Consider the following 144,179-nt stretch of genomic DNA (forward strand, 5'->3'; position numbering starts at 1 on the left):
GTCCATCTCTATCTGTTTTGATATGAGTTACCGACCCAGGATTTTTCAGCTTTAAATTGTGACAATAACCCGGCTGTTGGGAAAACGATGCTTCTGGCGACCCCCTCAAGAATTCCAAGGCATAACATTTGGCTCTCCAAGCTTGAGAATATGAGATTCTAATATTGAACCAAGCATTCATGTCAGTCATAATTTCATGTCCCCGATATACCCTACCATTCAAAAACATTAACTCAGCCAGAAAACCATCCAACACCTTTTTGTTTGCCTGTCTATGGTGAGGAAAAACTTGGGTTCTTGAACATGTATGTTTATCAATAAAAGTCCTAACTTGAAACATTTCGCAATCTTTTATCCTCTTTGAAATCATACGCCACATACAGTTTTTGTCAATCATACATCTTGTTTTGAAACGATCTTTGCTTGATTTGTTAACTTTTAGTTGATAGCCATCTTCCACACATTTCGTATACAAAGCTATCTTCAAGTCTTCATTTGTATCAAAACAATCATCTTTCTGATACGAATAATTTTTGTGTAACAATCAACTGTTATCTTTACCAACTCTTCTTCCGGTATCTGAAGTAATTCTGGCATATTCCAGTTATACTCCCGTGGCATTTTCTTCGGGGACTTTTCTTTGGGGATTTCTTCTTCTTCGTTTTCTTCTTCAGTGTTATATGAATTACAGAATGGATGTTCAACTGTTCATTTACAGTCGTAACTTTCTCCTCATTATCATCAACAACATCTTCCTCGGCAACGGATGTTTCATCATCAAAATTCGGGTATTGACCAATATCAAAATCATTACACGCAGGGTCTGTTTCTTCTTCTGAAAAATCATCAAAATCCGAGTATTGACCAAGATCAAAGTCCAGGTATTGACCAAGATCAAATTTGAATACTGACTAGTACTCACAATTTTTTTTTGGCTCATCATCGTCTAACTGGTCAATACGAAAACCAGAATTTGGTGCTGAAAGTTGATTGGGATTTGGATTAGGTAAAGGTTGTGGGTTTTGAGATTGTGTTTGGTATTGGAAATGTGGTGAAACAATATTTGCTTGGTGATGAAATTGTGGTGGAACCATTAAATTTTGAGCACCATAAAATGGGGTTGAAAAACTTAGTTGATTACTACCCGCTACTGACCCAACTTCACTACTTCTAGGTTCAACAACATACAATGTAACATCATCACTTGAAACACTAATGTAAGCAATGAATCGTTCAACATCTTCATTGTCGGTTAATAAATAAACTTTACCATTTCTCTGATAAGATAGCCTAAATCCACTTAGGGGCTCTAAATTCAATTTATTTGCAACACGTAACATTAGAGTTTCATAAGTTAACTTTTTTAATGACAGTTTTAGTTGAAGATTCATGGGTAAAGGCATATATTGTAAAACACCATGAACATTCTCCCATGACCCTCCAAAACACAAATCTATCCAAACATGATCAACATTAGATGATTTCATTATTGTAAATTAATTTACTAAACAAACGAGCTGTGAAACTAAAACCTATTGCCGGATGGGGAAGGATGTCGTTGGATATAGGAACGGATGTCGCCGGAGAGAGTGATAGATGGAGATGGAATGAGTTGCGATTTAGGGATTTAGGTTATGAGTTGCTGCTGCTGCGTAGTTGTATTCCCAAAACATTTGTGTTGTGAAATTAAAACCTGTTGCGAATTCAGAAATCGAGTTACGAATTTGAAACTCAGTATTGCGATAGTCAGAATCTCGTTGCGATTTACAGATTCGCATTGTGATTTACGTATTCGCATTGCGATTTACGTATTCGCTTTGCGATTTACGGATACGCATTGCGATTTACGTATTCTCGTTGTGATTTCCGCGTTGCGATTTACATATTCTCGTTGCGATTTACGGATACGCGTTGCGATTTTACGTATTCTCGTTGCGATTTACGGATACGCGTTGCGATTTTACGGATACTCGTTACGATAGTCAGAATTGCGTTGCGATTTATATGTTCGCGTTGCGATTTTCATATTCGCATTGCGATTATGGAAAATCGCAATGCGAATTTGTACTATCGCATTGCGATTATTCATAATCGCGTTGCGATTCTGGGAACTGATTTGCAATTCTGGAGATCGCGTTGCGATTTTTATTTCGCATTGCGATTTTGTTGGTCATTTTGGCAAATCCAAAAAAAATTGGTTAAAATCGTATATTATAAGGCATTTTTGGTCACTGAGGTTATTTTCTCTTTTATAAAACTTCATTTTAATCTCTATATTTTCAATTTTTTAATTCAATCTTAAAAAGAAAAGAAAAATAAATCAAAATCACCAACTACTCTAGAGATAATTTTATTAAAATCAATCTCAATTATTAATGACTTCAGTTATGCAATAAAGACATCATTATTTTTTAATGATAAAAATAACCTCAGTGACCGAAAATGCCTTATAATATACGAATTTGACCAACTTTTTTTTTATTTGCCAAAATGACCAACAAAATCGCAATGCGATCTCTAAATCGCAATGCGATCTCCAATATCGCAAATCAGTTTCCAGATTCGCAACGCGATTTTGACTATCGCAATGCGAATATGTAAATCGCAACGCGATTCTGACTATCGCAACGCGATAATACAAAATCGCAATACGATTTTCAAAGCACTATTAGTATCGCAACGCGTATTTTATTTTTAAATTCCAAACACGAATATTAATATATCCCGTAATCGCAACTCATAACCTAAAACCCTAAATCACAACTCAATCCCATCTTCATCTCTAACTCTGTACAGCGACATCCGTCCCCATCTCCGACGAAATCCATCCCCATCTCCGGCAAAATCCGTCTATCTGCATCTCTCAGAGCCACCCTCACAATCATTCATGGTCAGAAATAGAAAATCAACCAAATCAACCACCGAGGGTTAGTTTTTTAATTATTTTTATTTTGAAATTTTTGCATTATTATTAGGTTTTTCATATTGAAATTGATGATACGTTTACTGGTAATTTCAATAATAGATTAACCATTTCACTTAGATTTCTTATTAAATTCATTCGATTGTTGTCAATACTGCTAAACTGTTTAGTCTTTAACCCTGTGAAGTTAGTATTTGTCTTTGTTTTGTCTTTTGGTTGAAGTAATGCAATTCATTCAAGTTTCAATTTTAGACAATGACTATTTGAAACCGAGAATCGCAACACGAAATGAAAATCGCAACGACAAAATCGCAACGCGATTTTAGTTTCGCGTTGCGATTTTCATTTCGCGTTGCGATTATCGATTGTCAAATTCGCGTTGCGATAGTCATTTTCGTGTTGCGATTTTAAGTTTCAAAAACTATTCTTCTTCTGCAAATTGAAACTTGAATGAATTGCATTACTTCAACCAAAAAACTAAGACAAATACGAAATTCACAGTTTGAAGAATAAACTACTACTACTCTTTATGTTTATTATTGTTTTTTGTATATCTTCACAGTGTAGTTTTTGGTATATCTAACTTGGTATGTTTATTGTTTTTGTAGAACTTTTTTTCGGCTCAATTTACCTTAAGGAATAAAATAAGCCTAGTCAATACAATTGCGTCGAAGCTTTCACCTGTACAAAGAAAATTATTTGACGATACTTTCTTTGGGCCATTGCTGAAAGTACAACATCCGGGTGGAGATGCTATGTTGACCCATTTGTGGCTTCAGACCATGACTAGCGATCTACCCGAGAGTATAAAACGTGGTAATGAAGAGATATGGTTTCATTTTCCACTGGAATATATGTGTTTTGGGCGGGAGGAGTTTTGCTTAATCACTGGTCTACGCTTCGGACACGATGATGTAGGTTGATACACTAGTCATATTACCCGTCCATCATGGTTATCCCGGGTTTTTCCTGAGCTGTCAATGGAGATGTCGAATTTACACGTCGACGACTTGACGAGATTATTTAATAAGAAAGATGGTTTTACTCGGATGGATGACGTCGATGTTGTCCGAGTATGCCTTTTAGTACTTTTGCATGTCGGCTTTTTAGGCAGAGAGGCCAGACAACCTATTCCTAAGGACCTAATATTATTGGTAGAGGACCTAAATGCATGGAACCTATTTTCGTAGGGTTCGTATCTATGGAAAGCTACGTGGAATAAGTTGTCGTCTGCCTTTGATGACCGAAAAAGTTTGCGTGGCGATAGTTCCAAATACACTTTGTCAGCTTTATTTGGGCCTTTAAGGTAAGAATTTCTATATAATGTTTCCAAAATTATAATTAATTATTTAACAATTACTAATGTTTGTGTATTATATTGTTTGTAGATTTGGATATTTGAGGCTTTTCCGGCATGCAGACATATGCATTAAAAACTTCAAATGATATTCCTAGGGCTATTTCCTGGAAGAGGAAACGGCAGCTGTTGGATTGGGAAGAGTTACTATGGTATATGAAAATAAATTATGTAAGTTAACACAAATACTACCATATATAAACAAGTTATTACTAGTACACGTTTAACTTTGTTTGAGCTTTTATATTATTAGGAGGCCAACACTCTATTACAGAGGCTGACACCCACGGAGGCTGAGCTTGCCACTGATTGGTGGCAAACTAGTAAGCATTTTTTTGATGGCACGGATGATGAGCAGCCTCCACTTCAAGAGCCATCACCTCACCCAGAGCCATCACCTGATCGACCACACTATACACCTCTACAACGAGAGCCATCACCTATTCCGTCACATCATCGAGCCTCTTCTCCACCATCACCTCATGATAGGCGACCGGAAAAGATGCCACGACATTTATCTCCCTGTTTCCACCTCCACCTCCATGGGATGAGTTAGGGGAGTTACGTGATGAGGTCAATGCCTTGCGTGAGGAGGCCGGTACTTTACGCGATGACAATGGTGCATGGCATGATGAGGTATCTACTTTATGTGGTGAGGTAGCCACTCTACGTGAGATGGTAGCATCGTTTCAGAATGAGGTTCATACTCTACGCAACGAGGTAAGTTTAAGAATTTTCATATTTAACTTGATTTACTCGTAATTTCACTTAGATTAACCATTTCACTTAGATTGCTTAGTAAATTCATTCGGTTGCTGTCAATACTGCTAAACAGTTCTAAAATAACCCTGTGAAGTTAGTATTTGTCTTTTTTTGTCTTTTGGTTGAAGTAATGCAATCCATTCAAGTTTCAATTTGCAGAAGAATAATAGTCGCAACACGAAACTTAAAATTGCTACGCGAAAATGACTAATGCAGTGCGGAAATGACTATCGCAACGCGAATTTGACTATCGTAACGGGATAATCGCAATGCGAAATAAAAATCACAACGTGAAAATCGCAATGCGAAAATGAAAATCGCAACACGAATTTAGTTTCGCGTTGCGATTTTGCTTTCGCATTGCGATTATCTTGTTGCGGTAGTCAAATTCGCGTTGCGATAGTCATTTTCGCGTTGCGATTTTAAGTTTCGTGTTGCGATTTTAAGTTTCAGAAACTATTATTCTTCTGCAAATTGAAACTTGAATGGATTGCATTACTTCAACCAAAAGACAAAGACAAATACTAACTTCACTGTGTTGCAAATTTAAGTTTCAAGAATAAACTACTACTCTTTATGTTGTCCTTGAACATGCACTAAACCTATATGTTGTCCTTTTAAATGTTTATATAAGTGCTTACTTCTGGAATATTATCTGATACATTTTGTGAACTATGATAGAATAATGACTTGGGTGAATACCGTGCAAGTTTGAAACATATTTGTCTTTGTTTTCACTGTTTAATATCATGTCTGTACTGATTTATGTATTAATTTATTTTTAGCGGCCCGATAAGGTGGATTCTTTACGTTGGGTTTTTCTTGCACGACAGGGTTCACGCATCAGACGGCGTGCACGTGTCATTACGTCTCCATTCACCCCAATAGTGCGAAGACTCCGTAAGAAGAAGCCCGACTCACATGTCATCATTCAAGAGGCCTCTCCTATCGTTCAAGAGGCCCCTATCACCCCTCAAGAGTCCCCTCCCACCGTTCAAGAGGCCCTTGTCATCGTTGAAGAGTATCTCCCACGATTCAAGAGCCAGATTCACACGACGTAATATGTGAATTATTGAGAAACCCTCTCACATGCTGGACATGATGGATGAGTGTTAGCTTTCGTATGAGTTACCGGCCAGTACCATTCCGGCAGATGAAATGGAGAGGAGAAAACTACCGAAAACAATTCTGGATAATACCCTTTGGGCTAAGACCACAGTTGATTTTTATCTACATGAGCGGAGCCAGGGGTGTTACGCTGACATATACAAACTCAACGATGATATGCATTTGTTGCTTGATCGATCTTGGTGGGGTGTGTTATTAGGGGTTGAAGACAATGGCTATTTCGATGGGGGGTAAGTCTTATATTTTTCTTATATTTCATTTTGATTATTTTTTTTAATTTATGTAATTCACTAATATATGTCTTTTTTTGTAAAACAGCATATTGATGCATGGGTGTCACGTCTTCTAATAATAAGGAAAATGAGGAAAAATAAAAAATACGCATATACAATTATGCCGACGTCTTTTCACGTAGTTCACTTGAAGAATCAACGAGATGAATCATATGTGTTGGGTAATGGACAAGCTAAACTTTATCTTGCATGGTGGGAGGTCGATAAGGGTAGTATTTATTTTTTAAATATTTTAAAGGTATTCATAAATAAGTGCGCAATTGAATTATTACTTATGATTGCAGGTGTTTATCCCTGTTTTAGAACATAATCATTGGTTTCTCGTCGAGCTTCAGCTCTCTCCCTGAAGATAATAGTATATGACAGCATGATAAATTACATATCATTGTGTGATTTGAGAGATATTATTAAGGGATGGAGCTCTCATTTGGCTAAATCTTGGATGCGATTAATTATTGGACTTATTCTGGAAACAAGAAGCCAAAGAAGTTCAATGTTACAGTTATCATAGACGAGACCGCGCCACAACAAACGCAGGGAGCCAGAGGGGATTATGGTCCTCTCGTATGCATGTGCTTGAAGCGTTTGACAACAGGAAGTATACAGTTTCTACATCCCACCGATAGAGATAGAGGTACAGTAGGCTTGTGGTTTCGGCATTTTATGGCTAGAGCGATATATGCGAGACGCTTCCTACCTGCATCCGCGTTATGAAAGTGTCCATAAACAATTGGTAAGTCAAATGCAAGTGTTGTTAAGTACCTAGAATTCAATAATTTGTTGTTTGTTGGTTTTAGATGTGTAGAAAGTGTTGTTTGAGCAAATGTTTGGTTTCTGCAGGTTAATCCTGAAGTAAGTTGCGTGAAATTGATGTATGGGTGCATAAACAACTATCTGGGGTACACTTTTTTTATTGTTTAATTGATTCTTAAAAGTTGATTTGTTTAATTGATGAGGAAAATAAGAATTATTATTATTTTTTGCTTGATTAATTGATTTGTAAAAGTTGATTTGTTTAATTGATGTGTAAATAATTCTTATTTGTGCTTGTTTAATTGATTGAAATGTAAAAGTTGATTTGTTGATTTCAATATGCATCATATTGAAGGCAAAAGACCTGTTGAAGGTACACTTTCGCAACGCTAAACTCAAAATCTCAATACGAAAGTCAAAATCGCAATGCGAAAGCCAAAATCGCAACGAGAAAGTCAATTCGCGTTGCGATAGTCTAATACGCTTTGCGATTTTCTCGTTGCGATAGTCAAATTCCCGTTATGATAATCAAATTCACGTTGTGATAGTCAAATTCGCGTTGCGATAGTCAAATTCGCGTTGCGATAGTCAAATTTGCGTTGCGATAGTCAAATTCGCGTTGCGATATTCAAATGAATGTGTAATAAGTGATAACAACTGAACATATCATAGCAATGTTCAAACTCAAGTTACTAATACATGCCTAACTGAAAATGTTAAAAGTTTACACATAAAATACATATAATACAACGTTTGCATTTAAAAATCACCTAAGTTAATAGTCCCAAAAGGTGAAGCCCGTTGTGATTGGATTTTGATTTTGATTGTGATTTTGATTGCCTTTTGCTTGACACCATATGAGCTTTGGATTTTGATGAGGATCCATATTTTGGTAGAGGAAAAGATGATTGTGATGGCACTGGTGATCCACATGTCAACCTTGTATGACCACTTTCCTTGCACCGACTACATGTCGATCTATTCTTCTCTTCACCCTTAGATGGTATACGATCGTGACTTTTTGGTCGGCCAGGTAGCCTTCTGTCCATGGCTGGTGGCAAAACTGTTTGTAAGTCATCTGGTATGTCCCACTTAGAAGGATGTGGAATAGGGTAGATAATCTCGGCATAAGTCTGTCGATATACTTTTGTAGTGTAGCAATCCATAGCGTATGCGCTTGAATCATCTTGGTTTAGATGAAGAGCAACTTTTATAACATGGCCACACGGATAACCAGATGTTTGCCATTTCATACAACTACACGTCTTTGCATTTAGATCGACAAGCCCAATTAAGTTATTATCCAGTACTTCAAACAAAGTGTTTGAACATGGTTCAGCTCTCCATGACGTTGACTTCACAACACGTTTCGTTATCTTTTTTTCAGTCCATGGTGTAACACGATGTTATAATGTTCCTGTAAATTTAAATAAATAATACTTAGTAAAATATATGATAAGTTACGAATTTAAAGAAATAATACTTGCATGGTTTCTTTTCTTGTAGTACCACTGTTGAATAGAGGCTCGAAAAAACTCCATTAACATAGTAATGGGTAATTTTCGGGAATGACGACTTAGAGTGTTGATTGATTCTGCACTATTAGACGTCATGAAACCATATCTTGCTCCAAGTTGATGTATTCTTGACCATCTTTCAAACCTGACATCTTCTAGTGTTTGAGCACACTGAGGCAAAAAACGTCTTAAACAATTTATATGTTTATTAAAATCCACTTCCTGATAAGCTTTTACAGCCTTCCAGTATGTCCATTTGTGATTTTTTATACCAGCAGACCTTGATTTTAGATTTCTATATAAATGAACACCACAAAATCCATGAAAAGCATCTAGGAAACACCTTCTAACATCGTTGTCAATTGAGTTTGCCCTATCGGATATGATTGTCAGATTGCTAATAGGACCTATGCAATCCCTAAGATGCCCCATAATCCATGTCTATGAATCAGAGGTTTCAGATTTGCCAACCCTGTAAGCTATTGGCAATATCTCATTGTTAGCATCCATGACTACTGCTAATAAGTTTACTCCAAGGTATCGACCTTTCAAATGTTCTCCGTCAACTATAATAACTGGGCGCATGCAAGTAATAAACTAACGAATAATATACACAAGAAATATAATCATTTAAATGTGAAATGCATGTAACTAACAAAAATGAGTCAACAAAATTATATTGATTTACTAACCGCACCACCAATGGCAATAAACAGCAACTCAAAGCGTCCATCTCTATCTATTTTGATATGAGTTACCGACCCAGGATTTTTCAGCTTTAAATTGTGACAATAAGCTGGCAGTTGGGCAATCGATGCTTCTGGCGACCCCCTCAACAATTCCAAGGCATAACATTTGGCTCTCCAAGCTTGAGAATATGAGATACTAATCTTGAACCGAGCATTCATGTCAGTCATAATTTCATGTCCCCGATATACCCTGCCATTAAAAAACATTAACTCAGCCAGAAAACCACCCAACACCTTTTTGTTTGCCTGTCTATGGTGAGGAAAAACTTGGGTTCTTGAACATGTATGTTTATCAATAAAAGTCCTAACTTGAAACATTTCGCAATCTTTTATCTTCTTTGCAATTATACGCCACGTACAGTTTTTGTCAATCATACACCTTGTTTCGAAACGATCTTGCTTGATTTGTTAACTTTTAGTTGATAGCCATCTTCCACACATTTCGTATACAAAGCTATCTTCAAGTCTTCCTTTGTATCAAAACAATAATCTTTCTTGATACGAATAATTTTTGTGTAACAATCAACTGCTATCTTTACCAACTCTTCTTCCAGTATCTGAAGTAATTTTGGCATATTCCAGTTATACTCCCGTGGTATTTTCTTCGGGGATTTTTCTTCTTCTTTTTCTTCTTCAGGGTTATATGAATTACAGAATGGATGTTCAACATGTTCATTCACAGTCGTAACTTCCTCCTCATTATCATTAACAATATCTTCCTCGGCAGCGCTGTTTCATCATCAAAATTCGGGTATTGACCAATATCAAAATCATTACACGCATGTTCTGTTTCTTCTTCTGAAACATCATCAAAATCCGAGTATTGACCAAGATCAAATTTCGAATACTGACTAGTACTCACAATTTTTTCTGTTGGCTCATCATCGTCTAACTGGTCAATACGAAAATCGGAATTTGGTGCTGAAAGTTGATTAGGATTTGGATTAGGGAAAGGTTGTGGGTTTTGAGATTGTGTTTGGTATTGGAAATGTGGTGAAACAAAATTTGCTTGGTGATGAAATTGTGGTGAACCATTAAATTTTGAGCACCATAAACTGGGGTTGAAAAACTTAGTTGATTACTACCCGCTACTGACCCAACTTCACTACTTCTAGGTTCAACAACATACAATATATCATCATCTTGCGAAACACTAATGTAAGCAATGAATCGTTCAACATCTTCATTTTCGGTTAACAAATAAACTTTACCTTTTCTCTGATATGATAGCCTAAATCCACTTAAGGGCTCTAAATTCAATTTATTTGCAACACGTAACATTAGAGTTTCATAAGTTAACTTTTTTAATGACAGTTTTAGTTGAAGATTCATGGGTAAAGACATATATTGTAAAACACCATGAACATTCTCCCATGACCCTCCAAAACACAAATTTATCCAAACATGATCAACATTAGATGATTTCATTATTGTAAATTAATTTACTAAACAAACGAGCTGCGAAACTAAAACATGTTGTCGGATGGGGATGATTGTTGGATATAGGATGTTGTTGGATATAGGAACGGATGTCGCCAGAGAGAGTGATAGATGGAGATGGAATGAGTTGTGCTTTAGGGATTTAGGTTATGAGTTGCTGCTGCTGCGTAGTTATATACCCAAAATATTTGTGTTGCGAAACTAAAACCTGTTGCGATTTTGAAATTCAGTGTTGCGATAGTCAGAATCACGTTGCGATTTTGTATTATCGCGTTGCGATAGTCAAAATCGCGTTGCGAATCTGGAAACTGATTTGCGATACTGGAGATCGCGTTGCGATTTAGAGATCGCATTGCGATTTTGTTGGTCATTTTGGCAAATCGAAAAAAAATTGGTCAAAATCGTATATTATAAGGTATTTTCGGTCACTAAAGTTATTTTCTCTTTTTTAATTAATTAGTTATTATCCTCAAACTCTTATCTTTTTCGACATCTATTTTGACTTTAAATCTGCCTTAATATTTTACCCTTATAATTGTTGTATGAAAGAAGGAAAAAAGTTTGTCATTTTTCCAAATACTTTTAATGTACGACAATTAGTTTAAATATAACGTGTGATGGTTTTTAACATAAAATATTATATTATTTAACCTAAAAATTATATAAATTTATAATATTTTTTGTTATTATCAAAAAATATATATTGTAAGAGATTTAGAGCGTACAATTGAAAATGTTACACAAATTTATAATATTTTTAATTTCAACTTAAAATGTTATTCTATCTAACCTAAAAATTTACACTTTCCATAAAAAAATTCAGTTATAACTAGTTTCTAGCATCTTTTAGCCTAATATTAATAAAATTATATTTTAAAATTTTCACCTTTTTCATTTTTTCCAAGTATGAACGCAGAGTTTTTTTTTTTTTTTTTTTGAATATCTGACCGCAGAGTTGAATTGTACAATTTAATTTTGGAAAGTTACATCTTCTCAAACGCGTTCATACAAAAAAAGACAAACACAAATTAGATTAGGATTTAATGTTTGTGTAAAATACAGAAATGGTCCTCTGACTATAGGATAATGCTTTTTAAGCCCTCAACTTTTAAAAGTTACAGAATGGTCCTTTGATTATAGAGTGATACTTTGTTGAGTTCCTCAACTATTAATACTTATAAAATGATCACCCGACTATTTGTTATGTTCATAACACATCATTTTCCGTTAAAAAAAAGATGGTATTATGAGTTGAATGTTAACCTGTTAATTGTAATATGATAAAATTTGATTTTAGAATCTCAAACAACTATCATATCTCAATCATCATGTTAACATTCAACTTAGAAAACTGTCAATTTTTAATGGAAAGGGTCGAGTTTGAAATATAATGAATAGTTGAATGATCATTTTGTAACTTTTAATAGTCGAGAGACTTAACAAAACAACATTCTATAATCAGAGTGACCATTACATTGACAATAGTGTCGGTGGTTTGTATAATCTATATAAAAACAATCCATTATCAATTAAAAAGATTTATGAAATAAGTATCGATATCTGTTAAACTTACTATTAGCATTTCTGTTAATATGACAACTTGTTAGATTTGATAGTTACTTTGTTAGAGGTAGCTTTATACAAAAGAGACATATTGTAAATTAATATACAAGGTGTGAATATACATGATTAATTTTTTACTTTTGCATCCATTTTAACAATATCGAATGTTTGATATTAATACATTATATAGGTATCAATATGATTTTGAACTTTAAATTTTTGAAAAAATCAAAGAAAAAGTTGGGCATTGATATTGTTACCTCAATCATTGATACTATTATAGAACGATATCAATAACCTAGCAAGTGTTGATATCATTTTTACTATTGGAATTTTTAGAATTGTTCATTTGTTTATGTATGGATACTATTTCTTAGGGTATGGTATCTTATAATTGATATGGCTTGTTTAATTAATTTGGTATTTGAATACGAAACATAGATCACAGGTCTGATTTGAGGATCTTAATCCAAGTAGTGTGTCTGTCTCGTCTTATTGTGGTTGACTGTGTAGTATACAATTCTGTGCGTCTCTGGTTACATGATGGTGTTGGAAAAATTTATAATTGTGAAGCTTTGAATGAGAAATTGATCCAAACGTTGTTGAAGAAAATGTGGAATCAATTGTTGGTTCGTAAATGTACAGACGTGCACGATGCGGATAACGTGAATGTCTGAATCGGTCTAGCTTTTTGTGGGCTTGCGAATATTTTAACCTAAAGGTGAAATAATTTTTCCTTAAATAGAACATATTTTTTCAAAATTTATTTTTGAATTAAAAGGATAAATATTAAAAATGTTCATTTAATCAAAACAATAATTTTGGAAATAGCTTAATTGCTTGATTCTTATTAATGCTTCATTAGTTCAAAAATTTCCAATTGTTCACAAATGCGAACTCCCTATAAATACCTTGTTAACCTACTAGGTTAAATACTATTATAAAACAACTCAAAATTCAATTCAAAAGAATTCTTTTCTCTAGTTTTCTGTGATGGGCAAAGACAATGAATAGTTAGTTATCTCCGCAGTTGTGATAATGTGCGTTAGTCATCCCGTTGTTGTATCCTGGGAGACAGACGACCAAAGATCTCAAGCACCAAGGAGTGACCGTAAATATGTCTTAAGGAAACTGCGTAGTTGCAAGACTCAATTCGGTTCCAATCGTTGATTCTATACTCCTTTTTATTATTAAATAGAATAATTTTTCTATGTTATTATTCGTTTTATTTTATTCTTGTTTAATGTACACGAATTTTGCGACGAGATCTTACCGAAGTGTTAATCGTCCTTTGCAGCAATTTGTTGAATCACCATGGAAAGAATTTAAGAATATGTTTCATGGTTGTATTTGGTTTTGTCGCTACATACCAATTATTTGGTATTGCACGTGTTGAAGGTAGCATGACACCATGGTACAAATTAATGTACTTTATTAATTTTGTTTTAATTATTATTTCGTTGTATCGTCTCGGATTTTTATACCTATAACAATCTTAAGATAGATTCTATCTTCTACCTTTCTGAAGAAAAAAATCTGAGATGATTCAGAAATCTTGGGAAAAGTGTGAAAAACAAATAAATTCATTTTCGAGATTTATCCTGCCATTTTAACAGGTGTGCTAAATTTTAAAGTGGACAAATCTATTTAAAAGAATAAATGTAATTTTTTGGTTATGGAAAATAAAAATTCCATATGTGGTTGTTGCCCATAAATGTAGAGCAATTAAAGAATTAATGTGATTCTTTCTATATTATGATATTACTGGGGAATATCATTATGGTAAGATTTCGCCCATAAAAGTGCACATGTGCATTAATCATGATATTATTGTTATGGTATTATTACCATATAACATTTGGACTATTAATATGAAATATTAAATATGACATGAATAAAGAATACATTTGGTATTTATAATTATTATTAAATGTTATAATAATTATTGTTTATGTTTTTCGAAACACTATAAATTTTATTATTGTACTAAAAATTTAGAAATTTTGTAGATACAGACGAATTTAAAGTTTAATCCAAGACTTTTGATTATTAGGTTGTCAAAAGTAAAATCAAAGGATTAGTTCCTTTTGATTATTGTGTTGTCAAAAGTAAAATCAAATGATTAGTTCATTTTTATTATTTGGTTGGTAAAATTAAAGGATTAATTCCTTTTGATTTCTGTTTGTTAAACAGAATCGAATTGTTGTGATATATCTGTTTCATTTTAGTGTTGCTAATCCCGTTGATTAACATAATATAAAGAAAATAAATCATTGGATTTATTTCATCGTTAGAATCTTGAATTGATTTTAACTTTGTAAGAAAAATAGATTGTTGAATTTATTTCCTTGAGAGTCTTAAATGATTCTATCTTTGTAAGGAAAATAAATTGTTGAATTTATTTCCTTGAAAATCTTGAATGATTTTAACTTTGTAAGAAAAATAAATTGTCAAATTTATTTTCTTGAGAATCGTGGATGATTTTACTCTTTAAAAAGAAATAAATTGTTAAATTTATTTTCTTGAGAATCTTAAATTATTCTTTTTTGTAAAAATTAATAAATTGTTAAATTTATTTTATTAAGAATCTTAAATGATTTTATTTTGTTAAAGGAAATAAATTGTTAAATTTATTTTATTGAGAATCTTAAATGATTCTATTTTGTTAATGGAAATAAATTGTTAAATTTATTTTCTTGAGAATCTTGAATAAATAAATAAATTATAATTTATTTTCTTATATGATTCAATTTTAAAAGGGAATAAATTGTTGGATTTTTTTTTTTGTAAATTGAAATAAATTGTTGAATTTATTTTCCTATTTTAAAAAGGAAATAAATCGGTAAATTTATTTTCCTAAGAATTTTGTATGATTCTGATATGTAAAAGAAAATAAATCATTGAATTTATTTTCCTATTTTAAAAAAGGAAATAAACCATAGAATTTAGTTTCCTGGTTTGTAAAAGGAAATAAATCATTGGATTTATTTTCTTATTTTGTAAAAAGGAAATAAACCGTTGGATTTAGTTTACTGTTTTTTAAAAGGAAATAAATCGAAAAAAATCATTTGATTTATTTTCTTGTTTTGTAAAAGGAAATAAATCGTTTGATTTATTTTTCTGTTTTGTGAAAGAAAATAAATCGTTGGATTTATTTTCATGTTTTGTAAAAGGAAATAAATCATTGGATTTATTTTTTTGGGAATCTTGTATGATTATTGTTTGTAAAAGAAAGTAAATCGTTGGATTTATTTTCATGATTTAAAAAAAATCGGTGGATTGAATTTATTTTCTTGGAAAGAAATAAATCGTTAAATTTATTTCTTTAAATCTCGATACGTTTGTAAAATGAGATCTTGAAAATAAATTTATTCTGGAATTTGAATTCCTGTCGTAAGAATGGGTTTACCTGATCTATTTTTACAAACAATGAGGAATAAATATTTTATTACCTTCATTGATGATAGCAAAAAATATTGCTATATATTTGTTAAAAAGCAAAGGTGAAGCTATAGAGAAATCTATTCTTTATAAATTCAAAGTTGAAACCAACTTAATAAAATCATTAAGATGGTAATAACTTACGATGGTGGTGAATAAATTGAACCATTAATTGGTCAATAATGTGTACAACATGATATTATTCATAAAGTGACACCATCATGAGGGTAGAAAAGCGGAAGAATTAATTCTTAAAAAGGAAGTGATGAATGCAATGCTAAGAAGTTTGGGTTATCACAGAACATGTGGGGGAAGCTTGTTTTCAACTAATTACCTTTTAAATAAGGCTTTCAGGAAAAAAAATTGACAAGACACCATATGAATATAGAAAATCTTTCTACAATTACTTAAAAATGTGGGGTATCTTGTAAAGATAATGATCTCATTATCAAAGGAAACAAAATCCCAAATCGGTGGATTATATGCCTATGTAGATTATAGCAAGACATATCGACATCTTGTGTATGAATCAAAGAATCCCGAGATTCACAAGAACACAATAATGAAATCAAAGAATATCTCATTCTTTGAAAATACGTTCCCTTATATAACTAAGGAAGATGATTGAAGACTATCAATAAAGATAACTCTAGATGTTCAATGAAAGATTGAAACGAAGATATTTTCATTATGACAAACCTCTGAAAAACAATTATGAGAAAACTGAGATATCTCATATATGCTCAAGAGTATGGATTGTATTATCCCAAGATCATGCTTCCTTAAAGGATACTCTGATTCTAGTTGAATATATGATATTTAATATGTCAAAGGCACAAATGAATATGTTTCACATTGGGAACAGGAGTCATGTCATAGAAATCCTCAAGAAAACGATTATAACCAAATCCAAAATGGAATAAGTGTTTGTAGCTCTAGACAAGTCTAGAGAATAAGTTGAATGACTTTAGAATTTCTTGGAGGATATTCTTGAATGGCCAAAGTTTGTTGCCCACAATATTCATATATTGGTAGAGCACAAAACTTTATGTATAATGGTAAGTTGTTATATATACATCATAAACACAATACCATTAGACAACTGATCTTTTATTGAGTTATCAATGTTGACTCTGTAAGATCAAAGGATAACATCGCGGATTCACTAACTTAAGGGTTATTATTGAGATCAAGTTGAGAAAACATCGAAAGGAATGAGACTAAAACCCATAAAATGAAAGGATTTATGTGAAGGAAAACCCTACCTTATTAACTAGAGATCCCAAGATCTTGGTTTAAATGGATAACCTATTTGCATAAACCGTATGTAAACATTATGGGAGTTTATTATCCAATTTTTGTTCCTATGATGTAAACAGTGATCAAATTAGTATAGGATAAGCAAAGCTTTTAATGACCATTGTGTGTCTTCGGTGAGCAAAGCAACATGAGTCACCTATGTGAGAGTAAAGTAGGGCCGCTTTAAGGAGACTATTAGGCATAGTTCTTTCCAACTCTTGCAGAACCAGGCGATGTCCATGGCTTTAAGGACATATCCAATGAGAGCTAAAATTCTTGTTAGAGGGGTAGTTGTGTGAAATATATCATCGTTTACACAAATGGAAGAACAGTTCAAGGACATCACGTCTACTGGTCAGCTAGTAAAGTAAATATACTATCACAAGGGAAGGTTCAAAGGAGGACACCTACCTATTCTATGTAATTATCGATCATAGAGTTTATCACCACATCAAGTCAAAATGGTTTTGATAAAATGATCAATTTCATTCATGTGGGGGATTGTTGGAAAATTGATAATTTTGGAGCTTTGAATGAGAAATTGATCCAAACGTTGTTGAGGAAAATGTGGAACCAATTATTGGTTTGTAAATGTGCAGACGTGCATGATATGGGTAAAGTGAATCTCTGAGCTGATCTAGCTCTTTGTGGGCTTGCGGATATTTTAACCTAAAGGTAAAATATTTTTTCCTCAAATAGAACATATATTTTCAAAATATGTTTTAGAATTAAAAGGATAAATATTAAAAAATTTCCTTTAATCAAAATAGTAATTTTAGAAATAGCTTAATTGCTTGATTATCATTAATGCTTCATTAGGTCAAAATTTTCCAATTGTTCACAATGTGAGTTTCCTATAAATACCTTGTTAACCTACTAGGTTAAATATAATTAAAAAACAACAACTTAAAATCCAATTCAAATTCTTTTATAGTTTTTGGTGATAGGAAAAGACAATGAATAGTTTGTGATCTCCGCAGTTGTGCTACTGTGCGCTAATCATCTCATTATTGTATCCTGGGAGACAAACGACCAAAGATCTCAAGCATCAAGGAGTGGCCGGAAATCTGTCTTAAGGAAACTGTGTAGTTGCAGGCCTCAACTCGATTCCAATCATTGATTCTATACTCCTGTTGATTATTAAATAGAATATTTTTCTATGTTATTAATCGTTTTGTTTTATTCTTGTTTCATGTACACGAATTTTATGACGAGATCATACCGAGGTGTTAATCGTATTTTATCGAAATTTGTTGAATCACCATGGAAATAATTTATGAATATGTTTCTTGGTTGTATTTGGTTTTGTCACTACATACCAATTATTTGGTATTGCATATGTTGAAGGTTGCATGACACCATGGTACAAATTAATGTAATTTATTCATTTTGTTTTAATTATTATTTTATTGTATCATCTTGGATTGTTATATCTATAACAGATAGAGCAAGAGGGTTTCACATATCCGTATGACGGTATCGACTGACAATAAAATTATGGCATCGTTACATAATACAGAGGTGGCTCCGACTTTAGCTTTTCTATCTTCTCTTCCTTTTAATTACCATCTCGGAATGCCCCACGCTCTTCCTTAGAAGACTTGTTAGCTTAACTACATCGACTCTGTCCGTGGTCATCTTTATTTGGCTCTTATCATCTCCCTTCAACGAAGCCGACTCCACCCCTTCCAATTTTTTAATTACTTGAATTTGAAATCTTAAATGTCCTTCAATATGCCATGGTAAGTTTCATTATCAGCCTTATTCGCAAATATGGTGTGGCTATCAACAATATCTTGCAAGTTAAAGTAATAATTAATAGCTGAAGGGGTAAAGCGAATAGAAATATCATGAACCACCAATACATGTTGATGTAGGTCAGATAAGTTGGCATAAAACTCCTTCACAAGGGAGGCATTCACGTTCTTTTGATGCCTAGCAAAATTTTGCGACTTGTGTTAGTGAACAATATCCATGACATCACCTCCAAGGTCAGCATCTTCAGTGTCGGAGAATATGAAGCATAACTCAAAGAAAACACGATGGTTTTTTAGCCCTTCAAACTGTTCTTGCGCCGCTTCATCGATGAAACACAATGGAGATGATGGAGCCATGCTTGGAGGACGTGAGCGCACCATTGTTCAGGTAACAAAAGAAAGAAAATGTGAAAAAGCTTGAAGCTTTTCGGCTATGGCATGCGGTTTGAAGGAGGGAAGAAGATGAAGAAGTGAAGATGAAGTGAGATAGTAAAAAGGTAAAAAGGGTATGATTCTCGCATGCCTTCTGTGTGAGACCCTAAAAATTCAAAATAATTTAATTAACAAAAAATAACTGAATATAAAGTAAAATAAAATAAACATTTATTTATGAACAGGAGTAAATATGAAATGTCATGGAATCTTTAAAATGCTCTACAAATTCCTACATCTGTAAGAAGAGTGTCGATTTGTCATGCAAGAGCGAAGCTCCTTGATAAGCCTTCAGACGCTGACCGTTAACTTTGAAAATGGTATCATCATCTACATTCTTGATATCAATAACGCCATAAGGGTAGACATGGTGTACTTCAAAGGGTCCAGACCATCGTGACTTTAGTTTGTCGGGAAAGAGCTTCAGCCTCGAGTTGAAAAAGAGCACCTGCTGGCTAATATAAAAATGCCTTGGCAAAAGCATTCGATCATGCCACTTCTTGGTTTTTTCTTTTTAAAGCCTGAAATTTTCATATGCTTATGCTTGAAATTCTTCTATTTCATTCAGATCTGTTGAATTATGTTTTGATATAACAAATTTAAGGAAAAAAATTTTGGACTTGAATTGAATTTATTCAAAGTTTTAAAAAGGTTTCAAAAATAATTCAAAGTCCATTAAATTCAGATTTGAGCAAAAATGCTAAAGGGTGTCAAAGTGCATCCATGCACCCCTGCAATGCATCCATGCACCTGCCACTAGTGCATCGATGCACCATGTAGTGCATCCATGCACTCCATTTCGAATGCAATTAGTGCATCGATGCACCCTGCTGTGCATCCATGCACCAAGGCTGCAACGACTAGTTTATTTGAATTTAATAAAGGGGTATCGATGTACCTTGATAGTTCACTAATGCACCATGTTATGGGCAGCCTTTTTTAGTAGAAAAATCATCCCCAAACGGCTCCAAAACATCCCTAACAGTTATATACGACATCAAACACATTCCAAGCTATAAATACAAGCTAAGGACACTTGAAGAAGTAAGAGAACAACTATCCAAGCAATCAAACACAAGAGAATAGTTTTTCATTCTTATTTCATCTTTCTCTTGTAAATATTTTGTTCTTGTGAGCTTAATTCTTGTAAACACCTACCTTAGAGAGGTTTTCTTCTTTGCATTTCTTGTCATTTTGTAAAGAGGAAAGGTTCTAGTTTAGCCCAGAAAAACTAGGGAGTTGTAAGGTTATCTCTTTGTCATCAAAAGAAAGAACAAATTAGTGAATTTGTTGGAAAATCCTTGGTGAGGAGCTAAGGTAGTGGACGTAGACTTTGGTTGAGAAAGTCGAACAACTATAAATCGATGTACAATTCTCTATCTTTCAATCTTCTTACTCCCTAAACACAAAACTGTTCTGACCCCTCTTTGCAAACCGTTCCGGTTGTCGATTCGAGCTTCCTAAAATCCCAACAATTGGTATCAGAGCCTAACTCGTTAAGAATGTTTAACCACCTTGAGACGATCCTCGAATAAGCTCTACCAATTTCCAACGCAACCGACAAAGAAATGACTTTTTTCCTCCGGTGCTTATTATCTTGAAGAGTATCTTATTATGGATTCACAACCGGTCAACAAGTCACCCTTCTTCAATGGAGTAAATTATGCACATTGGAAAAATAAGATGGTGTACTTTATTCAATCCTACATTCTAGGAGCTTGGAACTCAATCATTGACGGTTACTCTTCTCCACCCAATAAGTACAACGATTGGAGTAGAGAAGAGAAGAAAAATTTTCAGCTTAATTCTAAGGCTATACATATTCTATTATGTGTTTTAGGGCCAAATGAATATGGAAGAATCTCATCTTGTTCCAGTGCCAAAGATATTTGTGATAAGCTCCAAGTCACTCATGAAGGAACCGACGAAGTGAGGGAATCAAAGAAAAGTTTTCTCAACCATAGCTACGAGAACTTCAAGATGAAGCCCGATGAAGACATCAAAGCTATGACGGATAGATTTTCCGTGATTTTCAACAGTCTCAAGGGATATGGAGAAGTAATCTCAAATGAGAAGCTTGTGAGGAAGATGATCTACTCTCTTCCAAAGAAGTGGCAATCAAAGAAGACGATCATTATCTAAGTAAGAAACCTAAAGTCTCTCACTCTCGATGAGCTAATTGGTTCCCTTCTCACTCATGAGATGATGGTGAAGGAAGATGAAGAAAGTGAAGAGAAAAAAAGAAGAAGAAGAAGAAGAAGAATGAGGAGGTAGGCATTGCCTTCAAATCCACCAATGAAAGCTATCAAGATTCAAGTGATGAGGTGGATGAAGAAGATGATGAACAAGAAGAAGATGATGAACAAGAAGAAGAGATGGTCAAGCTCTTGAAGGAACTCAAGAGATTCATGATTTCCAAGGAAGTGAAACATGAATCAACCAAGAAGAAGAGTCCCCCGATATGTTTCAATTGTCAAAGAAAGGGGCATGTCAAGTATGAATGTCCTCTTCTAAAGAAAAAGGGGAAGAAGGCATTTGTTGTATCTTGGAGTGATGAAGATGATTCCAATGATGAAGATGAAGTAGTCAACCTATGCCTCATGACCACTCAAGAAGAATTCGAGGTATCTTCTAACTCAAATTAATTTAATTCATTTACTTTTGATGAGTTACAAGATGCTTATAATAGGTTGTATTTGGGATTTGAGACCATGAATTCCAAATATACGAAATTAATTCCAAAACTCAAAATTAAAGATAATTTGATTTTGAAAGAAAAATTTGATTTTGAAAATCAAAATGAAATTTTGAAAAATAATTTAGAGCTTTCAAAAATCAAAATAAATGATTTAGAAAAAGAAAATTTTGAGTTAGGAGTTAAGCTTGAAAGCTTAATAAAAGAAAATGAATTAATTTCTAAAAACAACCTATTATGTTTAAATATGGCCAAATGCTCACATTGCCATTATCATGGTCATATGGAACATACTTGTCCTTTGAAGAAAGGAAAACGTTTTAAAATTAGACAAGTATGGGTTCCGAAAGGAACAAGGGGCATTGAAACTAACGTTCAAGGATCCAAAGCAATTTGGATACCAAAATCTACTTAAATGTCTCTTGTAGGTGTGTGGGAGCAATGGTGATGAAAATGATAATATTCAAGATGCTCTAGCCATACATGAAAAGGAATGGGTAACCTCTAAGCTTAATGTTTTTAATTTTAGTTATTTGGTTGTTCATAGGATTTATGCATGCTTGAGTTTTGATTTTAAATGATTATGCATTGTTTTTAATCTCATGTATGTTAAAAAAATGGTTATGATGAAATTTTAAATTTTTAATGATTTTTTTATTTTTAATTTATCATAATAAAATTTTGGTCAAAATTGGTTTTAATGCAAATGATATCTCTCTAACAATTGATATCAAATTTCAAAAACTTTGATTTTACAAATTTTAAATTTTTGACCTAAATTTAAATGTTTATGCATGTGATTTAAATAAAAATGATATCTCTCTAACAATTGATATTAAAATTTTCAAATGCATAACATTTTTAGAAAACTTTATGCATATGCACTTAATTTCAATAATTAATATTGCATAAAGTATTTTAGAGTTGGATATATTGAATTTCATGTACTACTAACATGTTTGTTATTCTTTACTGAAATTCAATTTTGTTTAAGTGTCAAGTTCTTAAAGCTAAATTTTGTTTGGAATGCATTTATTGAGGGGGAGCTTTGATTTTTCAAATAAGTTTTAAAATGTCAAATTTACTATTTACTCTCTAAAGTTATTTTGAACTTCAAAGATTGAATTATTTTTTATATAACAAAAAGGGGGAGAAGTTTGGTTTGAAAAATTCAATTTCTTAATGAAAAAGGGGGAGCTTAACATTTTCATATATTTTCAAACAATTAGTAACAATTGATATTATTTTGTTAACAATTGGTATATTTTTCATTAAACATTTTATTAAGGGGGAGTTTTGCCAAAAACAATTTTTCAAATGTTTTGTTATATCAAAAAGGAGAGATTGTTGAATTATGTTTCGATATAAAAAATTTAGGAAAAATGTTTTTGGACTTGAATTGAATTTATTCAAAGTTTTAAAAAGGTTTCAAAAATAATTCAAAGTCCATTAAATTCGGATTTGAGGAAAAATGCTAAAGGGTGTCAAAGTGCATCCATGCACCCCTGCAGTGCATCCATGCACCTGCCACTAGTGCATCGATGCACCATGTTATGGGCAGCCTTTTTTAGTAGAAAAATATCCCCAAACGGATCCAAAACATCCCCAACGGTTATATAAGATAGCAAACACATTCCAAGCTATAATTACAAGCTAAGGACATTAAAGAAGTAAGAGAACAACTATCCAAGCAATCAAACACAAGAGAAGAGTTTTTCATTCTTATTTCATCTTTCTCTTGTAAATATTTTGTTCTTGTGAGCTTAATTCTTGTAAACACCTACCTTAGAGAGGTTTTCTTCTTTATATTTCTTATCCTTTTGTAAAGGGGAAAGGTTCTAGTTTAGCCCGGAAAAACTAGGGAGTTGTAAGGTTATCTCTTTGTCCTCAAAAGAAAGAACAAATTAGTGAATTTATTGGAAAATCCTTAGTGAGGAGCTAAGGTAGTGGACGTAGACTTTGGTTGAGAAAGTCTAACCACTATAAATCGCTGTGCAATTCTCTATATTTCAATCTCATTACTCCCTAAACACAAAACTGTTCCGACCCCTCTTTGCAAACCGTTACGGTTGTTGATTCGAGCTTCCAAAAATCCCAACAAGATCGAGTAATTGTTGCTCCCCAACTAGTTGTGCATCAAAGTTAAGCTTCTTGATAGCCCAATATGCCTTATGATCTACTCCACATGTAGGTGGTATGCTTTCCCATATACCATCTTGAATGGTGACATTCCCAGAGTTGTTTTATATGTCGTTCGATAAGCCCAGGGTGCTTTGTCAAGCTTCGGGGACTAGTCATTCCTTCTAGGATTCACCACCTTTTACAGGATTTGCTTAATCTCCCGGTTGGACACTTCATCTTACCCATTGGTTTGTGGGTGATATGTCATGAAAATTTTGTGTCGTACTCCATATCTTTATAATGCCTTAGCAATTAACTTGTTATCAAAATGAGTTCCGTCGTCACTGATGATGGCTCTAGGGGCTCCAAATTGGGTGAAGATGTTCTTGTAAAGGAACTTGAGCAAGGTTTTAGAGTCATTATTTGGTGTTGCAATCGCTTCAACCTACTTAGATACATAGTCTACAACAAACAAGATGTACAAGTCTCCAAAAGAAGATGGGAATAGTCCGATGAAGTCAATGCCCCATACGTCAAAGAGCTCGATCTCCAGAATATTTTACAATAGCATTTTATATTGGCTGGAAATGTTCCCAGTGCGCTGGCATATATCACATGCTTTGCAAAAGGCATGTGCATCTTTGAATATTGAAGGCCAATAAAAGCCTGATTGGAGGACCTTAGCAACTGTCATCGCACCTCCGAAATGGCCTCTACATGGTGTTGTGTGGTAATGATGTAGAATGTATATTTGCTTCTCCTCAGGGACACAACGTCAAATTATTTGATTGGCGCATTACTTGAATAAGTATGGCTCGTCCCAAAAGTAGAACTTGGCATTATGATTGAACTTCTTCCTACCCTGGCTATTCAATTCACTAGGCAAAATACCACTAACAAGAAAATTGACTAGGTCAGTGTACCACGGAATTACCATGGCATATAAAGTTTTCTCATCAGGGAATTCTTCTTGTATTTCTAAAATGTCATGGCATTCAAAATTGTTCTCTAGCCTAGATAAATGATTTGCAACATGGTTCTCAGTACCTTTTATATATATCACCTCTAAGTCGAATTCTTACAATAGTAATATCCACCTAATGAGTCTAGGTTTGGCATCTTTCTTGTTCACTAAGTATTTTATAGCTGAGTGATAGTGTGAAACATAACTTTGGTGCCTATCAAGTATAACCTAAACTTGTCAAATGCAAATACCACGACAAGTAATTCCTTCTCAGTGGTTGTGTAATTCATTTGTGCTTCATTCAAGGCACGACTAGCATAATATATAACATGGAAAATTTTACCTTGGCGTTACCCAAGAACAACTCCCACGACAAAATCACTCGCATCACACATTAGTTTAAATGATGGTGTCCAATCGAGGGAAACCATGATGGGTATAGATATAAGTCTTTGTTTTAGCTCGGTGAATGAGCCCTAGCAATTTTTATCAAACAAGAAGGGTTGCTTTTGTTGAGTATGGCATAAGGGCTTGGATATCGTGGAGAAGTCCTTGAAAAATCTTCTATAGAACCAGTATGTCCAAGTAAACTCCTAATGCCCTTGACAGATGTTGGTGGGGGTAGCTTCTCGATCACTTCAATTTTGGTTTTTTCTACTTCAATGCCCTTATGAGAGATCTTATGGCATAGCACAATACCTTCGGTCACCATGAAGTGACAATTTTCCCAATTTAACACGAGGTCGGCATCCTCACATCGCTTGAGTACCTTTTCCAAATTATAGAGGCATTTCTCAAAGTCATATCTAGAAACGGAGAAATCATTCATAATGATAGCGCATGCAGCGTTGAAAGGTTTTTGGGGCATTATAGAGTCCAAAAGGCATCATTCGGAAAGCATAAGTTCCATAGGGACACGTGAGTATAGTCTTCTCCTGGTCCTCTGGTGCAATGGCAATTAGATTGTACCCCGAATATCCGTCCAATAAGCAGTAAAACGCCTTGCCTGCCAATAGATCCTCAGAATTTGATCGATGAAGGGAAGTGGTCCTTCTTGGTATCCTTGTTTAACTTACAATAGTCCATGCATATCCTCCACCATACTTGAAAACTTCCTTTACACGCCGTTTGAGCTTAATTTGAAAAGAGAAAAGGTATCTCCTTTTTCTCGTCAATCATTTTTGTTATGGCATTCCTCTATTAACAAGCCAGATGGAGTGGCGAGTTAGGCGTCTGAGAAGAGCTAGCGAGCTAGGGCAGTTCATAGTGGCCAAAGGGAGCTCTGACAGTGCATGTCGAAGGCTTTTCCTCTATCCCTTTGTTGTTTGTATCACTTATCATATTCGGGTTGTATGGATTGAATAAACTCCATGCCTTGTTGCTTGGAATATTCGAACCCCACCATGAACTAGCCTTATTTGGTGGGAGTTCATTATGGATACTTAAGCTTTATTTTAATGGATGGTTGTTTTTGTATGTTGTTATCTGTTTTGATTATGATGTTTAATGCCTTAAGGTTGTAGGAGCTATGAGAGTAGACATTCCTTAGGAGAATACTTAATGTTCGAGAGAATGACAAAGTAACATATCTTTAGTGTTCGAGAGAAACTAAGGAGGATCCACATAAGCAATGGGTTCTAGATAGTAACTAGACCTAATCCACCCTTAGACATAAGGCTAGGATTTCAATCGACTAAAAGGATAGTGCTCGGTCGATAGGTTAGATGCAAGTACTGACGTTGAGTGGTATTGTTGTGACATATTCTGTTGATCTGAACCAATAAGATTTGTACCTGTTAATGCTGAGAGGTATTGCCATGGATTCTCAACTTGTCGAGTCCCTTGACTAGAGATAGCATGGGGCACCTTTTGTAAACTTTGTCGAGCAAGTAAGGCATAGAAGTAAGATAATCCTGAGAAGTTATATTTGAGTTTCCTAAGTGATCCCTATCATTCATTCCCATAGTATCTTGTTGTGTGAGGATTCTAAAGTCATTTTATTCAAATCCATTATTTATATTTTGTTTTGCCTTTACATTTTCAATTGATTCCACTACACTCAATTTATTTTTGCCAAGACATTTCCATCCATTTTGCCTCGACATCCATATTTTCTCCCATATCACACCATCATTTCATTCCCACCAACATTCATTTCATTTTGCCACAGTATTCTCAATAGTACATACCATCACTAACTATACTTAGGTGAAGTAGTTCTTTGCTGTGATTAAACTTATAAATTTCCTCCAATCCCTATGGAGATTATACTCACTTATCACTGTATTACTTGTTCGATTGTGTATACTTGCACATATTTCGTGACCATATTTAGTAGTCACAAATCGCGGACAAGTTTTTGGTGTTGTTTCCGGGGATTGGCAACTGGAAGTTAATTAGTTTTGTCATAGCAGTTTTATTTTACTTCTTCATTTATTTATAGTTCTACTTGTTATTTTCCTTGTCTTTTTCAGTTTTTCTTGGTGTATGACCAAAAGACACTCTGATGAGCCATTAGAACCAATTGAACCTGATATTGATAGGATTTTTAGGCAAAGAAGACGTGCTCAACGTGTAAACATGTATAAAATTGGAAATCAAGGTATTGGTCAGTAGGAATATCAGAATGTCGAGGCAATTCCGAATATTGGGAATATAGCCAAGCCTCGTGCCATTCGAGATCACTTAAATCCTATCTTGGACGATTTAAATCCAGGAATTATGGTACATGAGATTCATGCAACCCATTTTGAGCTCAAACATGTCATGTTCAATATGTTAAATGTTATAGGGTAATTTGGGGGCATGCCAAATGAAGATGCCAGGCAACATATTCGTAACTTTTTAGAGGTGTGTGATTCTTTCCGACAACAAGAAGTACACGAAGATGTATTAAAATTAAAACTATTTCTATATTATCTATGTGACCGAGAAAGGGTTTGGTTAGGTGGTGTTCCAGCGGGTTCGATAGAGTCTTGGACTGATCTGTGCAAAAAAATTTTGCTATGGTATAATCCACTGAACATGAAAACCCAAATGAGGAACGACATCGCTTTTTTTCGTCAAGTTGATGACGAATCAATGTATGAATGCTGGGATCGGTATAAAGAATTACTTCGTAAATGGTCAAATCATGGTTTTAAAGATTGGACTCAAGTGGTAATGTTCTATAATGGAGTAAATGCTCCCACGAGGATGATGCTAGATGCCTCGACAAATGGGACATTGCTCGATAAATCACTTGCAGAGGTATTCGACATTATGGACATGATTGCCAACAATGATTGTCAATTCCCATATACGAGGCTTGAAATTAGGCAAAAAGTGCATGGGGCATTAAAGTTAGATACTAAGGATATTGTGTCCGCCCAACTTATTGTTATCACAAATATGTTGAAGAATTTGCAAAGACCAAGTAAGGTGAAAGAAGTGAAAGCAGCCATTTCAACATGTTTGTTATATCATGGCAATCACCACGAGAGCGAGTGCCCGACCAATAAGGAATCCATCAACTATGTAGGAAACTACAATCGAGGTAACAACAACCCCTATTCTAACACTTATAATCATGGATGGCGTTAACATCCAAACTTCTCGTGGGCAAATCAAGGAACCAACAATGCTAGTCAGCCCGCTAGGTAGCATAATTTCAATGACTCCCACGGTTTTCAAACGAATATGTCATGGTTAATTCTAACAAGGGGTATTATCTTCATCCAACACAAGTTAATTAGAGGCCATAATCTGAGATTTTATAGCAACCATGAAGACCATGCTGTAAGAACATGTGACCTCCATAAAAACCAATGAGCTTTACTTCAAAACCATAACTCATCTCTAAGGGATTTGGAGGGTCAGGTTAGTCAAATTACCGCGACATTACAAGAACATCAACCAGGTCGTCTGTCGAGTGACACTGAAGTCACTAAACCTCATGGCAAGGAGCAATGTAGTGCACTCACTCTATGGAGTGGTACCCAAATCAATGTACAAGACAAGTTTGGGGGAAGGAAAAAGTATGATTCAACCCTTGTAACCGTGCAAACTGAGCATGAAATACTATAAAGACACATGTGGAGGAGGATAAGGATGAGGGTTCATCAAGTGAAGCAACTAAGGGAGCTAACAAAAATGCCACGACAAATGTTGTTCACATCTCTTCATTAGAAGAAGTCAGACCCACCACCTTTCCCACAAAGACTAAAGAAGCATAATGATGACATTCAAATCAAGAAGTTTGTCGACATTCTGGACCAACTCCACATCAATGTTCCTTTTCTTGAAGCTATAAAGAAAATGCTGACATATGCTAAATTCTGCAAAGAGATTGGTACCAAGAAAAGAAAAACTAAGAAGTATGAGACTGTTGCCATGGCAGAAGCATATTGAAAAGCCTTAAGCAAGCTGCTGCCAAAGCGCAAAAAATCCAGGCAGCTTTATCATTCCATATTATATAGGAGAAAATTATGTTGGGAAGGCACTATGTGACCTTGGCTCAAGCGTGAACTTAATGCCTAAGTCAATCTTTGTGAAGCTTGGAATAGGAAATATAAGTTCCATCTCTGTTATCTTGCAATTAGCCGCCGCTCCCATGTTCGTCCCGAGGGACGAGTCGAGGATGTCATTGTAAAGGTGGACAAATTTGTGTTTCTAGTACTTGAATTCGAAATCTCAAAGGATAATAATAATTTTTTAATTACTAAGATTACTTAGTTTGTGCCTTTTATATTAACCAATTACATGATTTTTAGTTTATATTGGTTGAGACTTCAAGTTTCTGCTGTAAGATAAGAGAATAATTGTTTAAAATTCAAATTTAGATTTAAATATTTGATAATAATATAAATATATTATTACTATATCAATGACCTCGTTGATGTAAAGTTATTAATTTATAATTGCCACAGAAGTCCACGCCTTCGTTAACTAAGCAAACCCTATAGAAAAAACCCTATAAAATATCTGTCTTAAGGAGTGGCCAAAAATTTGTCTTAAGGAAACTGTCACCGGGTGGAGGATTTAAAGGAAATAAATGGCCAAAAATCTGTCTTAAGGGAACTGCGTAGTTGTAAGACTCAACTCGGTTCCAACCGTTGATTCTGACCTTTAGGCGTAAAATAGAAATAAATAAATGGGGGTTTTGTAGTTGAATAATAAAAACAAGGAAAAAAGAAGATTTAAAGGAAATAAAAGAAAGGTAGATAAAGGAAGGTGAAAACTTAATTGATTAAATCAACCTTAGGCATTCACTCTGACTCAAATTCTTCAGATCATTGAAATAGATTAACCCTTCGGGATTCACGTCGATTACTTTGTCTACAATGACAGATCCTTGCGACTAACTTGTATACAAAATACCCAAGTGCAACTCTTGGATTTGGAGATTGATCTAGTCAATATTAATTGTTATAGATCAATAACTGTTTAGGCGCATAAAATCGACTCGGATAGTTGTTTCCATACAAATCGTTTTCGATCTCAATTCCCACTTAACAACAATTTGTTTGTTGTGTTCTCAGGAAGTTCATTTGCTATCAATTCACCAATCCTTCGTCCCACATGTTTTAATCGCAACAACATTCCGACCATCGACTATATTTGGTTTTGAAAAATTGTTTTGATTTGAAATAAGTGAAAAAGAAATTGAGATATGTATCGAAGTTACTTAAGTGTTTTTCAATTCTTACATTAGTTGAGTCATCGCCTAGCCCTCTACTTGGAAGAAAATTAGCTAAGCATGACCAAAGTCATACTCAGCGTTTTAAAAACAAGCTTAAAAGAAAATAAACAAAGGAAAGAAAAAGAGAAATTTTATAAAGCGAAAATAAAGAACAAGAAAGAAATATGATTATTGAATGAATAATGAAAAATACTTCCCCTTAGAGGGTATTTATAACCTTCTAAAACCGTAGATTAAGCATAAGATAATTTTAAAATTAGTTTGAATAAATTCCTAAAGATAATACAAAAATCTTGAATTTTGAATTGCTTGAAATGCTCAACCGTCCGTCCACCTTCTGGAAGCTGATGACTGGACGCAGCTGACTTGAGTCTTCTAGAAGCAGCTGATTCACTGCCACATCATCATTTCATGCCCACTATTCCAGCCTTGATTCCAAAATAAAAATGTAATTTGCTGCACTTTTAAGCACATTTTCTGGAAATCATTGCCCTGCACATAAAACACATAAAAACGTCCAATTTAATAGTTATAATTTATATTTAATTTCTTGTTATCATTTTTATTTATTTCTTATATAAATTTCAATCTATTAATAATTTATATGTCATTTATATGAATTTACTTATAATTTTCAAAAAAAATTGATTAATTTTATTAAAAAAATTAACTTAGATTCAAAACTTAAAAATAAAATTATTGAAAAAAAAGAATTTACGAACTCTGAACATAAAAACACAGACAAATTTTACATATTTCTGATTAGGATCAAATCATTGAAAATCATAATATTTCCCAACCTCAAAAATATTTATTTGATTTAATTTAATTAATTTTATTATAATTGTAATTATATAATATTTTTGAACTGCGATCTTATCACAAAAAAATAAAAATAATTGTAAACCAAGAAACTCACCAATAAATCCTTATATATATAATTAAAATATTTTACACACTTTATTAAAAAATAGAAAATTCAAAATTAATTCCCCATATCTTTTTTATGGGATTTTCTCAATTAACAAAGACTTTGACTTAGAAACTATAATAAATTAATAATTTCTTTCCCCACGACAATGACTCCAACAAAGATTTAACAAATTTAAACTAAAAAAATGCAATTATTTATTGCATAATAATTGACATATATAACAAGCGACGTTGCTAAACGTGAACCTCACATATTACTATATTTTAGAGCAAAACAGGAGTCAATATTAAATATAAAATAAAAAATAGTAATCAATATAAAGGTTAATTAAATTATTGAAGGTAAAATTAACGAGATTGGTTTAAATTATAAATAATTTGAAATTATTTAAGTAGGTTTTGAATAAAGTGTTGTTTATAAAAAAAGTTTATTTAAGAGATTCGTCTATCGAAATCAAGTGTACAATTCAAATTGATTGAAATGAAATTACGACAAATCAATAATTTAAACGAAATTCTTTAATGGCCCAGGTAATTTGGTTGCTGGTAACGGAGAATCATTGGAGGTTAATATGGTTGGCAAATCGATAGTTGCTTCTTCTTCTCAAGCGTTGTTTTTGAATAATCTTTTGCATGTGCCTAAAATAACAAAGAATTTGTTATTAGTATCTAAGCTTGCTAGGGATAATCAGGTTGTTGTTGAGTTTCATGGTGAGGAATGCTTCGTTCGTGATAAGCCACAAATGAAGTGCTGGTTCGTGGCAAGCAAAGAGATGGACTATATATGTTTGATGTGCAACGTAAATACAGCAAAGCAGAAGTTGCTGGCTTTATAAATGTCATCGCCTAATAATTTATATGACATTTATAATAATTGACTTATAATTTTCAAAACTAAAAAATCGATTAATTTTATTAAAATTTTAACTTAAATTCGAATCTTAAAAATAAAATTATTGAGAAAAAAAAGAAGAATTTACGAACTCTGAACATAGAAACACAGACAAATTTTACATATTTCTGATTAGGATCAGATCATTGAAAATCATAATATTTCCCAACCTCAAAAATATTTATTTGATTTAATTTAATTAATTTTATTATAATTGTAATCATATAATATTTTTGAACTGCGATCTTATCACAAAAAATAAAAATAATTGTAAACGAAGAAACCCACCAATAAATCCTTAAATATATAATTAAAATATTTTAACCAACAATTAGTTGGTTTAGTGGGATGAGACACTAGGTCCCTTAAGCAAGGCTATGAGTTCGAATCTTGACATTTGCGAATGAAGCAAACTGAGTTGAGAGGGTCGCCCTCGCTTATGCAATACCCAATCTGAATTACTAGGTCAATAGATCTGATATCATTGATTAATTCAAATATATATATATTTTACACACTTTATTAAAAAAATAGAAAATTCAAAATTAATTCCCCTATCTTTTTATGGGATTTTCTCAATTAACAAAGACTTTGACTTAGAAACTATAATAAATTAATAATTTCTTTCCCCACGACAATGACCGACAAAGATTTAACAAATTTAAACTAAAAAAATGCAATTATTTATTGCATAATAATTGACATATATAACAGGCGGCGTTGCCAAACGTGAACCTCACATATTACTATATTTTAGAGCAAAACAGGAGTCAATATAAAATAAACAAATAGTAATCAATATAAAGATTAATTAAATTGTTGAAGGTAAAATTAACGAGATTTTTTAAAATTATATAAAATTTGAAATTATTTAAGTAGATTTTGAGTTTAAAGGGTTGTTTATAAAAAATTTCGTTAAGATATTCACCTATTGAAATTAGGTGTGCAATTCAAATTGATTGAAACGAAATTATGAGAAATCAATAAGACAATAAAAAAATAACTGAGAGAACCCCTTTTTATAATAATATTAAGATTTAAACTAAAATAATACTTAAACTATGCTATTTTTTGTTTTAGATACTTATATTATTTTTTGTCAAACTAAATATTTAAACTATTATATGTAACCACTTTAAGTACCTCAATTATTTTTTTGCTCAAAATAAGTCCTTAAATTATACCTTTACTTTAAGTACCACTTTAAGTACTTCATATATAATTAGTTATTAAATTAATTTTTAAAATTTATATTTTCTACATAAAATATTATCGTTTATCCGTATCGTAATTATAAAAAAATAACATATAAATATATAATGATCAAACTTTCAAATATTTTAATTTTATCCTCAAACTATTACTCTAATTTTAAATTAGTTCTCAAACTTTTTAATCATCTCAATTCCATCCTCAAACTATAATCCTCATTATAAATTCTCTGAACTTTTGAATCTTCTAATTTTACCCCAAAATCGTCTTAATATGTAATTAATTTCAACCATAGTTTAAAATTATTTAATCTTTTTCATCTAAGTTTTAAAAGGTTACACATGACATTAATTAAAGAATTCATTAGAAACTTAAAAAAATATTTTAAATACTTATTTTGACAAAAAATACTTTAAGTACTTAAATGAAGAAAAAAAAACAATAAAATTTAGTTGCTTATTTATGATATAAGCCTAAATAAATATACGGACTAATCATTAGAGCACAAGGTTCTTAACCTTGAGGTCGTGAATCGAGTCCCACGGAGGACATTTCATAATTCGGAGGTCTCTTACAGAAGCTGCTCTCAACCTGATGTGGAGGTAGCCTACTATCTTACCTCCCTCTTACCCCATACATATGGAAAAAGAGACAGCCATATGCCATCATCCTTATCCATAGTTTAACTTTAATTTACGTTTATGAGATTGGATATAACTTAATCATACCAACTAACACGACAACATACGTAAAACAAACAAATCTAATCTTTATGTGTAAAATAAGCATTAATAACATTTACACATGCAAATAAACTAATATGATTTAGAAGCTTCAATTTATATATTTTCCAATGGACAACCTAACTGAACTTGGAAAGAAAAGATCCCTATCCTGTACATAAATGTCAATAAGAAGGGGGGAAAAGGAAAGATCAAAATTAGAGCTGCATGCTTCTTTCCATAAGACATCGAGCTGTTGTTAAGCTTGTTAGCGGACACGGCACCAGCGGTGGTGGCGGCAGCAGCTTTTATACGAACACTGAGCATAAATGTGGATGTCTTGAGGAACCCCTGAGCATCATCTTTTCCATGCAAAAAACAGAGTTTTGAGCAGGTGAATTTGCTCAGGCATAACATGGTAGGTTGAAGCCAGTGGCTTGGCTGGCAGCAAAGGTGATATATGCAGATCTCGATGAATGATGTCCCGATACATGAATCCTTTTACAGTTATGCAGAACCAGGCCTCAGCGGTTTTTTCATGGTGGTTTCGTATCGAACATCTCCGGATAAAACTCAGGGCCCCGAGAACCATATATAGCCTGTCATTTAATCAGTTAAGAAAAAAGAAAGGAAGTTGAGCATCAATTTCTTCTCTTTTATGCAAGAATAATCAATTCTTAAAAACTAAGATCGTGTGTTTCTTTCCCTTTTCTAGCATGGCTAAAAAACTGTACTCTCAGCAGCCTCTGGTTTAATTCAATGGATCATAATCATAGGCATCACCAGCTTTGATAAAGCGTCCCTTCACTCGCTTCCTCACATCAGCCCTTGCTTTGCGAGAAGCGTATCTCATTTGCTTCGCAAACCTATCATGCAACAAGGGTTAACATATTAATTCCTCCAGCATGTCGCATAATTTCTTTTGAAGGAAGAACACAAAAATTACAGAATTTTGTAAACACTTACTTCAGTGTCTTCTTCTTTTCCTTGTAACGCATGACAGCGTTGCTTCGAGTTGATGATGGGAAGGTTTTCTCATTACATGGCGGATGCCAAGGAGGCTCTCCCATCAGAAGCACTGAAGCCCCACAATCTTGATGATCTCCGGCACTGCTCTCTCCAGTAAGGCCAGAGAATGAGAGTCTTGAATTAGCATGCCTTGCCGTAAAACACAGAATTGAATCGGTTTTATTGCTCATTGTAGAATCAGCAGATGCTGCATGCTGGCTGGATTGCATTGATCAGTCCAACAGAGGAGCCCTGGACAAGGATGTTCCAATCATAATAACATTTTTCCAAGCACAACTTGAAATTCTAAGGGCATTATGAATGATTCTGTACAGTAAGATTCCTAATGAAGATTAAACAAACATGTAATAAACAAGCAGATTAAAGTGCCAATGTTCATAAGTAAACTGTTGACACAAACATGTTTTATAAGAAATTCAAATTATCAATAATGAAGAAAAATAAATAAAGATCAAGTACTAGTATATTTGCTAATTTGAGGATCCTAAAAAGAACTAATAGCTGAAATATAATATACATCATAAATACCAACATCAACACCATTAAAAAATGTATAAAATATGGAAAGACGACAATACTATCCTCAGAAAAAGGATGATATCGATACCACAAAGGAATAACAAAGGTTATGAGCGAACCTCAGCAGCAGATGTGTCTTTCGTCCCAGTTAAGTTATCAATTCCAACATTCTCTAAAAGTTCTTCTGAATGATTGAGAGTTACCCCAAAGAGTTCTTCATAGTTTTGGAGGTTCAAATCAACTTGATCCATTTTGAAGTCATCATACAGATCACATCTTCACAGAGTCCTGGACAATTTGTTTGAGGGCAGAATAACTGCAAATTAATGAAGTACAAATTAACAAAGGCTCCAAAAAGGAACATATTATCTCTACTAGTAATTAAAGGAAACCTGCAGATATTTTCACAAATATGTTAGAAATGAACTTGAACCATCTAATGCTAAATCCTACAGAATTATGAATAACGAGAGCTTATTCTAATCTCTTCTAATGTTAAAACAAAATTGTGATAAATTCCAAAAATGTCAACCATTTTCCCCTGTTTCTTGTGCCCATCACTTTCACACTGGCCTTTTCCTTCTCAATTAAAAAAGAAAATTGTAAAACTTCAGCATTGTAATGGAATGAGACTAGAAGCAAAAACAAATTCAAATGGAAGATCAGAGAGATCTGGACTCCTATTATGAACCCATGGCAAAAAAGGAATAAGATAACAAATATAGCCGAGGATAAGGTTACTGATTTAGTAATTTTATCTTGAAGGCCTCGCTGAACAGTTATCTTGACACAAAAACTTGAGTTACTTTTTGGCCAAGAAATAAAATATCAAAAGAGACCACTAAAAACGAAGACAATATACACTGTTTTCACTGGAAGATTGAAATATTTTACATTTAAATGAAAATCCAATCAAGTTCAAATAAAAATATATGCTGGATGGACCTTCGATTCCAGCATAAAAAGTAACCATGAAAAGCAAGGAATAGAAATTGACATATAGTTCTTCCACAGAAGAAACTAAACAGAAAAGGAAGTTGTCATTTTAACCCAAAGCTGGTTTTATTGTCAGATGGTGCAGTTATCACCAAACACTCGCTAGTAATATGTTTCCAGTATTAAGCGCAGATTGCATGAAGCATTTGCAAATTTAAACCCACTCTCGAAATGCTTATCATAGTTCTTTAATATTGTCCCTTGAAAGTACCCCAAGAATAGTGCATCTAAGTTTGCCAAAGATAAATATTCGAAGTTCATCATTTACCTCCGGCAGTGATGTTTCTGTTGATCCAACTGGCTGATCCAGAAGTTGTGCCGCAGATCTGATTTCAAGAATCGAAGTCCCATCCCAACCAGTTCCTTTATCCACATTGTGATCAAGATTAACTTCGGCAACACCAGCACTATTCTGGTAAATGGTGTTTTCTGTAAGGCCCCAGGATGTACTCTATGTTCTCAGAGATGCTCATCAGACCTAGTTCATGCTCACAAGAAGTTTCACCTGCCGAAGCTGGTTGTGAAAAAAATGACCATATGGAAGAAAGTTCTCCAGATGATGGGCAACCAGAGTAACAATTTATTGTTTGCCTCTTATGTGTAGAATCCGAAATAGAGGTGTCATGACCATTCCAATCACAGTTCTGACAGAGGAAAACCTTTTCATAAGCACATCTAACAAAAGCAGGCTTTGAATTGCATCTTTCACATAACAATGTTCTTGAACGGCGTTTTGACAGTGCATTAGCAGAATGGGCTGTTCAATCGCATGGCAAACATAAACAGGCATCATCAGACTGACAATATACCATCGATGGTTGATCCCCGCAGAAATCACAAATGTAACCCGTTTTTCCAATCACACTACAACTAACCGAAGCCTAAAATTTATCTCCAAGATTTACAGACTTCTAAGCAAACTATGTATCAAGCAGGGCAAGTAACTTCTCATGTGATCCCAGTCCCAGGTTGATATTTCTTCATGCCTTTCAATATCTGTCATATAGAGAGGGGAAACAAGATTGTTTTTAGAAGAGATTCCAGTTCATATTTGATGTGAAAGCAAGCTAATCCATATCTACTGACTATATGGGGTACCTTAAATATTTAAATTTTGCTCATACAATAATGATATAGCAAAGGGTTCAAATTCTACAAGTCACTCTAATCATCCAGGAGTTCACATGATCAACACTGTTTAAGAGTGAAAATCACTATTTTTCTTCTCTATAATTACAGCCAAAAAAGTTCTAAGCACCCAGAAACAAACAGAAAACAATAAATTATCACTATGTTTCATTCCAGAACATGTAAAATTAAAATATCTAAGGAAAACTTAGAACTTTAAACGAAAGGCTGGAATCAGTAATCAAAGGAAAACTACACAAGCAAACTACTAAATAAACGAAAAAAACAGAATATCAATTGACCAACGAGCAAACCCATAAACAATAACAAAAAAAGAAATCTAAAACCCAGAAATAAAATCAAAACTACGAGAAGGGACAGAAAGTAAAATCAAAGTAAAAGCTTAACCAAGAAAGAATGAGAGATTTACCGTGACCAAAAAAACAATAAGGTGACAAGATCCGTTACTAGCTGTAATACTGAAATAGGAATTTTATTTTAAAAAATAAAAATTACAAGGAGAAACCCTCGAACAAAGAGCTTCCCAGAATTTATATCTCTTTCCTTGTTCCTTTGCTCTGTTTTGAGTTTTATCGGTATGCCGATTCCTCTGTTTTGAGTTTATTCCAGGAAGAGATAGAAATTGGTGGGTGTAGAGAGGGAAAATGATGACTAAGCTAAAATTGCAAATAGAGAGAAGATCAAGTATTAAAAAAATAATTGTCCCTTGTTTTTATCGTAATAGGTGTTTTTATTCGTAATAGGGTAATGAGAGGTAAGATAGTAGGTTGTTCCAATATTAAAGTTGAGAGCAATTTTCGTAAGAGACATTCAAATTATGAAATACCCTCCATAAAATTCGATGCTACGACCATGATCTCAAGATTAAAAGTCTTCTGCATCAAGTATTAAAAAACATATTTTTATATAGCAAGTAAATAAGTGTGAACAAGAGAGGCAAAATGGGAAACTGGGACTCTTACCTTTTCAATCTAAAAGCTTCCACCATCCTATATTAAAAAAAAATGCAATCTTGCTTATGCGTGGATTATGTGTCCAAATCTGAGAAGGAAATCAAGGAACTGAATGAGATTTTGACCTACAAATTAGGGTTTAGTTGAAAGGAAAAAAAAATCATTTTATGTGGGTTTGTAGTGTGGAGATGGAGAATGGTTCATGCCAAGAGCTGATGCATAAAGCCACTTCAAAGTATTTATAAGCGAGGAATGGAAAATAAGTACTTTTCCGTTAACTCAAGTAAATCAAATCCATTGAATAAAATATTTCCAGATTTATTCAGTTAGCTTCTTTAATTTTGGTTGTTAAATAAATTTATTTTTTATTAAATTAAATAATTTTTTAAATAATAAAATGCGTTGATATTTTAATTAGTTTAATCCATATATGAAACTAAATATTCAAATAATTAATTAAATTTATATATAATTTATTGTTTAAAAAATTATTTAATTTAAAATTTAAAATCGAAAACCAAATTAAATTAACTAATAAAATCAAATAAACTAACTGAATAAATAAAAAGCAGTTAAGTCAGTTAGATTTATTTGGTTAATTTAATTTAACTCGCTATCTGATCACCCAACTAAATACGGCCTAAAACATGCTTAAAATAGGTAAAATAATAACTTTAGGGTATATTGATATTCAACTTATGAGTAGTAAAACTCAAAAATGAACTTTAAATTCCAGTAAGTCAAATGACTACAGATACTTTTTACAGTGATAGATTCATAGTATTTCGGGGGTGAATAAATTTAATATTTTTATTAGTTATCTATTTTATTGATGATATTTGTGTCTACATTGAAATTTTATTTATATTAATCTTATTAAAAAATTATGTTATTAATATATGTGTATGTCCTAAACAATGTTTCTGAATCTATTAATTAATATGTATATTTTTTTAATGGTTTACGTGATTACAAGATGGTATCTATTTAAAAGTATTTTAACATATCGATAACACACATGCAATCTGCAGACGTAACTGTTCGAACTCAAGATCTTTAGAGAGAATAACATTCTCTTTTATTACTGGGGCCACTTGATGGATTCGATAGACATCACTCAATCATATTCGTTAAACTATACTTGCAATCAAATGAACACAAATATAACATCAATGCCAAACATAAGTCATTAGGTAGGGACATGGACTAATAACAACATCATTTCTTTGTCGATTGTTTTAATCTGTAATTGTTCTCACCATTCAAAGTTATAGTTCTCTAGTAATTTGAATATCTTAAGATTCATTCTAAATATATCCAATCATCTTAGAAAAATAGAACCAAAATTTTCTAAATTAAATCTCAAATCTAATATTTACTAAAAAAACTCAAAAAATTAATGAAAAATTATTTAATCTTTGCGGCCTCCTAAAATCTTTACAAATTTTAAAACTTTATGTTATTAACGAGTGTTGGCTCTGTTACCAAGAAGAATAAAGTAAATGAAAACAAAAAGCATATTTTCTTTATTAAGAAAATAAACCTTTAAATAGGTATAACGCTTGAAAGCTAAACTTAACAATTAAAAATAGAAACAAAAGTGCTAGCTAAAAACTAGGAACAAATTACATGGATAACAGATTTCTAAAGATTAAGACATATACTATGGACTAGAACAACCAACATTATTAACATTCCCTCCCTAAATTTCTGAAACATAAATACCTTGAATAGTTTGGTCATTATATCATCAATTTGATCTTCACTTTTAGAGTAGAAAGGATCAATTATTCTATCCTTTGTGAGATCTTAAGAAATAAAACTTCACATCTCTGTGTTTTCTTCTTCCGTGTAGAGCATGATTTTTGAAAGTTTAATAGTCGAGCTATTGTCACGATCAGGGTTTTAAATAGCGTTCGCGGTCGCGTCACGTTTAACACGGTTGCGAACATAACAGATGTCATTGCGGGTATTGCGGACGTAAATTTTTTAAAATGCCGCACAACTTACCCTAAAATGACTAAATTAAATATAATTAAAATAAAATTGCAAAATTTAAATTGCAGAAATTTAGATTACTGAAATTAAGATTAAATTAAATAAAAAATTAAAGTTTACATTTTAAACTAGGGATTAAATTATAAATTCTAAAAGTGGGAGGGATGTCAAATTAATATGTCATTTAAAATTATATTTTAAAAATTATTAAAAAAAGAAATAAAACAACCCCCTCCCCCTTCTTGGCCTTTCTGCCTCTCCTTTCCCCGACCTTTCCGCCTCCCCCTTCCTCCTCCTCCCTCCGATTTCATTGTCTGAAACAAAAAAAAAATTTGCTTTCACTCTCAACTCCCCCTTCCTCCTCCCCTTGACCTTTCATTTTTTGAAACAAAAAAAATTGTAGTTGAAAATTGGAATAACAGTTGTTACTTCCCGTTATCGGCGCAATCAACCGTTTCCCTATAAATTGCGGGCGCGAAATTCCGAGATTGGTGTGAATTTGTGACCCACCGCAAAAATCATGAAAACCGGTTTCGAACGGCAACGCTACCGCAATATCACGACCGTTATCACATTTTCGGACAGCAATTTGATACCCTGGTCACGATAAATTGCAATAGCTCTTTTCTTGAACTTCAATTCTTCAAGAATATTTTTAACCAAATAGTTTGACATGTACATGAAGTTGTTGCAACGAATTCAGCTTTGTTGATTGACAAAGTAACAATTGATTGCTTTCTAGATGACCATAAAACAGTTCCTAAATCGAGCATAAAGACGCGACATGAAGTTCTTTTTCTATCATCCGTATTGCCTGCATAATCTCTGTAGTAAACCCAATAAAATCTAAGTTATTGTATTCTTATAAAACACTCCATATTCTTTTGTTCCTTGTAAATGCCAAAATATTCTTTTGATAGTAAGGAGATGCATCTCTGTTGGATTCTCCATATACCTATTGACAGTAAGGAGATGCTTGTCTGATCATGTTGTAGTTAAATACATCAAACTACCAACAATTTGCTTATATAGAGTGTTGTCCACCTTTTTTCCTTCCATGTTTTTGTTTAACTTCAAACCAAATTCAGCCCGTGTACTTATTGAATTGCATTTAGGGATGGTAGACGGTACAATTTTATGAATTTCGCGTCGTACCCACTCCAATTGGGGTGGGGATGTGTATAAGCTTAGTTGGTAGTGGGCGGGTGTGGATGTAAAAAGTAATACCCGCCGTGGGTAGTGGGTAGGTGATGGGTTTGAGACCTTACCCGTCTCGCATCCACTCGTACTGCATCCGCATGTCCCACATCCGACTACGCACTAACTACCCACCATATAAATTTTAGGCCATTATCAAGTCACTAACCTAAAGCTAGAGCACCTCAGGAAGAAACAGAGAAATACAACAAGTACACAATTTCAAGGAATAAACAGTTAAGGTAAAGACAACTAGAACACCATATCAAGTCACTAACCTAAAGCTACAGCAATATGGCATAAATGATCATCCTTTCATGATAAAAATCAACTAAAAAGAGAGCAGCATAACTCTTCACATGCCAAAACAGCAACTTAAAGTTGAAAGGAAAACAACATTTAAATAAGGAACAAAAAAATGATAACATAACAGCAGTAGTGCAATACCACAGTTTTGAGGGCAATGGCAACTAAAGTATATTTTATTCTAAGGAAATAAACCAAATGAGAGGGAAAGAATAAAAGAGGCAATGGAAGAGAAACTGATTATTGAATTTAGGTGATTACAATAGTTTAAATAAACCCACATGATGACTTTTAATAGGACTTTTCTGCTAAAGATAAAATTCTATCTAGAAATAGAGATTACAAAGACTCCTAAGACTTATTTTTCCTCATCATAAAAGACTCCTAAACAAAGAAGACTTCTACAATGTTGATTCTAACAAAATTCACAAATGAAACACACACTGATATATAAAGAAGGGAGTTTCTCAAATATGCCATGAGGAATGAAGATAGGAACATAACAGAAGAAAACCTGCAGGTCGCCAAAGAAAAGTGCAATCTGAAATGCATTTGCAAATTCCGCAAACTGAATATAATGTTGTGTTAAGGATTCTGCTAGATTTCATCAGCAATATGAGAAGGAAAAAAGTCACATAGGTAATCATTGGGTTAAGGATTCTAGAAATTAAAGTTGGATTAGCAAGACATGTATGCGTAAACCGTGATCATTGGGTTTACCTGGATATAGACATTATCAACAAACAGATCAATATTCATATATATTGTTGTCGCTTAACAAAGCAATATTGGACCACAAACTATTGGTAAGAACTAGGAATACAAGGCTTGTACTTACAAGACTTGCAACAGTTTCAGATTTCAATAAATGAAATATATACGGCTGTTAAATCTTGGACCACAAATATACTGTTACCGCTTAACAAAGCAATATTGGACCACAACCTCTTAAATCTCGATTCAACTTTCAGTCCAGAATATCCATGTTCTAAATGTACAAGTAAAACGAGATACAACAATCATGCAATCATGAAATGTACGGCTGTTCTACCAGAACTAAAACACATCAACGGCCCACTAAAAGAGAACCTTGTTGAGCGTTCATGATGTAATATTCTATCCATAAAAATAGTGGAGAATGGAAATTGAAGCGTCACCAAATACTGTTTAGCTTAATCCACATAGTTGATAGACTTATGTAAGGAAAAAAAAAAGAAATTAATTTGCCTAGAAGGATCTACAATTTCCTAACTAGAGCACTACAATGTTTTCCAAAATTTCAAGACCTATGATGTGAACATAGATAAAACAGAACAAGGCAAAAGGAAAATTAGAAAACCTATTTGGTTTAAAACTTACCAAGAAGTGCATAATTGCTTTAGGCACAGAGTCCTCTATATTCTTCCTAACAATGTCGTAGTATGATCCTAAGAGTAATTTGGTGATAGCAATTTCAATAGCTTCGGTTTCTGAACGGTCTTCTGAAGGCCTCAAGATAGATGGGGTCTGAAAGAAGAAAAAAAACGCTTGTAAAAAACGAATACTCATATTTTTTTTAATTTAGTACTGGAACCTTGCGGGATTATCTGATGTGTATGCACCTCTCTCAAATGGATCATGAACAAGGCCTGCTCCATGTCATGGACAGGTTCACTATGTTGCTTGTTTGTTGAGCTCTCTTTCACTGATGAACGGTTATCACTGCCACCAAATATTGATGAAATACCCCAAGTTGAACCACTTGTACCTGATAAACCCCACATATAATAAACATTTTACTGTTATGCTGCTTGATAATTACATCAAAACACTTTGAGTGCTATCAAAAACCCAAAAATTCGGATCAGAAATCCCCTAGACAAAAGAAAAGGGGGCAAGGGAAAAACCATCAATATTGGCCTTCTTGTTAGACAACAATCACAAATAGAACATCAGAATATCATATAAGAATTCAAAATGACAGCCTAAAATGCGGTACCAGTGGAAGGATGAAGGAGTAAAATGTTGCAGGTTAGTTATCGTCAACAACTGACGGATGAAGGAGAGCATAAAAACTCAAGTCTTCACAAGGATCAACATCCTGTAAAACAAATCAGTTAACAAAAACTCAAAATTAGCACCAAGAATAACTATGTACATAAAAAGCAACTGTATAGAGCATTTCTATCTATCAACAATTTCTAGAATTGTAATGTATGACTCTTGTTGATGTTTGTTTGTGCTCTAAATGAAGCATCATCGATACGTAAAAGATATGAAGGTTTTATTTTACTACTAGAATAGAGGGAAGGTGAGAATCCAACGAATAATTTTAATTTTCCCCTTAAAATGCAAGAAAAATTATGAAGCTGCAACACCAATGGCCTCCGTGTAACAATCCCTTAAAATGCAAGAAAAATTATGAGAATCCAACGAATAATTTTAATTTCCCCCTTTTTTGAAATCAATTTTACAATCCCCTTTTTTAATTTTAGAAACCCAACTTCTTATTTTCAGCATGGAGAAAAATCTTGAGAAAAAAAAAAGAAAGACAAAGGGGAAAGGGAACTTACATAAGAACATAAGGAACAATGTCTTCGGAGCTACCATTTGATTCCAGCAACCCAACTTGAAAATGAGAGAAGGTAAATTGCAATGCGACGGAGGTCTATCTCAGGGAGATATAGAAAAGGTAAGTCAGAGAGAGAAGACCGTGAATGGAGAGAAGGCAGAGCTATTTCGGACGTTGTCCCGAAGGGAAAAAAAGATTTGTGAAGGGAAGAAGAAGGTGGAACAAAACTCATTTGAGGACGTAATGGGATTTTTATTAGGGTTTCAACATGTAAATTGGGATAATGCGGGTACGTGGTATTGGCATTTTTCAAAAATCGGCATTATATATCAGAATATAGCGGCGTTTAATATACAAACACCACTAAAGTAAAAGAATTTAGCGGCGTTTGTGCTTAAACGCCACTAAAGTTTAGTATTTTGTTGCGTTTTTATAACAAACGCCACTATTGATGAACCTTATTGTGGCATTTATCTAAAAACACCGCTAAAGTACTCTTTATCGCGACGTTTGTTGGATAAATGCCACTATAAATGAACCCTATTACGGCATTTACGCTAAAAACGCCGCTAAATGACTATTTTATCACGGCATTTGTTAAAGAAACGCCGCTAAAGTTTCATTTTGCGACGTTTGAATTGTAAACGCCACTATATGTTTAAATTTTATGACGTTTACTCTCCAAACGCCGCTAAAAATACCGCTACATAACAGTTTTGCTATAGTGACAACACCTTTATTAGAGTACATGTTTCCTTTTTAACTGGAGCTTTGAAACATTATAAAAGCTTCATATATTTCATGTAAAAAATACACCCATTTTTTCTTCTAAAATCATCAATGAACGATATAAAATATCATTTACCTCCATTTGATATCAAATTGATAGGTCTACACAAGTTTAAATACACAAGCTCCAACGACTTTTTCGCTCTCCGTGATTTTACTTTTTGAAATGGTTCACGATGTTGTTTATTAATGACATATTCTTCACATACTTGAGAATGAATTTGAATTTAATGGAGTTCTGTCACCATATTTGTAATACCTAACATTTAGCTAGTGGCCAAAATGAATAAATTAAAAGTTTAGTGGCCAAAGTATAAACTTAGAAAAGTTTAGGGACTAAATTATAATTTATAAAATTTATGTATATTAGTCCCATAAATGAATATTTTAATCCAATAATGGCATTTTTGTGTTACCTGGATTTTCGTATGTATTATAAGCTATAAAGCGATAAAGTTCGAAAACTTCGGATAATCAGATCGAATCAAATAATTGAGATATTTTGAAGGATAATAAGACAAGGTTAATAATTTGATTTGCATGCCTTAAAATGGTAGGATTTAATATGGGCCACGGGATTTAAATTGATTTTCCATGTTAAATATGAGACGTTGGATGAAAAATGACAATATTGCAATTTTGGAAATTTCCAAGCGTAAAGTGGGCAACTACTAACTTATTGGTTTATGTTTGACCTTTGAATAAACAAGTTGACATGTGGCAAGTTATGGAGCATTTGATTATAAGGGCAAAATGGTCATTTGACATTAAAATAAATTTTTATTCATTTTAATTAAAAAAATTAAAAAAATTAAAGTATATTTTTTCAAGACTTTTCATCTTTCTCCATTGTCGTGAGCTTCTCCTAATGTGAGAAAAATATTTTCTTTTTTATTTTCAACCAATTTATTAGGAATTTGGATGAAAGCATGAAATACAAAATTAATCTACATGAAATTCTCTATCATTTTTGTTCACGTTTGACACGCTTGAAACCCTAATTTCTTAAATTGGATTGATGAAGGGGAGGTTAGGTTTTGATGTTCTAAGGCTTGATTATGATGTAGTTGGTGTTGTAGAATCATTTTCATGTTTGAAAGATGATTGCAAACTATTATAAATGGTTAAAAGAATGTTTAGCCATGCTACAATTTTTATAAAAAACTGAAGTTGATTTTGATATGGAATTTATTGTAAATGCTTAGAAATGATGTTTTAAAGTTGAATTCATGCTTGAATCAAGTTGAAGACCATGTCAAAAATGCCCTTTGATATTCGACCATAAGGGAAATAATTAGCAAAACTTATGGAAAAATTATATCAAGGTTAGATATGATGAATGGATGATTTTACTAGCTTTAGAATGTTGTTTGGACTACTTTTGGAAGTATGTAAAGGTTAGGGGATCAAATCGCAAGATGTAAGAATATTGGGTTTAAAGTGAAAATTGGTTAGAAATTGGTTATCATACTTGAAAGAGTTTTTGGAAACTTGAATTTGAAGTTAAATGGAAATGGACCATTTTGAATATTTTGGAAATATTAGGGTTAATTCTAAAAGGATTCAATTTGATGATTAAATTGTGAAATTGGAAATAGTTATGTGAATTATTCATTAAATTGAATATTGAGGGATTTGAAGTTATAATTTGAAATATTATGATTGATATTGATCATACGAAATGAATTTAGTATTGAATAAGAATTGAAAGAATTTTTAACAATTTCTTTCGTATAATGCGTCTATGTTAGTAAGATACTAACATGTACTTTGAAATGTATTTGTTTTGTAAATGATGACGTGTAGATTGTGATCCAAATCGAGATCAAAGCAAGGTTAAAGCTAAGGAAAAAGTTCAGGAGTAAGGATTGAATCGATAATAAGGGTTTATAGTAAAGTATATCAGGTGAGTGCATTACTATATTTATACTATTATATATGATACAAGGAAGGTGTTGGGATTTTACGGACGCTCTAATCAACAACCGAAATGGTTCGCCCAGAGGGGTTGGATCGGTTTTTGTGTTTAGGGAGTAAGGAGATTGAAAGATAGAAAATTGCATAGCGATTTATAGTGGTTCGACTTCTCAACCAAGTCTACATCCACTACCTTAGCTCCTCACCAAGGATTTTTCAACAAATTCACTAATTTGTTCTTTCTTTTTATAGGATAAAGAGATGACCTTTACAACTCCCTAATTTTTACGGGATAAACTAGAACCTTTCCCTTAGCTTTTACACGGGATAAGCTAGAACTAAAACCCCTTTACAATGAAAGGAAAATGTAAACAAGAAAACCTCTCTAAGGTGGGTGTTTACAAGATTGAGCTCACAAGAACAAAAATATTTACAAGAAAAAGATGAAATAAGAATGAAAAGCTCTTCTCTTGTGTTTGATTGCTTGGATAGTTGTTCTCTTTCTTCTTTAAGTATCCTCAGTGTTAGGATTTTTGGAAGCTCGATTCGACAATCGGAACGATTTGCAAAGAGGGGTCGGAAGGGTTTTGTGTTTAGGGAGTAAGGAGATTGAAAGATAGAGAATTGCACAGCGATTTATAGTGGTTCGACTTTCTAAACCAAAGTCTGCATCCACTACCTTAGCTCCTCATCAAGGATTTTCCACAAATTCACTAATTTGTCTTTCTTTTGAGGACAAAGAGATAACCTTACAACTCCCTAGTTTTTCCGGGCTAAACTAGAACCTTTCCCTAGCTTTTACAAGGGATAAGCTAGAACCTTTCCCCTTTACAAAAGGATAAGAAATGTAAACAAGAAAACCTCTCTAAGGTAGGTGTTTACAAGATTGAGCTCACAAGAACAAAATATATACAAGAGAAAGATGAAATAAGAATGAAAAACTCTTCTCTTGTGTTTGATTGCTTGGATAGTTGTTCTATTGCTTCTTCAAGTGTCCTTAGCTTGTATTTATAGCTTGGAATGTGTTTGAATTCGTATATAGCCGTTGGGGATGTTTTGGAGTCGTTTGGAGATGAGAATCCATTAATAAAACAGCTTGGAGCGTGGGGGGAATCGGTACCCCCAGGGGGGGGAATCTGTTCCCCCTGGGGGGAATCGGTACCCATTTGGGGGGGGATCTGTACCCCCTGGACATTCTGTTTTCTCGGAGCTAAAAACCTGCAGGGGGAATCTGTACCCCCTGGGAGGAATCTGTACCCCCTAGACAATTTGATTTTTCTTGGCTTTGAAACGGTTTGAAATACTTTGTAAAATTATTTTAAAAATAGTTTAAGTGTAAAACACAATTTTACACTTTAGTAAGGATTAAAATGAACTTTGAAAGACTTGGAGTAATATTTTGATATTCAAATAATTATATCGAATATACTTAGAAAATCTTTTAGAAAATCTTAAAATTCATTTAAATTAATTTGTTATATCGAAACATCAAAATATTTTCAACACTCAGCTTGTATTTATAGCTTGGATGTGTTTGATGTTGTATCTAGCCGTTGGGGATGTTTTGGAGCCGTTTGGGATGATTTTTCTGCAATAATAGGTTGCCCATAACAGGGTGCATCAGTACACTATCAAGGTGCATCGGTACCCCTTCATTAAATTCAAATAAACTAGCCGTTGCAGCCAGGGTGCATGGATGCACTGCAGGGTGCATGGATGCACTACAAGGTGCATGGATGCACTGTGCATCGGTACACTTGTGGTGTATCGGTACACAAATTATATTCGGTGTTTGAGCAGTCTTAGGTGCATGGATACACCTGCAGGGTGCATCGATGCACAATGTATGGATACACTGCAGAGTGCATGGATATACTGCAGGGTGTATGGATACACTTTGACACCCTTTAGCATTTTGCTCAAATCTGAATTTAATGGACTTTGAATTATTTTTGAAACCTTTTTAAAACTTTGAATAAATTCAATTCAAATCCAAAAACATTTTGCCTTTAAATTTGTTATATCGAAACATAATTCAACAAAAGGCTTGCGATTAGTCAACCTTAGATTTTTAAAAATGAAAATGATTTGAATTGTATTATATGTTTTCATAATATTTTTCTAAATAAAACTTGAACGATTTTGGGTATGAATTGCCCAATACACTATCATATGATATTTTGATCTAACTATCGATATTGATATCTTTGATATACTGATGATATATGATTTTGATGAAATGCCCATTTTATGTATATTGAGAGTCTTTGGTATAATTGGCATGCCATAAGAAGTATTGGTACGTAACACGTATGTGTTGATGGTGCTTTCGTGCTCCCATGATACATTATATGACATGTATGTGTTGATAGTGCTATAGTATTCCTATTCTAGTACACTGATACTTATGTGTTGATGTTATCTTTGAACATTCTATGTGGCACTAAAAGTGCAAATTGTGTATACTTGTATGTGACTCGCATACCTTACATTCTCATTCATTATACATTGGGTTATGATTTGAATGAACTTGAAAAGTGTATGTTTGATCGGTACGATTGAAAGTAAATCGTTCATCGAATATTTTGATTTGATATTAAAAGTTGCATATATATATATATATACAAACTAATGATTTTCAGGATACATGATGAGAAAATGGCTTTGATGAGTCTGTTTTATATGTTCATATATTACTATATGATATTTTTTGTACTACATTTTATATGATATTCTATTCGGAGGTCTTCTACGGAAGTTGCATTCAACCTGGTGTTAGGGGCAGCCTACTATCTTACCTCCCCTTACCCCATTACATATGGGAACAAGGGACATCCATTTATTTTATATGATATTCTATATATCAATATACTTTACTTTAAAAATGTCTTACTAAATGAATACTTAGCGTGTGATGATTTTCACGCGTAGATAAAGAAAATCAAGTGGAGTAAGGAGCTTAGTTTGCCATCGACAACCGAAGATCATTTTCCCTATATATGTATGGCATCTTTTTTATAAATATGAACATGAATATGAATCTTAAATGGGTTGTAGTATATTATATGTATGAATTTTAATATACAGTAGGTAATTATACTGATTATAATATGGTTTGTCGATGAATATTTTGGTAAGGTTAATTTAACTGGATGTTTAAATGAATTTTATTTTAAGTAGTTTTTAGGTAGTTTTATTTTATTATATGATATAGTTATAAACTATTTGGTTGCTTCCTTAAAATGGATTTGATTTGAATGTTAAAAATATTATATTTTGATTTTACGCGATTAAATATCTTTTGGTCATTGATGTTAAATTGAATGATTTTTAAAGAAACAAAAATTTACTGATTTTCGAATAATGAATGTTTTAGATATTTCATGTGACATCTCTGGCTCGTATTCGATGATAGGTATTGGAAAGGGTTATTACAATATTCTTTTGTTGTGAAATTTTTAAAACTCCAAAATTTAAATGGCTATATCGAAAATTTTAAAACCATCTTTCATCTTTCAACCTTGTAGGAAAACATAAGTTAGTGAAAATGGGGAGGTATAACGGAAACAACCTATTAGATGTCATGTCAATTTGGGCAATCAATCCCAATTTCTCATCTTGAATTTTGTAAACCCCATCTTTAATGCAAAGTTCATATCCTTTCTCTTGACGTTATCCAATATTCAATAAATTTGTCTTCAAGTGTGGAACAAAAAGAACATTAGATATAGTCTGAATATTATTGCTTTTTGTTTGAATTGTTACCTCTCATTTTTCAATTACAGACACTCTTAAATCATCACTAAACTTCAAATTGTCATGGAAAGACCCATCTAACGAAGAAAATGTAGACTTGTCACCGTCCATATAGTTGCTACAACCTGTTTCCAAGTATCATAAATACTTCTATATTTCTTCTTTCACATGACAAACCATCAGCAAAGACATTTCTTATTCATTTTCTGCAAAATTAGTTCTTTACTTTTTTTATTATTCAAATTGACTCGATATTCTAATTGATAATGATCATGCATATGGCATCAGAAACATTGAGTACCGTACTTATCTACTGACTTTGTTTTACAAGATGTAGAGTGATAGTCTCAGCGTCATCTTCCTCTCTTTTGAAAATGATTATCATGTTTTTGATGTAGTTTTGAGTAACAACGATCATTGTTTCCTTTCCCTCTTATTATGCCTTTATTTCTTCTATGACCACGATTGCTTCTAATTGTGGAATGATTATATGTAGAAGCTTTCAAAGCATGCTCATCTTTCTCCTGTTGGTAAAGTTTTCATTCATGAATCAATAAGGAATTTTGCAGCTCATCAATTGAAAGTTTCTCAATCATGTGAGTTTCCTCAATAGAGCAAACTATATAATTGAATTTTGGAGTCATGGAGCGAAGTACCTTCTCAACCACGGCAACATCATCTATTTTGTCACCACAGATACACATCTTGTTTATAATGGTCATTATACGTGAAAAATAATTGGTTACGGCTCACCCAATTTCATTCGTAGTGTTTCAAACTTTGAATAAAGTGCTCGAAGTTGTTGCCTTTTTTCCTAGTAGAACCTTGATATTTTTTCTTCATGGAATCCTAAATATGCTTGGGTGCGTCTTTGCATAGGATGATTTCCAAGATTGAACAATCAATCGCTTGGAAAAGATAATTTTTTTCCTTTAAATCTTTCAAGCACAACCTTTCTATTTCCTTTTTCTAAGCCTCTGTCATTGCTATGTCATTTGATGGTTCTTCAATTCCCATATAAACAATATGCCAACCTCGTTGGACCTCAAAAAATTCTCCATCAACGTACTCCAGTGATAATAGTGACCATCAAAATAGGGAATTTTTGGTTGAACAAAATTGTCAATGGCCATCACTTTGTTTGTTATTAATGCAATGAAACAAAAAAAGAACCAGCTCTAATACCATTGTTAACTAGAAGAATAAAATAAATGGAAGCAAAAAACATATATTATTTATTCAAAAAATAAGCCCTTAAATAGATAGTACATATAATGGTTGAAAGTTAAACATGACAATTAAAAACAGAAACAAAATTGCTAGCTAAAAACTAGAAACAAATTGCATGAATAACAAATTTTAAAGACTATGACATATACTATGGACTAGAACAACCAACATTATTATCAGGCTCAATTTTTTCCTAATGTTTCGATTCTTCATCTTGATCGATTGAGTACCAACCTATTTTGATGTAAGCTCGTACTTGTACCCGTTGTAAATCTAATTATTCTTTCTATTTTGTCTTTGTTTGGCAAAAAAGATTTGGATTTCCAAAATCTCCTCACTCGTCTTGGTCTTCTTCGGAGATAATAGGGTAAATTTGGATTTGTATTATTCCAAGCTAGATGATTGAAACTTTAATGTGTTCAGCAAAAATAAGTAAACACAAAAGGATTTTGCTTGTGCTTATTCAAGGCATCAATAGAGCTTTTTCTTTTTTTGCAAGACTCGGGTTTCTTAGTGGATTTTAAGTATAAGCTTGAAAAAGAATTAGAACTGACTCTTGAATAAGGGGAGAGTCTTTGGTTACAAAAATTGAGATGTCATTGGATCATCTATGGCAACTAAAATTCAAAGTTCTTTTGCTCTTATACGTAAGCAATGAGGCAATCCAATTCTATTTCATTCTTACGACAGTAGATGGTTCTTGGTGTTCAGATTCTAATACTCTTAAGGAGAAATTTGTTTCTTTCTACAAGTCTTTATTTACAAGTGTTGGTGAAGTTGGCTACTTGTAACACCCTAAACCCAAATGGGCCTAAAGTGTCACATTGGATTGCTGAGGCAACTCCTGATTTTCAAAAACTTGTTCATTTTCTTTTTGAAACATACAATATGATATCAAAATAGACATGCATGAATGTTATAAAAATATTTTGTAAACTGGAACTTTGTGAAACATATTTTAAAAAAAGTAATACAACTCAAGTTTGATAAACTAAATACACAAGGATCCTATGAATACAAATGCCCACCTAAGCTACAGTACAATACTCTGGAAGAGGATACCAAATGTCCTACTATGATGGTGCTCCTCGAACGGCCTACGAACGAAAAACATCCAAACGTTGAGCTTACAAAGCCCGATAATAAAATCGCTAATCTAGAGCAGTATTATAAGTTTCATAAACACAAACATGCTAAAGACGTGGAACTAAGTAATAGCTACATGCATGATCATAATCAAGGGTTATCCACTTAAGGCTTAATTATTCTATCACTTAAGTAGAAGTCACATGTTTCCCTTAATCCTCTGCTAAGTCCTTTCCATGAGTACACCTCTGTTGGGTCTCTACCCACACTAACTGTAACTGTTGTGCATACTCTAAATGCAACACATAACTCCCCTATACATTATTTAAGTGTGATACTGACACTTCTATACATTATCTAAATACAACAATGTGCTAGTATCTTGTCTCACATAGCATCAGATACTAGACTGCTAGGATGGGATACCAATATCATATAGTATCGGTAAAATCCCCTTTAAGCTGCTAAATGATCTCCTATATCACATAGCTTCTAGTAGACCATAGAGGGGGAATCCCGGTATCACATAGCATTAGTAATTCCTACCTAATCCTGCCCAATTGAAGCATTGGCTTGGTATCATATATCATCAAGCTAAGCTTTATGGATAATTGAACTGCACAGATGTAACTATACATCATAACTGAGGGACCAAAGGTCGCATAACACTAACAATGCTCCACTAGGGACTCTAAGGTAAATTGACTACACACTAGCATAGCTTGGCATACTAAAGTAAGTTCATTCTCTCATTAGTTGTTATCTCACTCATTCTCTCATCTAGAACATCGTACAAAGGTTTTTTTATCTATTGCATCTGTTAGTTAATTAAGTTGCTCTAATCTAGTCATTAGTTAATTAAGGGCATATTAGTCATTTATTTCTTTAAGGATTTCTCCATGTGTTTCATATTTTACGATAGTTACTATCCATACTATTCACTGGTTGTATTACTTATTAGCCTGATACCTGACTCGAGTTAATTACTGAGTAGCGACACTCTAATCGTTCTTATCATACTTTTACTCAATTCCTCCTGAATTGGAGGGATGACTTATTCATTCTCAATTCACTGACATTCTTGTAGTACACAATTCCTCTATTATAAAATCTGACTTACTTATCGTACCGCTTGTCTATAGATCCTTTGTAACAATCCTCGTTCTTAATTACTCGATACGTGCTTGACTGATGATACTTGGATGCATCACGCCTAATATGGTTACTTTGGCTCCTCGCATACTAAGTCCCAGCATTACGGGTCATCCTTGACTCTTACGGGCCTTAACGAGGTTGAAATAACCATCTAAAATTAGTAGTATTGATACTCTACTTCAAGTATTGATATCCTATCGTTAAGTATCGATATACCATGAGTATTGATAGTAAAAATGGCTTTTGTTTGCTAAAAAAGTGGTGTAGTATCGATACTAGATACCCTAAGTATAAATACTATAGACACAATATCGATACTCCTATTTTCAGTATCAGTACCCTTTATCAGCGTCAGATTTGGTACCCTTTCCCAGCGTTAGATTTGGTATCCTTTTGCAGCGTTGGAAAATGAGTATCGATACTCCTCCCCAGAAACCTCTCTCTTAGGCTCGAGAAACACCCAAAAACCATCCTAAAGGTCTTAGTTTGATCCTAAAACATGTGCTAAAGCTTAAGGAAGTTACTTAGAGTCATAAAGTACCATAAAACACATGTTTTACATCAAAAACATCATCTAATCATGAAATCAAGCATAGACCCTAAAATGTTCAAATACTCAAATCTTAACAAATCTTCATGCTTATTAAAACCTTAACACCACAAAGGATTAAAAAAACACTATATTGACATTAAAACCCGAAATAAAGTTCCTTTAGCTAACCAACTCACTCCTCTAGGACTTGGATGATAAAACCATCAATTTCTCTAGTAAAATAAGAAACCCAAAGCTTGAATATACAAAAAAAAGGTTGTTTGAGGAATTATAGATGAAATTGAAGCTTAAAATAAGTATGAAATGGCTCAAATAACTCACATTGAGCTATGGCACTTGGAGAAGATGAAGGAAAAGGAAATGGGAATGATGAAATGATGAGAATAAGATGAAATGAGATATAAAAGATCTTATCTTTTTAAAAAGGTGAAATTACACATTTGGTCTTTCCTAAACTTTTTAATATTCAAAAACCCTCTTTTTATGGCTAAATGGGCCTAATTCCAATCCAATTAAACTTAAATTGGTCCAATGTCTTTGATTATGAACTCTATGAGGTCCACATACCTCTTGGGTAGACCCGAAACTACTAGCTCATAATTTGGAGTGTTACACTACTCTTTCCACATACATGGCTAGTTCCCAAGACTTGATGGTACCTTAGTACATTCCTTGACTTTGTTGATCACTGATGAGGAGATCAAGCATGCGATATTTAAGATGCAATGAAATAAAGCTCTAGGTATTGATGTTTTTCATGCATTTTTCTATCAACACAATTAGGAAATAGTTGGTCCTAAGGTTTGGCACCTGATTCATGAGATTTTTACAAATGATCATGTTCCGAAGGAAATCAATCACACTGTACTTGTTCTCATTCCAAAGATTGCTTAACCGAAAACTATTATCCAATTTTGGTCCATCAGTTTATGCACAGTTCTCTATAAAACTATAAAAAAGATTGTCGTCAACCGTTTGAAACCGCTTTTACTTTTTTGGGTTTCTTAATGTCAAACTAACATTGCTCTTGGCCCTTTAATTTATGATAATATAGTTATTACACATGAGGTTATTCATTCAATGAAAAAAATATATAGCAAAGGTAGATAGATGACTATTAAAATCGACCTTGAGAAGACTTATGATAGACTTGAATAGTCATTTATTAACGAAACCTTATCTAATATGGGTTTTTCAAAAGGGATTTGTACTTTAATTATGAACTGTGTATTAACTTAACCAGTTCAAGTATTGTGAAATGGATCAACTATTGACTCTTTTCGACCCACCCACGGTATAAGACAGCGTGACCCACTCTCATCATATCTTTTTGTTCTTTGCATAGATCGTTTAGCACAATATATTATGAAAGCAGTGGAGGATAAATCTTAGAAGCCAATTAAGCTTTCAAAAGAGAGTCTTGCTATCTCTTATATGTTTTTTGTACATGATCTTATCGTGTTTGTCGAAGCAAGTTTTATCCCAGATGGATGTTATTTAAAGGGTTTTAAATATTTTTTGAGATAGCTCGAGGCACAAAGTTAGTTTGCATAAGATGAATATTTATTTCTCCCGGAGTTTTCATAACAACATTTGTGAGGATATTAATAGTGATTCTTGTTTCTCTTGGGTAGTTGATCTTGGAAACTATTCTTGTGTTTCATTGCTTCATAGTCGTGTGACAAATGCACGTACCATTATATTGTATAAAAAGTTCGTGATAGACTATCTGGTTGGATGGTAAAACACCTTTCATTGACTAGTCACATTACTTTTGTTAAATCAATCTTGGTTACGCTCACTTCGTATATAATGCAAACTAGTTATTTTTCTAAAGGAGTGTGCGATGTTATAGAACATATTATACGCAAATCTATTTGGGAAGGTGCTAATGATAAACTTGGAGTTCATCTTGTGGCTTGAGAAGAGGTTTGTAAGCCTCTTAATGAAAAATAGATTTAGTCTTATCTCTCAAAAAGATCAACTTTGGGCAAAGGTTTTACATGGGAAATACAAGAAGTTTGAGTTGATTACGAAATCTGTTGATCATAATGTTTTATCACGACTGTAGAAAGGATTTCGTACGATTTGGAAGAAGGTTCGTGGTGTTATTTTATTGACATTAGGCGATGGCTCTAGCTTTAACTTTTAGACGAATGAATGGCTAGGTGATCTCGACCCTCTCTAAAAACTCTCTCACACTCAAGATGTGAGAAAGGGGTCATCGATGGAAAAAATGAAGAACTATTATGTGTGAAGAAGAGATGAGCAATAGTGATTGTGTTTTACTAAAATGTGAAAATGAATTACAAATAATGATTGATTTAATCCACTACATTGCTAGGCTTATATAGCCCTCTAACAACCTACTAACCAACTAACTGAAGTGCTAACAAAATAACAAATACTAACTAATCTTATTAACATTCTAATATTATAATATTCACCCAACTTCTTCAACCTTCTTGATGAAAAGACGAACACTTGAAACAAAAGTGCGATATATCCTTCCGTTTGACTTGAATCGGAAGTGTTGATGCCTCCTTCCGTTCGACTTAAATCGGAAGTGCCGATGCTTCCTTCCGTTTGACTTGAATCGGAAGTGCTGATGCTTCCTTCCGTTCAACGTGAATCGGAAGTCCCGATTCTTCTTTCCGTTCTTCTTATTCATCCTCTTATATAAGGTTCCTTGACATTTTTTTCATAGACACTTGGTTGTGAAGCTTTCAAGTCCCATGACACTTTGAGATAGAAGCAACAAATCATGATGATGCACAATCCAAAATAACCAGCAATACAACACCATGCAGTACACCATATTATAAGTAGTAGATGAAACAAAGCCAATCCCTAGTAACGATACATCGCCAAAGCATAGTCGAACAAAGTCTCGTAAGCAACGAAAACTTTGAGCAGAAAGAAAAGTAACATAGAACTTATGGTAGCAATAAATGGTGGAAAAAAATAGCAGTCATTACACACTCAATGGTTGTCCTATACTTTCTGCACTTCATGAAATGAGTTGAAGCACCAGCTCCCATGGGTGGTGGAAATGGATCACATTGGTGTGCTAAGTATATAAAGGTAGTAATGAACATTGGTGTACCTTCTTTCAGTGTCATGAAATCAGTCTCAGGATTATTTTCTGTTGAAGCAAGGGATATAGTCGTCGCCAGGGCCTTCACACCAGGTTTTCTGGACAAAGATGTATTTGGATCTGAATGAAGAATTTTGTTGAACAATTTGCATGCTTTCTTGGTTTGACCCATGTCACCCAACAACGTTCCCAACAAGAATTTCCAATCAGTAACATCTAGTTGGGAAGAAACCAGACGGTATATCGCTTCTTTTTTTTTTAGCCTCAAGCATATGGTTTACCTCAATTTCAAGAAACGCTGATCGACTTCCACAACCGCAAAAAATGATAAAGTTTGCATTGATTTTGGATCCTGTTTTTTGTCCTCTGCCTCCTCTTCTCTCAGCAGAGCAGGTTCTTTCTCAATCACCGTTACTGGTACAGAGTCATCTCAGTCAGTGAAGTTTGAAAATTTCTCGATCATCAAAGCTTTGCTCAGATTGTTTTGGAGAAAGTGTAAATGAGAAGTTATGAATCAAACTTTGGCTTCTTTGGCTTTCTTCTCATTTTGGGCAAGGGCTACGACCCCTTCTAACCTCTTGATAGTAGCTTCTCCTTCCCCGTAACGATCCATTAACAATCGGAATAGCAATAAGTTGTTACTGCTCAATGGTGAGGATGATACTCATGGCAAAAACCACGACATCAAGATTATCAAAATAAACTCTCAGTAGCTACAGCTTGAGAGAAAAGGAACTCAATCGTCGGTGCAACAGCGGAAGAGTAAACGACGCCAGCATATTTTAGCGAATGATACCATGTGAGAAAAGGGCCATCGATGGCAAGAAATGAAGAACGATTGTGTGTGACGAAGAGATGAGCAACAGTGATTGTGTTTTACTAAAACGTGAAAATGAATTACAAATAATGCTTGATTTAATCCACTACATTGCTAGGCTTATATAGCCCTATAATAACATGCTAACCAACTAACTGAAGTGCTAATAGAATAACAAATACTAACTAATCTTATTAACATTCTAATATTCTAATACAAGATAACCATCTGGTCTACCAAGGTAAGGTTAATGAAATGGTAACCTCTAATAAAGAATGGAACTTAAAGGTTTTACGACCTATGTTATTGCAGTTAATTCTCTAAATGATCGCAGCAGGGCCGGTCCAATGAGTTTTAATGCCCTTGGCTAGATAATAATTTTATGCCCCTATACTTGTACCATATAATAGACAAAACATCATTAATATGCCAACTCCCACTAATGAACTCATTGAAATCGCGGTGTTTAACTCAGTCGGCAAGGAAACGAAAAAGTCTTCTAGTGATGGGTTTAGAAGGCTTGGTTGTCCGCAACATGATTGACCGATGATCAGATTTTAGCTGAGGGAGGTGATAGATGACTGAATCTAGTGCAATGACAAGCCAAGAAATATAAGACACCTTACGATTAATTCTTTCAAGACTCCACCTCTCGTCTACATGAATGATGGACCCTTGAGCCTTAAATCAATTAGAAAGTAACACTCCATGAAATCCTGAAATAATATGCACCCTACACCTCTCCTAGCTTTGAATCTCTTCTCAGAGCTATTCAAAATGGCGTTAAAGTCACACGTAAGTAACAACGAGGAATTTGTATTGATCTGAAGTTTGCTAAGGTCTATTCATAAAGCTCTATGTTTTTACCTCTCCGATTAACCATAAATAGTAGTGACCAGAAAGAGGGGCAGAAATTCAACCTCACTTTCGAGAGAACGAACTAATGGTGGATAACAAGAAAAAAACTTAATAGAGGAGTTCCAGAAGAGCCAGATTAATGCCCCCCTCAAACATGCTGTCCTGGGCTAAGGCCCATCTGGCACATGTATTAGGTCGGGCCTGGATCGCAGCAATCAAAACTCCATTATTTAGTGGAAGCCTGGATATTCCAGTTTGGAAGTGGGATATACTAAGCGGTGGTTTACTACTAAATGTGCCTATAACAAGTGTAGAGTTGTGACTTGTGATCGAAAGGGATGATCTATCGATATGAAGCTTACTAGCCAATTATCTTGGCATACAACATATTAGAACCCTTCTTTGGCTGATTTATAAAGGCATCCTTTTGACAAATGAAGGAAGAGCCTGTCGACACATGACTTCTGATATGAGTTGTTCCATTTGTGGTGCTGCCGTTGAAAATCTATCCCATATTTTTCGTGATTGTCTAGTTGCTTCTATGACTTAGACAAGTTTGATTAAATATAATCGACTAGAAAATTTCTTTGGCTTGAATATAATTGATTGGATTGATTATAATTTGCGTTATCCATCTCATTTTCCAGGTGTTAATGATAATTGGGATTTGATGTTCGAAATTACTATTTGATGCCTTTAGTTGCGATGTAATAACTGTATTTTTTATCCGAATAATCTGATTATGGATAATGTAGTGTATACAAGCTCACGATTAATGAGGGAGGTTGTTCGTGTAATAAAGACTTAACAGGAGTGAAACCTGAACAAGTCTATCATGTGAATAAAAAATTACACTGAATTTCACCGCCTGAACAGTGGTGGAAACGAAACACCCACGGCACTCTGCAAGGGATCACAAAGGTTGCTGCATGCGGTGGTCTTCTTCGATCATATATGGGAGGAGTGGATCACAAGTTTTTCGAAGACCATAGAGATTTGTTCAGTTTTTTATGTCGGGTTTTGTGGTATTTATGAGGGTCTTTGTATTGCATGGTAGATGAATTTGAGACAGGTCGTCAAAACTAATAGTAAGGATGTCATTGTAGCGATAACGGAAGGGTCAGATATGAAGGTTGTTTCACCAATGATTTCGCACATTGCTGCTCTTAAAAATCAAGAATAGAATTTGTTTTTCCATTTTTCTCCTCGTGAATATAATAAAGTACTTGTTGAGTGTTGTAGTTATTTGTCACGTGTGGCCGGTTAGATGGGTAGGTTAGCTGTGTAGTTAGTTTGTTAGACTAGCTGCCCTAACAGTTGTCATCTGGTTAAGTGTTTTGATGGCTATAAAAAGTTGCTCTTGTTTCCTAGAATAAAGTGTGGAGTAGGTCGGTGACAATTTATTGCAGTCGACAAGATCAGTGAATGTTAAAGAGCAAGTTCTCATATTTTTACATATAATCGGTCATAATGCAAGATTTCGAGTGATTTGATCAAGATATTATAAATCAATTGAAATAATTCATTGTTACTTTAGGATTGTGTTAAGAGCTATTTTGAAATTATATCAATTAGCCACTAGATTACCCGATGAGTCAACTCCTCTTGAGATAAGAAACAATTCAAGGTTTTACCCATATTTTAAAGATTGCATGGGAGCATTAGATGGAACTCATATTTGTGCATTTGTTCCACCTAACATTCAAGGAATATTTCGTAGTCATAAAGGGAGAACGACATAAAATGTATTGGTTGTCATTACTTTTGATTTGAAATTTACTTATGTTCTAGCTGGTTGGGAAGGTAGTGAGCATGATTCTCGTGTTTTAACTGATGCACTTACACACCGAAAAGGATTTAGTATTCCATAAGGTAATACTTAGCTTTAAAATAAAAAATAATTAAATTAAATTCATAATATATTAAGTAATAATAACATTTTGTCAAATTGTAGGTAAATATTATCTTGCTGATGCTGGATATGGCATCCGAAATGGAATTATTTCTCCATATCGTGGTGTTAGATATCATTTAAAAGAGTTCAACAATCATCGTCCAGAAAATGCAAAGGAACGGTTTAATCTTCGTCATTCTTCATTGTGAACCACTATTGAGAGAGTATTTGGAATTTTAAAGAAACGTTTTCGTGCATTGGATGTTGAACCATTTTGGGATTTTCAAACACAAGTAGATGTAGTATTGGCTTGTACTATCATCCATAATCATATAATGAGAGTTGATCCTAATGATTTAATTAACGAAGAATTATATGAGGAACACGAGCCTGATTCGATAACATCAATTCTTACACAACAAGAAGAGAGAGAAAAAGCTAGAGAATGGGCTACTAAGAGAGATAAAATTACACAAGCTATGTGGAGTGATTATATAAATAGAATCATTTAATTTTATTTAGAACTTTTTGTTGAGTATTTCTATGTTACATATGTTGGATATTGTTGTTTTCAGTTTGTTGGATATTGAAATTGATAATGTTTTAAGTTTGTTGGACATTGAATTCAATTTGTTGGATGTTGAAATTATTATTTTTAAGTTTGTTGATATTATAAATGTTACGTTTTATGTTTGTTGGGCGTTAATTGGTTAGTGTTTGATTGGTGTTTGATAAATGCTTTGATGGGTCCTGGGTGTTGCAACGTCTTTATTTATATAGTTTATTTAGTTTTGTTTCTTCATGAATGTGTATATTTGTTTTCTTGAAATGGTTGTTGGATAATGAGAGAGGAGTAGTAGCATTTACGTGTTAGGTGTTACAGCAGAATTAGATATCCATGTTTGTGAGTTGAGTGCTTGGTGTCTTACGTATTAGGTGCTTGGTGTATATTTGAGGGTTGATATTACAAATTGTTACATAATTTGAGTTTCGTAATTTTGAGTTTGTTATAAACTGATTTTTTTCCATATATAATAATTGTTGTTGTATTAAGCTTTTAATTTTTTTCTATTGCTCGTCTAATTACTTCCTTTTTATGATTATTAATGTAGCAATGAGCACATCAAAAAATTTTAGGTGGACAAAACCAATGAAAAGTTATTTTCTCGAAATACTTGCAGAAGAGACGCAAAAAGGTAATAAGTCATCTAATACATTTAGAGCAGTTTCTATAAATCGAGTTGCTACAGCTATTTCCTAAAAATTTCAAGTCCAATATCCCACTAAACACGTGAAGAATCATTTGAGAACTATCAAAAATACATGGAAAACTATACGTACAATTCGTGAAGAAAGTGGATTAGGGTGGGACAAGAACCTAAAAATGTCAACTTGCGATGAAGTGACATGATGGTATAGTGACGATAATCTTTATATACTCTTATTTTAATAAATGAAATTTGAATTTTACTTTTTATTCTAATTGTTTATAATATTTAAGAGGCACACTTAAAATTTAGACAATTTTTGAATAAAAAAATTGATTTTTATGATGAGATGACTCTTGTTGTTGGTCAAGATATGGCAACAGGGAGTTTTGCTAGAACTTTTGCTTATATAAAATTGGATGATGTTAATGAATGTTCAGTGCTGTTAAATTTTGTACTCAAGATATCGATGAGGAAAAAACAAAATTATTTTCATCTGGTACATCAAAACGTAAAAGGAAGAATGTCCAAGAGAATGTCAAGGATGATCATTTTCAATTAGTAGGTGAGAAACTTGGTGAGATTGCTGAAACACTAAAAAAATTTACAGAGGATAAGACACCATATCTTTATGAAGAAGTTACGTCAATGGAGAAATAAGAATTTGATAACGACTTTCTTTGTGAGGTGTTTAACTTTTTTAGCAAAAAATGAGTTAGAGGCCAAAGCTTTCTTGACAAAAAAAAAACCAAAACATAGGAAAATTTGGCTTCAAAAGTTTCCTCAAAGTTAAGATATGAACTTTTAATAACATGTATTACAATTTATGACTTGGACAATATTTAAGCTTTAATGTGGTGTAGTACTAATTAGACTTTAACAATATGTTGGTTTGATGCGTTATAACACTAATTATGAATTAAACAATATCTTTGTTTTATTATAGTTGGATAATATCGTTGTCTTAATGTGGTGTAATTTTATGTAAACACTTTGAAAAGATTATTATTATTCCAATGTGATGTACTATTGTTGTTTTAATAATGATGTAATTTTAATTATTTACTTTGATAATATATTTTTAATACATTATCAAGATTATATCAATTAAACCTACATATAATATTAATTATAAGTTAAAATTTAATTTTAAAAATGCTAATAAATAAGTATCATGAATACTTCAAACCTAGAATTATGTATTTATAACACAATCAACATAAATTATTATGTTATCTACAAATTTAATTTGGTGTACTTATAGAAATAAAACATTTAATTTCAAAATTTTGTAAAATACAATTTTATAAAAATAAATTTAAAAGGTAAATAACAAGAAAAATATTAAAAAAAAATTATATCTTTTTACAAAAAAACAGATTTCGTAAATTGTTTTCAGAAAAACTAACTAAACAGTATAAAACATTTTATAATGCAGCATCCAAACAATGTAAAATATTTTCTAAAAAATATTTTCTGAAAAATATTTTCATGAAATGTAATTTATTTTTCGAAAGCTGTTTTTAGTGAAACAAAAGGACTTTCAAAGGTCAAATAATTTGCGAAGATATTTTTCCTTGTCTTGTTTAGTTTTTACAGATATACACAATGGGTTACAAAAATATAGGATATGCCAAGTGAATTGACTCCTGAAATAAGAGTTGTGTGAAACAGCTCACCCTTGTCAATCCTAAGATGAGAAAAATCCATTTTTTTGGATTCATCCTCTTTTTGTGGGGGGGGGGAGGCTCTTTAAATACAGTAGAAATCCTACTTAACAAACCTTTTGGATCTACAAACCTTGACTGAACCAATGTAAATTCTACGCCTGGTAATTAGGAAAAATAATGCACCTCTATAACTGGCAAGATTGTCTATACCAGACAGTTTCCCACCATACCATTCACAATTTCAGACACTTTCAATTTCTCTGAAAAAAACCACATCCAATTTCCTACAATGGCTTTAATGGTCCAAAAAGAACAGCACACATTATCAATCAGGTGGTCCTAGTATTTACAATTCAAACAAGAACGATGTACACGCTTCAACAAACTAAATTTTAAATTCTTGTTTTGGGAAATTTTCTTTTTCAAAGGAGAGAGAAGCTAACCTCATTAACAGGGCAGGGCTCTCATCTCATCTGTGAAAAATACAGTCCAAAATGCTGCGCATCTATCTTTCCACACATCTTTTATTTCTCAAACGTTATCAAGCTGATTCCTTCATTAGGCACAGTTCTTGGATAATGAACTTTGTTAGTCATCAACCATCAATAGCACCACTTGGAAGAACGAACGAACAAATAAACAGAAAAGATGGGGAAAATGATAAAAAGAGGCTAACCTTGCATTTAATAGAGGCAGCCTTTAAAAATAGTAGAGTTCATTTTACTTCAAACTCATCAGATTCAAGTAAACTGGCTACTTTAAGGTGCTCCACTACAAAGGCTAACACAACCACAAAAAATGTTCCATGAATTCGAGAAAGAAAGCTAATCAACTACTTACTAAGGATGTCAGGGCAAGTCGTCGATTCCGTAGTACAATTTGTAAAGAAACATCATGCTCACAGCCTCACACAAGCAACAGAGAGAGGCTTCCAACAAATTGCTGACGCCCCTTCTGTTTTCTTAAAGATGCTAGAAAAACCTCAGCACCTTCCTGAAGATTGCATCACCTGGGAAACACACCTACAGAGCCTTATAATCCTCAAATATCCAGCCCTAAGGTTCCCAACCGCTGCTTTGATTTCAGCCAAGAGTGCTTGATGCTTTAAGTTTTCTGTCCCAGCGGCGGGAGTTTGTGTACGATAAGGTTGGATATCTGACGGATAGACCCCACTGTAAGAAACCAAGAAATAAGAAAGTATAATTAGTTGACAAATTTTATCTAAACATATCTGGATATATTATACAGCCATTACAAATTAATCCATTCTCAATACAGCATATGTTTCTCAACCACATGAAAAGACCATATATCCAAACCAGGCAATTCTGAGTAGTGCCGAGGCTGAATTTCGAGCACTTGAGGAATTTGTAAAGGGATGTAGATTTAAAGGCTATTAAAAGAGTTACAGGTTGATTCAAAGGATCACTTCAAGATACAAAGCGACAATAAATCAGCCATAAGCATTGCTAAAAATCATGTTCATCATGACCGGACAAAACACATGCAGAACTGGAGGTTAGCAGACACTTTATTTCAGAAAAGGTCAACAATGAGACTTTGGAACTAAACTATATTCCTACTCAACAACAGCTTGCCGATTTTCTTTCCAAAGCCCTTCCAAGAACGAGCTTTGACGGGCTCAAATCCAAGCTGTGTTTGTACAACATATAAACCCAGCTTGAGGGGGTGTGTGGAAAGCTGTCATAATTGTACTTTATGATTAGGACTATAGCTTCTTAGAAGATAAGGTAAGGGTTTTTTAGGAGATAAAGGTTAGGAAAAAGATATCTAGTTAAATTTTACTTTTGCAATTCTCATCCTATAAAAGTAGGCTGTTTTTTTTTCAGCAATCAATTCGAATAGAACTTATGTTCTCTCTTCATTTGAATTCTCACTTTATTTCTTAGAATATTCAAAAATAATGTACCAGACTTTACCAGTTACAAACTAAACCATTCTCGTTAGAGGATAAATTTCTCAACTACATCAAAAGATCATACACCAAACCAGACGATTCAGACATAAGATAAAGCATCAGACTTACAAAATGCTTATCATTGAAAATGTTCAAAAAAACAATTTATGCAGGACTTTACCAGTTCAAACAAGTCACGTCAAGAGTCATCGTCACCTTTGTACCACTTTAAAAATCAACGAAAGCAAGCTGTAAATCCAACTGCTTAGCTGCAAAGCATGGAGGTTATATCAAGTTTCAATCTGATAAAACATGTCTTTTCAACAGACTAAGTGCAAAAGTAATTCACTCAACAAAGATTTTACTTTGCTAGACCATGTATGGTTATGCAAAAACCATTAACCATGCTACAAAAAGAACTAACTGGATGAGATAGAAGTATTAGAACTTTTAATGGTAAGAACATATGAGACTACGTTTAGTATGTCCAACTGACTGAAGAAAGAAACCTAACCATTATTTCTTTCACGACTGTTATTCCATCCTACCACTAGTAAAAAAAATTAGGATAAACTGCATATTTAGTACTCACCTATTCCTGCAGTTCCATTTGGTCACCCAACTACTTTTTTTTTTCAAAATCATACCTAATATTACACTTTGGTTCCGTTTTGGTCAACCGCCGTTAAAAAATTAACGGCAATGCTTCCGTGTCACCATAAGGTAATGCCATGTCATCATTGAAAAAAAAATTGGCACATCAGCAGTTATGTTTATTTTTTTAACTGTGGGGACTAAAACGTAACGTTAGGTATGATTTTGAAGAAAAAAATAGTTGGGTGACCAAAATGGAACCATAGGAATAGACGAGTGACTAAATACATAGTTTACCCAAAAATTTATCTAGGAACCTCAAATCAATAAACTCCATTCCAGTAGATAATAATAATAAAGAAGAACTCAGTTTCAATGCCGGAGAAAACACGAACAAGCTTCAAAATGTAATATGTTTAATGAGAAAGTGATCTAGTCATCAATCTTGACTTTGGTAGTTTGGTTTCAAGAAGAAAAGAATCAAACTGCCAAGAACCTTCTGCCCTGGTAAGAAGAGGCTTGGTTTAAACCTTAGCAACCCAAAGCCAACCCCAAAATACAAACATAAAAGAAAAAGAATTAAATTGCAAATTTTCCAAAGCCAACTGATTCAAGGATTTAAACCATGTTGTTACTAATAACACAATAACGAAAAAAAATGTACCTGATGGAAAGTGAAAGCTAGCAAGTGTCATATTTCTAATGTCCAACCATGCTACCTGTACTTCCTCAACGACATCATGAAGATTTCTTAAAAGTGAACCAGTTCTCTGCATAATCAGAAGAAATAAAATGAAAAAACTTTCAACCACTGCATTCTGGAACGCTGAAATTTCTAAGATAAAGAAGATAGAGCACCAGAAAAATATTAAGTAAAGTTGACAAGCAAGACCAGAGACAAGATAACTGCAACAATTTACAGTCACCTGCTCGAAATCTGAAATATATACTATTATCTGATTCATTCTAGTACAATGACAAATCAAAGCATAAGTGGGTGTACTTTTCTGATACAAGTTCAACTGAAAAAATTGTTTTATTTCAAAAGATAAATGCAGGAGACACGTGAAATTCTGAGATAGGATTCCTTACTTGTGTTTCCTGTGCCAAACTTTTGGGCCCAACATACTTCTTAGTAGATTCATGGCTAAAGACAATGAAATGCAGAGCAAGCATCCATGTTTGGGAAGTTCTAATGACCAATATAAAAAAAATTAAAGATAAGGATGAGAAATGAAATAGTGAAAAACATGACTTCAGTTATGTGATTAAGTTTGTTACCTTACTGATGTTCATATCATTCAATTTATTTGCAACTAAAACGCTTGAATTTAGGCCAGTATTTAATGCGAGACTGCAAATCACCGTATTGTAAGAATAAATGTAAAACTTTCCCGACATATTTGTCTTTGACATAAAAACACAATAACAAAAACCTCTTACAGATGAACCCATGGTAGTTGAGGATGACATTGTGATGGCCATTCCTGTTCTGCAAATCGTTAACCTCCCACAACTGAAGAAATAATAGACAACTTATGCATCTTGTCACAAAATAATTTCAGTGTTTTGAGGAGAATAACAGCGAGAGTTAAACAGACCTGAATACCCTGGCGTATAAATCTGCAACAAGTTCTCTTCTTTAGATGGTCATTGACCAATTTAATAGTTCCAGAAGAACTCTGTTCTCCTTTTATCTTGCAGCAAATTTGAAAAGACTTGGTCCAATTTTTTATTTTCTTTTCCAAAGCTTCAAGCTCACGCTTCATTGTGCTAACTTTACCACTGGCTCCCTGTACCACAAACTTAACCAAATATCAATTAACCGCATCTTTGAGAACAATATAAGAGGCACTGAGTTATTCAACTGTAAAATACAACATCATAAGAGAGTATGAACCATAAAAACTGAGAATGTTGATTTTGGTATAGTTGATGGAATGCTAAGAGCATTATTCAGTACAACAGATTTAAGAGCACTCCACATGGTCTCTCCCTTATGCTTTAAACTCAGTAGTATTTCACAATATGTAGAAACGATGCCTTAAAGCATAAAGATATATTTTTACTAATTTGAACAATTTACACGGCATACACAAAATATATAACTGCTGCAAACATTGTTATTCAAACTGTAGGCATTCGGAATTAATCATATAAAAAAACACAGATATCATACTCTAAAATAGAACATTTTAAGAAAATATGAGCCAGAACCTTTCAAGATAGTAATTCCAATTTAAGTAAATTCTTAGCCACTTAAAACACTATTAAATTGAAAATTGGGAGCCATACAAACCCAACTTCATGTGGGTTTCATTTAAAAGGGATGTAGCAGCAAAGGACTTAAGGGTATATCCATATCTTATAACAGATGAGGGTACCTTAAGGTTGTTTCCAAATGTAACTGAACATGAATTATCGCCATGCTTAGTGTCCTTTTCAGAAGAAGCAGAATGATGTTTGACAAAATTTAACTTCAACATTTGAGACTCCCGAACTCCAGTTCTACGTAACTCTACCTGTTTCTGAAATGGGAAAAATAGGCAGGTACTAAAGAGTAGGTATTTGAGAGACACGAAGGAAAAAGAGAAACAGAGAAAAAAGAAAATACCAGCAATCTTTCACGCTTCACGTGCATCAACTGCAATATAGCCTTACCATAGACTATTCTGCAAAGGACTTGTCTTGTTTCAGCTACTCTGCAAGAGCATCATTTCAGCAACACAAATTTCAATATTAACTACAGAAACCAATATTAGTCACATTCATGATACAGCCATGATAGAGATCATAAAGTGGAATAACCTCTTATGTAGAAAATTGCAGGATTGGTTGTATGCCTGATGAGAACCACAAATAAGAGTGACATCAGCAATATGATGGTGTAGTTTGGTTAAGAGTAAGGGGAAAACTAGTACCCCTGCAAAACATAAATTGGCAATTTACTTACTGAGCAAATCTGGGATTGCATTTCAGAACAAAGCATATCTAATATGTAAACCTTCTGCTGATGAAGCAATTTATCTTCCAACATGTTTATCTGCGCATTCAAATTATAGAGGCAAAGAAAAAAAGGTAAATTTTACATGGGAATTTTGGTTCTGAAAGATGTTATCACAATTTATAACCAAAAAACCTTGTAAATGATACAGTAAATTTAGAAAAACAAGAAATGTTCCATTTTTATATTTAGTTTATTGAAACATGGAGACAATTGTTGGTTTGTATATGCTGATAGTTTGAGAGAAATCTGCAATATAAGCTCTATAAATCAAATTCAAAAGGAAAGATAAAAGTACAATGTAACATGTTGGAAATTTGGTCATTGAAAGCCTTGATTTAGTCATAATCTGTGAGATATTCTAGGATTTGTTTTTTATGTAAATATAGAAAGTAAAAGATGTAAATCAAGAAAAAGTAGGAAAGTAGAAACTATCAAATATTGGCTCTAATTAGTTTCTTTTTTTGTTGTAATTTCCCTCTGTATAAAAGGAGCCTTGTACTCATTCAAGAAATAAGACACATTATTTCTTCATTCTTTTCTGATTTGGTGTCAGAGCCATAATCGTGTCTTAACCCTAAAACACAGCAGTTCCAAAATCACTATAGCCATGTCCGAAGTCGAGTCGGAAATCACCTCAACCCCTGCTGTGGCCACTCCGCAGCACCACTCCAATTCTCATTCTGTCCAAATCACCACCATCCGCTTAAATGGTGACAACTTCCTCCGATGGTCACAATCAGTCCGGATGTATATTCGTGGGCAAGGGAAAATCGGTTACATCACTAGTGACAAGAAGGCTCATGTTGTTGATGATCCGCTGTACGCTACTTGGGATGCTAAAAACTCTATGGTTATGACATGGCTGGTCAATTCCATGGAGGAGGACATAAGCTCCAATTACATGTGCTATCCTACTGCAAAAGAATTGTGGGATAATGTTAGATGTATTCTGACCTAGGCAACCAATCTCAAGTTTTTGAGTTGACTTTAAAATTGGAGGAGATTCGTCAAGGAGATAATTTTGTCACCACATATTTCCATTCGTTGAAAAGGATGTGGCAGGATCTTGATCTCTTCAACACATACGTATGGAAAAATATTGACGACTGTAATCACCATAAGAAAACTGTAGAAGATAGTCGTATTTACAAGTTTCTTGCCGGCCTCAATGTTGAGTTTGATGAAGTACGAGGAAGGATTATTGGCAGACCTCCTCTTCCATCCATTGGCGAAGTATTTGTCGAAGTTAGAAGAAAGAAAGCCGAATGAATGTCATGCTCAAAAAGAAGAGTACTGTGAGTTAATTGAAAATTCTGCCTTATTGAGTGATGTTGCAACCTACAAGGTAGCAAACTACCAGCGCAGGTCTGATGATAAACCACGGGTTTGGTGCGATTTTTGCAACAAACCCCGCCATACACGTGAGATATGTTGGAAAATTCATGGCAAACTTGCTAACTGGAAAAGTAACAAGCAAGGAGAGAAGAATCGTGGAATTCCTACTGCAAGTGAAGTTGACTCAGGTCCCTTCAACAAAGAGCAGATTGATCAACTCTTGAAACTGATAAAATCCAATTTCTCATCCGGTATTCCTAGTGTTTCTTTGGCACAAACAGGTAGTAATCCTAAAGCCCTTTCTTATCCAAATTGCTCTCCGTGGATAATAGATTTCGGAGCCTCAGATCACATGACTAGTTTTTCTCATTTATTTAATACCTATTCACCTTGCCCTGGAAATGAAAAAATTAGAATTGCCGATGATAGTTTTTCACCTATTGCAAGAAAATGACTCAATAAACTATCAGAGAAAATTAATCTCAATAATGTTCTTCATGTCCCTAAATTAGCTTGTAATCTTTTGTCTGTCAGTAAACTATCTAGAGATTCTAATTGTTTCATTACCTTCTTTGAATCACATTGTGAATTTCAGGACCGAAACTTGGGGATGATGATTGGACGTGCTAGGATGATTGAAGGTCTTTATTACTTTGATGAAGTATCTATCAGTAATAAAAAAGTTCAAAGCTTTAGTGGTACTAGTTCAATTTCTGTTCGAGAAAAAATAATGTTGTGGCACTATAGACTAGGACATCCTAGTTTTCTTTATTTAAAACACTTATTTCCAGAATTATTTAAAGGGATTGATTGTTCTTCTTTTCATTATGAAAATTGCATTTTTTTCAAAAAATCGTCGTTCCTCTTATTTACCAAAAGATTATCAGGCCTCCAAACCTTTTTATCTGATTCATAGTGATGTTTGGGGCCCTTCTAAAGTTACTATTATTTTTGGTAAAAGGTGGTTTGTTACTTTTATTGATGACCACACACGGTTATGTTGGATTTATCTAATGAATAAAAAGTTTGACGTGAAAGATTTATTCAAAAAAATTTACACTCTGATTGAAAACCAATTTCAAACCAAGATTAGTATTTTACATTCTGACAATGGAACATAATATTTTAATGAGCACTTAGGTGATTTTTTGAAAGAGAAAGGGATTTTTCATCACTCTACATGTCGGGATACCCCTCAACAAAATGGCATTGCAGAACGAAAAAATAAACATTTACTTGAAGTAGCACGTGCCATAATGTTCCCAAATACTTATGGGGTGAAGCAGTTTTAACAGCCGCTTACTTGATAAAAAGGATGCCTACTAAGGTGTTAACATACAAAACACTACTCGATTGCCTAAAATCATCTTTTCCTGGAACAAGGTTGTTTTCTGAGTTACCTGTCAAAGTTATTGGATGTACTATCTATGTTCATGTTCCATGCCAATTTCGTTCAAAACTTGACCCACGTGCTATTAAATGCATTTTTTTGGTACTCTTCAAATAAAAAGGGGTATAAGTGTTTTGATCCTCAAACAAAAAAATTTCATTTGAGTATGGATGTGTCGTTTTTGGAAACAAAACCTTATTTCACAAAATATTCTCTTCAGGGGGAGACAAGTGATATAGAAGACAATTTTTTGGACATTTCTATCGCACTACCCAATGTCATTTATCCTACACAAAACCACGCATTTCTGAGAGTGGTCGCTTTGAAAATCCAAATTCAAGTGTTTCTAATAACGATTGCCTAGGAGAATCAGGTTTGTTGGTGCCTAATGAAGGAGATTTTCATTCAGGGGGAGAAATATACAAACTAATCAACGTGATTTGAATTTTGAGCTTCAGTTTTATACTAGGAAGAGATTTCATTTGAGAAATAAAGACTCAAATATCAACCCTGGACGAAACCAATCTGAAGATCTAAGTTCTGGTGTCGAAACTTCAGGTAATCCTATCCCTACTACACCTTTGATTTCCTCCACTTTGTCCAATAATTCACCTAGTATTCCTGATCTTGATGTCCCTATAGCACTTAGGAAAGGTGTCCAAAATTGCACTCAACATCCCATTGCAAAATATCTTTCCTATCACAGATTATCAAAAAACCATAAAACTTTCACATCTAGGATTTCACATTTGTTTGTTCCAAGGAATATACAGGAAGCATTGGATGATCCGAATTGGAAATTAGCAGTCATGGAGGAGATGAATGCTCTAAGGAGAAGTGGTACATGGGAAATTGTCGATCTACCCAAAGGAAAGAAAATAGTCGGGTGTAAATGGGTGTTTACAATAAAAAGTAAAGCTGATGGAAGTGTTGAGAGATTCAAGGCGAGATTGGTGGCTAAAGGCTTTACTCAGACTTATGGGATTGACTACCAAGAGACTTTTGCTCCTGTTACTAAAATAAATTCTATTAGAGTGTTGTTATCTCTTGCAGTGAACTCCGATTGGCCTCTACATCAACTTGACGTTAAAAATGCATTTCTCAATGGTGATCTGGAAGAGGAGGTGTATATAAGCCTACCGCCAGGATTTGAGAAGAAACTTGGCAGTAACAAAGTATGCAGATTACATAAGTCACTATATGGACTCAAACAGTCACCAAGAGCTTGGTTTGATCGCTTTGGAAAGACAGTTATCAGTTATAGCTTCTTGCAGAGTCAAGCTGATCACACAGTATTTTATAAACATTCAAAATATGGTAAAGTTGTGTTGAAAACATTTTGATGTTTCGATATAACAAATTAAATTAAAAGAATTTTAATTTTAAAAAAGATTTTTTCTAAGCATATTCGATATATTAAATCGAATATCAAAATATTACTCAAAGTATTTCAAAGTTCATTTTAAATCCTTACTCAAGTGTAAAATTAAGTTTTAATTTTAAAATAATTTCAAAACGATTTTACAAAATATTTCGAACCATTTCAAAGCCAAAAATTCCAGATTGCTCAGAGGGAACCGATTCCCACTGAATGGTTTGGCTTCGAGAATTCCAGTATGCTCGGAGGGAACCGATTCCCCCTAGGGGGTACCGATTCCCCCCCACTGTTCAACGGTCGAAATATTTTAATTTTACACTTAAGGAACCGATTCCCCATTAGGGGAATCGATTCCCCATTAGGGGTACCGATTCCCCCCACGCTCCGAGCAGAAATATTAATTGTTTTCACACTTAAACGGCTCCAAAAACTTCATTAATGATCTTCAACGTTCAGAAGTGATTCAAGGTGTATTTAAGCAAGCTTAGAAGCCATTGATCAATAACAAGAAACATCAAGCAACTAGAATCAAGAGAGAATCAAAGAGAAAGCATCAAACCTCAAGTTTGAGCATTTCAAATCAATTTTTCATTCAATATTCATTTTGCTTTCAAGAACACTTATTGTGCTCAATTGTATTCATTCTTGAGTGTTCCTTTCTTTGTTTTATAATTGTGCAAACAATCTACCTTGTGAGGATTTCCTTGTAAGTTTGCAAATTTGTATTGTTCTCTTTGGGAGAAAATGTTCTCAAGAATTTGGGGTATAATTCTTGAGGGTTTGTAAGGTTACTCTTTGTCCTCAAAAGAAAAACAAATTAGTGAATTTGTGGAAAATCCTTAGTGTGGATAGCTAAGGTAATGGACGTAGACTTTGGTTGAGAAAGTCGAATCACTCTAAATCGCTGTGCAAATTTCTTTCAATTTTCTGCAAAAGCTTCCACCAAAATTTTAATTGCCAATTCACCCCCCTCTTGGTCATATTTGTCAATCGATTAACTCAACAATTGGCATCAGAGCCTAACTCATTTGAAGGTTTAATCGTCTCTTGAGTCAATTCGGGAAGAGTTACATCGATAATCAAAGTCATCAATGACCTCTACTTCAAACTTCAACTCCGGTCTCGATTCGATGCCTGTCAACAAGCCTCCTTTCTTCAATGGGGCTAACTATGCCTATTGGAAAAATAGAACGATGTACTTCATTCAAGCAAGTGACATGGGAGCATGGAATGTCGTAGAAGAATGATACTTAAAGTCTCTCACTCATCCAAGATTATGGAGTGAAGGAGAGACAAAAATATTCCAGCTCAACTCCAAAGCCATCCATATTATATTTTGTGCTCTTGGACCATATGAATACGGAAGAGTTTCATCTTGTACAACCGCCAAAGAAATATGGGACAAACTTCAAGTCACTCATGAAGGTAACGATGAGGTAAAGAAATCTAAAATTAGTATTCTAACACATAGCTATGAAAATTTAAAGATGAAACCAAATGAAGATATCAAAGCTATGACGGATAGATTCTCAACGATTGTCAATGGTCTCAAATCATATGGAGAGATCATTTCAAATGAAAAACTTGTGAGGAAGCTAGTTTACTCCCTTCCAAAATCGTGGCAATCAAAGAAGACGGCAATCATCGAGTCTAAGGATCTAACGTCCTTAACTCTTGAAGAGCTAATCGTTTCACTCCTCACTCATGAAATGATGCTTGAAGATGATGTGGACCTCGATAAGATTGAAGAGACACCAAATGAGAAGGAGAATAAGAAAAACATTGGAGTTGCTCTCAAATCCACAAAAGATGAGAGTGATTCGGATGAAGATGACGATGACGAGAAAATGAAATTGTTTGTCAAACGGTTCAGAAAAATGATGAGACCTTACCGATGAAGAAAATTCAAACGAAATGAAGGCCTCAAAAATGAACAAAAAGAGAAGGACCCAATCATTTGCTATAAATGCAAAAAGTCGGGGCATGTCAAATATGATTGCCCACAATTGAAGAGAAATGGTCAACCAAAGAATAAGCACAAGGCTCATGTGGCTACATGGAGCGATGAAGAGGAACAAAAAGTAGCAAACTTGTGCTTGATGGCATTCGGGGAAGATTCTAAGGTAACCTCTAACTCATCTGATTTTGATGATTTATCCTGTGATGAGTTATTAGAGGAATATAATGGGTTGGCTTCGGATTATGAGAAATTGTTTTTAAAATATTAAAATGATGTTTCAAAATTGAAAAATGAAAATAAACTCATATCTAAAACCAACAACGATCTTGAAAGTAAAATCAAAGATTTGCAAATCAAACTAGAAGAGTTTGAAAAGAAAATTTTGGATTTGCAAAATTTACTTTCAAATGTCAATGATGATCATCAAAAGAAAATTGATGATCTTAAAGCCTCTTTTGATAAAGTTGGAACAAAACCGTTTTGAAAATGGAGAAAATTCAAAATCCAAATTTGTTAGAAAAAGTTTTAAAAACTACAATCATAGAGGTCCTCAAAGAACCTCTAATGGAAAAATCGTTTAAAGTATATGGGTTCCTAAAGAGCTCATTACTACTAAAGATAAGGATATCCTACACAGTTAAAGAAATTTATAAAATTACATATGTGGTCCCAATACTTGTAAATTCTATTAATTTAATCCTAATTTAAATTTAATTTTATAAATGAACCCTTCAATCAGGAGGTGACAATTGTTAATACATTGTCATGACACATATCATTAGTGCCAAGTGCCACCACCTAATTAGAGGAATTTTTTATTATATTTAATTTATTTAATTAAATATATTTTCTATCCAACCATAGACTGGCACATGTCACATTTGATTGGAAATAAAATAAATGTGTTTCTCTTTTTCCATTATCGTGTAATGAAAATAGGACAAAGATAAAAGATACAAGTTTTCATCCAATTGCAACAAACTTTAGAATGAATTTCCAAGGACAATCCACTCCACTGCAACTTCGGGGAAGATCGGATTTGATATGCTTCGCTACTATTCAGGGAAGATAAGATTTGGAACACTTGATTCACTTTAGATAGAATCGAGGTTGGTTCGCTTCACTGATCTTCAAGGAAGATCAAATCCGGAAAAAAGTGATCTACTTCACTACTCCTTAGATAAGATAGAATCGGGATCGATTTGCTTCACTGCTCTTCAGGAAAGATCAAATCTTAAAGAAAATGATCAGCTTCACTACTTCTTAGGGAAGATCAGACCTGGGAACTTTGATTCACTTAACTACTCTCTAGAGAATATTGAATATGGGTAGATATTATTCACTGCTCTTCAGGGAAGATCAAATCTGAAAACTTTGAATTATTTCACTACTCTTTTAAGGAAGATTGAATCGGGATGGATCTGCTTTACTGCTCTTCAGGGAAGATCAAATCTAGAAAAAAAGGATATGCTTTGATACTCTTTAGGGAAGATCAGACCTAAAAACTTTGACTCACTTCACTACTCTTTAGGGAAGATTGACTCGGGATGGATCTGTTTCACTGCTCTTCAGGGAAAATCAAATCCAGAAGAAAGTGATCTGTTTCGCTACTCCTTAAGGAAGATTAGACCTGAAAACTTTGATTAACTTCACTACTCTTTAAGGAAGATTAAATCAGGATTAATTCGTTTCACTGCTCTTTAGGAAAAATAAAATCCGAAAGAAAGTGATCTACTTAGCTACTCCTTAAGGAAGATCAGACCTGGAAACTTTGATTCACTTCATTACTATTGAAGAAATAATGAATTAGGATTGATTCGCTTCACTACTCTTCAGGGAAGATCAAATCGGAAAATTCAACTATTATAAATTGTCAACTTATATTCAAGTTTTGAAAATATCACTTTGTCTTAAATCTCGTGACCGTTGAATCCTCAATCATAAGGCTTGGAACAAGTTACTTTTTTTTAAGCTTTTGCTACTATTGGTCTTCTATTTTTTAGGAAAGACATGAAAATACTTAGTTATTGCCATGCATTTCATGAATGGCATGCTCCTATTTATGCCTAAAATATATGTAATAGTGTAATTCTTCGCACTTTGATTCTAAAAGGGGAAGATTTTTTCCTTGTTAACCGCTTCTTCGGTTAAACCTTGTTCCAAACTTTAATGAAACCATTGGTTCACTCTGACTCACAAATTTATATAAACCCCAAGCTACATAGGATTTGGCTCTCTGAATCAAACAATTTGTAGAAACAACTATCGACTAGAAACCCCTACCTCAAATGGTGATCTTATGCACGTTGCTCGAATCAAAACATCTTTAATAAAAAAGAACGATATTTCTCCTTTCTGAGCACCTGTTATGCTCTAAAGTGGGACTCCCCCACTGGTGACCAGGATTTTGAACCATCCCAAGTTGTTGGTATCCATAAGGTACCTCGATGCTTTAGCCATCTGGTTATCCGCTATGCAAGACTCTTGCTAAACCTTTGTCAGCTTCCAAACACCTGTATTTTTTCATAACTTTTGCACACTAATACACGTTGATCTTATGTTTTCAAGTCAGTTAAACCATATATATTAAATTTCAATACAAGATGCTCGCAAAGAGGAGCTAACAAAGAAAACACTTTATTTCATTTATATATATATAAAGAGTTTTTGGATAAATACATGTCAAACTTTTACTAAAAGAAGTAAAATAAAATCAAATATGTGATCCCATATCAAGAGTAAAGATGTTTTTGAACTGACACACCGCAAAATAACTCAAGTGTAGCTTCTGTGAAAAGGATCTCGAGAATTGTGACAATGTCTAAGGGTGTGAAGTCCCCTCTATGTTACCAAATCTCCAAAAAATAGATGTCATAAACCAGTATTGAACCTTCATCTGCATTCAATTGAACTTCTGGTTTTTCATTGAAACATTTTCACTCACGAGTCCCAAATATGATTTCCATCTAACGTCATTCACACGAGAAGACTTCTTCAGATTTACCATATTCCTTTTTATAATTGACCGCCTATTCAAAATCAATTCAGGACCTTCACCTTGCACGAATCCTGAATTTTCATCACTCAAACAGCTCTTTTTCATGTTTTCAACTTAGGACCTCCTTCGGGTTCAAGACGCCCTTTAGAATTTTCATCTTGAACCCCCATTTTGCTTTCCTTTTCTTTTTTCTTTATTTTTTATTTTCTTTGTAATTCCCCAAATTTTGGTTTGTAACCAAAACGTAAATTTTGAAAGCTAGTGACTAAAGTAGAAAGTTGGAAAAGTTTAGGGACCAAAAGGGTAATTTTTAAAATTTAGGTATTTTACCCCGTAAATGAATAGTTCAAACCTAAAAATGACATTTTTGTGGGAATTAGAATTTTGATCCAGAATTTGTGTTAAAAACTATAAAGCAGTAAAGTTCGAAAGAAAATATGATAATCGGATCGAACCAGAATTTTACGAAAATTTGAAGGATGATGGATAAAGGTTGGAATTTTATTTTCAACAGTGAAATTTAATGTGGATAAGTGTAATTGAAGTCGATTTTACATATTTAGCAGGAATTAGAAAATTTAGTGGCTAAATTATAGTTTTTTGAAAATTTGCAAGGGCAAAGGTGGAAAGTGAATTTTTATTTGTTCACATTTGACTTTGGAATATTAAAATGGATGATAATGCAATGGCAAGTTGAAATTATCATGTTTCATTAAGAGTAAAATGATAATTTCACATTAAATGAATTTTAAATTCATTTAGATTAGATTAAGTCAAGTGTATTATGTTTTAATTGAAGAAAAATCATAAATTTTCAGTTTCTTCCAGACCCAAAACGTCCACCACCATATCTACAAGGTAAGAATTTATTTTTAGCTTATTCAATTGATTTTTGGATTAAGCTATTAGATAGAGAATTAATCCCTTTGAAATTCTCTATCATTTGGTATAAATATTACATGAAGATCATGCTTATATGATGAGTTTGGAAATTAGGGTTTATGTACGATTTGTTGATTTCGAAGATTTGATGAAAGATTTTATGTTTTTGATGTTGAAGATTAATTCTAAGAAATTTAACCCGGTTAATTGGTCAATTAATTAGATAGTAGATTAGGTATCAATTAAATTTTTCTTCAAAGTTTGGTTCGAAATTGGTTAACTGAATTAATTAAAAATATTTAATATATTATATATATTACATATAACTAAGATAATGTTTATACATATATGAGATATTTCCTATCTAATTCTTATAAGTAAATGTAATAACATTTAGGTGAACAACACACTTTGTACTTAAAAGAACTTTTAATTTTCTCAAAAATATACATATAATTTAGTTTTCATTTCATTTTAATATCCACCGTTAAAAACTTGATGCATTTAATACTTAAACTATCATTTTTGATCTGTTTTAGTACTTAAACTTTCAATTTTTCAAAATTTAACGTTTAATTTTGAACGAGATACCAAAATGGAACAAAAACTAAAGCTTTTAATGACTAAAATGAAACTTTAGGTATTAAACGAATAATTTACCCTAACATTTATCATACGTACGAACTTTTGAGACGGTGTGCGACTGCGTCCCAGATCTTGGATGTCGAACCATTTGCTTTCTTCTCAATGGTGGGGGCTCTTCCTTCTTCTCCATGGTGTTATGCAAAAATATCAACCAACTAGAGTCGAATCTCGTCAACATTTCTTGGCCTGGGTATGGGGTTGGATCTCATCGATTCTTCTTGATCTAAGCACGGCTGTGTATGGGTCAACAGTCTTCATTACCTGTTTACAGTTCATTTTTTACCTTGAAAATTTTTTCTCATTAATTCTCTCCCATGATCGGATTAGGCGTGGAAGCTGCTTTTCCATGCAGCTTTCAAAAGTTGCAATTCTTTGCCTTTTGTTTCAACGCTCAACCCCAAACTTCAATCATAAAGTCTTATGAGCAGGGAAAAGAGAGGACCCCAGATTTTCTGGTGTCTGTGATTCACATCGTTGAAGGATACAATAATTCGTGCCATGTCCCCCTGAAAGGAACAACACTTGAAACAACAATCGGTGGCAAATATCCTCAACATCCCATGTCTCAACTAATTATCAACCAACACACCGAATTTCGATGTTGTTGTCTCTCATCTGATCTCATACATCGTCCCCCACAGTAATGGAGGTATCACTTTCCTTTTGCCAATGAAAACATACTATTATCTAAGTTAACATTGATAAGCAATCGATTGCCTCAATAGTTAAGTTCGTAAAGCTACATTAAGTTGACACAAGGAAAATGGTAGACATGCCTCTGCTTTGATTTCATCAGTGGAAATATACATGCATTATCACAGAGATTATATACATACACACATATACACACATGTATATATATACACACAGGGATCAGGGTCGAGATATTAAAGAAACACTAGAGATAGTAAATAGCACCTCAGAAAGTTAAAAACTCCAGTGAAACCTAATCCATGATATATTTTAATCTATTGATTCATACTCTCTTGATGGTGATCTCGAACGGATACAAAGTTCAACTGGTCTACTTGCTTCGGGTGTAGAAATCATACCTCATGCAGATGGAATGTTAGCAGGTGTGCAAGATGCAGCCCTCTGTTGGATGCGGTTTATGCTTAGTTCCATACTCCTTTGAACCATGTCTTCCAGTAATCTCTTAGCAGTTTCAGCAGCTTTATCAGCTCCATCTACACGGGCAGCGATATCATACACAATTTTCTCCAGAACCGAGGAAGCCAATTTATTTTCTTTCGGAGTGTCTCTAAGCAAATCCAAGAGAGTGCGGGCTCTTTCTTGAGCTATGCTGGTGCCCTCTACAGTCAGTCGTAGAAGCCCTGGGATTGCACCTTCATTAAGGATGAGTTCCCTGTATTTTTCTCGGCAGCTTTGGCACAACGAAAGCAAAGCACCAACAGCATGTTGTGTGCTTACATGAGAGCCATCCTCCACAGTCTCAACCAAGGTTAATATCCCACCATCTGAATCAGTCATTGCAACCCGACCTTCTTCAGATTTAGAGAGGATTTCAAGTAGGGCAGTTGCTTTTTCAGCAAATTTCGAATATTTCTTGCATTCTTTGAGGAGGTTGATAAGTGGGGAAACTGCTTTCGCATCGAGAATTGGAATGGAATTCTCTTTGCAGGTTGACAGGTTGTGCAAGGCAGTGACGGCATCAACTTTTCCTTGAACACTTCCCGAACCAAGGATTTGAACCAGAAAGGGTGCAGCACCAGAGGCTGCAATCGTGGGCTTGTTAGGTGCAGCAGCTGTGAGTGTTAGTATTGCAGCCGTCGCTAATTCTCTCAAACCACTATTTTGCAGTTTGAAGAGCTCCAGAAGAGGAGGGACAGCTCCTGCTGTCACTATATTGACCTTGTTTCTGGTAACATAAAATAAAAATGAAAACCAAATAAGCTCACTGCATAATCAGAATCCGACGCTAACAATTCAATGGACCCATGAAATAAGAGGACAGCAGCAACTAGCAAGAGTAAAAAAGTACAGAATTTCCCAACCCAACAAGGAAAATGATACAAATAAAAAGAATTTTGGAAATTTGTATCAACATAACTTATGTTACATAATTGACATTTATTGTCATCGAGAACAGAGAATCACATAACTTCAAATTCTAGAACTGGGTAGAGTCATCAACATGGGCAAAGGAAAGGAAATTGTATTGCCAGAACTTGAATGACAGTCCGACATCTAATTCAGCTTTTGCAAACCATGTTAGCTGGAATACAAAATTTGGACTTCGGATAGAACCCTAATAACATATTTATGCATCTAAAAGCAAAGATTGAAATTTACATCAAGAAGCTACCTTTTCCATATATTCTCATCCAAAAAAAATCCATTTTTATATTAGAACCAAAACAATCTAAAAAATACAGAGAGCTAAAAGACACCACTTGAATCAGTCCCCTCAATCAATTATTTTCTATGGACAAGGACCAAATAGAGAAGCAATCAAATCCCACAAAAATCAGTGAAGCTACTAATAAAACTAAAAGAAAAATGACCCCATAGCCAAATACTCTCAAATTTATAGAAAACTAAATGAGTTAATAGACTTGATAATTTACTCGAAGAGCTTAAAAATGCAACCCTGTATAACTTATAAATAATTATAACCCATTTTTTCATCCAGTAAAATTTTCCAATCAACCAAACAAACGATGAAAACAACAAGAAATCAAACAATAAGCTTTAAAAAACGGGAGTTTAGAATAAATCCAAAGATTTAATGACCTTTCATTTCGAACAGCAAGGTTGAGGAGAGCGAGAAGAGAAGCTTCACGGGCATCAAGATTAGGGGAGGAGAGCATTGAAACAAGTGGCTGAATAACCCCAGCAGCAGCAAATTTCGAACGTGTCTTAACAGAAGATTTTCTAACGAGTTTTCTAATGTCTCGAGCAGCTTCAATCTTGGCCTTTAGATCTCCGGTTATAAGCTTCTGAGAAAGCTCGTGTATAAGGGCTTGCTTCTGGAGGTTCCAAGTCTCTTCTTCTTGATCTTTGCCGGCGGCGGTCGTTGGGGTTGTTGGCGGTGTTTCCTCCTCCTCTGCGTCGTGACCCATCTTTACTTTTGGGGTCTTTCCAAAAAAAAACATGAGCATATATATATATATATATAGTTATGAATTGAAAATTATTTAATATTTTGTATTTGATATACTTTTGTAACCTTTTACTGAATTTAGAAACTATATATTGATTTTTTATATAGGAATCTCTAATGTTATTAAAAATTAAAAATATTTAAATTATTATAAAAGTAATCACAATTCTAAACTAAATTCATAATAAAAATATTTTTCTTAAATACGAGAAAATTAACCCCTTATATCACAAAGTCCATATAAGAAAAATGTTAAAAAATTAACCAAATAAAATCGGATAAAAGGTAGATACGAACAGATCTAACAGTATCGACAAACAAACTACAAAATGGATGAAACTATTAAAAGATCATCGAGAAATCGTAAATTAGAATTGAGCGATGTGAAAATACTATCCACGAACGTAAATCGCGTATCTAAATTCAATCCGAGGATCTAAAGCATGAAAGATCAGCATGATAACAAATAAATAGCACATTGATTAGTCGTGGTGATATCAGATCTAACCCTAAAAAAAATAAACGAAAATAACGGCTAAACGACCAACGACCTAGAGAAAAAGATGGCATGAGAGAAGAATACGTGCCATAAATGCGCATAATTATTAATAAAAAAAAATAAAAAAAATACTATAATAAGGCAAAAGGAAAACAACGAAAAACAAAAGAACGGGGGCGGTCAAGGAAAAAGAGAAAAAATAAAGTAAACATTAGCATTCGTATACGGTAGGGAAAGAGGACTAGGTCTAAAATTATTAGATTATAATGTTAGTTCTGAGTTTATTTTCTTTACAAAAAAATAAAAATGTAACGTGCTTCCTTGATCCAACTCCCTTTAATAATCCTTTTGTCAGAACATCAACCATGTTTCTGTTTAGAACATCGAACTAGAGAATCAAGTGTTGTATTCCCGACTTCCAGTTAGTTTTTTTTACTCGTGAAATGTTTGCAATAGAATTCATGTATATCTTTAAATCATATATTTGACGTCTCAAGGTTCTAGTTCAAATCTCAGTATCCAAAGCCTGCTATTTTTTTTTTTGGTAATGGTTTGTTGCAAGTACAATACCTTTAAATACAATGAAGAAAAATATCTGCAACAGCAATTACAAACAAGGATCTCATTTGCATCATCAAACTACACTGTAAATTTGCTGGCCGTTGATTATTAAATTTTTGTAAATTCAAAAGTACTAGTGCTTTACAATTAAGCTAAAGAATACACCTTTACTACTTGTGCAAGCCAAGAAATCAGACAGCCACACTTTCACTTGGCATTTAGGACACAAGCCTCAACTGAAATGAAACAATTGAAAATTTGTTGGCCTTTGCTTATTATACCAGTTACAACACTTCAGTTCAGTACATCCTTTTCTCTTGCTACCAAAATTAACTTTACAGGTAAGACAAGACCTAAATCTCATCTTCCAGAACCCCCTAAACCTTAAATAAAAGGAAAAAAGTTTCTCACCCTTGATAATAAATGCTAAGAGTTCAAAGAACCTGAAGATGGAAAATATGTAAGGCCAAAAGCTTTAAACTATGAAGAAGGAAAATTGGGCAAACACCATAGCAAGAGACGACCTGCACATGCCTACCTTCACTAACTTTAAACTGTCAAAATCAGTTAAAGGCGAAACTGAATCTTTTATGCCCTCAACCCGAGCAAACAGAAGATACCATTGGCATTTTTTTGCCTCTTTGAACAGAATTACAATCTTAACTCTGGCTAATGGTGTATCTTCTCAATGCTCCTCTCCATTCAGACCTGTTGGAGTTCTCAAAAGTAACACAAGATTGGAGACAATGAATTGTTTTGTTTGGTTGATTTACAAAAAGAAGGGGGAAAAAAAGGAAAATATCTATCCTTGTTTCAGTAGTTACTGGGCCAGTTCATCTGTGCATGTTATAAACATTGGGAGCAGGTCCTCCCATGTCAACAGCTCTGGCCATAGTCTGAGCCTGTTGTAGAAGAGGATGAACACCAGCTGCTACTCCTTGTGGATGATAGATACCAGCAAAGGAGCCAGGACCAACCTGTGTTGGAGCAAATATTACATTCTGATTCTGAGGGGGAAGGTTATAGAATGAATTAGCTGCCAGATTGGACATATCTCGACCAGGGGGAGAAATCCATACAGCTGAACCTCCACTCTGCAGCAAAGCAAATATGTGAAAAAAATTCATAGAGGAAAAAGAATTTCTTGTTTTATTAAACATAAAAGACACCTAATAAACTTGTCAAGAAGGACAAGGTAAATGACATTCTTCCCAGACCTATGTTTATCCAAATCAGAACAGAGAATGCTTAAGGAAGACAGGTGCAGATAAGTATATTACGTAGAATCATAACAGAATTAGATCAACCGATGAGAACGTGATCACCATTTTACGCATCAAATTAACATGAATTTAATGCATCAATAAGGCATAATCTTTTGTCCAAAAAGGATAGGAATTTATCTTGATTAAGAAGCAGAATTACCAATCACCCCAAACTGCCCCCTAAACTTTAAAAAACAGAAAAACAAGAATTGATATTTGCAGGCTTCTCAAAATAGTAGCGTAAAAAGATGGAAAAGGCAAGCAAAATCATCCAAGGATGAATGCAAAATTCAATTTCAAACACCAAAGACAATTCCCAGCTGCAAAGAACTACTTTAATGTCGACAATGACATAAGGAATTGAGATGTGAACCAAAAAGATTGTTCTTATATTCTTGTCTTATTTCATAAATGTAGTCCAAAATATATCGGTAGTTAGCAGTATACTCCAATAGAAAAAACTTGTGCCCAAAGATACATAGAAAAACAAACCGAGAACAAACTCGAACATGAACCTACAAGCCATTACAAAATTTTTGTTTTCATAATCTCTTCAAGATATTAGAAGGAAAGACAAAAATGGGAACATGTTTCTAACCTGCTGCCCTGTGATGTAGACATTGCTTTCCTTGAACTGCGATGCACCAAGATCCTCATTTGTGGTTGAGTTTCCAGTTGTCGCATCAGAACTCGGATTATAACCAGCTGTGGAGGAGCCATATGGCCCATAACCACTTGGAATTCCAATATGTGCAGAATTCGATGTATTATTTCCAGGTTTAAATTGAGGGAGTGAATATTTGACTCCTGTGGTAGGCGCTGATGGTGCAGAAGGATAAACAGTTCCAGCTTGAGGTTGTAGAGGAAAAGCACCATTGTTTATAAATTGGTGGATTGCAGGAGAAGGATAATAAATAGGAGAGTAAAAGGGGGCATATTGAATGTAGTTTGGAGGATAATGTGGTAAATGAACCCCAGCTGCTGAGCGATAGACAGGCACTGGTTGCTGAGTCACAGGTATAGAACTTTGCATGGGCCCATCAACTTGAGTTACTACTGGAGTTGGACTTGCTGTTGTCAGTACCAAAGTGTTTCCACCCTGCCAAGTGCCAGCAGATGCAAATAAGCTCCAAGTTCCAACAAAATTGAATTAATACACATTCCATTTGCATGTGTTTAGAGTTTGGATGCGTCCAGAGGTAATAGCATATTCAAATTCAATATTAGTATGTAGTACTGCACAGAAAGATGAAGTATAAAAGTAATCAACTGCCTTGTCTGACAATCATGTAGCTTTGTTTGAGGATTCAGAGTGGTGTGGCAAGGGTAGGCTAATTGTTGAGTCCGACTCAGCAAATGCAATTAAATGGATTAAGAACCCAGAATTGTGTCCTTCAGTTTTTTTCACAGCTAGTAAACGATATTGTCAATGTTGCTATAGAGCATAGTGTCATTGTAAGATTTGTAAAAAGGTCTGTGAATTGGGAGGCTGACAGCTTGGCTAAGGCGGGTATAGGTTAGTAATTCAGGACATTGAGGATTTACAGAGGTGAGTGATTGAGTGTGGGGGTGGCGTTTGTAATAGCCGGCTGTCGTATGTAATGTAATCTTTTCTGGAATAACATTTGAGGCATTCTTTTCCTCCTTCCAATGTCCGCTGATGTATTTTTGTACAGCAGTGGTTATGAAGGGGGTTTTTAACAAGGTCTCGCTCTTTATCAAAAAATAATACCACTAAAAGTTTCACTAAGCCCGACTTCTCAGCTCATCCAAAGGGGCTCCAAAAAAGAAAAACGTAGGAGGTTTGATTGTTTCTACAGAGAAACCATCTACCTTTTCAACAATAAACACCAAATAAGTGATACTTAGAAGTCACCAAGTAGGACAGAGAATCATCTATCTAGAATGTTCAAAATCTGGGGAACTATATTTCAGCAACTAAAAATTCTAGGCAATAGATCAAAGTCCAACGGAATTTTGGTATATTACCTCAAACAAATTAGTCAATTAGATAAGGAAAAACAATATGCTTATTCAACTAACGACAGTTTGCATGATTTATTCAAAAAGTAAATATTCTCCAGTAAAATACACTTTTTCTATGTAAAATTATGCAAGGTTATTAAGCTTAATCTCTGCAAACCTCTTGTGGAGACTGATAAGTCTGTGGGAGAAGTACTGCAACATTCCCATTGTATTTTGTGGCAATTCCAGCCGAGGGAAAGGGAGAAAGACGACCATCATTATCAGCACTTGAACGGTAGAACTGGACATAATAAGTTGCTGGATCAAATGGCTGTTGAACCTACATATCAAAGCATTAATAAAACAAGAAAGAAGTATCACAGCCTACAAGAAGCAATACTGAAATTGACTTTATAGAAACAATATTATAGAAATCAGCAAATATGACCAAAAACAAAACTCAAACCGAGAATTTAACATAAACTAGTTAACATATGAAACTTTCAACTACTTATTACATAGAAAAATCATGCTAAAAGAAACTCATGCTTGAATAATACAAAGACAATTGTAGAGCAGCATTTATTTTGGGGGATGCTCACAACAAAGCTTGAAAGGCGAGAAACTTCATGTGCTTGAGATTCAGGGTTTTCAACTGGTGCTAAAATAGGAGGGACAGGTCCAAAATTGTAGTTAGGAGGTGTATGGACCACAGGGTATTGATGGCTTCCATAGAGAAATGCATTCTCCTGCTTGTTTTCATTATACTCTGGAATGGAACTAGAGACATCACCATCACCAGACAAATTTTCAGGAGCATGTGCAGGTGATTGTGGATGATCAGAGTAATCTCCTTCCTCAACAGTTGCCAATGCATTTTGATTGCTAGAAACAGTAACATACAATAAGCTATCATGAGCCCAACATACAAAAATAAACCAAATAATAGCAAGATTGCTATCCCTAGAAAGGTTATCATTGCTTATTCCATAGCAAAAGGAGTCAAAATTGCTTAGGAGTCAAAATTGCTTAGAAGTCAAAAGTTAACAAACCTTGAAGCCTGCTCTTCAGAAGTTTCATCAAGATCTTGAGAAGCCTCAGACAAAAGTGTAGGACTCTTAGCACTCTCCTGACAACCAACATTGCTCAATGTTACTCCTAAACTAGCATCAAAACTTCCAAAACTCAGCCTGGTTCTTTCAGATTCAGGGACATGTATATGATTTGGAATTATAACATGTCGACGTTGCGGGAGATGCAACTCCTCTAGCTTCTTCTGCAATTTTGAAGTTGATTCTTCAGAGTCAAGAACTCTTGAAACAGGCTGTGAATGAGTATTGGCTTCAACTGAACTAGTAGGAACATCAGATGCACCAGCTGTTCCCGAACCCTGCCCAAAATTAGAGCTGATCGGCTTTGGTTTCCACTCCTTATTTGAACCAACTGCCGATGACATATAGGAATTAATACTTCGCTTATATTAATCAAGCATAAACTATCTTCAGGTAAGAACATAAAGTAGTCCAAACATTTTCATTTACGGTTATCAAGTCATCACTCATCACTAAGTAATATGAAAAGAACGAAAAAACAAGTAAATTTGTGCTAAAGGTATCTTAAGCTTTAAAAGCTTTACTTTTCGTTTCTCACAGTTATACTGTTATTTAAGGGATACTCCTATTTACATATGGGTAATTCACCCATCCTTCTCGGTTATAATAATGATTTTCATTCAAACTTTGCAACAAACGTGCCACTGAGTTCTATTTCGCTCAGAGGAAAAGGTGACTGATATCCATTTACCAAAATTAGTTATAGATTTCAATGATTATAAGGAGTAACATAGTGGGTCTGAACTCTTAACATCATTAATCAATCAAACAAAGGAGGCCATTCAAGTAAACTTTCCAGGTCTAAGTGAATTTAGATAAATCCCATCTCTAACAAATAACGCACATATCTTGATATCTAGGTTAGATCGAGACAACTTAAGCATCCATGTACAGTTCAGCAAAACGCCAAAAATCAGCTCTTTATTTTTTGGGTGTATCAGAAGGATTATAGCACAAAATCCACAATGTTTCTCTGGATTTACCCAATTAAGCCATAAAACCAATAAAACACCATCTAAGTTTCATCGGCAATTACCAATAAATAGAAAAGTTACAAAACAGCATTGATCAAGACAATATTCATTCAAAATACCTTTCTGAGGACCGAATACTTGTGAGTGGCTACCATAATTGGCTGAAGGCCGACTCAAAGAGGAACCATGGGTTGCAGCAGATGAAGGTTGGGCAGACTCACTCGGCAGATTTTTCACTACTCCAGAAGACTTGCTTGACGCCTTTCCTCGCATGAAAGTGCTACTAAGCTCAGTAGCTGCCATAAGTAATAGAAAGAACTAATCAGATTGACCGGTATAAGAAATATAAATTTCCAATTTTTTTTTTAAATCCTGACCAGAAGCTAATTTTCTTTCAGTAGGGACAACTGCATATGGTTCTGCAGAAGCCCGGCCACCTCCCACTTCATGTTTGATCGTGCCCAAAGTGTCAGGGGGCTGAGAATCACTAGATGGAACTAGTACATGGTCTGAGGACGAGAAGCAGATTGTCCAGGAAGATGCTGGAGTAGTTGACATGGAGCAGCCGCTAGGGCTAGCTGCAGGTGGCCCACTCATGTCCCCACTTTCAAAGGCAATGGTAGGTTTGTTTATTGCACCAGCAGGGGATGGTGCACTCCCGTCAGAGCTCACAACAGATGAATTTTCCGAAGGTTGATTGGCAGCATTTCTTGCAGGTGCAGAAGAAGTTTCAGCCACTACACCAGTAGGACCATCGACGATGACAGGTACAGGGCTATAAGACATAATAATGAAAATGTAACAAACTGCATTTAACTGAATCCATTTTTAATCAATCGACAATAATAAGCATAAAAAGAAAATCATATAAGATAGCAGATCTCCAAATTCTGGCCACCTGGCTACCAAAGTTGATTCTTTAGTTTCTGTCTCCAGTGAGGTTGATGAAGATTGACCACTTCTTTTCTCTGCAACTAGATTTGTTCCATTATCTCTCCCAGGACCAAAACTCTTGGAAACACCAGTTTCTGATAGGATAAACAGGCAAAAAATTGTATGAAGACAATTGTTGACAATAATTCAAAATTTATAAAATCAAGCACAAGGGTCACAGAAATTTTGTTTATCAACTCATTCTTTCAGAAGCCTAACACCATTTTGCAAGAATTGATCATGTTAAATAGATTTTTGTTCCAAATTGCTGTTTACCATGTTCTGCATAACGAGGAGGGAAATTTCCCCGGCCACCCCTACTCCCCCTTCCCTGTTGACCAGATCTCCACCGGGACTCTGCGGACTCTTTGTTGTTCAAACTCTGCAACAATGAGTAATAAAATCATATGATTGGAAATGATTAAACAGAGTCTGAACCAAACAAAACAGGGGGAAGCTTTCTTACTGTACTATACAGGTGAAATAAAAGGCATTCTTGACAAACTACTTCCATGTAGTCTCAATCCCCTCCTCCCCGCCCCAAAAAAGATTAAAAAAGAAGCATGTAAGCACTATGCAGATTAGCTTTCTTCAAATAACGGACCCTGCTTCCTTATTACATTTTGTATTCCTTCACCCTATCACCTTGCTTCCTATACAACCTCAACAACTTCACCTCCAAACTCTCCAACCTTGAGACAACTTATAGGCAAAAGATATTTTCCATGGGTAAAACAATAATTGATAGGAGTTGTCTACTTCTCTCTATCGCATACTCAATTTATGATTTGCTTACTACCGCAACTTTTCCAAACCAATATCTTAATTCTTAACAATAAGAAGGTTAACATTGCCAAAACAGAAAAATGCAAAACTTACAGCAATTCAAAAAGTGTAAATTCTTGGGAAATTTGCAGTGGAGAGTCTCTTACCTCTTTTTTCCTGTCGCGTTTTCTTTTGACTTCACGAAAAGGATCTGAAGGGCAATATAAAATATGTTTAACTATTTGGAAAAAATCTCTGATAAGAAAAATACAGTGTTTACAAAGGATGGCACCAAATAAAACAAGAGAGCAAAAAGCAGTTACATAGGCATAAACAAGAGAGTAACATTGACTAAGAACAGAAAATGATAGCTTCATAAAAGTACCAACAGATAATGTCCAAATAACATAAAGCGGAAAAACTAAGCAATGAGCTTCAAAAGAATAAAATTTGCAGCAGCCAAGACCATTTAGGAGGCAACTAAGTCAAAACCTCGCTTCTAGAGACAAGTAAAGACCATAGAGACAAATTAAATCCCTAGCCCTCGAAAAATGAAATATAAGCAAAATAAATATGAACACCAGCAATTTGCAAAGAAAAAAAGAAACTAAAAATACAAACCATGCATTTACAGGTACACATAAGATATCAAACCAAACTGTAATAATACCATGAACAGTGAAAACCATTATACTCCAAGAGCCGGTTTTTTTTAAAAATAATAAAGAAAATAAACTACTACAGTCCCCAGCAACAAAACCCAAATCACCAAAAATGAAATTATGATTAAAGACGAGCTCGAGGAAACACAGATCACAACAAAAGATACAAAAAAATAACACCCAAAAAAGTATAAGATCAACCCCATTTTAGTAAAATAAACCCCATTAAAAATCCATAAAAGAAATGGAAAACTTAGCTAGAAAGATATTTGAAAGCAGAACATGAAGAGAAAGGAGTACCCTGAAGAAGGAGCCTCTGAGCGGTTTCATTGGGATCCATGGAACATTCCTTAAGCATTGCATAAATCTCATTTTCACTGTGATTATCCGTGATCTCTTTTATGTTTTGGATCGTTTTCCTCACGCTGCTCGGAATTGATGAGACCCTAAACCCCCCACCGCTCATCTTCTCAGGAAAATCGGTTTTCCTTTCCTTTCTTCACCACTTCCCTCTTCAAACAAAGCTCTATCTCCTTCCCTTTCCCTTTTTTATTCCAGTAGCAACTATATTTTCAGATTATTAGTATATAACAATAATAACTGTTTTTTGTTTATTTTTCTAGAGTGCATAAATAATGAGAGAAATGGAGAGTAGAGACTGAAGAGAGGTACTCAAGAAAAAGCAAGGAAGAAATAAAAAACTTAAATGGGAAAAAATTGTGGGTATCTTTTAATTGATCTAAAATGAAAAGCAAGAGGAAAATGAAGGGAAGGAGGGAGCAAAATGCAGACTCTTTTTTTTCTTCTTCTTCCGTCCACTTACTTACACTTTCCTTTTGTTTAAAATCTTTTATTTTTTTAATAATTTAACTTACTATAAGATAATATCTGATCTTTTTAATTCATTTAAGTGATTTGTTTTCACGTTGATAATATCTAAATTAAATGAATGTTGGTCAGGAACAACATTGACTTAAGTTTATGAATATTATTTTATCATTTAAATTTTTTTTTTTGAATTGAGTCAAACTAAATATATTTTATTATTATTTTAATATAATTATAAAATAATATTTATTATATATACTCTTAATCAGTTTACAATAAACGTTCAATCACTCTACTACAATTGTCGGTGCTCGAATCCATAACATCTAGAAACTACAATGATTCTTTTAACCACTGAGATAAATTGATTTTTTTCATATTTGTTCAACTTTCTATTTAAATTTAAATATAATTATTTATAGTCATGATTATTGTGTTATTTAGTTCCATTTAAATAACTATATTTGATTATATAGGATTTACGTATATACTTCTTCATAACTTTTTTACATATGTAAGATTGGGTCAATTTAATAAAAAATGGAAAGCTCGAGAACTAAAAGAACTACCGTAAGAATTTAAGGATTAAAATGATTAAACTGAGAAAGTAAGGAACAAGAAGTTCAAGTTATCTTTATTTCTATACATATATGGTAGATTCCTTAAATATAATAAATATATTTTAATTTCTATTGTCTTATTTAATCATATGTTTAAACGCGTCAGACATACATCTATTAGATTAAAATAATTTTAATTTTTTTCTTATTATGACGTGAGTTGGTTTAAATACATGCACTAGTTGCAAAAATTAAATCGAAATATATTAAATGCCTTATATTTGTATTTACAATGAGAAAATTTGATCTAATCCCTAAACTTGATTAATTTTCTCAGTTTAATCCGTAATTTTTTTCATATATATTCTTTTTTTTTGTTCTGGAGAAGAAAAAAATAACAACTTAACAACACTATGGTCTTGTTTTCACTTTGAATTAGTGTATACACTGTTTCTGGGGGTTGGGATAATTCCTGGAACCCGTTTGGGATCGTTCTATATTCTTTCTTAACTAAGCTACTTTGATCGGGAAAGTCTCAAGTGCGACAGCCTTAATATACGGTTAAGAAAATGTGTTACCGGTTTTGTTATTATTTTTTAACAAAACCGATAAAAAGTTATCGAAAACATTATTATTTTTACTAGTTTTGTTATTATTTGGCGCTTTATCGGTTTTGTTAACATATCCGGTAAAGAGCTACCGGTTTTGTTATTTTTTTCTACTGGTTTTGTTATTACTGGACACTTTACCGGGTTTTAGGTAAAAATAATAATGTTTTAAGTAATTTTTTTACCTATTTTGTTAAAAACATAATAACAAAACCGGTAGCGTATTTTCTTAACCGTATATTAAGACTGCCGCACACGGTAGAACTTTCCACTTTGATCACTTATAACTAATAGGTTTATATCACAACTTAATATCTAAATCATACTCTCTTTTTTATTTAAGCTCCTAAGGTGGTCAAAATAAATACCTAAAGTTATCTTTTTGGTCAAAATAGATACATAAAGTATTTTATGTCGAAATAGGTACCTAAACTATTCGAACCATTTCATCTAAGTTCTAAAAAAGTTGACATATGATATTAATTAAATAATACTTTAGGTACTTAGGTGAAAAAATTAAATACTTTAAGTACTCATTTAGTTATTCATAATCAAATTAAAGATCACACTTTATACAATAAATTTGACCAATTATTTGACTAGTTCAACATATTACATTGGAGTTTCAATATCTTAAAGTTAGTTATTCATGATAATAAATTTGTGGATTAAAATTAACATTTCAAATATATCATTTTACGATGTTGAAATTCCACCCTACAATGTTAAGTAAAATCACGGTGAAATATATCGTCAACTTTAAATCAATAATGATGATTTGAATTGGGATTTTAAAGTGTGAACTTTAAATCAATAATGATGATTTTATGTGCTAATAATTTTTGGACTTCATTTGTATATAAAAGACACCACTAAACCCTTTGCACATTGTGATGTGCTCAAAGTAGACTAGTTGACAGCATATATGGTAGTCAATCTGGGTCTCCTTCGTACGTTGATGATCAAGGACCAACATAAGATCTTATGTTAGGGGAGATGAACTTGAAATTATAAAATTTTAAGAAGGCAAACTTGAATTTATAAAATTTTAGAAACTACAAAATGATCACCCCGACTATTTATACGTTCCAAACTTATCATTTTCTATTAAAAATCGATAGTCGATTGAGTTGGATGTTAACATGCTGACTGATATATGATAAAATCATATGCTAATAGTGTCTACTAGCACCACAATTGCTTTCAAGCTCTGGCTTGGTGACATAATATTTTAAGCATTAACTCGACGATATAATGTAATACAAAGAGACTATCCATAAAATATAGCTCAAATGATTATGGGATCGTATATTATCATATACTAGTCAATATGTTAACGTTTAGCTTAGGCGACCATCAAATTTTTAACAAAAAAAGGATGAGTTTCGAACATATGAATAGTCAGATGACCATTTTGTAACTTTTAATAGTATGTGGATTCAAAAGAGTAACACCGTATAGTCAGAGGATCATTTTATAACTTTTAATAGTTGAAAGACTTAACAAAGCAACACCATGTAGTCAAATGACGATTTGTGTACTTTACCTAAATTTATGATACATTGATTCATTAGATCAGTGGCGAGGCCACAACACATGTCCACTTTGAAATTAGAAATTTGATTTGATTAATTACTTATTTTATTGATGGTGTTTACCCTGAAATTTTACATGTCTACCCCTGAAATCTAAATTTTCTTTATTTAGTTACTTATTTTATTGACGGTACAAACACTAAAATTTTATTACGCACCTCATTTAAAATTTTTATATTGTTAACATATGTGTGTCCACACTAAAAAAAATATTTATAGTTGTGTCACTGCATTAGATTGGTATTGCTTATTATTTCGAGATTATTATATTTATTTGTGAGTCATTTTTCATCTTATTATGTTTTATTTATACGTATGATATATTATAAATTAAAATATTGAACAATAACTTAAACAGACATTGATTTAATTTGTCATTACTATTATTTTTAATAGTTTGAGATGATTAGAGAATAATATTTATTTTAAAAAAATAATCATTGACAGTACAAACATTACTTATATCCTCAAAAAAACATTATTTTTAACAACGAGTCAATGCGTTCATAACTATTATTAACCTAATTCTTAATAATTTTAAGATGATATTTTATTTATTTTAATATTAATTATTCTTTTAAAAATAATTTATTAATTATTATTTTTAAATTATGTAATAATTAAGGTTATAAGACTGTATATGAATGAGAAATTATTTGATGGATCCAGCCTATCACGTCATCTATGGTTCCGGTGAATGAGATCCATAAAATGTAAAATAACTACCAACTTCTTATTTACATGTAGGAAAGATGTGAAGATTCACCTTCGAAAAAAATAAGATGCACAAATATTATTGATTGAGACCATGAATGACCTAGTGAGTCAGATTCATCAAATAATTTTTCATATATGAATTAATTTAGAAAAAATAATAAATAATAAATATAATAATTTTCTACATAAACTCATTTATCCATCCACCTAAGAAAATCTCTAATTGGTATCTTAAACTATCTTAAACTAACTACCATTTTAATTTTTTTAAGAACAAAGTTTAGTAAACTACATCCACGCAGCTAGAGAAGGACATGGGTCGGGTTTGGGTCGAGTTTCGGCCAACCCAACTCAATCCGAAAAATTTACATTTTTTATCCGATCCGACTCGAAAAATATATCCATCTACCCGACCCGAACCCGACCTTACTTTTTGAGATAAAATCCAAACCCGACACCCGACCCAATCAAAAATAATAATAAATCATTTTTTATTCAATAAAAACAATGATTTAATTGAAAAAAATAATATATAGATTTTATTGTAATTATTTCTAAATATATAAAGTAAAATTATTTTTTCCCGGGTCGGGTCAGATTGGGTATTTTTCAACCTAAACTAAAATCCGACCCGACCTGAATATCATCTTTTAAAAAATCGGCCTGACCCAAGTCGAACCCAAACTTTTTTTTATATAAAAACATGACCCGATCGGGTCGAATTTGGTCAGAACATGTCGGGTTCGGGTTCTATGTCCATCCCTGACTGCAGCCTACCGTATCACCTCTCTTTCCAAAACAACTGTTTAAAAGGAAGAGCAAAAAAACAATACAATGTTGGAGGCACTGATTTCCCTGAAGTCGACTGCTGGAATTTCCTTCCAATCTTCTCCTTGCTTTAATCAGCCATCCGGATTCTTAATCAGGCGCTCCTCAGCGGACCTTCCTATCCGTCGCTCCAATTTTCCCGCCATTCGGGCCCACCAGGCAAGTAACAATTGCAATGATCTCAATATAAACATTCCTTTTTGTATCTTCAATTGATTTTTTTCTTCTTTTTCTTTGTGTTAGCCCGAGACGATATCTTTAAAGGGGGAGAGGGGGAAGATGTTTTGAAAGTAAAGGAATGGGAAGTTGGAATGTTCCAAATCGAACTCGCTGCAAGTCAGGGTATAAGAATACGCCGACGGCCTCCGACGGGTCCTCCATTGCATTATGACGGTCGCTTCGAGTTCTGTCTGCCGAATGAGGGCAACACTCCTCGTAACATACTCGAGGAAATTATTTGGAACGAGGACATTGAAGTTTCACAAGTATTTTTTACAAATTTCGTTTTAATTTAATTCGAAGTTCATTTGCTTTTACATTTTTTTTTTGAAATAAGCTTTTACATTTCTTGAATGTGCGGTAATGAGGATTTTTTTTTTTTGCGTTTGATAGATGAAAGAGAAGAAGCATTTGGCTTTGTAGACAGGGATTTTCATCCATATTATTATTTTTATCTAAATTATTATTATTATTAAATAATAAATATACCCCAAGCCCAATACCCAATTACAAAGCAAAACCCGAAGCCCATTACAGCCAACCCAAACCCAGGATCCATTTACAAAGATCCGACCCGAAGTCTTCCAACCCGATCCAAGACAAGGGAGGCCAGAACCCAGCTAGGGTTTTCCACACTCAGCTTCCAGCTACCACTCACCCTCAACCGTTGGATCGACTTCTTGATCCAATAGTCCATATCTCATTAGTTAGGGTTTCTAACACTAGTTTTATGCTGCCGCCGCCGCCAGACCATCTAGACCGTCCACCTGCCGCACGTATTCTGCACGCGCCCGAATCTCCATCCACCTCAAGCCACCGCTGCCACTGTCATTTTCGGATCACACCGGGCATATCTAAAAGATCTGGGTGCATTTAATGCACCCAACCGCCCTTAGTCGCAATCGCCCCTAGTCACCGCCATAGATCGGTGACTCACGAGGCTTCTCCTCTTCGACCGGTCCGAAGGGAGAGTCACGAGGCCTATAAAAACCCAATAACCTGCAAACAAACGAAGGACAATAGAGAGCAACCAAAAAGAGAGCAACCAAGAGGAGAGTAGCCAACCATTCGAAACAGAAAAATAACAGAAAAAATAATAGAGAGGAGAAGCTTACCACCGTAGAAGTCGAGCGTCGTCGGAGACTCACGTTTAACTGAAGGTAAAACCTTCAGTTTCTTTTAGATCTAGAGAGATGTAGGGGTTTTTAGGACGAGGGGATTCGGGTTTAGGGTAGGAAAAACATCATTTTGGAGTGTTTTTATGTCTCGACGGTGGCGGAGAACTCCGGCAGACAGTGGCTGGCGAATGACGACCTTCCCTCCGATGATAGAAGGTAGAGAGAAACGAGAGAAAAGTTCTCTCTTTTTAGAGAGAGAAAGGAAAAAAAGAAATGAGGAGAATAGGCCCTTAAGGGGTCGGTTTTGGGGTATTTATACCCCTCCCCATACAACGTTATTTTGGGGAGGGGTATATGCGTTTTGGGCGCATGGGTAAATCATTCCCGCAGTCCCTGTATTTTGTAACTTTCCATTTTGGTGACTGAAATTAATTTCTGTTTATTTTAATTTAGATTTTAGATTTTTTGTTTCTATTTTAGTTACTAATTGTATTTACATATGTTTTGGGTAAATATTGGATTTAGTCCCTATATTTTAATAATTTACATTTTAATCATGAAATTGATAATGGCTAAATTATAATTCCAGTATCTAGATTGTGTGACTTTTTTATTATGACCATGAATTTTGATTATATTATAGTTTAATCCACGAATTTTAATATTTTTATTTCTACATAATATTACTGGTTTATTTACAATTGTAGTGTCTAACATATGAGATATTTGTAATTGTTGCCTTGATCTTTTATTAGTTTTATAATTTAATCCCTAAAATTATTATATTTATTATTTTAACCCTTAATGTATATATTTATAAATTTATTACTAAAATAACATTTTCATATATTATTTTATATGAGGAAATTAATGAAATATCCCTTAACTAACAAGGAGTGTGTTTCTAAAGATTACTCGAATAAAATAATATTTTTTATGTTTTAAATAAATTTATTTATTTTTATCTATTTTTAAATATTTTTATATCTAAAATTCAGGGTAATACTATTATGTACTAGGAATCCATAAAAATATCCCATAATTGACTAGAGATGTATTTTCGAGGATTATTAGTATAAAATAATATCTCTTTTTATTTTTCTAAAAAAGTGTATCATAATTTAAATGTTATTCGAATTTGCCACTTTTAATATTTAGATGAAGTATAATCGTTTAGGTATCGATTTCGACGTTGTGGGGGTGCTAATCCCTCCTCACACGTAACCGACTCTGAACCCTTTTTCAAAATGAATTTCTAGTTAAGCGCATATCAATTTTTATCTTTTAAAAATATTTTTCTTAAAATTATTTTAAAAGATATTTGTAGGTATTCGACTTACCTAACCCAAAGGTCGATGGCGACTCCAAATTTGTCTCTTTATGGTTTATTTTAAAACTAATATTTTCCTAAAATTAAGTTTGATTGATCCCCAAAAAGCACTAAAAAGATGCGGGGACCGTTTCTACAACTTGACGACTCTGCTGGGGACTTTTTTTAGAGGGTCAAGTTGTAATCGATTATATGTCATCTTTTTAGTTAAAAATGGCAAATATGAATGATATTTTTGTTTACATCACATCGCATTTTTTTAGTCATACTAATGTGATTAGTTTTCATGTTTCAAATTTCTAAACTTTTTTGGGTTGATTGTTCTGCGATCGAGGTAAAGGATTGTGAGTTTCCCCTCACACACTATGACCATTTAAAATATTTAGAGCCTTCTAACTGTGATGTGTTCCACTAGGTAGGGGTGAACGCTACGCTTACATGAGAAAAAGTATTTTTCTCTGCATGAGCTTTAGCAAGTAACCTTTAGGATACATATGCCTTATGTTTACGAGTGAAACATCGAGTTTCCTCGCATGGACATGGAGAAATGAATCATCTCGAATTGAACTCAATCCGTTTGAGCCTATAATGTGTAACATCCCAAAAACCAGGTTAGTGACTAAATTGTAAGATTTTGAAACTTTGGGTCTAATTTTGAAAAAGTAAAAAGTTTAGGGACTTAATTGAAATATCTTGGTGTTGGATTAAATAGAAAATAAAGAAAGAATGAAGGGCATATTAGTAAATTGATAAGTAAATGAATTAAATATTCATTAGGATGATTATATAACACGTGGAGAAAAGAAAAGGGGAGTAAAATGAATCCATAAATTTCTCTTTTGCTTTCATCTCTCATTTCTTTCTTCTTCCACCGTGAGTGCCATGGTAAAGGTAAAAACTTCTCAGCTAATTATTTCTTGAAATTCTGGTTTGGTTGTGGTTAGTGGGGTTTTGAGGAAGCTTGAAAAAGCTTAAGGATTTATAGAAACTAAAAGAATTGGAAGTTATGGAGGATTTAATATAAGAGGTTTTTAAGTGAAATTGTGGAAATGTGTTAGTAAATGAGTTTTGAAATGAAATTTGACTTTTCATATGCTGGAATGAGAAATCTAAAGTGTTATAAATGGATTTATAATATGTTGAATAATTGGTATGATTTTTTGGTTCTAAGTGTTCTATGAGAATTTTGTATGCCAAAGTTTATTAAAGTGTTATAAGTAGTTATGGATAAGTATAGTTAAGTTATGGTTGAAAAGGAGTTCAAAATAAAAGATTTAGGTAGGTATTAGTAAATTTTTGGGCTTAAATAAATATATTATGGGTATGGGGTATCAGTACTGGATGAACAGTACTGATACTTCAAAGCAAAATGAGGAGAATTTGAGCTTGGGGTATCGATACTATAGGAACAATATCGATACCATAAGATAAAATCTGATTAAACATTTAAAGAGTATCGATACTTAAGGGGTAGTATCGATACCAAGGGTACCGATACCATTATGCAAGTACCGATACCATTTTAGAAATGAAATTCAAGAATCGAGAAATGGCATCGATACTAAGGTATAATATCGATACCATAGTAGAGAAGTATCGGTACTCTACCTAAGGTACCGATACTAATATATGGAAATCTTGAAATTAAGTGTTTTTTTAAGCATATGTTCTTAAGGAATTGTTTATAGTAATTGAACTTCGATATTCATACAAGTTGTATATTCTTGTAGATACCGAATGAAAGCCAAGTCTGGACAAGTCAAAAAATAGGATCTTACCAAGAGAGAAATAGGAGAATTGCTTTTAATAGTGAGGTTAAGGTGAGTGCATATTATTATGTATATGGTGTTTTATGAAAATAAAACTTACGATGAGTCTATTTCCAATGTTTCCATTGCATGATTCCATGAATATAATTATATGTCTATGTGTTATATGCATCATTATACATGAGCTATGTTTGACATCTTATCATATATAACCATGATATGTGTGGATATATGAGAATAAGAGATAAGCTATGTGAATCTGATATATGTGAATACATGCATATGTGACAAGCTATGTAAAACTGAACTAAGTGAATATATAAAACTAGAATATAAGCCATGTGACAATAAGAAATGTGATATAAGTGATGTGAACTATTATAAATGATAAAGCCCATGTTATGTGATATGAGAGCTGAGCCTATAGTTGGCATGCCAAGAGTCGAGGATTCTATGCATTCGAGACAGTTCTATGTGGTCCTTCGGGACATATATGTGGTCATTCGGGACATTCTATGTGGCACTTCGGTGCATTTCTATTCGGCACTTCGGTGTATTTTATACGAGCTGTGGTGGCAGGATTTGTGCACAACCTCAACGCACTCACATATCTTCAGTTCTCAGTAATGTACCATGGGCTAATAAAAGATATAAAAATAATTAACATTTTATGAGGTAGTATGTGATTATTGGTTAAATGTATAATCATATGTATTCTTATTGTGTGAGATATGATGATTGAGGTAAGTTCTGAAAGTATGTAATTGCATGTTATGAAATTATTTAACTGCATGTTTCATTCGTTCATTTATGCATATATGCCTCACTAAGTCTGGGACTTAGCATGTGAATGTTCACATGTAGGATTGAAGAAGCCTGAGGAGCAAGGATAAGAAGTTGGCACGTCATATCTTTACCAGGATCAGATCAGAAGCAATATATATAGTAGGTTCTTTTGTTATATGAATTATGGTTGGCATGTAATTATAAGTTCAAATAATATATGCTCTAATCAATTTTGTAAACCTTTTTGGATTATTTTTATGGAAATTATTCAGTTTATGTTGATTAAAGTTTGATTTTTTTCTATTTGGTACAAATAATCGATTTGAAAAGTAGATGTTACACCTCGGACTCGTATCCCGTTCGGATACAGGTTGGGGTGTTATATAATGGGTGAGGATCGAGGGTCTAGCAGGCTCAAGGGGCACTAACAAAGGACAATTAGAGTACCCAGTTAGTAGTACCGAATTTCTGCTTGTTTTATATTGAATTTCTGTCTGTATGGGAAACTCATTGTAACCTTTTCCTCGAATCTATTTATTTATTTTTGCAATAAGCATGAGAACTAGAAAATTATGCAGTTAGGTTTTATATCTTTATGCGAAGTAGAGAACTAGAAACAATGTGGTTAGGATTTATTAGCCAAATAAAAGCATAAGGGTAAAATGTTGGGTATATTACATGTGGGTAAGGTTTATATATTTTCTTGATTATTTGATCATTGATTGTATATACTAACATAGTCTGATTTTTGTTTATGTTTTTTTGGTACTATTACATTACATGATCATTCATAAAGAAAGATGTTGGTTTACGAAGTGGTCATCAGAGTAGAAAGCAGTCATAAAATGGATAAGAATTTTCATAACAAGGAAATAAAGAATGCAAAAGTGAGGTCATGATATGAAGAAACTCAAAGAAAGAAAAGGGATAGTCTGACTGAAGACTATATATCAGTGTTACTGGAGATCACTCCAGTCAGTCTGAAGCAAAATGATCTGCAAGGGCTACTTGAAATCTGGGAGAGCTTGATATCTGATGTGAGGCACTCATTTTGGAAAAAGTATGGTGACATAGCTCTTTTGTTGTATGTGAAAGTAAATGTACCCATGATCAAAGCTCTGATCCAATTTTGGAATCAAGCATATAGTTGTTTTACTTTAAAAAAAGAGGACATAACTCCCACGCTAGAAGAGTACACCTCCCTGTTTCATTTTGAAACTATACACTTTGATAGAATCTACTCATAGGAAACTAGGACTCAACCTTTCAAAAACAAGCTCTTAAAGATTACTAGAATGAGGGAGAAATGGGTAGTTGACTGAATCCAAAAGAATGGAGGGTATGACTGTTTTCCTTGGCCGTGCATTAAGGAACTGATTTTTAAACACAGTGATATTGAGAAAAGCATGGAAATGTTCTCTTTGGGAATTTGCGGGTTAGTGATTTTCCCAAAAGTTATTTTCCATATAGATTCAGCTGTAGTGGATTTATTTGAGCGTATGGAAAGGAAGGTGAATCATGTTCCTGCAGTCTTGGCATAAACATTGAGGTCACTTAACAGTTGTAAAAGATCAGAAAGTAGCCGCTTTACCGGGTGCATTCAGTTGCTTAATGTGTGGATTCGTAGCTATTTTTGGATGATTGATCGAGAATACAATCGTCGATTTTCAATTGCCTATTCACCCTTAAAGGATTTCATTACCACTGAGTGACCTGAGTATCTCACAAGAAAAGATTGAGTTTCACTTTTCAGTAATTTACAAGATCACAATATAGTGTGGCACATCCCCTGGTTAGCCTTTGTTGATATATTATAAAAATGTGAGGATTCTGATTAGTAACTCTATTAGGGTTATGGGGTGGATAGGTTATGTTCCACTAATGGTGTTAAGATAATATGGGGGCCTGACAATTTGTTCCAGCCACCTCAGGTCTAAGTAATTCTGAATTTGTGTACCATAGAGATCATTACAAGAAAACCACTCGTTTAATGTCAGATGCTTGGAAGTCAACCTTTCGAACTGATGTGGTAGCAGCTGAGGTCATGTTAACACCATATTATCTGGCTTGGAGAGCTATAAGGAAGAAGGACATCATTCCAGTAGAACACCGCGATTATGTTATTCCTTTAGAAGAGCAATTTAGATACGTGCCATCTGAGTTGGAAATACTGAGGAATGAATATGAAGCCGAAATTTCCAGGAAGAAAAAAGAGTGTGAAAGTCTTAGGCAACATAATTTCATGTTGGACCTTGATAGTGGATTTTATAATAAACAATTTGAGCTCATGCAAATGAGGAAAGATGAGGTTGAGTCCAATTTTACAGATCTACAAAAAAATTATTGAAAAATGAATCGGACCTGGGAAATTGTTGGATTAGGAAAAACTTCAGAACAATGGAAGTTGGAATTCAATGATGAAAAAGATCGTCGAGTTAAGGATGTCAGAGCTGAAAGAGAATGCCAGGTTAGAGAACTAGAGGTAGAAAAGAAGAAAAGAGAGCAAGAGCTTGAGATAGAGAAAAAAAATCATGGGCTCGTACACTTAGTGGTGAAGGGAAATAAGCTAAAGAATTGAGACAAAGGCATACCCTAAGCAAAAAGCGAGAAGAGGAACTCACTTTTAAAGTACATGGTTTGCAAGCTGAGATTGCGAGGCTCAAAGTTGAAAATCAGAGCAAATTAAGTGAGATAGGAGAGAGTAAGCAAATAATAGATGAACTTGAAGATGAGAAAAGGAGAAGCATTGAAGAATTGAAATTAGAAAGGCAACATCGAGATCATGTGCTTCAAGGTAAGTATGATGAAGTTTTCCTTTGGATACAAAGATGTGGGACAAAGAACGAGCGAATGGAGGTCCTCTATCAAGAGATGCAAGAAATAGAAGCAAGGCATGAGGAAGAGTTATTCCAGGATCAGACAAAGAATGAAGAGTATAATGCTTATATTCTGCATCTCCAAAATTCCTTATTTACAGAAAATGGTCAGCACGAGTCCGCAGATCTAAGGATTAGCCTCGAAGAAAATAAAACTTTGCAAAGAAAGGTTCATGATCTAGAGGATGCCTTACAAAGTTTTCAAGTACAAATTACTGGTCTTGAGTGCATTATTCGAAACACCAGGAGACAATGGCAGAACGAAAGTAATCACTTTGAGGACTAAAAAAAAAATGTGAATCAGATGATAATTGAAATCATGAATCAGTTAAGTGGTGTTACAAGACAGCTAGGGGAGATGGATATCCAAGCAAGAGTCATCGAGAGCTATACAAATCCAGAACCAGATTAGGAAAAAAGGGTCACTTGGCTTGTTAATGATATAATGGAGCTGAATAATAGAGCTAGGACTTTTCTGTAATGGAATCGTCTTGTAATAATGGTGCTTTTGTCCTAAATGAAATTTGTTCTAAGACCGGTCACATTTTATGAATCAATGCCTTTCCATATGCATTTACATTTTATTTAAGTTTTGTGCTCTGCATTTTATTTGCATTATTACAATTATTTGTTCAGCATTTTATTTTTAAATAATTTGATTCATCTTCAAAACATCAAAATTAACAAAAAAGGGTTTTGTTTCTCAAAGAATAATGGACACCTCTAAGCATCCATACCATACCCAGAAAAAAGAAATGGATAATAAAATCGCCCAAATCGAAAGGACTCATCTTGAAATGTAGGAGCTCTTCAAGATAGTTCAAGAAGAGATACGTGAACAAATGCTGAAATCCCAGAATGATCTGATGGAAAAATTTGCAAGCATGTTACAAGGAAGAAGTATAAACCAAGAAAATACTCCAGCTATTGGTATTACTACAGAAGAACCTTTGTACCCTCCGGTTTTGCACCACGAGTGGATCGTGAAAAAGCTCCAGTTATTGGTGTTACTGAAAAATCTCTATACCCCCAGGTTTTAGATCACCTCATGTTAGAGCATAACAAGGAATGGCTACACAGTCAGAAAATGTGCACATAAATTGACCTTGCACCTCCATAAGCCAATAACAAGCCGAAGATGTCCCAGATTTTGATCAAGAAGGCAAAAAAGAGTCAAACAAACAATATGAAGAAAAATGAAAACAACTAGAATAAGAAATGAGGGCTATGAAGGAGGACCCTAGCATGTATGAAATTGAGGCTAAAGAATTGAGTTTGGTTTCTGATTTGGTGTTACCGCCTAAGTTCAAAGTTCCAGAGTTTGAAAAATTTGACGGCACGAAATGCCCCTCTGCTTATATCACAATGTTCTGTAGAAAAATGTCTAGCTATATAGGGGATGATCAACTGTTGATTCATTGTTTCCAAGAGAGCTTAACAGGTTCGTCTATTCGATGGTACAACCAATTGAGCAAGGTTTATATCAAGTCTTGGAAAGATTTGGCAAAAGATTTTCTTGAATAATACAAGCATGTGAAAGATGTAAGGCCTAATCGACTTGTGCTGCAACAAATACAAAAAAGATCTAATGAGAACTTTAGACAATATGCCCAGAGATAGAGAGACATAGTTGTACAAATACATTCGCCCCTTGAAGAATAAGAGACAATTATGCTCTTTGTAAACACTTTAAGAGCTCATTTATTTACTCACCTCACAGGGAATTCCTCTAAGAGTTTTGTTGATATAGTCACAACTGGTGAGATGATTGAGTTGACAATTAAGAGTGGGAAACTAGATGAAGGTGAATCTAGTAAGAAACCACCAATGAAAAAGAAGGAGAGTGAGGTCAATAACGTGAGGAAATACAAATCCAATAACATCACTGTGTCTCAAACTCAGGATACATGATCATCTACACAAAATCCTGCCAAGCAAGGGGCAAGGGAGCCAAGGCAAGAAAGAGATAAGCCCCAGTTCGATCCAATTCCTACGACATACAAATAATTGTTCCAAATATTGTATGACAGACATATAGTGTCACCTTATCACATATCACCTATACAACCTCCATACCCTAAGTGACACGATGATAGTGTGCAATGTGAATGTCATGTAGGGGTTCTCAAACATTCTATTGAGAACTGCACTGCATTAAAAAGATTTTTCTAAAGCCTTAGAAAAAAGAATGTCATCAATTTTGGTGACAATGAGCAATAAAATATGCCCCAAAACCCACTATCAAACCACGCAGTGACGGGAATCAATGCAATTACTAAGGAAAATAGAAAGAAAATTATAACAAAAGTTAGCGAGGTGGAATCACCTATGTATTGGGTGTGGGGTCAAATGATCAAAGTCGGTTTATTGATAGCCAGTCTATCAATTGAACAATTCAACAATGAAAATACATGCCATTATCATCACTGTAAAGGATACATTATACAATAGTGCCTAGATTATGAGTTTTGGTACAAAAGATGATGGATGAAAAAGAAATGAAGTTTTTCAAGGAAATACCAGAAGAAGAGGAAATGGAAATTTGTGCCTCTGAGGGTTCATCTAGAGGGGTTTATAATTCTAATTGTCCTCTAATTATTACGCCAATAACTCGCGTATAAGAGAAAATAACTCTAAAGGTGGTTATTATACCTCCATCCCCATTCCCGTATAAAGATATCCAACAAGTACCATGTAATTATGACTGCAAGATGAAAGAGATAGTAAAAGAAAAGGAAGACGTAGATGAGGTTAGACATTTTACCAGAAGTGGAAGGTGTTATTCTAAATAACATGAGAAGCAGGTTACCGTTGACAAAGGAAAGAATGTTGACGTATAATTAAGAGAAGATGAATCTGTCATGAACGAGCTAGTAATTGAGAGTAAAGCTGTAGAATTCTTGAAATCTCTGAAACACAGTGAATATAATATTGTTGAGTAGTTACACAAACTGTCTGCTCGTATATCAGTCTTGTCACTTCTATTAAGCTCTGAGGCAAATCGAAATGCCTTACTAAAAGTGTTGAATTAGACTTTTATGCTGAAATATTTGTCGGTAAATAAACTAGATAGATTGTTCGCAAACATACATGCTGACAATTTCATTTCTTTTTCTGATGATGAAATCCCCTCTGGGATGAGTGGTATCCTTAAAGCCCTACACATCACGATTAAGTGCAAATGACATATCTTATCTCGAGTGTTAGTTGATAATGGCTCTGTTTTAAACGTAATGTCATTGGTGACTTTGAAGAAACTACAAGTTGATATTACACTCATGAGAAATAGTCAGAGCATTATCCAAGCTTTTGATGGAACCAAAAAAGAGGTGTTAGGAAATACTGACATTTTTTTAACTATCGACCTAGCTACTTATGAGGTGGAATTTCTTGTGATGAATATTATACCCAATTACAATTGCTTATTGAGGAGGCCTTGGATTCACCAGGCATGGGCAGTTCCATCCACACTGCACCAAAAGTTAAAATTTGTAATAAAATGGAGGATGGTATGTCTTAATGCTAAAGAAAACATCATTGTTTCTGTCTCTACCACTTCTCCATATGTTGAATTGGATGAAAAAACTATTGATTGCTCATTTAGATCATTGAAGTTTGTTAATGCCACTTTTGTGACCGAAGGTAAAAAGATACTCAAGCCCAGACTTTCAAATTGCACTAGAATTGAGCTTAAATTAACCATGGGGAGAGGAGAAAAAGTTAAAAAAGGGTTAGGAAGTTATTTACAAGGATCGATTCATCCAGTTTTTCCCATTACTAAAAAGGATCGCTTCGGTTTTAGGATATCAGCCGACTGTAAGGGAGAAAATGAGAGACATTAGGAAGAACCAAGAGATGAGAAAAATAAAGCTAGCTGGAGAATACCTCAGCTGGGACCTAATCACTTTCCTGCCATTGAGTAACACTTTTGTATTAGGAGGACATATGTTCCAAGAGAGTCAGAAAGACAAGGAGTTGATTGTTAAGAATGCCTTCAAAGAGCTAAGTATCAATTTCATATCATACGATGAATCTGAAGAAGAGAGAGCTATGGGCATCTACCTAGAACCACCAGACTTTAAGTTGAATAATTGGATTACAAAGAATTACCTGTAGTTTTCAAGTCTTTTTCAGAGTAATACACAAGAACTTTCCCTATCACTTATACTCTGGGGCAATAGTTGATTTTGTGTAAAAGGTTAAACTATGTGTTTTTCTTACTTTAAATGAAAGATGCATTCCAATTAACTCAAAATGACAAACATTTTCCTATGCATTCTTTTCATTCTTTATTATATTTATGTATTATTTCTTTTTATTTATCTTGATATGGGATAAGATTCTCCTGTATGACTATATGTATATATATTCTCGTTCATTTTTTTTTCAAGACCTCACATATCAATAACATGAATGCTGATAACACTGACCCGAAAATTTATTTCGAGTAGCCTATACGTCAAGGGGAAGTCAAGGATTGTGATGATGGTGAGGGATGTGAATTACCTTTTGAGCTCTTGAAAATGGTGGAAAGATAAGATAAACAGATTCTGCCTCATAAGGAACCTACTGAAATCTTAAATTTGGGGTCAGATGAGGATAAAAAAGAAGTAAAAATTGGCACTACTCTATCTGATAAAGGAAGGCAGAGTTTGATTAAATTGCTTCAAGAATAAAAAGACATATTTGTTTGGTCATATGAAGACATGCCAGGTTTGGATATAGAATTGGTGTACATAGATTGCTGATAAAGCCTGAATGTAAGCCTGTGCAACAAAAGCTGAGAAGAATGAGACCCCAGATGCTATTAAAAGTCAAAGAAAAAGTGAAGAAACAATTTGATGTCGGGTTTCTTAAAGTGGCCAAGTACCCTGAGTGGGTGGCAAATATTGTCCTAATACAAAAAAAAAGATGGAAAAGTCTGTATGTGTATTGACTATCGAGATCTCAATAGAGCTAGTCAGAATGATAATTTTCTGGTTACAATCAAATTAAAATGCACCCTGAAGATATGGAAAAAATAACGTTTGTCACTATATGGGGAACATTTTGCTATAAAGTGATGTCATTTGGGTTGAAGAACGCAGGAGCGACATATCAAAGGGCTATGGTGATATTATTTCACGAAATAATGCATAAGGAAATAGAAGTTTATGTTGATGATATGATTTTCAAAACCAAGACAGAGGAAGAACATGTCCAGAATTTAAGAAAGCTTTTCCAAAGAGTAAGGAAATGCCAACTAAAGCTTAACCCAAGTAAGTGTATATTTGGAGTGACATCTAGAAAGCTCTTAGGGTTTATTGTGAGCAAAAAAGGAATTGAAATAGATCCAGATAAAGTTAAAGCTATTTAATATTTACCACCCCCACAAACACAAAAAGTGGTTAGAGGATTCTTGGGAAGACCGAATTATATAGCTCGATTTATCTTGCAGTTGACTGAGAAATGTGATCCCATTTTTCGCCTCATCCGCAAGAATAACTCAAGAGAATGAAATGATGATTGTCAAGAAGCTTTTGAAGCAGTTAAGCAATATTTGTCAAGTACTCCAATCTTAGTGCCACCCGTCTCAGGAAAACCTTTAATACTTTATTTATTAGTTTGTGAAAATTCAATTGGGTGTGTATTAGAACAATATGATCAAACTGAGAAAAAAGAAAGGACTATTTACTATCTCAGTAAGAAGTTCACTGAATATGATGCCCGATACTCGCTAATCAAAAAATTGTGTTGTACTTTGGTATGGGCTACTCGAAGGCTCAGGCATTATGTGCTATATCACACCATTTGGCTTATATTCATACTCGATTCTTTGAAGTATCTGATGGATGTACCTGTACTATCTGGAAGATTAGCTCGTTGACAGAGTTTGATATCCAGTTTGTAAGTCATAAAGTTGTTAAAGGAAGCGCCATAGCAAAATTTATTGTAAGCAAGGCTTCTCATGAATATGAGCCGTTAGGCTTTGATTTCCTGGATGAAGATTTAATGGCAATTTCATTGGAAGAATCAATTACATCCACCAATGAGTATTGGAAGTTGAACTTTGATGGTGCTTCTAATGCTTTGTGGCATGAAATTGGGGCAATCTTGGTCTCACAAAATAGGGAACATTATCCTTTCACCAGTCGGCTCAATTTTAATTGCACAAACAATATGGTTGAGTTTGAGGCTTGTGTTATGGGTCTTAGATCGAACGTAAGGTAAAAATGCTCAAGGTATATGGGGATTTAACTCTAGTAGTATAGAGGGGAATGGAAGACAAAAGATCCTAAACTTGTAGAATATTGTAAATTGGTCATGGAACTCATTGAAGAATTTGAAGAAATAACATTCAATTACCTCCCCAGAGAAGAGAATCAAATGGCATATGCCTTGGCCACTTTGGCAGCCACATTCAAGGTAGATGATCATTCGAACATGATGCCCATCGAAATGTAGGCTTATGAGTATCTAGCCGATTACTTTAACATTGAAGAAGAAGAAGATGGAAACCCTTGGTATTATGATATTTTGCAATACATCAGATATCAGAGTTATCCTGAATAGACAACCGAGAATGATAAAAGAACTATTAAAAGAATGACATCAGTGTATGTACTCGATGGTGAGATCATATACAAGAAAAGTTTGGATCAGGTCCTATTGAGATGCGTGGATACCAAAGAAGCTAAAACGATTCTTGAGGAATTGAATGAAGGAGTCTGTGGTACCCATGCCAATTGACATACAATGACTAGATAAATTATGAGATTTGGATACTATTGGTCAATAATGGAAACTGATTGTATCAATCAAGCCCAAAAATGTCACAAGTGTCAGATTTATGGAGATAAAATACATACCCTTCCTCATCCTTTACACGTGATGATAACTCTGTGGCCATTCTCTACGTGGAGGCATGGATGTTATTGGAAAAATTTCGCCCAAGGCTTTAAATGACTATCGCTTCATTTTGGTAACAATAGACTACTTTACCAAATGGGTAGAAGCAGTTTCCTATGCAAACGTCACTCAGTCAATAGTTTGTAAATTCTTAAAAAATGAAATCATCTGTTGATATGGTCTACCAGAGAAGATTATTTATGACAATGCCTTGAATCTAAACAATAAGATGATGAAATTAGTCTGTGAGAAGTTCAAAATAAAGCATCAGAATTCCACCACTTATCGCCTGAAGATGAATGGGGCAGTAGAGACGGCTCATAAGAACATCAAGAGACTTATAGAAAAGATGACTGAGACTTATAAGGACTGGAATGAGAAATTACCATTTGCTTTGTTAGCTTATCGAACTTTAGTACGGACATCGACTGGAGCATCTCCATTTTCTTTAACATATGGAATGGAAGTTGTTCTAGCCATTGAGGTAGAAATTCTCTCACTTTGAGTTTTATCAGAGTTGAAGTTATATGAGGCAGAATGGATACAATCCAGATATAACCAGTTGAATTTAATTGAGGAAAAAAGATTTAAAGCTATATGTCATGGGCAGATGTACCAGAAGCATATAATACGAGCACACGATAAGAAAGTCTACCTCTGAGAGTTTCATGAAGGAGATCTGGTACTTAGAAGGATCATACCTATTCAAAAGGACTTCCGAGGGAAATGGATGCCAAATTGGGAAGGATCTTATGTTGTGAAAAAAGTATTTTCTGGAGGAGCCTTGGTTATTAATGAGATGGATAGGCCGGAATTACCCTATCCATTGAACTCTGATGCTGTTAAAAGGTATTTTCCTAAAGAAAAAGAAATAGAAAAAATAATAAAATAAAAGGAGCGTTCAAGATGAAAAATCTAAAAAGGACGTCTTGAAACCAAAGGAGGTCTCAAGTTGAAAACTCGCAAAGGGCGGCTTGAGTGCCATTCAAATTCAGGATTTGTGCCTGGTGAAGGTCATGGATTTATTGTAAGGATTAAAAGGCTCCTGGATTGGGTAACGATATCAAGCAATGATCAATATTAGGAATGAAGATATAAGATTCAATATTGGTTGATAGCACTCAACATCTAGAGATTTGGTAGTTTAGAAGGAACTTCACATGCTTACGCATTATCACGACTCTCGAGATCCTTTTAACAGAAGCTACGCTTGAGTTACTCTGTAGCATTCTAGTTCAAAAACATTTTTACTATTGATATCTGTGGATACTTACTTCTTTTCCTTTTACATTTTTTCAGTAAAAGTTTGTCATGTAGTCCCTTAAAAGACTCTTTACATTTATATAAATAAAAAAGATCTTTTCTTGATAAATATCCTTTTGCAAGCATCTTACTATGAAAATTAAAAACATGTAGTTTAACTTGAAGTACATGAAATTATTATGTATTATTGTGCAAAAAGTTATTGAAAAATGTAGGTGTTCTGAAGCTAACAATGGTTTTAACCTGTAAGTTTGTGTGATGACATGATACATGGAAAATAAAACCTTGGAGTACATAGAAAATTCTAGCCATTTGAGGATGATCCAAAATATTTGTCACTAATCGAGTGGTTGGTCATTGGTACTGGCGGGGTTCAAGAAGAAAGAAAACTAAGATCGTGTCCGACTAAAGAATATGGGATAAAGATTGTCAGATGGTGTAAACTGGTCATGTTTGTTGTTCCCAAAATAAAACTGAGTCACAAGATGACCAACGAGAGAGGGTCCTTATTTGAAGAAGAAAATACACTAAAATTGTGTCATTGCAGACATTTTAGGCATAAATAAGATCATGACATTCATAAATGCATGATAACAAATGTAATATGGTATCTACAGGTTTCCCAAAAGAAAACAAAAAGTTAAAGATATTGAAACTCCAAAATAGGAGTAACAATTCAAAATCCCTAAAAAAGAGGGATGTTCAAAGATTTCTCGAGTTTTATCTCCCCTAAAGAATAGTGGAGCAGACCCGTCTACCAAAAATTTCTCGAGTCTTATCTCCCTAAAGAAGAATGGAGCAGACCCGTCTTTCAAATATTTCTCGACTCTTATCTCTCCTAAAGAAAAGTGGAGCAAATCAGTCTTTCAAAAATTTCTCGAGTCTTATCTTTCCTAAAGAAGAGTGGAGCTGACCCATCTTTCAAAGATTTCTTGAGTCTTATCTCCCCTGAAAGAAGAGTGGAGTAGACCCTTCTTCCAAAGATTTCTTGAGTCTTATCTCCCTTGGAAGAAGAGTGGAGCAGACCCATCTTCTAAAGATTTCTTGAGTCTTATCTCCCTTGAAAGAAGAGTGGAGCAGACCCGACTTTCAAAGATTTCTTGAGTCTTATCTGCCTGAAAGAAGAGTAGAGCAGACCCGTCTCTTAAAGATTTCTTGAGTCTTATCTCCTATGAAAGAAGAGTGGAGCAGACATGTCTTTGAAAGATTTCTCGAGTCTTATCTCCCTGAAAGAAGAGTGGAGCATACCCGTCTTCCAAAGATTTCTCGAGTCTTATCTCCCCTGAAAGAAGAGTGGAGCAGACCCGTCTTCCAAAAATTTCTCGAGTCTTATCCCCTGAAAGAAGAGTGGAGCATACCCATCTTCCTAAATTTATCTGACTACCCAAAAAAGAGGAACAAATCAACTTTGATCTTCCCTGAAAGAAGAGTGGAGCGGATTTCCCATTAAAAAATTAAAGTCGACTGGACGAAAACTCATTGTCTTTTTGTCTTTGCCCTATTCTTGTTGACACAAAAATGAGCAAAGAGGGACAACTGTAGACAGTGATTTTCATCCATATTATTATTATTATCTAAGTTATTATTATTATGATGATGATGATGATTATTATTATTATTATTATTATTAAATAATAAATACACCCCAAGCCCAATACCTAATTACAAAGCAAAAAATGACGCCCATTATAGCCAACCCAAATCCAAGACCCATTTACAAAGATTCAACTTCTTGATTTAACAGTCAGCTTCCAGCTGCCGCTCACCCTCAACCGTTGGATCGACTTCTTGATTTAACAGTCCATATCTCATTAGTTAGGGTTTCTAACCCTCGTTTTCTGCTGCCGTTGCCGCTAGTCCATTTAGACCGTCCACCTATCTCATGTGTTCTGCACATGCCTGAATCTCTATCCACCTCAAGCCGCCGCTGTCATTGTCATTTTCGGATCACACCGGCCAGATCTAAAAGATCTGGGTGCATTTAATGCACCCAGTCGTCCCTAGTCACCGCCATAGATCGGTGACTCACAGGGCTTCTCCTCTTCGACCGGTCCGAAGAGAGAGCCACGGGGCCTATAAAAACCCCATAACCTACAAACAAACGAAGGACAATAGAGAACAACCAATAAGAGTGCAACAAAGAGGAGAGCAGTCAACCATTCGAAGCAAAAAAATAACAGAAAAAACATTAGAGATTAGAAGCTTACCACTGTAGAAGTCGAGTGTCGCCAGAGACTCACGTTTAACCAAAGGTAAAACCTTCGTTTCTTTTAAAGTTAGGGAGATGTAGGGGTTTTTAGGATGAGGGAAGGTCGGATTCAGGTTTAGGGTAGGAAAAACATCATTTTAGAGTGTTTTTATGTCTACGACCGCCATCGACGACAGTGGAGAACTCCAGCGGACGATGGTCGGCGGCTTCTGGCCTTCACTCCAGTGATGGAAGGTAGAGAGAAGCGAGAGAAAATAAAATTCTCTCTTTTTAAAGAGAGAAAAATAAATGAGGAGAATAGGCCCTTAGGGGGCCGATTTTGGGGTATTTATACCCCTCTCCATACAACGTCGTTTTGGGAGGGGTATATGTGTTTTGGGCACGTGTAAATCATTCCCGCAATCCATGTATTTTGTAACTTTCCATTTTGGTCACTGAAATTAATTTTTGTTTATTTTAATTTGGATTTCAGATTTTATTTTGTTTATATTTTAGTCACTAATTGTATTTACATATGTTTTGGGTAAATATTGGATTTAGTCCCTATATTTTAATAATTTATATTTTGATCATGAAATTGATAATGGCTAAATTACAATTCCAGTATCTAGCTTGTGTGACTTTTCTATTATGGCCATGAATTTTGTTATATTACAATTTAATCCCTTAATATTTTTAATTCTACATAACATTATTGGTTTGTATACAATTGTAGTGTCTTACATATGAGATATTTGTAATTGTTGCATTGATATTTTATTAGTTTTATAATTTAATCCCTAAAATTATTATATTTATTATTTTAATCCTTAATGTATATATTTATAAATTTATTACTAAAATAAAATTTCATATATTATTTTATACGAGTAATTTAATGAGATATCCCTTAACTAACAAGGAGTGTGTTTCTAAAGATTGCTCGAATAAAATAATATTTTTTATGTTTTACGTAAATTTATTTATTTTTTTTATCTATTTTTATATATTTATTGTATCTAAAATTCAAGGTAATACTATTTTGTACGAGGAATCCATAAAAATATCCCCTAATTGACTAGGGATGTATTTTCAAGGATTATTTGTATAGAATAATATCCCTTTTTATTTTTCTAAAAAGTGTATCATAATTTAATTTTTTTTCGAATTTGTCAATTTAATATTTAGATGATGTATAATCGTTTAGGTACCGATTTCGATGTTGTGGGGGTGCTAATCCTTCCTCACACGTAACGGACTCCCAAACCCATTTTTAAAATGAATTTCTGGTTAAATGCAAATAAATTTTTTATCTTTTAAAATTATTTTTCTTAAAATTATTTTGAAAGATATTTTTAGGTATTTGATTTTCCTAACCCAAAGGTCGATGGCGACTCCAAATTTGTATATTTATGGTTTTATTTTAAAACTAAAATTTTCCTAAAATTAAGTTGGATTAAGAAGGCTTCCCCTAGCAGAGGAATTCTAAGAGAGAATTTTAATCCGGTGAAGGGCTTTTCTTTTTCTTTTATTTTATAATAATTGAGCGTCCTCTTTTTTTTATTACTCTACTGAAGGTGGATTGAAATTATCCCAGTATTAGCATTATTGGCTTCTTTCTGGTAATTACTTGTTAGTTTATCATATATGTATAAATGGTTGTGGTGTTAGAAAGTTGAATTGTGTTTATTTGGGGATGAATATATTTATTAAATTTTATAAATGCATTTTATGGGGGCATTTATCAATCTTCTAACCTTGCTTGTTTTATTCTTATTGGAACTTTTGATGCTAAAAGTTTGATTAGATTTTTTCATAAAATCAAGATTCTTCCATGAACAAGGTTAGAGGCTTGACCTGCATTGTTGATTTGTGAACATCCACAAAAGAAGTTGGAGTATAGCTCAAGGCCTCATTATGTATACTTCTGAAATTTGATAAATAAAATAAACACGTGCCAACTTCCTACTTCCACTTTCATTTATAAAACAAGAAGAAGAATATATATACTCTAGAAGATTAAGTTTTTCTTCTTGAAATTATAGTAGGAAGGAAATTACAAATTTTAGAGCAAGTTTCTATCCAGATAGAGTGAACTAAAAGAACTATGTATTTTTCTTTTATCATGCTATCTTTTTCATTAGCAAATGATTGTCATCTATAAATTTAAATGTTTCTCATTATAGGTTGAGATAGCACAGGCATATGAGAAGGGTGGAGCCGCTTGTCTCAGTGTTTTGACTGATGAAAAGTATTTTAAGGTACTCAATAGTTAGGTTTTCCTTGAAGATTTTGTTCAATTCCCCAGTATATCTCTCTCTATAATTTTTTTGAAAAGCGCTCTGGTATGTATATCAATATGACCTGCTTTTTACCTCCTATTCATTGAAGGGGAGCTTTGAAAATCTGGAGGCAATAAGAAATGCTGGAGTAAAGGTCTGTGTTATGAGTTATATTTTTACTCAATCTATCTGAATTTATCCTGATATGTACAATTGGTAAACCTGTATACATGTTTCGCTTATAATTAATACAGTGTCCTCTACTGTGCAAATAATTTGTGATAGATACTTGGCAGATCTATTATGCTCGAATCAAAGGAGCAGATGCAATAATTTTAATTGCTGCTGTTTTGCCTGATCTTGACATCAGATATATGGTTAAAATCTGCAAGATGCTTGGATTGGCTGCGCTTGTCGAGGTTAGGCAGAGCTTCTTTATCATTATCATTATCAATTTTCTATTGCTTTTGAATTGTTGAGGTGTTTTATGGGTTATGAAACGAGTTTCACTTGGGAGTTGAATTTCCATAATTTATTGAGTACTTTGAAACCTCTTCCCTCCTCATTTCAATTAGAAAGCATATTTGAGTCTTTGATGAGTCATATAATTGAACCCATGGCTCCCTAATGAGCTTTTAGTTTTACTAAATTTTCATATATAGATAGTTCTTTCCAATATTCATATGCTTTATTGTTGCTTCGGTTGTACTTTTAGGTTCATGATGAGAGGGAAATTGTGATCACCATTTTGCAACCAGACCCAAAACCGAACCGACCTCAAGCCCCCAGACCCAAAAAACCCAATCATAAAACAAGCCCCCATATCCAAAAAAACCAATCAGAAAAAAGCCCCCATGCCCCAAAAACCCAATCAGAAAATAAGACCCCAACTCAAATAAAACCCAAACCAAAGCCCGACCCAGACCCGAATCCTAAGTCTAACTTAACCCTATTGTAGCCGCCCCTAATCCCCTATCAATGGCCACCACCCCTCTGCCCCAATCACTGCCGAGGCCACCTGTGCACTCCATCACCTGCAGAAAGCAAAGAAGACAACAAAATGAATCATTATTTTTCCAGTGTAAAGGGGATATAAACCCCCTGCATTGGTCACTGTAACTCTCTCTGGATTTCTAAAAAAATACTGTAAACATTTCTTCCAAAGCAATAAACAAGCACAAAGGTTTATTCCTTTTTATTTCATTTCGAATCGTTTTTGGTGTTGTTTATTTATTTTCCTTTTTTTCTCGTTCGTGTTTTTCTATTTTTATTCCTAAATCTCAAAATATAGAGGGGAGTCACATAGTTTCAAACAACAAACAAAAGAAAATGTTTTTTTAATCGAATAATAACAAGAAAAAATGAGGCTTTTTAACTGTAATAAACAACCAACCTATTTTTAAAGTAAAAATACAAAAAAAAAATTAAAAGAGGAGTAGATCGGGGCTTACCCTTCATCGGAGGCAGCCGGAAGGTGAGAAAGCCAAAGGGTCGAGGGAGCTTCTCAGGGTGTGTAAGGAGCTTTTTACACAATTTTAACTTAGGACGTGGGTCTAGGAGCGTAGATCTAGGCTCATTGAAAATTTTGGGGCATTTTGGGGTTTTTTGACCATCGTGTGCAGCGGCTGGAGCGGCGGTCAAATGCGATTCGGGGTGACCGACAGTGGGCCGGCCGAGGGAGAGGAGAGAACTCTCCGAGGTTTTTTTATGTTTCGGTGCAAATGAAAAAAACCAAATGTTGTATTTATAAAACATTGTTGGGGAAAATTGCTCTTAAGTCCTCCAACAATACGTGCATTTTTATAAAATGCTCACTGGGAGGGACTGATTTTGTGATTTACCCATTTATGTTTATGGTTTGTAATTTTTGGTATAATTTCATTTTAGTCCCCCTACTTTTAGCGTGTGTTACACTTTAGTCATGTGTAATGACCTTTTATTTTTTTTAAATGCATTGGGACTGATGTTGTAAATTTTCCTTTTTATTTAAACATATTATTTTTAGGCTTAAATAAAATGAATAATTTCTTTTAGGTCCCTGTAGTTTATGCATGTTTTTGTATTTTTTCCATAATATGTTTATTTTTATTTTATTACGATTTAGCCTTCGAATTTTGATTTATTTTAATTTAGTCATATTTTATGAATAATTTATTCCTTTTTAGTTTAACAATTTCATATTTATGCAATTAGGTCCATGTATTTATGTTTATGTTTATTTTTATTTATTTTTTATTTGTTATTTTTTTAAATTAGATAAATAATTCAATATTTCATAGTTTAAACTCTTAGACTTAGCTCTTAGATTAGGTTGACTTTCGAATCGCATTTAGAAATTAGGATGCAACTTTAGTTATTAATTAGGGAGCAATTTGAGTCGAGTTTTCGCATAAGATGCCCGATTACTCGAATCAATTGTTCAACACTTTTTAAAATTTATTAATTTTCAATATTAAAAACTTTAGGCTTAGTTTCCTTTTTAATAGGTTAATTTAGGATATAATTAGGCTTTTGGTTGATTAATTAGTCCTCAACTTTAGAAATTATTGATTTATGTCCTTAAACTTTTAGTCTTTTAGAACTCGATATTTTAGCTCTTTGACCTTTAGGTCCCCGAACTTCAATTATAGCTTTAATATTGACATAATTAAATAGGTTAAATAGAGCTTCCACTTTTAGCTAGATTTCGATATTGTCTTCTTAATTTAGGGAATAATTCGAGTCAGCCCTCGCGTAAATGCTCGAGGGACCATCTCGGTTATTCGATTTAATAATTGATTAAAAATTAAATAGGGTTAATATTATAACCTATATTTTAGGCTTGAGCTTTTATGTTTTTTAATTTTCATAATTCGACACTTTAGGACAGAGAGAGCCTTAAATTACCCTTAGTTAATTAGGACGAATAAAAATTGTTTGATTACATTTTTAAACCCAAGACAATGTTCACTTATTAGGGAATTAATGATATATCTCCCGCAAATATGCTCAGGGAGTGACTACTGATGATTCCCGAAATAGGTCGACATCTTTTTCAAAAACTACATCATGATTTTTTAAAATCGTGGCAATATTCGGTTAACAAGCATAGTAGTTGATCTCCCGCGTTTATGCTAGGGAGCGAATGCTATCGGCTTTAATAAAAGTATACCCTTTTTAACTTTACATCCGTAATGATTTTCAAATTAAATAAAGATCGAACTCAAAATATTTGATTTTAAATGTAGGGTAATTAACTAGGTACCAATTTTTGGACACTTGTGGGGGTGCTAATCCTTCCCTACGCGTAACCGATTACCGAACCTGATTTCTGGATTTTCACAGACCTTAAAACTCGGTATTTTGATAAAAAATAAAATGTTTTATTAAAATCACTCAATTTTTATGGTGTCCCAATCACACCTTAAATGATTGGCGGCGACTCCTCACATTTCAAAAATTCTTTTAAAAAAATCCTCGAGTCGGTATCAATCTTTCCACGCCTGGGTGAAAAACCGTGTCAACAACTTGGTGACTATGCTGGAGAAGTTTTGTTTTTAAAACAACTTGAGAGTCAAGCCACAAGTTGGTTACCCTATATTTAGGATTTTGGGAAATTATGATTTCGATCTTGTTTTAATTTACAGTTTATTATGTTATTTCAAAAGAAAATAATATTTTCTCTCTGGTTAATGCTTACACTTCTGTGAATATTTAGGATTGTTGCATATCATATCTTTAAACCCGAGCTCAAACCAATTTACCTAAGTAGGGAGAAACATCACACCTCGTGAGGAGCATTGGGCTTCCTTGTGTGTGTCTGACAAAGTATCTCTGGAAAGCATCCTAAGTTATATATTCGGGTATTAGATCTGAGTTACTCTTTTAGTGGTTTGATCCCCTGATCTGAATCCGATTTGCAAGTCTGTAATGGTCCAGAATCAGAGTCAACCTTAGCAAGTTGTGAAGATGGCTTGGGAACCCTTTGCTAGAACCCAACCTCATATAGAGAATTTAGTAAATCTACTTCGCTAGAGCCATGTGGATAACCTAGGAGAACTAGAACGCATGCAGTTAGGACTATTAATTTCCTTTGTACGCTTTATTTTTTAGTATCAACTTTTAGTCGAATTTCATTATTGTTGCTAAGATTACATTTTTTTGATTAATCATTTCAACTAACTTGATTTTTTTGTCTTGTTTGTACTAACATTGATTTCCTTTTGTCTAGTCTTGTTGCATTTTTGCATGGACATGGAATATCCTTCAAAGGTATTGATATATTAAATAACTGATCTTTTAGAAGGTTCTTGAAAAACAATGCCCACATCAATGCTTTTCTCTGGGGTCGGAAGAATTTCGAAGATGCTCTACGTAGACCGAGTAACGTCAAGAGAGAGTCTACATACTAAGGAGATAATCCAAACATCTACCTGTTAAGATAACAAGGTGGACTCAAGAAGATTCGACGCTGAAGCCAACAGTTGAAGATCAGGAACCAGCTTGAAAAGATTTCTGAAAGTAAGAGATGAAGTATAAGCTTTGAAGACGATGTAGTACCCAAATGCTCGCAGGAGCTGGACAACTTGAAGATGGACCAAATTTTTATTTCCCTAGTGTACCGAGACATTGTCGGTTTTTCAAGAATTGTTTAAGGAACAATTAATTTTGGGATCAATTCCTTGTTGTATTTGCACCTCACATTTTGAACACCCATTTTGCATTTGCATGTGCATATTTGCATCTTTGCATTAATATATATATATATATATATTGTACATTACATGGTATATATCATATCTCAGCACGCATTAGTCACAGATCAGGGGAATAACTTGCGGAGAGTCATGTTATAAAAGTTTTGAGGTAAGAAGAAGTCACCCCATTCGTACCAAAAAAGGATTGAGAGCTATGGACGTGATGTTAGCACCGTCTAAAGTTCGAGGCACATCATCGAGACTTGTGGGGCACGAAGAAGAAAGGTCCATATTTTTTTGACCCAAGGTATTGACCTTTAACTCGTAATGAGACATTTTAGAGTCAATTAAAAAGAAGTTTTTCTACCCACCGTGAAGCCTTATGGCACTGACTTTGTCATGTTTGAACGTGTTTTTGTTCTTTGCATACTCAATAAATATTTTATTGATTGAACTTATGGATTTTTTTAGGTTATGAGCAATAAATCAAGTTTTAATCTTGTAATTCTTTGAATATAAAATGAATTAAAGGTTTTTTACTATATCATTCATTATAGATCGTTGACAAGGGGCAAGATTAAACCTTTTGTGTTCCCTCAAAAGCCGAACACCCTTACTTGTTTCCTTACACGTCATGTGCTTATTACCAAAGACTGAACTTTGACATCACCTCTATTCGAAACAATAAAGTCATGCCCTTATCCCCCGAGGCACCAAAACCTATACTTTTACCTTAACGGACAGAAATAACCTTTCCATAACATTACATTTTTAGAATTATGACTTTAAAGTCACACATTTATCTTCTTAGACACAGAGCCAACATTCATTTCCCAACCTCAATGAATCATGGGGGCATAACAAAGACATTTCCTAGAATAAAGACAAGAAGGAGTGTTGCAGATCAATTTTTTAGAATTTGAATAATTGGGGCATACTAGGAGTGATGGAAGAAGAATAAATAAAGAGAATCATTGAAATAATTATATCATGCATTAATTACATTGTTTTCATGTAAGTAGGGTTAATCCTGAATACTCTTCCCCCTGGGGATACCTATTTTATAAGGACTTCCGTGTATGAGATTATGAATGGCTTTGTTTCATTTATGTTATATATATATATCCCTTGTTGTCCCATTTTGAGTCTATAGTATTTTTCTCTCTGATTCAACCCTATCCAAGGATCACTCTCCACACTGAGGGGTAAAGATGAAGGACATATGCTCGCATATGTGTAGATCATCAATCCATATTTTATTACAGAGGTAAGTCATGATGAGAAATAACAAGATATCACAAGGTAGACCAAATACAAAGCTTTCGAATATCAAATAAAGAAGAAAAAACAACATAAAAAGAGAGAGAGAAAAAGAAAGCAAGTGAGAAAGAGAGAAAAAATCAAAAGAAAAGAAAAAAAGAATAAGAAAGAAAACATATCTAACACTTCAAGATGAGTGACTCAAATTAAATCACCAGAAAATCATGGAACCAAAGGAAAACAAAAGAAAATAAAAGACGTACAAACATATTCAAATCAAGCAAGACAAGATTGAAGACAGAAGAACGAATTGCTCCTTGGTTCGATCCCCCTTAAACACTTGTTTGGGCCTATTTATCCATTTCTTTCATAACCATTAGCCCTATCCTATGTTACGTGCCTGAAAAGTCCCTTCTAATTATACATGGATTTATAAGTGGAGAGACTATCTTCAGATTTCATTCCTCCCCTCAAGGTTAATTTTATTTGCAAAAAAATGGTTTCTAAAATCTTTAATGCATGATAGGGAAAGATAATAAAATGAGGATTCATGATGTAAAATTTTAGATGACTTCTTGAAACTAAAGGAGAATTCGAGTTAAAAACATGAAAAGACAGCTCGAACACGAAGATTGTCAACCACTACGCAGAATATGATCTTATACATCTCTTGATGAAGAATTGTACAACCCAAAGGCACTCACGAGGGCTGGGAACCAGTGAACATTTCGAAAAGATAAGCATAACAGCTGCTTCATCAGATCAATGAACGCCAGAATCAAGGACGCAAGAAGCCAACCTGGAACAGATTACCTCCTCAAGTTAACCTGAAACACATTACTTTCCCAAGTCAGCCTAAGCCTTATGCCATCATTAATCTTTATACTTTTCAAATGTATATAATTTTTGAATGATTAAAAGAGAATTTTATTTATTTGATATACAATGAACTCTTGTTTTACAATTTGTTTTGATTATGAGCCGGAAGAAAATGACAAGACTTTTGAAAATTATTCAACAATTTTTTTACATTTCTAAAATAAAAAAGGAAAAAAATATTTTCAAAAAGGATAATCTCAAATGAAAAAGGTCCTTGAAGCTGGTGAGGCTCATTCTGCCTCTATCGGAGAAAAAGAACAAATGATGCCAGAACAATGAAGCATTTCTTAAAAGTGAATAATCCAAGAGATCATAAGGACTAGAGGGAAGAACTTCTAACACTTCATTGTGGCGTTGTCAGAAGAAAATGATCGTCTTAGTTGAAGATGGCGCATATCCCAACTCGTAGCAAAAATGAAAAACTATTATGTTGGAAGAATTGATTACTTCTTAAGTGCCCATCTGGTCATGGCATCATGAAGAGAAGCCCTCAAGCTATTCGTTAACATTGCTGATTAGCGACACAAAAGTGAGGCCATTAGAGATTAAGATTTTGGCATGAAGAGAGCCATGAGTACCCATATTGGGATATTACCAAAACCAAATATTAATAGAACAAGATTCAAATCAAATAGACATGGTGAATGACCCCGTCGCTTAGAGTGCGAGGGTCAAAAGATGATAACAAAAAAGAGCTCACCTTGAAATAGACCATTCACGCTTCAGTTAGCAAAGGACTCTCGAGAAATAATTTTGATTGAAAAGTCGAGATAGGTAAGGTGCCCAGTCATCCACCTGATCGTAATAAAAATTCAATAGAGGAAACACTTCTTCCAGAATTATGTTGAAGAAGCAAGACAAAAGATAGAAGATGGGAGGGACATGCAAGATGATTAGTTTGACCATGTTGATGTTGAGGATAGACTCCATACAAGAGTGATCAAGTAAAGGAGGACTGAGATCTCCATCTTGAAGTCAAAATAGGATTACTGATAAACATTTCTGTATATAAGAAAATCATGCATTACATTTAGATACATATCTATTGCATTCACATTTCATGCATAAAAACATATTTTTATAGTTTTTTTTCAAGAAAAGAAGAGAAGGAAAAGACATAATTCCAACCTTGAATGGAGGGAATCATATTCCGAGTGACATAACCTCAAGAATTGAGGAACCCAATCCATGAAACAATAATTACTTTGATTTGAGGGCACGTTACCCAAACGACATGATGTTTTCAAATGAATTTGTAAAGAAACCATGTTTGATTTTTAGAGGCTCCTTGATAGGATGTTTTCAAATGAACTTTTAAATGAAGCTAAGCATAATTTTTAGGGGTTTCTTGATGTTTTCAAATGAGTTTTTAGAAACAAAGCCTGATTTTCAGGGGTTTCTTGATGATGATTTCTAATGAATTTTTAAAAGAATCTAAGCCTAATTTTTAGGGGTTTCTTGATGTTTTCAATTGAGTTTTTAAAAACAAATCTTAATTTTCAGGGGTTTCCTGACGATTATTTCCAAAGAATTTTTAAAGAAGTTTAGCCTAATTTTTAGGGGTTTCTTAATAATAACTTAAAATGAAAGATTTTAAGAAACTAAGCTTGATTTTCTAGGGTTTTTTTATGAGTAAGTCATTTGGGCCATCAGTAAGTCTTTGGAGCATGATGCTTAAATCCTTCGGGTCATTTATAAGTCTTTCGAGCAAGATGATAAGTCTTTTGGGTCATCCATAAAACCTTCAAGCATGATGTTTTCAACATTTCCTTTGCTCGATTCACAACACTTCGAATCAGCAACACCCCATCAAAGGGGTTAACATTTCCTTTGCTCGATTCACAACACTTCGAATCAGCAACGCCCCACCAGAGGGGTTAACATTTCTTATTGCTTGATTCACAACACTTCGAATCAACAAAAGTCCTTTAGGCCATCAGTAAGTCTTTCGAGCATAATGCTTAAATCTTTGGGTCATCTATAAGTCTTTCGAGCAAAATGATAAGTGCTTCGGGCCATCCATAAGACCTTCAGGTAGGAGGTTTTCAACATTTCCTTTACTCGATTGACAACACTTCGAATCAACAATGCTTCACCAGAGAGGTTAACATTTCTTATTGCTCGATTAATAACACTTATAATCAGCTGAAGTCTTTCGGGCCATCAGTAAGTCTTTCGAGCACGATGCTTAAATCCTTCGGGTTATCTATGTCTTTCGAGTAAGATGATAAGTCATTCGGACCATTTATAAGACCTTTGGGCAAGATGTTTTCACATTTCCTTCGCTCGATTCACAAGACTTCGAATCAGTAATGCCCCACCAGAGGGGTTAACATTTCCTATTGCTAGATTCACAACACTTCGAATCAGCTTAAGTTATTCAAGTTATCAGTAAGTCTTTCGAGATGATACTTAAATCCTTTGGGTCATCTATAAGTCTTTCGAGCAAGATGATAAGTCATTCAGGCCATCCATAAGACCTTTAGGCAGGATGTTTTCACATTTCCTTTACTATTTTCACAACACTTCAAATAAGCAACGCATCACTCGAGGGATTAACATTTCCAGAGGAAAAATCATGATGAGAATAACCCGTATCTTGAAGAACTGAAGATGGAGACTCAGCCAGGAGAATGAAGCAAAGATGACATCATTTGTAGCAAGGAGTCGACGAGTTCACAGAAAGAGATGAAATGACATTCCTAGTGAAGAGTTCGTAACTTGACAAGCAGAGATTACTTTGAAAAATGATGCTTTGTGTGTCTTTGCTCTATTCCCGTTTCACTGTAATGAGCAAAGGGGGCAGCTGTGATCACCATTTTTCAGCCAGACCCAAAACCAAACCAGCCTCAAGCCCCCAAACCCAAAAAACCCAATCAGAAAACAAGTCCCTAGACCCAAAAACCCAATCAGAAAATAACACCCCAACTCAAATAAAACCAAAACCCAACCCAGACCTGAGTCAAACCCGACTCAGATCCTAAGTCTAACCTAAACCTACTGTAGCCGTCCCTAATCCCCTATCAATGGCCACCACCCCTCTGCCCCAATCATTGCCGATGCCACCCGTGCACTCCACCACCTGCAGAAAGTAAATAAAACAACAAAATGAATCATTATTTTTCCAGTGTAAAGGGATATAAACCCCCTGCATTGATCACTGTAACTCTCTCTGGATTTCAAAAAAATAATATAAACGTTTAGTTCAAAGCAATAAACAAGCATGAAGGTTTATTCTTTTTTATTTCATTTTGAATCGTTTTTGGTGTTTTTTTTATTTTCCTTTTTTTCTCGTTCGTGTTTTTCTGTTTTTGTTCCTAAATCTCAAAAAATAAAGGGGAACCCCTTAGTTTCAAATAGCAAACAAAATGTAGTATTTTTTAATCGAATAATAACAAGAAAAACCGAGGCTTTTTAAACGTAATAAACAACCAATCTATTTTTACAATAAAAATACGGAAAAAAATTAAAAGAGGAGTGCATCGAGGCTTACCCTTCATCGAAGGTTGCCGGAAGGTGAGAAAACCGAAGGGTCGAGGGAGATTCCCGAGGTGTTTATGGAGCTTTTTATGTGATTTTAGCTTAGGACGTGGGTTTAGGAGTGTAGATCTAGGCTTAGGGAAAATTTTGGGTTTTTTCGGCCATCGTGTGCGGTAGTTGGAGGTGGTTCGGGCGACCGAGGGAGATGAGAGAACTCTCCCATTTTTTTATGTTTTGGTGGAAATATAAAAAAAAACCCAAATGTTGTATTTATAAAACGTTTTAGGAGAAAATTGCTCATAAGTCCCCCAACAATACGTGCAATTTTATAAAATGGTCATTAGGAGTGATTGATTTTGTGATTTACCCATTTATGTTTATGCTTTGTAATTTTTGGTATAATTTATTTTTAGTCCATATACTTTTAGCGTGTTTTTACACTTTAGTCATGTGTAGTAACCTTTTAATTTTTTAAAATGCATGGGGATTGATGTTGTAATTTTTCCTTTTTATTTAAATATATTATTTTAGGCTTAAATAAAATATATAATTGCTTCTAGGTCCCTGTAATTTACGCATGTTTTTGCATTTTGGTCCCTAATATGTTTCTTTTTATTTTATTACGATTTAGCCTTCGAATTTTGATTTATTTTAATTTTGTCATATTTTATGTTTAATTTATTCCTATTTAGTTTAGCAATTTCATATTTATGCAATTAAGTCATTGTATTTGTGTTTATTTTATTTTTATTTTTATACTTATTTTTATTTTACTTTTTTATCTTTTATTTTTTTTAAATTAGATTGTTTAAATAATTCAATATTTCATAGTTTAAACCCTTAGACTTAGTTCTTAGATTAGGTTAACTTTCGAGTCGGATTTAGAAATTAGGAAGACACTTTAGTTATTAGTTAGGGAGATATTTGAGTTGAGTTTTCACATAAGATGCCCGATTACTCTAATCGATTGTTCGACTCTTTTTAAAATTTAATAATTTTTAATATTTATAACTTTAGGCTTAGTTTCCTTTTTAATAGGTTAATTTAGATTATAATTAGGCTTTTGGTTTATTAATTAGTCATTAACTTTAGAAATTATTGATTTAGGCCCTTAAACTTTTAGTCTTTTAGAACTCGATATTTTAGATCTTTGACCTTTTAGTCCCCGAACTTAGATTAGAGCTTTAATATTGACATAATTAAATACGTTAAACAGAGCCTCCACTTTTAGCTAGATTTTGATATAGTCCTATTAATTTAGGGAATAATTCGAGTCGACCCTCACGTAAATGCTCGAGGGACCATCTCGGTTATTCGATTCAATAATTGATTAAAAATCAGATAGGGTTAATATTAGAACGTACATTTTAGGCTTGAGCTTCTAGGTTCTTTAATTTTAATAATTCGACACTTTAGGACAGAGAGAGCCTTAAATTACCCTTAGTTAAATAGGACGAATACATTTTTTTTATTAAATTTTTAAACCCAAGGCAAAGTTCACTTATTAGGGAATTAATGTTATATCTCCCGCAAGTATGCTCAGAGGGGTGACAACTAGTGATTCCCGAAATATGTCAACATCATTTTCAAAAATTGCATAATGATTTTCTAAAATTGAGGAAATATTCGGTTATCAATCACAATAGTTGATCTCTTGCGTTTATGGTAGGGGCGAATGCTATCAGCTTTAATAAATGAATATATTTTTTAACTTTGCATCCGAAATGATTTTCAAATTAAATAAAGATTGAACTCAAAATTTTCCAATTTTAAATATAGGGTAATCAACTAGGTACCAATTTGTAGGCGCTTGTGCGGGTACTAATCCTTCCCCATATGTAATCGACTCCCGAACCTGATTTCTGGATTTTCACAGACCTTAAAACTCGGTATTTTGATAAAAATACAATATTTTATTAAAATCCCCCAATTTTTATGGTGTCCGAATCGCACCTTAAATGATTGGTGGCGACTCCTCACATTTCTAAAATTCTTTTAAAAGAAAAATTCCCTAGTCGGTATCGGTCTTTCCCCATCCGGGCAAAAAACGGTGTCGACAGAAATGGATCTTGTTCTTGGTATAAAAGAGATTGAAAGTATTGGTATTAATAATAGTAACCTTAGTAAGGTTTTGCAGTTTATTTATTGTAATTTATACACCTGCCTAAAATATCGAGTTCTAAAAGACTAAAAGCTTAAGGACCTAAATCAATAATTTCTAAAGTTGAGCACTAATTAATAAACCAAAAGCCTAATTATAATCTAAATTAACCTATTAAAATGGAAACTAAGCCTAAAGTTTTTAATATTGAAAATTAATAAATTTTAAAAAGAGTCAAACAATCAATTAGAGTAATTGTGCATCTTATGCGAAAACTCAACTTAAATTTCTCCCCAACTAATAACTAAAGTGTCGTCTTAATTTATAAATCCATTTCGAAAGTTAACCTAATCTAAGAATTAACACAGTGTTCTAACCCCTTGAATTTTAGGTCCATTAGGGTAACTCGAATTTTATTTTAGTATATACAACAAATACTACAGTGTAGTGCAAACTTATCCTTACGGTGTGATGAGTTTGCCCAAATAATATTTTTAAATAGACCTAGGTGAATGGGCCCGTGGGATCCAATAATTTGATATTTTTTTTCTCAAAATTCGTCACGTTAACATGACTAGTCCTATTAAAATAATATTTTTATTTTTTGAATTAAGTAATTAATTTTTAATTTATAATAATTAAAAATAAACAAACTCGTCATGTCAATATAATGAGTTCCTTTGAATTTAAAATTAACTATCCGTTTATAGCTGTTGGACAACGGTCATAAGCAACCGTCACTTTGAAACTTGTCATGTCGAGGTGACGAGTTCCGTGGGAATTTTGAAAAAAAATAGTCATTTCTAGTAATTGGGTTTAGGGTTATAATACTAAGGGTTTTAGATTTATGGTTTTTATTAAGAATTGTTAAGAAGAAAAAAGTTACTTGAGAGAATATTTTGTTGTTTTTGAAGAATTCCTGTTAAAATGTCTACCCGAGATGAAATAATATGCCTTGAAGCTGTCCATATTTCCTCGCTTGAACTCACTCTAGTAAAATTTTTAATTATATTTTTGATAGTTCAAATTATTAATTTTGTTTTTTTGAAAATTTGATTAATTCGTTGAAATTGATATTTTAGGAAGAAGAACGAGGCATTCGTCAGCGTGGAATAAAACTTAAAGATCTACATGAATGGATTATTATATATCTACAATAATTCGGGTTATATTTATCCATATTTCTTCGTGGTTTTAAGGTGAACCCTCCACTAATTTTGGCGCTAATTGAATGTTGGAGGCCCAAAACGCATACTTTTCATTTTCGGAGTGGTAAAGAGATGATTACACTGGAAAATGTCGCTTACCAACTCGATGTTCTGATAAATGGTGCGACACTAGTGAGGCACAACACTTACAACCGATTCTATATTATTGAGAAAGTTTTGGGAAAGAGGCCACCACTAGATGTCATAGACGGGATGCAGATACATATGACTTGGTTAGAGTTCGAATTTCAAGTGGAGAAAGACTCTATCAAGGATGAGGTCAAATTAACATCTCGATCGTATCTTCTCTAATTGATTAGAGGGATATTATTACAGGAAAAATCTGAGAATTTGATGCACACTCAGTATCTTTCGATATTGAATAATTTTACTGTGTGTTGTGACACTAGTTGGGTTTCAGCAATTTTAGTATTTTATATCGGAAACTTTGCAAGGCTACAATTGTTGAAAGGGGTCAAAAAACTGATGTAACAAGTTGTATAGTGCTACAATCTGGGATGTGGTATCAGTTCTCATTTTTTACGCCAATTACATTAAGCCCGGTTAAGTTTCTTCTAGCTAGAAGGTAGTTTTTTAACTTTATTTTTTACTAAATTTTTACATTTATTTTTTATCCTTAATTTTTATTTTTTATTTATTATAATGCTTAGATGGTGTCATAAAATTATCAAGATTAAATTGTCGGGTGCAACAAAAATTGATCCACGAACGAGGATCTATATCGTCGGTTGACATGTGGTAAATATTTATTTATGTATTTATTTTAGTAATTTTTTAATTTTTTATTTATTTATAATTTATACTAATTTTTATAATTTAATTAATATTTACAGCTTTCTTGGATTCCATATTGTGATCCGGAGATCCGCTAGTTACTGCCAATGTGATTTTTTAAAGGCTCGAAGTTGTGGTGTGTTGTAACTTCTTTGCTTCATTTTGCGATTGTTAAGATTCATGTTGTAGATAGATTGTTGGGCCAATTTGCATTCCATCAGTCGATTCCTATGCAAATATTTGAGATGGACAAGCTCCATATAATTGATACACGGTGGAAGCATAAAGAGAATTGGCCGAGGAAGCATGTTGTATACATTCAACAATAAAATGAACGACATCTATTTGTGCCTATGTGTTTCGAGATTACAGCTGTTGATGTTGATTTCAAAATTTTTCCCTACCTCCGAAATTATGAAGCAAATGAGAAACCATATTTAACAACATTAGGAAATATGGCCGAATGGGAATAAATGAAGGCAAAATACACAAAGGTCAATAAATCATCATCATCAGCATCTTTTTCTTTTGGTTCTGCTTATGCAGAATATTTTGCATATTAAACCATTTATGGTTTTTATCCTCCATATCAGGCTTCAGTGGAGAGTCAAGTAAATTGGGTTGGAGGTTCATAGGATGCAATGCGCTCAACCATCTTCAATAGAAACTGCAAGTGAATGGGGTCATATTCTATATGATCAGCGAGGTATTGATTTTGGTGGACAAATTGAGTCAATGAAGTCAATAATGGTGTTAAATACCTTGAACACTCCATCACTGTCACTCGAACGTGGAAATCAAAGTGGAGTGATGTTTAGTACACCTCTTGTTGAAGAAGAAGCAAACGAAGATGATCAAGGCGGACAACCGTGAAGAAATCGAAGAGCCCCACACCATTATTACTCGACCACTCATCAACATCATCAAGAATTAAAGAAATATAAGAAAAATATTTTTATTTTATTTTTAGTGATTGTAATTAATTTAAAAAATTATTATTAATTTGTAATAAAGTAGTTTATAATAAATTATTTTTATTTTTTTAAATGTCAACGGAACTCGTCACGTCGTCGTGGAGAGTTCCAACGTCTATATTTTTAAAATTAAAAACTTTTCTATTGTCAACGGCTAGTTAAATTTAAATTCAATTGGAACTCATTCGACTAGACGAGTTTCGTTATTTTGAAAACAATTACTTAATTTTACAAAAATAAATTATATTTTATAGGGACTCATTACGTCCACATGAAAAGTTCCTGGAAAAATATTAGACCCCATTGACTCCACTCACATGAGTCTATTTAAAAATATTATTTAAGCAAATTTGTTACACTAACCGAATGAGTTTATTATGCACTCTTAACATTTATTATAGATACTAAAATAAAATTCAAGGTGCCCTAATGGGGTTATTATAGCTCTCGGCCTGGCCAATTTTGCCATGAAATCCCATTTACTGATTCACTTAAGGGCGAAATCAACGAAATAATGCAGTCGAAGTTTTTTTTTTCACGAGATAATGCAGTGTTCAGATTAATTGCTCGAATGGGGTAAATTCTACAGTGATGGCCGTAGGTCGCCATGCACTCCGGGCAACCTACGACGTGGCAGCATCCAGACGAACCAGCATAGGTCGCCATGCACGCCCGGCGTCCTTATAGGTCGCCATGCATGCCCGGCATCCTATAAGGTCGCCATGCACGCCCGACGTCCTATAAGGTCGTCATGCACGCCCGACGTCCTATAAGGACGCCATGCACACCCGGCGTCCAACGTTCTTTTCCCGACTGATGCTCTGCTTTGAGTGCTATGCATGGGCCATGTACGGGGCATGGGATAGGTCGCCAAGAGCTTTTTTCACGTGGTCTTCTCTCGGCAAACCTCTGCTCGCATGCAGCGTGAATTCAGCTGCATTATTACAGCACTTATTGCTGCATTATTGCAGTCCTTCAGCTCACGTGAATGGCCCATGCAAAGGTGAATAATTGAAGCAAACGGGGGTGGTTGTATTATATATTGGATGGGGGTTAATGAGTGAAACATAAAAGAAAGAAAGGGAGAAGAGAGCAAGGGAAAAGAGGAAGAAGAAGAAAGGGAGAGCACAACATCGAGGTAAGCTTTTTAATTATTTAAATTAGTTTTTTATTTTAAATTATTAGATTGTTAGTTTATGGTTTAAGGGTTTACAACATTTTAGTTAATTAGTTAGTTAGTTTAAGGTAAAAAAATTGTAATTAATTAGTTTGCTTGATGGTTATATTTTGGTTGTTGAATTTATATTATATAAAAAATTAGTTAATTAGTTTAAGTTATATAAAAGAATAATTATTTAAATTAGTTTATTGTTATAAATTATTAGTTAATTAGTTTATTATTATAAATTAGGGTAAAACAAAAAATTAGTTAATTAGTTTGGTAGTTTAAGTTATATTATTGTTAGTTTAAGTTATATCATATAGAAATAAAAAATTATTTAATTAGTATGTTTGATAGTTACATATTAATAAAAATAATCAGTTAGTTTGTTAGTCGTTAGTTATATATAAAAAATATGTAATTAGTTTGTGTTAGTTAAATAGTTAAGTTATATTTATTTGTTGAATTTATATTATATAAAAAATTAGTTAATTAGTTTTTTTAGTAATAAATTATAATTAAAAATCATTTATTAGTTTAAGTTATATTAAAAAATAGTTTATTAGTTAACGTTATATTAAAGAATAGTTAAAGTTATGTTAAAGAATAATTTATTAGTTGTTTAAGGGAAAATTTACGTTTAACTTATATTTTAAAAAGTTTAGTTTGTTAGTTTATTAGTTTAATATATTATAAGTTATTATATTAATTTTTTTTGTGTTGTGAAATAGTTATTTAGTTAGATTATATTAGTTATATTAAATGATTTTTTAAATATTGTTGTTTACTTTTTTTACAGATTCATTCCAATGGCTGACCAAATTCCACTGCTGAGACTTGACAATGAACATATTTCAAGTCATTTGGGAATATTGGTGAATAAAATATTTGTTTAATGAATTATAATTAATAAATATTTGAATATTATTTTATGATGATTGTGATAATTTTTTTGTATTATTTAATTGTAGGAGGACGAGCAGCGAGTCCTTCGTCTTCGGCTACATAAAGTGCCCAAGCCACACAGATTGATAGAAGAAAACTTGCAGGAGGCTGGATTTTGGTATATAACATTTGTGCGAGATTACAAGTTGGTCCCAGGTTTGATCAGTGCCTTGATTGAGCGTTGGAGACCAGAAACGCACACGTTTCATTTGTCGTGTGGAGAATTTACGATAACTCTGGAGGATATGGCATTGCAACTCAGGGTCCAAACAAATGGGATGCCAGTGGTAATGTCAATTGAATTTAATAATGTGGCACAACTTTGTAGCTTGTTTCTTGGGAAAACGCCCGTACCACCAGAGTGTAAAGGGTGGCGTGTGAGGTTGTCATGATTAAAGAATGAATTTCAGTTTCAACCAAATAGTACGGAGCACAAAATTATATATGCAACACGAGCATATATATTACAGTTGATTGGGGGTATTTTAATGCCGGATAAATCCGGTAGTTATGTTCACACTCAGTATCTTCTTTTTTTAAGAAATTTTGAGAATAGTAGGCAATATAGCTGGGGATCGGCGATATTGGCATTCTTGTATCGTGAGATGTGCAAGGCGTCATTAGTCGTGAATGATAATAATATAGCAGATATCGGTGGATGTCTGTTGCTGCTACAGTCATGGGCTTGGCATAGACTTCTGTTTCTGACACCGATTAGTCGGACTGCGGTTAACTTTCCTCTTGCCGGAAGGTAATATGAATTTTCTATTTTAATATAAAATATTAATTATAAAATAAAAATGACCATATTTTTGTTTTGATTGATATACAGATGGAGGCATAAAATTGAAGGCACGGGGTTGGTGCATAACAACATTAAAGAGTTTAGGCTGAAGATCGATATTAAGGCAAAAAAGGAGGTATATAATATGTTATTTTTAATAATTATTTAAATTAACTATATTATTTGATTTAAATAAATTTTATTGTTTTTGTAATTTTACAGTTTAATTGGAGACCATACATGAATGAAGAAATACTTGCGTTGATACCGCACGATATTTTAGATGGATTTCAATATTGGTGTGCTGTTACACCATTGATCAATTTTGCTTTTGTTGAGATCCAATTTGGGGATAGAGTGTTGAGGCAATTCCACTTCCACTAACCTATTCCGCGGAGTCCATGGGATCATGACCTCCTCCAAATCTTAGATGGTCGTCGTCAGGTGAATTGGGTCGAGACGCATGACCAGTTGCATAGATTTGATGGTCGTCGTAAAGAAAATGTTAATTGGGTTGAGAAGCATGCAACCTACATTAATGCTTGGAACAATAGGGCTTCATTCATGCCAACTCTTGAAGACATTCAAGACGACGACTTTAATTTTGAGACTTCGGCTTACCTTGCTTATTTTTTGGATAATGGAAAGCCATTCTTGACAACAATTCTAGAGAGGCGACAATTTTTGAGGTTTAAGAAAAGATTTGGTAAAGCTGAATACTCTCTACCAAGTGGGAGTGGGAGTTCATCTCAACAACCTGAAGCGGAAATGACCGATGTGGATAATAGCGCACCACAACCGTTCGACGATGCATACATACCAAAGTTTGTGCAGCCTGATGCATCCATCTACTCTCCCATGTTTTCGTCGACGTATGACTTTGAACACACGTCAGTTCAAATGCCCCCAATGAATGAGGAGGATGAGTACCATACTCCTGAGCAACCGCAACGGCCACAACGCATCAGACGTCCGCCCCAACATTATCATTCAACAACACCCCGACATCGGCAACAATTGTAAACTAGTTTGTTATTTGTTATAAATTTAATATTGAAATTAGACTAGTTTTTTCAAACCTTAACAAATCATTACTAAATCATTAAATATTAATAATAATTTCATTATTATTAATCATTACTAAATCATTAATATCAAATCATTAAATATTAATAATAATTTCATTATTACTAATCATTACTAAATCATTATTATAATTTCATTACTAGTTATGTAACGAAAATATGGTTAATTGAACCAAACATTGTTCATTGTTCAAGTCGTAAATCATTACTATCAAATCATTAAATATTAATAATAAATTATTATTACTAATCATTACTATCAAATCATTAAATATTAATAATAATTTCATTATTACTAATCATTACTAAATCATTAATATCAAATCATTAAATATTAATAATAATTTCATTATTACTAATCATTACTAAATCATTACTATCAAATCATTAAATATTAATAATAAATTATTATTACTAATCATTACTATCAAATCATTAAATATTAATAATAAATTATTATTACTAATCATTACTAATCATTACTATCAAATCATTAAAAATTAATAATAATTTCATTATTACTAATCATTACTAAATCATTAATATCAAATCATTAAATATTAATAATAATTTCATTATTACTAATCATTACTAAACCATTACTATCAAATCATTATTATTAAATCATTATTATAATTGAAGATACTAAAAAATTTTTTTTTTACTCATTTTATTATTATTATTAGTATTATTATAATTATAATTATTATTATTATTATTAATATATATTATTTATTAATATTACAAACAGGCCCAGATTGGACCGTCCCAATTACAAAGGACCCAACTGGCCCAAATCAGAAACCCTAAAACCCAATTAGGGTTTTCCATCCATCTACCGTCGCTCAATTTCAGCCGTTGAATCTAGTTTGATCCAACGGTCCACAGTTTGCCAGAGGAAACCCTAGGGTATCAATACCCTAGGGACACGTCCCAGCGCCGCCGTAGATTCCAGAAGACCACGCGGCGTTGCTTCAGCCTCGCCGCCACTCCGGCCGCACACCTGTCATCCCAACGGTGAGTCACCACTGGGAGTCCGGTGACTCACCGAACTCCACCCTTCGGACCGGTCCGAGACGAGCGCCGGTGATGGCTATAAAGCCATCACCCCATCTGCGAACAAAGATAGGGAACAAGAGGGAGAGACCAGCAAAAATAGAAAAAAAAACACGGAAAAAATACACAAAAAAGCAACCAAAAATAAAAGAAAAGAAAGGAGAGAAGCTTACCAAAGAAGCCTTGACCATCGCCGAAAACACTCAACATCGCCGGAGAACAGAAAATACCGAAGGTATTTTCATAGATTTACTCCGATTAGGAGTCTTTTTGGGGAAACAAAGGTCGGATTCGGTCTTAGGGTGTTTAGATCTATATTTTAGGTGAATTTGGGGAATTTCCGACCACCGGAGGCGGTGGTCGGCGGTAGAATTTGCGGCGGTAGACGGCTGCCGGATTCCCTCTGGTGAGGGAAGATAGAGAGAGGCCAGAGAGAACTCTGGCTCTCTCTCTGTTTGAGAGAGAAAAAAAAAGAAAAATGGGATAGCTGGCCCGAAGGGCCAGCCGGTTAGGGGCTTAAATAGCCCTTCCCAAACGACGCCGTTTTGGGGAGGGCTATTCGTGTAATTATTAATAGTTAAATCCTTTCCGCAGTCATCCTAGTTTATAAACTTTCCATTTTAGTCACTAAATCGAGTTTATAATCCTTTTAATTCGGTTCTTTAATTTCAATTTTATTTATTTTAGTCCTTTATATTAAAATAATATATATAGGGTAAATAATAGATTTAGTCCTATAATTTTAATAATTAATATTTTAATCTGAATAGTATGTTTTAATTTATTTTAATCTGATATTTCAAATTTTAGATAAGTTTATTTTAGTCACTAAATTAATAAATAAGAAAATAGCATGTTTAATCCCTATAATTTTGATTAATATTGAATTAGATTTTTAATTTTAATTTACTATAATTTAGTCAATAATTTTAAATATTTTTATTTATTTTATTTCTTTTAAATATATAGTTCTAATTGTATTTTTATTATTTTAATTTTACTTGTTTATATATTTAAATATTTTTATTATGTAGTCATAAATATATATATAATAAATAAATATTTATTTTAAATAAATTATTTTAACATTTATTTTTCAATATCGAAGAAAATGGCAGTCTTAATACAACTGGATGTCCTATTCTGGTATTTTAAAATTAAATATTATAAAAAAATATTATTTAATTTTATGAAAATTAATATTTATTAATATCAAAGAAAAGAACTGTCTTAAGGCACCTAGAAGTACTTTTCCGATATTTTTAAATAAATAAATATTTTTATATAATTTCAAAATAATAAGATTATAAATTAAATATATTTTGAAATTTTTTAATAGAGACAATTTATAATTAAAAAGTACCAATTTTGGGCATTGTAGGGGTGCTAATCCTTCCCTAAACGTAACCGACCACGAATCCCTTTTTATTATTAAAAAGAACGAATTTTTGGTTATAAATGCATATCAGTTCATTTTTTAATTGATGTTTTCTTAAAACTCTTTTAAAAAATATTTTTTAGGTATTCGACCTACCTTACCCAAAAGGCCGATGGCGACTCTCAAATTATTTTCAAAAACCATTTATTCACATCAATTTTCTCGTCAAGTAAAAAAATCGTACACGGGCGAAAACCGGTTACGACAGCTTGGCGACTCTGCTGGGGAATTGGTCAAACTTTTAAAAATCAATTATAAATTGTCTCTATTAATTATAAATTAAAATTTCATATACTTAATTTATAATTCTTTTTTTATATATACATATTATTTTTATAGTATTTATATATATTATTAATATTTCATTTTATTTACAAGTATGTTATTTCATTATTTTTTTTTCTGTCAAAGGTTTGAACATTTCTCCCCACACACAATACTTACATTGCATAACATAAGCTCTATAATTGAGTTTGTCCCTTTTAAGTGGGAGTGAAAGCGACGTCTTCGTGAGAATTTATTCTCCGTGTCAGACCTAGCAAGTAACTTTCGGGGTTCATATGCTCTATGTCTTCGTGAGAATTTATTCTCCGTGTCAGGCATAGAGAAATGTATCCCCTCGAATTAAACTCAATCCATTTTAGTCTGTGATGGACTAGGATTGAGGGTTAGTAACCCAAGGGGGCACTGACAAAGACAATTCGGGTACCTTTATTCTTAGATCTGAAACCCTGCATATAATAAACCCTAGAAACTCCTCCGATCTAAAGTCATGCCGAATTTTTGTCCAAAATAGGTGTACACACAGGAGAAATGAATTCTAACTTTCCTGTTAATTTATTTATTTTCTTTACTGATTAAATTACATGTATATTTAAATTATTTAAATTTAGAAAAAAGCATGTTTAAATAAAAATATTTAGGTAAATGTTATTATTAAAATTCTTTATTATGTAAACTAATTCATTTCTTTTTGTGTGTTCTTTATCTTTTCTATTTGCATAGCATCATACAGGATAAAAGGAATTGATCCTCGTGTTAATTGTCTCATTGGAAAGCCTTCATCCATGGATAAAAAGTGTTCAAATCAAGTAATTCTAAACTCAGAAGTAAGACAGTGGGCTGAGGACTTACAAAGACAAGAAGGAGACAGTCTGCAGGATGATTATGTATCTGACTTGGCCAGTTATGCTCCAGTTTCGCTAAAACGAAATGATATGCAAGATTTGCGAAGTATTTGGGAAAGTTGGGATTCAAACAAAAAATTGCAGTTTTATCAGACTTACGGAGACATCCCATATTTGCTCTATGTCGAAGTTGATGATGAATTACTCAGAGCCCTAATTCAATTCTGGAATCCAGGGTACAATTGCTTCACTCTCAATAAAGAGGACTTGGTCCCTACTATTGAAGAGTACACAACTTTGCTACATATCGAAGGGGCTTTGGAGAATCGAATCTATTCAAAGTCAATTAAAACTCAACCCTTTCGAGTTAAATTAGCAAAGATTGCCGGGGTACGAGAAGAATGGGTGGCATCCCGTACAAAACAAAAAGGCGAAAGTGAAGGCATTGCTTGGACCAACATTAAAGAACTTATTCAGAGCCATCCAGATATTAAAGTACGATTCGATTTATTTGCTCTGGGTATGTATGGTATGGTCATCTTCCCAAAAGTATTGGGATATGTTGAAGCTGCAGTGGTAGATTTGTTTGAATAGCTATCGAAAAAGATTAATCCTGCTTCTGCAATTCTAGCAGAGACCTTCAGATCGTTAAATTCTTGTAGAAAGCTAGGAGGTGGACGATTCTCAGGGTGTACCCAGTTGTTATATGTTTGGGTCCGTAGTCATTTCTGGAGGACATAAAAGATTTCATACCGACGCTTTAATACGGATTACTCACCATTAAAAGAATTTCTGGAGCATGAATGGCCGAAAGAAATTAAGAAAGATATGTGGATTAATGCCTTTCGAAATCTGCAAAGCAATGACATTGTTTGGCGAGCCCCGTGGCAAATCCAAAGGGAATTCTTTTACAAATGTGGAGATTACAATTGGATAATGCTACTCGGATTATGGGGAGGAATTGGATACGCACCACTTCTGGTCATAAGACAGTATGAAGGTCGTCAATTTGTACTTGTCACCGCTGGATTACATTCATCTGAGTTCGCATTCCACAGCAAAAATTATAAAAGAAATATTATGGAAGCCGTTACAGCTTGGAAAACAACTTTTTGTATCCGAGCTAAAGCAGCAAAAGAAATGCTAACTCCTAATTATGAAGAATGGAGATATGTCAGGAAAAATGAAAATATTCCTCTACCAGATCAAAGTGAGGATATCTCTATGGAAGATCGTATTAAGGTGGTTCCATCAGAGATTGAAATCCTGAGAGCTGAGTTTGAAGCAGAAAAAGAAGGATGGTCAAGAGAATTAGAGCAAATGAGACGAGATAAAGCTATGTTGGGTGTTGATATTGACTTTCATTCATCACAATGTGCAATGTTGAGAGAAAACAAAGAAAAATTTGATGGTGAATTTAGAGCATTAAAGAAAAATTACCAAGAGTTATATAAATCCCGGAAAACATCAGGACCAAGCCAATCGACGGTACAGATGACCAGAGAATTGAACATCGAGAAAATTCGAGTTGAAGATCTGAAAGGAAAGAATAGCCGTCTACTCAAAAGCCTTGAGAAAGGAAAGCAAAAAATGGAAGATTTTGAGGTCGACAGAAGAGAGCGAATTATAAAACACAAGGATGAACACCGCAAGATCATGAATGAAATGCAAAGAGAAAGGGATCGAGCCAAAGATTTAGAAGAAATGAAGAATGACATCTTTGATAAATTTGAAGGTGAGAAAAATATCATGTTCCAGGGATTTGAATCTGAAATGAACCAGCTGATTGCTGAACTTGAAGTCAGGGGCCAAAAGATTGAAGAATTCAATGTTGAAAAAGAAAAATGGGAGCTGGAAAGAAAGAATTTCAACACCAAACTTGAGATAGAGCAAGAAGTGGCTAGTAATTGGATGCAAAGATGCAGAAACAAGAATGTTCAAATCCAGAAGATTAATCAAAGAACGCAAGAAGCACGAACAAAACTTGAAGAAGATCTGGATCAGTCTAGAAACAAAAACTCAGAGT

At 33.7% G+C, this 144,179-nt stretch overlaps 3 protein-coding genes and 3 pseudogenes across 3 annotated transcripts; 1 reads left to right on the plus strand and 5 right to left on the minus strand.

Annotated features, from left to right (window-relative positions):
• Positions 1–34,997: 34,997 nt before the first annotated feature.
• LOC120139096 lies at positions 34,998–59,729 on the minus strand (annotated as a pseudogene).
• Positions 59,730–66,019: 6,290 nt separating this feature from the next.
• Positions 66,020–68,568, minus strand: LOC120139097 (annotated as a pseudogene).
• A 565-nt stretch (positions 68,569–69,133) lies between these two features.
• On the minus strand, positions 69,134–70,998 carry LOC120139098. Its single transcript, XM_039154432.1, has 7 exons — positions 70,827–70,998; positions 70,682–70,716; positions 70,488–70,575; positions 70,258–70,401; positions 69,475–69,666; positions 69,310–69,389; positions 69,134–69,227 (listed from the first exon to the last, which is right to left on the minus strand). The coding sequence occupies exons 1-7, from the start codon at positions 70,908–70,910 to the stop codon at positions 69,134–69,136; spliced, it is 717 nt and encodes a 238-aa protein (XP_039010363.1). The 5' UTR covers positions 70,911–70,998.
• An 11,223-nt stretch (positions 70,999–82,221) lies between these two features.
• LOC120139108 (U-box domain-containing protein 3-like) lies at positions 82,222–84,560 on the minus strand. The gene is made up of 2 exons (XM_039154438.1): positions 84,223–84,560; positions 82,222–83,347 (listed from the first exon to the last, which is right to left on the minus strand). The coding sequence occupies exons 1-2, from the start codon at positions 84,549–84,551 to the stop codon at positions 82,522–82,524; spliced, it is 1,155 nt and encodes a 384-aa protein (XP_039010369.1). The 5' UTR covers positions 84,552–84,560; the 3' UTR covers positions 82,222–82,521.
• A 1,616-nt stretch (positions 84,561–86,176) lies between these two features.
• On the minus strand, positions 86,177–94,106 carry LOC120139109 (GBF-interacting protein 1-like). Its single transcript, XM_039154439.1, has 11 exons — positions 93,629–94,106; positions 92,834–92,877; positions 92,178–92,283; positions 91,867–91,996; positions 91,346–91,743; positions 91,088–91,264; positions 89,935–90,325; positions 89,485–89,767; positions 89,061–89,222; positions 87,516–88,016; positions 86,177–86,746 (listed from the first exon to the last, which is right to left on the minus strand). The coding sequence occupies exons 1-11, from the start codon at positions 93,792–93,794 to the stop codon at positions 86,486–86,488; spliced, it is 2,619 nt and encodes an 872-aa protein (XP_039010370.1). The 5' UTR covers positions 93,795–94,106; the 3' UTR covers positions 86,177–86,485.
• Positions 94,107–113,745: 19,639 nt separating this feature from the next.
• LOC120139100 lies at positions 113,746–134,455 on the plus strand (annotated as a pseudogene).
• Positions 134,456–144,179: the final 9,724 nt, after the last annotated feature.

This window comes from Hibiscus syriacus, unplaced genomic scaffold, assembly GCF_006381635.1.
Source record: "Hibiscus syriacus cultivar Baekdansim isolate YM2019G1 unplaced genomic scaffold, ASM638163v2 tig00110722_pilon, whole genome shotgun sequence".
NCBI classification, from domain to species: domain Eukaryota; kingdom Viridiplantae; phylum Streptophyta; class Magnoliopsida; order Malvales; family Malvaceae; genus Hibiscus; species Hibiscus syriacus.

What these genes read in the sequence shown, in the direction of transcription:
- LOC120139098 (XM_039154432.1), bottom strand. Translation starts at nt 70,910, where the DNA reads ATGTTGGAAGATAAATTGCTTCATCAGCAGAAGGTTTACATATTAGAT. An exon ending in TGAAGCGTGAAAGATTGCTG is followed by an intron (nt 70,402 to 70,487) that starts GTATTTTCTTTT and finishes TTCCCATTTCAG; the next exon opens with AAACAGGTAGAGTTACGTAG. An exon ending in TTATACGCCAGGGTATTCAG is followed by an intron (nt 69,390 to 69,474) that starts GTCTGTTTAACT and finishes TTATTTCTTCAG; the next exon opens with TTGTGGGAGGTTAACGATTT.
- LOC120139108 (XM_039154438.1), bottom strand. Translation starts at nt 84,551, where the DNA reads ATGGGTCACGACGCAGAGGAGGAGGAAACACCGCCAACAACCCCAACG. An exon ending in CTTGCTGTTCGAAATGAAAG is followed by an intron (nt 83,348 to 84,222) that starts GTCATTAAATCT and finishes TTATGTTACCAG; the next exon opens with AAACAAGGTCAATATAGTGA.
- LOC120139109 (XM_039154439.1), bottom strand. Translation starts at nt 93,794, where the DNA reads ATGAGCGGTGGGGGGTTTAGGGTCTCATCAATTCCGAGCAGCGTGAGG. An exon ending in GAATCAACTTTGGTAGCCAG is followed by an intron (nt 91,744 to 91,866) that starts GTGGCCAGAATT and finishes TATGTCTTATAG; the next exon opens with CCCTGTACCTGTCATCGTCG. An exon ending in TCTGAAGAGCAGGCTTCAAG is followed by an intron (nt 89,768 to 89,934) that starts GTTTGTTAACTT and finishes TACTGTTTCTAG; the next exon opens with CAATCAAAATGCATTGGCAA.